The 125,401-nt window shown below is 41.0% G+C and overlaps 9 protein-coding genes across 10 annotated transcripts in view; 7 read left to right on the top strand and 2 right to left on the bottom strand.

Annotated features, from left to right (window-relative positions):
• Nucleotides 1–11,418, top strand: part of LOC310931939 (voltage-dependent L-type calcium channel subunit beta-3-like) — a gene marked incomplete at both ends in the record, with an annotated part of 23,884 nt that extends 12,466 nt beyond the window's left edge. The window contains 10 exons of the mRNA XM_083895185.1: nt 51–166; nt 260–333; nt 438–457; nt 1,262–1,339; nt 1,488–1,546; nt 1,640–1,740; nt 3,948–4,099; nt 4,190–4,285; nt 7,041–7,211; nt 10,987–11,418. Coding sequence (XP_083751311.1) covers nt 51–166; nt 260–333; nt 438–457; nt 1,262–1,339; nt 1,488–1,546; nt 1,640–1,740; nt 3,948–4,099; nt 4,190–4,285; nt 7,041–7,211; nt 10,987–11,418 — 1,299 coding nt within the window. The remainder of the gene's footprint in view (nt 1–50; nt 167–259; nt 334–437; nt 458–1,261; nt 1,340–1,487; nt 1,547–1,639; nt 1,741–3,947; nt 4,100–4,189; nt 4,286–7,040; nt 7,212–10,986) is intronic.
• A 4,742-nt stretch (nt 11,419–16,160) lies between these two features.
• On the bottom strand, nt 16,161–23,208 carry ddx23 (DEAD (Asp-Glu-Ala-Asp) box polypeptide 23). The gene is made up of 17 exons (XM_083895331.1): nt 23,136–23,208; nt 22,010–22,158; nt 21,786–21,905; nt 21,451–21,544; nt 21,306–21,371; nt 21,069–21,207; nt 20,843–20,976; nt 20,542–20,654; nt 20,315–20,458; nt 19,944–20,169; nt 19,686–19,831; nt 19,391–19,568; nt 18,823–19,065; nt 18,579–18,730; nt 18,378–18,486; nt 17,538–17,712; nt 16,161–16,796 (listed from the first exon to the last, which is right to left on the bottom strand). Exons 2-17 carry the CDS (start codon nt 22,156–22,158, stop codon nt 16,573–16,575), a joined length of 2,412 nt encoding a protein of 803 aa, XP_083751457.1. The 5' UTR covers nt 23,136–23,208; the 3' UTR covers nt 16,161–16,572.
• A 16,006-nt stretch (nt 23,209–39,214) lies between these two features.
• Nucleotides 39,215–47,678, bottom strand: LOC310932437 (rho-related GTP-binding protein Rho6-like; the record flags this gene model as incomplete). The annotated part of the gene is made up of 5 exons (XM_083895759.1): nt 39,215–39,460; nt 40,436–40,570; nt 41,043–41,152; nt 46,707–46,794; nt 47,559–47,678. The coding sequence occupies 5 exons, from the start codon at nt 47,676–47,678 to the stop codon at nt 39,215–39,217; spliced, it is 699 nt and encodes a 232-aa protein (XP_083751885.1).
• Nucleotides 47,679–60,259: 12,581 nt separating this feature from the next.
• Nucleotides 60,260–65,524, top strand: prim1 (DNA primase subunit 1). Its single transcript, XM_083894523.1, has 13 exons — nt 60,260–60,374; nt 61,332–61,489; nt 61,584–61,690; nt 61,782–61,855; nt 61,951–62,087; nt 62,366–62,424; nt 63,529–63,640; nt 63,730–63,819; nt 63,912–64,044; nt 64,128–64,197; nt 64,276–64,376; nt 65,238–65,336; nt 65,432–65,524. Exons 1-13 carry the CDS (start codon nt 60,266–60,268, stop codon nt 65,449–65,451), a joined length of 1,269 nt encoding a protein of 422 aa, XP_083750649.1. The 5' UTR covers nt 60,260–60,265; the 3' UTR covers nt 65,452–65,524.
• A 3,208-nt stretch (nt 65,525–68,732) lies between these two features.
• Nucleotides 68,733–77,016, top strand: naca (nascent polypeptide associated complex subunit alpha). 2 transcript variants are annotated; one of them, XM_083894845.1, is made up of 9 exons: nt 68,733–68,792; nt 69,636–69,710; nt 72,495–74,906; nt 75,387–75,472; nt 75,725–75,802; nt 75,914–76,060; nt 76,322–76,450; nt 76,538–76,660; nt 76,902–77,016. In XM_083894845.1, exons 2-9 carry the CDS (start codon nt 69,641–69,643, stop codon nt 76,914–76,916), a joined length of 3,060 nt encoding a protein of 1,019 aa, XP_083750971.1. In that variant the 5' UTR covers nt 68,733–68,792; nt 69,636–69,640; the 3' UTR covers nt 76,917–77,016. The 2 variants fall into 2 exon arrangements, with proteins under 2 accessions (XP_083750971.1, XP_083750972.1); XM_083894846.1 differs by lacking the exon at nt 72,495–74,906 and having other exon boundaries at nt 68,742–68,792.
• A 2,056-nt stretch (nt 77,017–79,072) lies between these two features.
• ptges3b (prostaglandin E synthase 3b (cytosolic)) lies at nt 79,073–83,972 on the top strand. Its single transcript, XM_083895240.1, has 8 exons — nt 79,073–79,203; nt 81,088–81,201; nt 81,676–81,739; nt 81,849–81,947; nt 82,078–82,167; nt 82,708–82,761; nt 82,885–82,912; nt 83,000–83,972. Coding segments are annotated over exons 1-8 (471 nt in total). The 5' UTR covers nt 79,073–79,201; the 3' UTR covers nt 83,020–83,972.
• A 3,025-nt stretch (nt 83,973–86,997) lies between these two features.
• baz2a (bromodomain adjacent to zinc finger domain, 2A) lies at nt 86,998–106,618 on the top strand. Its single transcript, XM_083895205.1, has 30 exons — nt 86,998–87,105; nt 88,336–88,459; nt 89,135–90,001; nt 91,365–93,344; nt 94,312–94,575; nt 94,674–95,051; nt 95,148–95,208; nt 95,863–95,971; nt 96,085–96,186; nt 96,486–96,714; nt 96,818–96,879; nt 97,208–97,273; nt 97,367–97,759; nt 97,853–98,107; nt 98,808–99,022; nt 99,115–99,189; nt 99,282–99,453; nt 99,544–99,606; nt 100,099–100,243; nt 100,335–100,951; nt 101,343–101,682; nt 101,797–101,952; nt 102,040–102,200; nt 102,318–102,383; nt 102,496–102,779; nt 102,854–102,989; nt 103,128–103,274; nt 104,747–104,979; nt 105,071–105,214; nt 105,719–106,618. The coding sequence occupies exons 2-30, from the start codon at nt 88,336–88,338 to the stop codon at nt 105,876–105,878; spliced, it is 8,004 nt and encodes a 2,667-aa protein (XP_083751331.1). The 5' UTR covers nt 86,998–87,105; the 3' UTR covers nt 105,879–106,618.
• Nucleotides 106,619–112,402: 5,784 nt separating this feature from the next.
• Nucleotides 112,403–116,777, top strand: LOC310932423 (aquaporin AQPAe.a; the record flags this gene model as incomplete). Its single annotated transcript, XM_083895741.1, has 6 exons — nt 112,403–112,417; nt 112,896–113,087; nt 114,751–114,912; nt 115,010–115,174; nt 116,331–116,411; nt 116,562–116,777. The coding sequence occupies 6 exons, from the start codon at nt 112,403–112,405 to the stop codon at nt 116,775–116,777; spliced, it is 831 nt and encodes a 276-aa protein (XP_083751867.1).
• Nucleotides 116,778–121,634: 4,857 nt separating this feature from the next.
• LOC310931866 (lens fiber major intrinsic protein-like) lies at nt 121,635–122,685 on the top strand (the record flags this gene model as incomplete). Its single annotated transcript, XM_083895104.1, has 4 exons — nt 121,635–121,994; nt 122,080–122,244; nt 122,329–122,409; nt 122,500–122,685. The coding sequence occupies 4 exons, from the start codon at nt 121,635–121,637 to the stop codon at nt 122,683–122,685; spliced, it is 792 nt and encodes a 263-aa protein (XP_083751230.1).
• Nucleotides 122,686–125,401: the final 2,716 nt, after the last annotated feature.

Below are 125,401 nucleotides of genomic sequence, written 5' to 3'. Positions count from 1 at the left end.
GATTTGTAAAAGAGGCTGAGCTGACGTTGCGCTGAACTTTGACCTCACAGAAGTACAACAATGACTGGTGGATCGGTCGGCTCGTCAAAGAGGGAGCAGACATCACGTTCATCCCCAGCCCTCTGCGACTGGAGGCCATGAGACTCAAACAGGAGCAGAAACAGAGGTCAGTTCACACGCAGTCACATGACTTCATCTCCACCACACACACACACACACACACACAGGTTTGACACATGTATGTGTTGTCCTGTTGCAGGAAAACAGGAGGCAACTCCTCCAGTTTAGGGGATATGGTGACTGGCAGCTGGAGGACCACACCGCCATCTGCAGGTGAATGTAAGTATTACAGATCTGCTGGAGCGCAAAGCAGCTGCTTCACTTCATCTTTAATCTTTTTCTCTATATTGATGGTTATTTTCTTGTTTTTTTTCAAGCCAAACAGAAGCAAAAACAGGTAAAAACGGCACTCTCTCTCGTAAAGTATAGATGTTGACTTTAAGGGTCGTTATCAACACTGATTCACGGGATAAAAACATACATTTGTTGAAAATCTAAAGTCTTTTTAGATATTATTATGTTTACTGTAGGTTGCCGGAGTAACTAGGAAGGGAACTCATTTATAATGTGCACACAAAAAAAGAAGAGAAAAAGTTAAATCAATTTGATAAAATAAAAAAAAGCTCAAGTTTCATTCAGTCATACAGAAAAATAAATTTTTATGACCTCGACATGTTTGGAGACTTCACTTCCTGTGGTCGTCCACAGAGGGGGTCATGTGACGTGTCTCGCTTCCTGTTTGATACAGGTTTGTCGGACAGCAGGGCAACGACTACGCCCCCTGCTGTCTGACGTCCTGTTGAGGACAGTGTCCCAGGTGTGCGATTGTGGGATGTGAGGTCTCATATCCGTGTCAATTGTGCCGTTTCCGGAGATCCGGGTTAGATCATGTGACCTTAGAATGTTATTTTTCTTTCTGACTGAAAGAAGCTCAAGTATATCATTATTAGAGTATGAACCTTTTTGGATTGTTTTGGATGTTACCTTAACTCTATTAACTTAATATTTGTGGACCTTTCTGCTGTTTTTTTGGAAATTATTACATTAAATGGTGATAAAATTCAGGTTATTTAAGTGTAATTGGTATAAAAAAAGATATCAAAGGTGCTTTTTGGTGAAGAGTTTCTCATCTTTTATTCTTTTAACCTCTGTTCTCTCCGTTCTTCGTCCCTCACCTGTTGTCCTCCCCTATTTCTGGCAGGAACATGTCCCTCCCTACGATGTGGTGCCCTCCATGAGGCCGGTGGTCCTCGTGGGACCATCGCTGAAGGGCTATGAGGTCAGTGCAGCGGACACGGAATGAATTGTTGAAATTGACCGCTGCATCATTTTAATGTTACTTCCAGCAAAGTTAAATGTTGTGTTTCCTCTAAATCTTTGCTCAAGGTTTTATCAATTTGTCCATTTTTCTTATCCTCCAAATCAAGGTGACAGACATGATGCAGAAAGCTCTCTTTGACTTCCTGAAACACAGATTTGAGGGAAGGTGAGTTGTGCAAATTCAGGTCGTTTAAAAATGTTCTCGTAAAAAGAATGTCTGGCCAAACATTTATCTCCGTGCCTTTTATGACTTTTGTAGAATCTCAATCACCCGTGTAACTGCCGACCTGTCATTAGCCAAGAGATCCGTCCTCAACAAAAGACCCATAATGGAGAGATCCAACACTCGCTCCAGCCTAGGTAATGCATCATTTCACCACACTGTACAGCTCCTGCTGGCTACACTCACATCTGGAATTTATTCTCATTTTAGTCTTTTTTACCTCCCCCCCCCCATCTTTACCATGAATACTGGAGTGTTTTTATATTTTCTCCAAACATTACAGACGTACAGTTGTTCAGTTAAAAGGTACTTGACTTAAATGATCTTTTTACTACATCAAATACAAATCATTGGATCGGATGTGAGATGGCAGCTGTTTTACACTGTAAATATGTTTGTTTTAGAGTTTGTGGAACTTGCAACATCTTTCTGTGAACATTTGTGTGACATTTGTTTTATGTCTGTGAATTTGAATTTCCACTTGACTTCAGTGACTCACTGAACATGATATAATGGCATTTTAAATGGTCTGTATTTATATATCACACTTTTTTTTTTTTCTCACAAAGCTTTTACACTGCAGTTTTGCCATTCACACTGTTGACTCAGGCCTACATATAGAAGGGATACGGGGACGCATCGACATGTAGTCTAACGCAGCCAAGGCTGAGACTCAATTCTCTATCTGTCTTTTAAAGGTAAAAAAATGGATTCTATTATGACATAAAATAATGGCTTTACTGATAACAATGATGCTGTCGGTGTACTCGCAAGAAAGCATTTCATTTGCAGGCTGCAAACCGTGTTTATGTTTTGGTATTCAGAACAGTACTCAACCGATAAATCCTCATCTTAATAGTCGGCATCGCCGTGAACAAGGATCCGTTAAAAATATTTGCAAACCTCTTAAGGAATAATTTTAATGAATTTTTGAAATTCAGGATATGATCCATTTGCCCTGATGCACTTTGACAGTGAGCGGACTTTAGTCTCAAAAACAAAAAGTATCTCGGAATGACTTGAAATTTACCATCATAATAGTCGGCATCACCCTGAACAAGGATCTGTTGAAAATATTTGCAAACCTCTTAAGGAATAATTTTAATGAATTTTTGAAATTCAAGAAATGATCCATTTGCTCTGATGCACTTTGACAGTGAACTGACTTTAATCTAAAAAACAAAAAGTATCTCGGAATGACTTGAAATTTACCATCATAATGGTCAGCATCACCCTGAGAAAGGATCCGTTGAAAATATTTGCAAACCTCTTAGGGAATAATTTTAATGACTTTTTGAAATTCCGGATATGATCCATTTGCCCTGATGCACTTTGACAGTGAGCTGACTTTAATCTCAAAAACAAAAGTATCTCGGAATGACTTGAAATTTACCATCATAATAGTTGGCATCGCCCTGAACAAGGATCTGTTGAAAATATTTGCAAACCTCTTAAGGAATAATTTTAATGAATTTTTGAATTCAAAAATAAAAAAAAAAGGAATAAAAATAGTAATAATTACAGTACGAGTATCACAGACTCTAGGCACTGGACAGGAAAGGTTAAAACAATTAAAACTTCCATTTATTTTTAATGTGAATATAACTTTAAACCAAACTTTATCTATAAAACTCATGACTTGCCGTTTGCTTTTAAGAATTGTTTAAACTTTTCCTCTGTCCTTCGTCACTCTTATCATTATTATATAATAATAATTATATTATTATAATCCACATCAACATGATCATTGGTTAAAAAACATCTGAAAAGATCACTAATTAGCAACGTTTTGTTGCACTTTCTTTGGATTTAAAATGTATTATTATTTTATTTTGACACAGTATAAGGCCTTTATCGTCTTCCAGCCTCTCCTGCACAATGCTAAGCCTTTTAATCCACTATTTCACTGCTTTTATACGTATACAATTATGCAAAAAAAAAAAAAAAACACGCTGCATTTGAAGCCACAGATGGAGACATATTCACACGCCACCCTGTCCATCAATCTGAATCATCATTTGAATCTGTTCCCCACTTTTTATGCAACTTTCTTGAAACAAGACAGTAAAAACATATACTTTTTCTTTTAATTGTTTTCTGTCAGAATTAGTGAGAAATACTGACATCTAGTGGTGAGACTGCAACAGACAGAGGACTCACTTACCCCTTTCTTTCCCAAAGTGGAAACACACTCACAACTCTCTCTCTCTGCTGATTCCTCCATCTTTTCCCTTGGTTTACGATTCATATTCTTGTGAGCAGAGACATTTTATACTGCTTATTATACACTTGTATGTATTGTCTCTAAATATCGTGGACTATCGTTAAATCCAAATGTGTGCAGCGGAGGTGCAGAGTGAGATAGAGAGGATATTTGAACTGGCCAAAACCCTGCAGCTGGTGGTCCTGGACGCCGACACCATCAACCATCCCGCTCAGCTCGCCAAAACCTCCCTCGCGCCCATCATCGTTTACGTTAAAGTTTCCTCACCAAAGGTACAGTAGGTGTATCGTCACTCACCGAGCCGCGCCTTGTCCTCCTCGATCTCCGACGTCATCTTTTCCTTGATCTTTTTCCTCTCTCAGGTGCTCCAGAGGCTCATAAAATCCAGGGGGAAGTCTCAGAGCAAACACCTGAACGTGCAGTTGATGGCTGCAGACAAACTCTCTCAGTGTCCCCCTGTGAGTGAGGGGAGTGGGTTAGATTTTTCTTCTTTTGAAGCATGCTCAAACCATATTCCCCCGTCACCAATCTGAATGCTTCATACGACTAAAACATGACATTTGTTTACACAGACATTTGTTTACTGGTCAAGTATCAAAGAAAATATTGTCATTTATGCTGTAAAAAGTCCAAAGTTTGGAATTTTCGGCACTCAAAACCTTGTTTTCTCATCTTGAAACTGATTTACACCAAACCGACACACACACACACACACACAGCTGTGATATACTAAATAGGCACTAACTCATGTCGAGCTGTAACCGCTGATAAATATTTACATAATCCAACCTCCGCGGTTTATTTTGAGAAAAGGAGAACGTCAACATCCTTAGTGTTGTGTTCAATGTGTCACGTTCAAAACAGAAACACTAGGTCACTTTCTACTTACTATCACTTACTTTCTTTTACTTGTTATACATTTATTTATTAAATGTGCACGCTGGATTTTCTATGAAGCAATTAAAGCTCCCATAGAGTGGTCCTGTTGCACATATATGTGAGTTATGGAGGTCTACTTACATACATTAACTTGTTTTCATGGTCAAAAACCTCCTAGTTGCTGGAAACGAGCCAATCGAAATCTCTCTTTTCTGAAGCTCTTGTCAGCTGCGATATTTCAGACATAAATCTCACCACCAGAAGACAGAGTGTGTTGTGATTGGCCAGCCAGCGTAAAGCCTTCCCAACTGTCTTGTGATTGGCCAATACCCGGAAGTGACATATTTAGCACACCAGCTCTCTGAAGCGCAGCTCCCCCCTCTGGAATGGTGGATGCACTGCTTCTCATTATCAAAACATTGTTTTAACAGTGTTTGAAAATAGCTTCGTCCACAACGGACATTATTCTTCTTCTTCTGCGGTTCAATGTACGCAACCGGATGTGCCCGGACTAGTGCCTGGAGCAGGAGGATCTGCTGTTCAGGAGTACCGCTGTTGACGTAACCAGACCGGGTTTTTTCAGAGATCTCGCTGAGCCCGAGATTACAATAAAACACAGCATTCTCAGCAATGGCTGAACTGTTTGTTTCGAACCTTCAGGGCTTCGTAAACAAGTTAATGATGCAGATACACACAAAAAAAACAGCGTTAAAGGTCCACTTTAAACTAACGTCACCAAAACAACTTTAAATTACCATGTCAGTCATCGTGAGCCAGATTCGGCTCAAGTCTGACTCTCCTTTTTTGATTGATTTGTGTCCATAGCTGGCCCGACCCGTCCCGTGTATCCATGCTCTAGTCCAGTTTTTCCTAATCCTGGTCCTCATGTTTTTGACGTTTCCTTGCTCTAACACACCTGATTCAAATGAACGGCTCGTTATCAGGCCTCTGCAGTTGCTCGTTGTGGAGCCGATCGTTTGAATGAGGTGTGTTGGAGGCAGGGAAACGTCAAAAACATGGCAGGGCAGGATTGAGAATCTCCCAATCCTGGTCCTCTGGGACCACCTGTCCTCCATGTTTTCCCTGCTCCAACACACCTGTTTCAAATGACTGAGTTGCTGTTGTCGCTGATGGCGAGCTGAATCAGGTGTGAAGATGCAGGGAAACAGCTAAAACGATGCAGGGCAGGATTGAGAATCGCTGATCTAGTCCACAGTGACTAAAGACATCATGGATCGTCCAACTCTAACCCTAGCCCTAACCCCACCCCAACCCTATTTTTTTTTTTAAAAGAACATTTTAATTCTAATGTACCTACAGCAGGGCTCTCAAACTCAAATGACCTGGGGCCAATGCGCATCTATTGTGGTCAAGAGGGGCTGGCCTAGAGAAGAAAAAACAACTGTTCACACTGATCACACATATACTTAATAATACTATTTATGATGCAAAATTAATGTATTAATATCAAAAACAGACATTTAATTTAAATTACATAAATAATAGTGTGAACAACTGTAATTAAAATTCATACCAGGGGCCACTGCCATTCAGCTCAAAGATGGTGAGGTCGTGGGCCATGTTTTCATGATAACATGATATTAATTGGGGGGGCCACATGTATTCGATTTGGGGGCCGCATGTGGCCCCCGGGCCGCCAGTTTGAGACCCCTGACCTACAGGTATATATAAAAGTTACAAAAAGGTCAAATAGATTAAATGAAAGGGTTAAACAAAACTTAAAATAAACTAGAACGTAGATCGACTTTTTGTTCGTTTTGGGCTATAACATCTTTCCACCAAGTTTTGGGCTCTGTTCTCAACTTAGGGGAGTGCTATAGAGCCCTTGAGCAACGCACAGGTCATAGCCCAATGCCAATATCGCATTTTCACCAGACCTGACCTCCGTGCAAAGTTTCAATAGTTTTTTATGCAAGTTAAACAAGTTAATGAATACAAACCCAAAGATGTAATAACAATAATATGAAGGATAACGACAGGTTCCTCGCACAAATTCATGCTAGGGGCCGTTTCAGCCTCAAGCATTTGTGGCACTATTTTTTTTTGGTTTTTTTTAAAGAAAGGGAAATACCAAATGTTAAAAATTAAGTTATTCCACTAAAAAAATATTGCTTATTGGTAATATCACACTGTCTAATCCCACTGCATAGTCTCAGGTTGATCTGCAGTTGATCATTTATTTGATGAATTGATAGATTGTTCCATCTCTTCAGCAGATCAGCTGCATGTTTGTGAGCATGGTCCAGTCCAGCCTCTGTCTCTCTCTCTCCCCCTACACGTGGCTTTATTTTGTGTCTCATTGTGCGCCTGCAGGATATGTTTGATGTCATTCTGGATGAGAACCAGCTGGAAGACGCCTGCGAGCACTTGGCCGAGTACCTGGAGATCTACTGGCGCGCCACTCACCTCCCTGGAAACACGCCCCTCAATCCCTTACTGGAGCAGAGTCTGATGACCCCGCCCTCTGCCATCTCTAGCTTACAGGTGAGTTTGGTCTATCGTGTGTTTTTTTTCAAAACGCAGTAGAGCAGGGGTGAGTCTGAATAGTCCATGTGATTATTGACGAAAATAAATGAGCGAGTGACAGAAATATGACGCCCTTCAAATTCTCTTCAAATTCTCTTCATTCCCTTTCCTGTTGTCTTCTTTATTACTTCCGAGTGAGTGAAGTATTGTTTTTAAGTGGCTCTGTCTGTTTGTGCTTTCACACTTGTACTTGCTTATATGACCAACAGAGGCCGCCAGAGGCTTTTTGCGTGAATGGGTTGAAGTCTGCCATCTCTGATTGCCTTGTTTTTGTTGCTTTATGCCCAGGGGCGCAGCTTGTGAACAAGCAAGGCAGGCAACTGTTTGGGCCCCGAGCTGATAGGGGGCCCCCGACACTCGGAGCCTGAGGGCTCTTTTTACTGAAATGTGCAGTGACCAGCCGCCTCCTCGTCCCCCTTAAAAAACAATTGGCGATTTGCAATGACACTGGTTCATCACACCATTATGTTATAAATAATCTGACACCAAGGAAAAATTTATGAGTTATAATTTTTTTTCAAAATGAATGAAATAACATGGAAAAACCTTGTAATTAAAAAGTATGTGAAACTATAAATGTAAAGAACAATAAAATACTGTAAATAGCTTTTAAAAAAAACTATAGAAACTTAGTAAAAAATACACAACACCCACATTATAAAACAATATAAATATATAGAACAATAAAATACTATAAATAACTGAAATAAAACCTAGAGTAAAAAAGATATGCATTACACTAAATAGGTGGGGCCCCATTAGGGAGGTTTCCTACTGAGATGTCATTGCAAATCGGCTTGTTTTTTAAGGGGGACGGGGAGGCGGCTGGTCACTGCACATTTCAGTAAAAACAGCCCTCAGGCTCCGAGTGTCGGGAGCCCCCTATCAGCTCGGGGCCCCAAGCAGTTGCCTGCCTTGCCTGTTCACAAGCTGCGCCCCTGACCTTGTGGTGTTTTCAATTGCTGTCAATAAAATGAAAAGTGTTTGGGAAAGAAGAAAGGACTATTCAGATTGACCTCAGGTTGTTACTGAACTGTGTTGATAACTCTTGTTGTGAACGTGCTCCACGTACTCGTGTCCTGAGCAGCTCTACCATCACAGATTTTTGTTATACTGACTGTCTCAGGTTGTCTTTGTTTGTCCTGTCACTCATCCGTGCTTGGCATTTTTGCAGTTTTCTGAAACACAGGAATTAATTGAATGACCGCTTACAAAACGGGGTGAGTAATCGGGTTTATTCACATTTGTACTCTCAACCCCTCGACTCTCTTACTTCACCTGAACACGACTAAAGCGGCTGAGACGGCGAATGAACCGCATTGTTTTTATTCATTCAGATCTCACCACAGGAAAAAAGACGTGTTTCTTTTTTTTTTTTTTTTTTCTTTTTTGCATCTTTCTTTTTGAGTTTGATGGTCTCAGGTGAACCTGAGCTGCTCCACACACACGCTTTCCTGGGAGAACGTTCACGACACATTTCAGCTCCGGCTTTAATTGATTTAACGGTGAACATCACGTTTTTGGGGAATCATGAAATGTTTCACCTCCGTTTTCCTTTCTATTTCCTTTTCCCAGCATGCTTTGTGAATGATGCTCACAGTGGCACATAATGCTACCCCCGAATGAGTTTTTAAAGACACATGATCGATGCTTATTAATATACCGAGTGGAAACAAATGCAAATAAACTGAAACCAAACCCCAGCCCTCCATTCAAATGTTTCACCTGCATTTCTTCTGTTCGGTGTCTGTACATATATATATTTACTGTATATATGCAGATAAACACTGTAAACACTTCACTGGAGGACTTTGAAGAGAAGCAAAACAGCGCCATCTATGGGGGCTGTCGTACACTTAGACCTGTGCATGTTGAGATACTGCATCTCACTCCTTATATGAGCTCAGATTTGTGAAAGCGTGCAAGAATTTGCTGTACGTAGTTTTGTGAGTGTGCATTATGGGAAAATGCAAATGTGCAGACACAGACACACACACACACATACTCTGATATATCAATAAAGATGAGATCTGTGGAATTATAAATGAAGTAAATCAAGATTACAAGATACTGAGCTTTAGGGCCACAAAAAAAAGAGTTAGAATGCTGACTTTTTCGATAATCTCTGTATTTTTTTTTACAAAAATACCCAATAAAGTAAATACTATTTACTAAAATTAAAAAAATGAGGTTTTTTTTGTTTTTTTTAAGAGCGGATTTGCAATTTTCTTATTAGTCTTTAATCGGTAACGCTTTCTTTTACAGTCCCCTAATTACCAGGTATTTACCTGGTAAATTCATGGTAACACCAAAGTGTTACTAGGTAATTACCAATGGTAATAAGAAAGTAAATACAGTGAAACTGTTGCCAAAATACTGGGCATTTACCTGGTAACTATATAGTTAATTATAGCGTGTTATTACTGCTGTTAATAAGAAGGTATGTACAGCTAAACTATGGCAAAACTATGGTAAATGTAAGTGTATTATTGGGTTATAAACTGGTAATAAGCAGGTACCTACAGTCCCCTAATTACTAGCTATTTACCCAAGGGGTAATCTAACAAACCTAACCCTAAAAATGTGTGTAATTACATGGAAACAAGCTTGGCTTTCTTTTACAGTACAGTTTTACTTTACTTACCGAGTACATTACCGTGCATTACCCAGTATTTTGGCAACGGTTTCACTGTATTTACTTATCTTATTACCCTTGGTAATTACCTAGCAACACTTTAGTGTTACCATGAATTTACCAGCTAAATACCAGGTAATTAGGGGACTGTAAAAGAAAGCGTTACCCTTTAATCTTTTGTAAATGCTTACTATTCGGTTTTATTCATTTTAGTGTATTTTTTTGTAATATGGAGTATTTGCCTGGTGCAAGATTCAAAAAGGTCATAATAGGATTAACTTGCATAGCCTTGTGGCCCACATTGTAAACAAAAACAAATGAAAAAACAAACAGCATTTTATTATAAATGAATGAATATAAATCCTTTCAAAATTGCCATCAGAGAAACAAAAAATTACACTTTATATGAATGAAATATATATACATATATATTTATTTATTTTAAACTCGTGTTTCAGTTAACAAAAATGTGTTTTTTTTCAATTTTAGTTCATTATTTTGTTAGTTTCTAGTTAAAGGTGCATTATGTAATAACTCTAAAGCAACTGGCCATAAAATCTTCCTAATATGTCACAGAGACTCAGGAATAATGTTCATATAACAAACTGAACTCACCAACAACAACAGTACAGAAAAAATATTTGCATTAAAAAATATATTTTTTGCAGACTGCAAATCATGTTTATGTTTTGAAATCATGTTTTGGCATGTGGCGCCACCTACCGCAACTGACTACCAATCATTGCAGTCAGTTGAGTCTCAGCTGCCGAGCAACCAAGGGTTGCCGGTTACGTCAGAAAACGAAACCTAAAAGACCTCGGTATTTTGAATTTTGAATGTAGTATTCATTCTTACATTTAACTATAATAACCCACTAAGTCCATTTGCCTACATTTTCACCCTGGAACCTGAATAACAGACTGATTGGCTTGAACCATCTCTTCAAAATCCTTCTTTAATGCAGTGTTAGCTTTGTTTTGTCCACCCTCTCTCTCTGTGTGTGTGTGGCAGAAACACTTACTGTGAGATGTGAGCTTCTTCCTCTTTTTCTGACTCTTGCCGTGTCTTGCGTTGTTTTTCCCGAACCAAATCCTCCAGAACAAGAACCAGCCCCAGCCTGGTGAGGCGGTGGGTTTGGAGGCTGACGAGGAGGAAGAGGTGGGCGAGGAGGCCCGCTCCCCGCTGGAGCAAGACAGTCTCATGCTGTCCGACGAGGCCAGTGATTCCCTGTCTCGTGGCTGCAGGGGGAGCCCACGCCACAGGGGGGTGGAGGAGAAGGAAGAGGAGGAGGAGGAAGAAGAGGAGGAGGAGGAGGAGGAGGAGGAGGAGGAGGAGAACGAGTATGCCTCTCCCTGCCATGCTCGCACGTACAGGGACATGTACCCGCCTCACCGTGGGCACACGGGGAGCGCTCACAGTGCCAACGGGCACGAGTCACAGGACAGGCTGCTCCAGCGTGACGCTCAGCAGGGCCACAACCAGAGGAACAACCGCCAGCGCAGCCGCCCGTGGCCCAGAGACACCTACTGAGGAACCAGGTGGAACCAGGTGGAACCCCCTCCCCCCCAGCCTCTCTCCTCAGCATCCACATCACCCACAGCCCGCCGCTGTTAGCCAAAAACAGCCCCCTAGAAAAATCAGACACAGTTTATGAAACAGTATTTACAATCTCATTCTTCCAGACTCCCACATTTAATTTCTCTCTCTCTCGACTTTGACCTCCTCGAGGTCAAGGTCATCCAGATTAAAGTCAAACAGGGCTACTCGACCTCTGCAGTGGACAGGTTTCAGGCTACCAGCTCTACGCAAACTCAAACTTTAGCTGCTTTGCGTAAAAAAAAAAGAAAGAAAAAAAAAGATTTCTCTCTAATGTACGATGTCTCATTTACTGGCCTTAAACTTCCTAAACTTTGAATTATCTTTACTATTGCATGAGTATAATTATTTTAAGACTATTTGCACATTAAGTCAGAACAGGATGAACGATCTGTACAGATTAACCCATGTAGGAATGTCTACCGTCGAAATCAGTTTATTGGGGAATATGCAGCGATGCATTTGATTTCAATGTATATACCGAATGGGCACCTGGTTTTGATCCATCACTACGTTACTTATCGATTGATTTGTTCGTTCATTCGTTTGTTTATTACGGACTTCTTTGGCGTTTCGGAAAGAAGAAGAAAAAAAATGCTGTCATCCATGTGTTGTCTTTTTTTTTTTTTTACTCTGAAGACGGCGAATGACATTTGGGAGACTTGCACACATACTGTAAAAAAGAAAAAGTTCAGAAAAGTTGCAAGGTGAAATTTTGAGTTTTCTATACTTATTATAAGTATAGTTTATATACTTATAATAAGTATATAAGTTTAGTTTATGTATGACTTACAAATTTTTACAGTGCACACACACTGTAAAAAAAAAAAAAGAAAACTCAAAATTTCAAGGCAACTTGCTGCAATCAATTTTTGATTTTACAGCCCAACAAAAGATTGCGAGTTTTTAAAAAAGTTCAATCAACTAATGTTATTTTGTTAGACAAACTTGTAAATTAGAGTTGTGCCAACTCAAAATGCAATTTTTAAATTATCTGAACAAACTGTTTAAAAACAGAATTTTGATTTGGCACAACTCTAACTTACAAGTTAGAAAATAATATTAGTTAATACAGAACTTTAAAAAAAAAAAAAAAAACTTGAGATCTTTTGTTGGGCTGTAATATACGGAAAGTTGCCTTGAAAATTTGAGTTTTCTCAACTTTTTTTACAGTGCATGCACACACACACACAGTAAAAAAGAAAAATGAAATTTTTTTTTAAAAGTTCAATCAACTAGTATTATTTTGTTAGACAAACTTTTAAGTTAATGTTGTGCCAACTCAAAATTCAAAATTTAATTTTTGAATACATTGTTTACATTATCTGAACAAGATTAGTTAGCCAAACTGTTTGAAAACAGAATTTTGAGTTGATACAACTCTAACTTACAAGTTTGTCTAACAAAATAATATTAGTTGATTAAACTTTAAAAAAAAAAAACTATTTTGAGGCTGTAAACTCAAAAATTGATTGCAGCAAGTTGACTTGAAATTTTGAGTTTTCTCAACTTTTTTTTTTTTTTACAGTGCACGCAGTTTGTCATTCTGTAGAGAAGACAGTGTGAAGCTGCAGTACATTCATGTGTCTTTGCTGTCGCACAATCACTCTGAAAATGTACACACACACACACAAACACAAAGAATGTTAACACAACTGAGAAAGGGAATGTTGTCTTTCAAACTGCTCGTTTACATCCACATCATTGATATTCTATTTCTATTTCAAGCACACGCAGCCGCGGCTGCTCGTCAGATCCAGGCTTCTGAGAATGTACTGTAAGCTCGCATGCCTTTGTTCGCACCACCCCGGTGTCTCTGACCCAACCGTAAATTGGATTGTAGCACGTTACTGATTGTAGCATCCACATTTCCTACCACCTAAACCCCCCCCCCCTCTTTTGTCTTTCATTTTGTGTACTGCAGTTATGTTTGTTTGTCTGTTTAAACTAAGGCAGATCCTCAGGTGTTGAGTCTCGCACACTTCATCTCTCGCTCAACCTCATGTGAAAAGAAGGTGTCATGCTCCTGGAAGACTCCTAGCACCGACCGTGGCACAACATCGTTCTGTTCCTGCGCCATTTTTAGCCCATGAGCCGATAACACACACACACACACATATATAAATATATCTATATAAACACTACTCACAAAATGTTAGGGATGAACTTAAGTTAACCTTCTCTAATCTTTTGAATGCACACGTCCAATTGTTCAATGTTTCAGTATTTATCGATAATAAAAAAAAAAAAGAAAAAAAAAAAAGTACTTATCGATGCTAACATGCTAACACGCTAACGAGGCAATTAACTGCAAAAATCACAACTGTCCGATGTAGTGGTTCAAATTGAAATGTTGACATCATGAAACCAAGACAACACTTTAAAACTGATCAAGTTATTGAGACATTGAGATGTTTTTGTTGTGGTACTGCCGTTTGAGATAAAGAAATGACCATTGCATCATTCTACTAAAACGCCCTGCAATCATGCTAGAATGTAGCATGTAACTTTTCATCAAGATAATCTGGTCAAATATCCCTAACTTTCGTGAGTAGTGTGTATATATATATATATATATATATATATATATATATATATATATATATATGTATATATATATATATATGTATATATATATATATATATATATATATATATATATACATATATGTATATATATGCATGTATATATATTTATATATATATATATATATATAGTTGGACGTTAAGTTCACACACACACAAACGCGCACACACACAGGGTCGCGGTCTGCTTTAGGGGTTTTACTGCTTCCACGTCTCACAGGTATTGCGATCTAGTGTTCTGTATATTTTTGAAGAGGAAAAATTCAGAAAAAAAAATAAAAAATCAGCATGATTTGAGAAAAAAAAAATGAAAAGAAAAAAAATCTATGCAAGTGTTGCATGAAATCTGATTGTTTCTTTTTACGGTTAAGTATTTTAGTAATGCATCGATTCTGATTCTCCTCGTCGTCTCGTGGTGATAGTCTTGTCTTCGGGGCTACTCACTCCTCACAACACCTAACACAGCACTGTTATTACTAAGAATCTGAACACACACGTTGATTTAGCCACAAGATATTGGAGAACATTTTTACGTGATATTTGGGTGGACATGCTTTTGGTGTAACTTAGATTTAGATATTTGGCCCAGATCAGGCCTATGATTTGTTTTTTTAATTTAAAAAGAAAAAGGGATGGAGTGAATTCTTAAAGCCCTGCATGTCTCACGTCACCACTTATTTCATTATATTTTGGCAGAGTTTTTTTCAAAGCGGACCAATTTAGCAACTGATGAAGCAGTTGGAAGTTTTTCAATTTATGAAGCACAATTTTTACAAAGGTTATCATTTAATTTCCTCTGTCTTATTCTGTATGCAATACTAAGCCGAAACATTGCGAAAAAAAAAAAAAAAACTTTGAACGCCTTAGACCATCTAGACTTCCTCTTTTATGTCAGAAGAAAAGAAAAAAAAAGGAAAAAAAATTTGCACTACTTTGTTTTAGGGATGGTTGCTTTGTAATGCAATAACTGCACTAAATATAAAGATGTATCCACCAGATGACCACAGCGTGCTAGCGTGACCCGACACGCCTCTTCCCTCCTATTTAAAACACAAGAGACAGCAAAATGTGTAAAAAGTACAACATTTCCTGCCTGATGCTGTATAGAATGCTTTCTATTTGAAAACAGATTTACAATGCTGAGGAAAAATATGACTTCCAAAGGAAAAAAAAAGAGGAAAAAATAAACATGACATTTTATGTACTTTTAACTGTTTGTGTCATTCTTGTGTTTCATTAACCATTCGTTCCCAGGAGATTAGGATTATATTTTCCCCAAATGTGTCCCTGTACCTGTAAAAAGATCTATAAACCACGCATTTTTAACCCACTTTTATGAACACGTTTTATCGGATCTGTTCTAGGGCTGAACAATTCATCAAAATTTTATCTAAACTGCAATACAATCACAACAAAATGTGTGTCAAAATATCATTTTAGGATGAATTATTGTTTCGATCTATACATGTCTTACTCTACAGACTGAAGAGAACCTCTTTGTCTCTCACAGATCTGCACAGATACCACACAGTAAGCGTTTTATACATGTTTTTGGAATGAAAATGGTGAATAATTGGTTTAATGGTGAATAAAATAAAAGTCCGTTTTCTTTCCGATTACGCGAATGGTATCGCAATTCCTGTCATAATAAACGGCAGTTACATATTTATTCAAAATCATTCAGCCCTAATCTGTGCTGTTCTGTTCTTACTTTTGCGTTTATCTGCTGGCGCGGGTCACTTTCGCTTGCACCGCATCCTGGAAAAAAAAAAAACACCAGAGAATGCCGAGAGAATCTTTCCAGGTGCTGAACAAACAGGTTAAAATTATCATTTAGTCCTGCAGTTATCAGCCTTCTTAATGGATTTTGATTCTATTGTTGTATATTTGTATTTGTTTCCTGTGATGTGGCACTAATAATATTTATATATCATATATTGAGGAAAATTCTTCAAATTTTAAAATTAGAAAAAAGCGGTTTGAATTTCAGGACATGCACAAAAAAAACTAATGTCACAGAAATGCGTTATATTCACTTCATACAAATGTATTTAAAACAACAAACTGCAATTAGTACATCTGAAGAATTTGAAGTAAAAGCACTGGCATTGGTCTCAAATGTTGTAATGGTTTCCAAAAAAAACCAAAACATGATCAAAACTTTAGCACTTACTACACGTGTCCAGCTGGTATTAATCACACATAACAGAGAGCAGCCATTTTACAGTGCAGACGGTCAATGTCCTGCTAAGTGATCCAAGTCTCGGAAATGAGTAAACATACTCACATTTACAGACAGGATGAAAACTGACCATGACGTATTTACTTACACCATTTATTTCACTCAATTCTGTGGCACCTGATGTGTTTGTTTCCGTCCGAATGGGAAATAAGGTGAGGAATAACTCCAGCACAAATCACTTCAAAATCTATGATGTAGAACAGAGAAAAGACAGATTGTGTGTGGATATGACAACGGGGAGGACAAAGAGAGTCTGAAAATCAGGCAAATATGGTCTCCTCGCGTCGCTTCTTGGTCAGGATGGTTCCAGGTTTGTGTTGAGCGTCCGGGTGGTTGGTCAGCTCCGGAGGGCAGGTGGAGACCGGGCTTTCCAGGATGGCCTGCTTCAGGTCGTAGAACACGGCCGAGTCCTCTTTGGTGAGGAACGTCATGGCCACACCGCTCTTACCCGCACGACCCGTACGACCGATACGATGGATGTAGTCTGGGAGACGAGGAGAGACAAGGGGAGCGCTCATTAAATAGTAGAGGTTTTGCATCTCTCCATTAGAGGACATTTTGATTTGTGTTTAGATACAATGACAGGTAATAGAGTTTTTATTCTGGGACAATTAAAGTTGATGAAATTCCATGGAAAACAATATTTTGATCAATGTAGACAGAAAGAAATGTAGAAATACTTCATAAAAGACTGGAGAATCCTGTGCTTTTTCTTTTTATGACAAAAATAAGGCAGTACCTATCTGTTAAAGTGTTTACTTTGGCACAGTAAGAGGAAAAAGAACAGTTTTTAATTGTCTAATATTAGTTTCGAGAAAGTTTCATGCTCGGTTTTCCCTCCACCGCTTAACGTGAACATTTTAGAGATCGTTACTATAAAGACACAATTGTGTCAATAATATTAAACTTAAACAACATTTCAGACACATCCATGTTGTCATTCCATGTTTTCAGTGTTTCAGCCAAATCGTTTTTAACTTGTATCCTAAACTAGTATCGCAAACATATCGAGTGTCGTGAGAGGCTTTTTCATCAGTTAGAAGCAACACAATTAAGATATTAGCAGCACTGCAGCTCTATTAAACAATGTCATAACATTAGAATAGGTCACTGATCAGTTCATACAGATGCACATTCATGTATTTGTAATTTGCTGCACTCACTGTATGTATTTTTTTTTTGTAGTTTCAAACCAAAAACAACAATGACAAACAACAACTCTTACCTTCAATGTTCTTAGCCATGTCATAGTTGAGGACCATGGAGACGTCCTGGATATCGATACCTCGACCAGCAACGTCTGTGGCCACCAGAATATCTTTGGATCCAGCCTTGAGATTGGAGAGAGCAAACTCTCTCTGCTCCTGGCCTTTGCCACCGTGCAGTGTGCAGGCATTGTACTGTGACAATGTGGAAGAGACAGTCCAGGTTAAAGCATCGGTTTAACACGTTTAATCCATTTTACTGAATGTGGAGGACAGTGTTTCCATGTCTGGATAAAAATTCAACACATTACACAGGAATAAGAGGAACACCAACATGTTGAGTTTAGCTTAGAGTGTAGATCAATCATAACTGAGGTTCACTACGTTTCAAAAGTTTGGGGTCTCTTTTTTTCAATGAATATAACATGAAATGAATCAGAAATACACTCTATACATTGTTAATGTGGTAAACGACTATTCTAACTGCAAACGTCTGGTTTTTAATGGAATATGCACATAGGTGTATAGAGGCCCATTTCCAGTGTTCTAATGGTACATTGTGTTTGCTAATCACGTTAGAAGGCTATTGGATGATTAGAAAACCCTTGTGCAATGATGTTAGCACAGCTGAAAACAGTTTTGCTGGTTCTTTGACAGAAGGGCAAAATGATTATTTTGAATAAAATCATTATTTCTAATCTTGTCAACGACTATATTTTCTATTCATTTTGTAACTCTTTTGATTAATAAAAGTGTCAGTTAATAGAAAACAAATTGTATAGGTGACCCCAAACTTTTGAACGGCAGTGTACATTTCACTAAAATCAGAAAAACCCTGTGGTCCAGGCCTTGTTACTTACCCCCATCTTCTCCAGAGACTTGGCCAGCACATCGCAACCCTTCTTCTGGTTGACAAAGATAATAATAGGAGGCTCGAAGCCATGGGACAACACTTCCAGGAGCTTCTTCCTGCATCACACAAAAAAAAGCCCAGAAACACTCAGTTTGTCGTTTTTATCAGATATAAATAGAGAGTAGTAAGAGTTTACAGTTTGCCTCACCTCTTCTCTCCCTCTGACATAAGCAGGACCTTCTGTTCGACTCTCTCGTGAGGTTTGCCAGCAGACCCGATGTACACCACCGCAGGACGTCTTAAGTAGCTCCTGGCCAGTCTCTCCACAGCTGGAGGCATCGTAGCTGTGAACATGACCGTCTGCAAGGTGAAAATGCACAGTTAAAAAAAAAACTAAAGTGGTAACAGAAGAATCAAGATCTTTGCAAAAAAACACAGACAGATAAACATACTTGTCTGTATTTATGTTTTCCTGATTCAAAGTTCATTGTCATCTTCTCAGGGTCCTCTGCTTCGTCTGTGTCGGGTTTCTGATTGGTCACCGGGATGTACTCGAGAATCTTTTGGACATCTGGCTCGAAGCCCATGTCAATCATACGATCGGCCTCATCAAGTACCACGTAGGTGCAGCGGCCCAGCACCAGATATCTGTTCTCCAGCACGTCTATCAAACGACCGGGGGTCGCGATGACAATCTGTCGGATGAGGAAAATGAGCAATGATATATTTTTTTTTTATTTCTCTTTGAGATTAGGTATACTTTGGAACTACAATTCCCATAATGCTAAGCATGAGTATGCAAGCAGAATAAATAATAGCCATAGGCTACATCTGAAACTGGTTTGCACATTTAAAAGTATGGAGAATATAGTACAATTAAGGTACTTCAAACTGAGACTTTTGTTTTACAGTTTTTCACAGCATTTTGTGGTCACTAGGCGCCAACTGTATTCCCGTGGTTAAATTAAGTAGTTACTGTTTTAGTGGCTTTTCTCAATTGTAATTGCTGAATTGTTTCACCTCGCATCCCATCCTGAGACGGAAGCCCTGGTCCTCTCTGGAGATTCCTCCAATCACAGCCACTGTACGGATGCCGAGAGGTTTACCAAACTTAAGAGTCTCCTCTTCAATCTGCTGCGCCAACTCACGAGTGGGAGCCAGGATCACAGCATAAGGACCCTGGTCCGAGTCTTCAATCCTGCAGCGACAGGGGAATAAAATAGGTTGTTACATCAGGAAGAAGACATAAAGAATTAATAAATAGAAGTGAAATTGGAGTGTAATAAAATTGGTAGTTAGTACGTCATGATTTTACCTGTCTATTTTTGGCAGAGTAGTAATCCAGACAAGCAGTGGAATGAGGAAAGCGGCAGTTTTACCACTGCCAGTCTCAGCCACACCGATGATGTCACGGTTCTGTAAGCCAATGGGAATGGCCTGCCTCTGAATAGGTGTTGGATCCTGGGTTTAGAGAGAAAATTAACTATTAGCAAATGATGTTACCTTGACCAAAGTCATTCGGAGTGTTTTTTTTGTAATACTAAAAAACACCATTGTGACTCTGTGATCTGACCTTGTAGCCACATTTGTCGATGACCTCCAGAATATGTTCGGGCAGTGCGTACTCCTTCCAGTTCCTGATGGGATTGGGGATTTTTCCTCCCTTCGTTGTGATGCTGTAGTCCTCTCTGAAGATTCGCCAGTCTCTGTCCGTCATCTCGTCCAGTTTCTTCTGGGACCAGTGTCTGTCGTCCCAACGCTGTTTGGCCTCCTTTTTACGCATCTTCTTCAGTCTCGTCCTGAGAGGAGTAGAAAGATTGGATAGTTTGGGGAGGTAGAGGTGAATCAGCGGGTGAAGTTGTTGAGTCAGATGACACATTTTACTACTGACATTTTATTAAATGCACACTTTCGGGCCCATAATCTCGCTGATGATTTACTCACTCTTCCTGCTCCTTCTCTTCCAGTGTGCGCCTTTTCTCCATCAGGTCTCCATAGAAACGCGACTGCTCTCTTTTCTGCTGCTTCAAGTCGATGCCAGCGATGAAGCCTCGCCCATACAGCTGCACGTGATGCTTTTCTTTGTAGCTAGGGGACATATCATATTGTTTGAGACTAGTGCACATCCTAGCAAACCAAAGCCTGCCACAATGGTGACTTTGCTGACTCACATTGGATTGTAGTCCACTGACGTGTCTTCAGAAGCATCCCACTCAAACACAAACTTTCTGTCATTCAGGTGACGAGTTCGCCGACGTTTCTTGAGCCCACCCAGGTAACGCTCCTATAAAGATTAGAAAATTCACGTAATACAAAGATCCAAAGGAAAGACAAATGCAGTTTTTGCTTCACATATTTTAACTATATATAATATATATAATTTAACTGTAGGGGTCAAATAAAAAGATTAACAGATCAGTTACACATTTCATTTTAAAGTGCCAAAAATAACTATTATCTTGGAGGACTGACCTTGATGGCCTGAAGCTCTTTGCCTTTGTCTTTCTCCTCTCTGAGCTTTAGCCTTCCTTCATCGTCTTCATTCCCATTGTTCTCTCGCTCCATTCGCTCTCTCCGCTCACGTCTCTCCCTTTCCTGTGGGTCCTCTGCAACAGACATGTTACAGTGGTATTTACTATTAACATGTCACTGTGTATAATAAACTGAAGAACAGAACAGAGTAGACGCTGATACACACCCAGCATTTTTCTCCCCATGTCCTGGAACATTCTTCTCTTTTTCCTTTCGTCTTCCAACAACCTCCTTCTCTCCTCTGTTTGTTGTGCCCTCCTTTTCAATGCCTCAGCTTCTCGCTCTTCTTTGGACAGAAACTTGGGCTGAAAAGAAGAAAAAAAAAAGTAAAAATGTAAGTGAGGAAAAACATAATCACAGATTTAAAATGAAAACAAAATGTTCTCCTCAGCGGACGTGTCACCTTTGCCTCAGCTTCCTCTTCAGCCTTTTTTTTGGCCAGAAGCTCCTCCAATGAGAGGGGCTGGGCCTAAACAGAAGCAACACAGTTTCAACAATCTCGGACCTGAAATGACACGGTGAAAGATTCAGTCAAAGCAAATTCAAACCTTGTCTTTCTTCTTCTTTTCATCTTCCTCCTCTTCTGTTTTTATATCCCTCTCTCTCTTTAGCTTTGCTTCCTTCGATTTAGGGGAAAGACTCCTTTAAAAGAGAAAGATGGAGAGTATGTTAAACATTTTCCCTGTTGTTATTATTACAACCAGGATGTTGATGTGAATGATATTTATAGATTGAGTCTCCAGTGGTCCGAGGGTAAAAACATCATTACCTAAAGCAGTTTGAAAATGACAGCAAAGAACTTCTTCATCGTTAAAATTCTGTTATTACATGTAGTCTGAATTCCACTTCCACTACAAACCTGTGCATCTAAACATTCACATACCTGGACCTCTTGCTACGATCCTTATCACGTCGATGAGCATCTCTGTCCTTACGGCCCCTCTCTCTGTCCTTATCTCGGTCTCGATCTTTGTCTCTCTCCTTGTCTTTCATGCGACGGTCTCTGTAATTATGAAACAAAGACCCAACAAACAGGAGACTTAGGACTATGAAATTTTAAATATAAAAAATGTGAAGTTTGTTAGAAGCGAAGTGTTTTTTAGTTACCGTTCTGGAGATTTGGAGCGATTCCTTTCGCGAGTCCTTTCGCGTTTTCGTAAAGGTGAGACTTTACGATCTCGTGAACGGCTGCGTCTCCGTTCTCTGTCTTTTGGCACCGAGGGTTCTGCATCCTTCTTTTCTGTGTCGGCAGCCATCTGCAAACACAAATGTTCCTCTTAACATCATTTACCAAAACACCACAGTTCTGCTGCTATGGCACAATTTAAAAGAGTTTTTCAAATTCAAATTAAAGTCTAATTAAATTAAGACTACAGATGAAAGTCACCACAATTTATGCATTAAGATACAATTAGGTGTGTGTGTTGAGGTGCACGTCTTATTACTAATTTAACAAATATTACGGTTGTGATTTCACAATTCATAAAAATAATAATTTTTTTGCACCTCAGTCATCACTTTCGCTTAGAAAAAGGCAAAATCATTATGAACTGACTTCTGCCTGTCAGCACATAAACGTTATTAGCTACATATTAATGGGCTGAAAATCGTTCTGGCCTGGTGAATTTATTCAGTACTGAAATAATTAATCGTTACGCATATATTTTTTAAATACTTGCAATGTCTTTCAATTTGAATATTGCACTTATACAATTCAGAGTTCATATTTGCAAGTGAATAATATGCAGCCCTGGTATACACCATGTTGTAAAAGCAAAATAGTTTTATACAACTTAAATATGTGCACGATAATAACTATTTTATGCAGTTTATAATCACTTACCTTCAGTTTCAAGCTGAATATTGTACTACGCAATTCTGACAACACATAATACCCTTACACTCCATGTCTGTTTTAGTCCTTACATTATTTATCCGCTTTTATGGCCCAATTTCACAAATAACCGATGTGGGGTTCGTGCTAGTCTTTCGGGAATACTTACAAATTCGCGCGCCATTATTGAAGTGACAAAATACATTAGCTGCAGAATGAAATCAGTGAACAGTGTGTGCAAGCTAGCTACTCACGTTAGCTAACAACTTACCAACAAAGGCTAATCATTTTCAAGAAACAGCTTAAAACCAACAACATTCAATCACTGTCTTGGATCAGATATACACACGTCATTAAAAAATAACGCGTTCAAACGTGGTTTGCAACAATCAAACTTACCGTTTGTCGAATTGTCAACAAACTCTCAACGATTCGGCTACGCTTCAACAAGACGCTGCAAATGCGCCGCAGACGACACGAGCTCAACCAACCAAGGCGCTGCCGGGATTGTAGTACTTAGAGTTGCAGTTAGTGTGGAAATGATCGGGAGGAAGTGGATTTCAAACTACATTTCCCTGCAATATGGCTGTTTGCTCTCAGGACCTCCGTTGTTTAGCACACGGACACCTAAATGCCCGACTAAGTTACTAGTACGAGTCTAACGTTGGGCACAGGGCACGAGTTAGAAGTTAAATGTTACTTTAAACACCCCTAACTTAAGTAAAAGACAAAAAACTCCATTCTTGAAAACACCAATATTCACCTTAGGTGAGTTAATCCTTTGCAGAATAAACACACAAATACAAATTTTACCGATTTATTTACAGTATTATATTATTGCAAAGTTGACGTGACATAAACATAAATTATACATTATTTCTATAATGACAAAACAGTTAAAGTATGTACAGCCTTCTCTGGTGATATCATATACCCTCATGTGGAGGATAAAGCTGTAGAAGATGAGTGAGAGTGTTTTTCATATTTTATATGCCCACCTCATAAGGAGTAATTCCTTATTGTGTCCTATAGAGGGCAGCAATACAACTCTCAGTGTACAGCCTCTCAGAATTTATATTAGTAGAAGGAGCTGAGGCCTGGAAGATTTAAGAAAAGATGAAAGGTGGAATAGGGGTTTTAATATTTATCACACAAAAAAGATAAGAACATGTATATAAAACAATGAATAAAAGTATCAAGTTGGTCAGACTAAGTCCATTTAGTGCGATCATTTCTACTGTCATGACTGAAAGACAAACCTTGACTCAATATCATCCAGTGTGTCTCTGTGTGTTAGTCTGATGATTACCTGATTAAAAGTTAATTATTGACCACACACTGTTTCACTGCCGCTTAAAAACATACAACCTTTGAAGCGTATTAACATTCAAGAAGTGCGGTCTGTGCAGACGCCAAACAATGTTTTCTTTGTAAAAATCCTCTGGTGTCTGCACGTATGCATGCTCCTGCAAAACAGATGAAAGGCGTTTGCAGTAGTCGAGCACGCTGCCATGCTTGACTACAGTCCAGGCTCTCGGGGATGCTCGTTCATATTCCGGAACTGCCTTTTTATCCATGAGAGATTTATGGAGGGCTTTTGAAGTTGAAGCAGTTTCAGGAGAAGCAGATCAAAGTTGATGGTATAAAAAATACATTCATAATATACGACGGTGGAAGAAAGTGGAGGGTGAAAGAAACAACAATAAGGAGCTGGAGAGATAAAAGTCAAAGATTGAATTACATGTACTGAACTGACCTGGACAAACTAATTATATATGTTACGTTTCCTTTCAAAAACACTAAATGGTAGGTGTATTACTCAAGGAAAGTGACAAAAAAAAGCCTTTGAAAACAGAAAAACAGCTCTAAAGGTCTATCAAAAGTGACAACTAACAACCCTCAGAGATAGTTTCTCTTTGGCAACAACAGAGCCAAAGTGAAGAAGGAATCAGGGACCTCTTACTGTACGTCAGGCAGGTTAATCGGCCTCAGCTGGGTTTCTCTCACTGGTTAACTCAGCTAATTATCCCCAGCTGTGGTCAACTAATCACAGTCACACAACATATAATGAACCAAACAAAGGAAAAGGCCTTTGAATGTTTTTCATTTCTAAACCCATAACACATATGATATCATATGTGTTTAATTGGTTGAATGGAGAATTTTCTATTTTCTGCCTCATCCATGTTGCTATCTATGTACGACAATTAGAGCTGCAACTAACGATTATTTTCGCAATCGATTAATCTGTCTATTATTTTCTCGATTAACCGCTTGGTCCATAAAATGTTCAAAAACTTTGATCAGTGTTTGTCAAACCTGGAAATGATGTTCTCGAACGTCTTGTTTTGTCCGCAAACCAAAATGATTCAGTTTTTTAATGATTTCTTTGTTATGTGGAGCAAAGAAACAAAGAAAATATTCACATTTAAGCAGCTGAAACGATCAGAAATCTTGTTTTATTCATCCTCAAAAGGATTAATCGATGATCAAAATAGTTGACGATTAATTTAATCGATTAATCATCAGTTAATTGTTTCAGCAACGACAATTACAATAAATAATCTTGAATTTTAATAATAATAAGTGCAACACATCTTTTCAGAAACCGTGTTTTACATTATGCATCACGTTTTGTAGTGTCTAATGTCTCACATTTTGCAAAATCACACTGTTTTTTTCCAATTTTTGTCATTGTCATCATTGTCATTTGTCATCATTTCTTGTCATTAGGAGACAGTCGTCTGTCAACAGCTGACTCCGGTGAGTGATTTAGTCATTTAATAAAATAAGAATCTTAAAAACAAACTTATCATGATATGATTTTCATGTTGGTGTTCTTACAGAGATGATGCAGTAGGCTGACAGTGACAAGAAACTATAAGAGATAAAACACACAGTTGATTATTCTGCTCAGAGGTTATTTGTCTGCTATTCAACTATTTTGTCGTTTGTTTTTAGGTGAGGTTCGTGTACAAAAAAGTATTAAAGTGGACCTAGACTGGAAGTTCCAACTAAAGTCTTTTGACTCTGGGTCAAAGTCATAAAAGGGACTGCGGCGGGGAGTCGTGAAGAAGCTATTTTTAAACATTGTTAAAACAATCTTTTGATAATGAGTAGCAGTGCATCCACCGTTCCAGAGGGGGGAGCTGTGCTTCTGAGAGCTGGTGTGCTGATTATGTCACTTCCGGGTATTGGCCAATCACAATTTCAGTCTGAAACCCCCGCGGCTGAGGACAGCGTCAGTAAGGAGAGATTTCCATCGGCTCATTTACAGCAACTAGGAGGTTTTTGACCATAAAAACAAGTTAATGTATGTAAGTAGACCTCCATAACTAACATATATGTGCAACAGGACCACTCTATGTGAGCTTAAAAGACAGAAGAAACATGTTTTCTGTTTGATTTAAAGTCTTTAAGTCTTTAATCTCACTTAAAATCCTGATTCAAATGCGTTAGTTCTGCATTGTCCTGTTTTCTTGTCTTGTTTTGTTTTGATCAACTGTTGTTGTTTCAATGCGCAGTATAGCTTCACTTGATTTGTCTTTGAGGACAGAAACAACTAAGAGAGGGAATTAAAGTTTGCTACAATTCAGCTGTTTTTTTTCAAACCACCAAAAACTGCCTTTCTACAGGATTTCTGTTCAGGTCAGCTGAACTGCTTCCTGCCAACGCTGTGTAATGTCAGCTATTACCTAATTCACATCGATAACAACTGACTATTGATTACAGTGGGGCTTTGTGCAAGAACAAGGATCCATTTTAGAAGGTTGACAAATAAAGTGTTTTAGGTTCAATTCTTACAGCCGAGACACTTTTGAGTTTAAGATATAACTTTGGTTAGAGAGTCTGCATTGGATGGCACAGCTATGACTGTTGCTAATAATGATAATATTATCTTTATTTACATAGCACTTTTCAAAGGCAAGTTGTAGCACAAAAGCACAAACACTGAAAAGAAACAATAAAATCAATCAAGGCAAGTTTTAAAAAAAGTGAGTTTTTAAAGGTGACTCATGACCAAACGTAGAAGGCTCTATTACCTTGAATCTTTACGACGAGTCATGTGTAGCTGAACTCATTTGACACTGCGTTTACATGCATGTTAAAAGTCAGATTTTTGTCCAACTAACCAGTCTTAATTGGACTAACGCACCTGGATAATACGATTCATAGTCTGATTACTCCTGAATGTATACGATTAGTCAAACTTGGCGCTCTGCACAATCTCCTCCCACGTCTCCCACTCCCTCCTCCATCTAATTTGTATCACGATTAATTTGTACAGCAGGTACGGAACAGATACAGAACCACAGCTCAGTCCATCTCGCCGCTCACTGTTTGTTTTTCCTGTGACGTTCTGATTAAATATGCACTAGCTTACAGAGAGATACGGCGCCACCTACGGAGGCGGAGTCAGACGTACAAGGCTAATAAATACATTTTCTCTCCTATAATCACTCGGTAAGTTGTCCGATTGCTTGTCTTAGTCCGACTATGGCCTTAGCTTGATTAAACTGTGCATGTAAACATACTTTACTATATAAAGGACATTTTTTATATATATATATATATATATGTACTGTATTAGTGCTGGGCATCATCGTTAACGCATGACATGTTTCCATGACGACTGACCGGAAAAAGACGCGCATGACGTCATGTTTACGTGACTCCCGATTGTTAAAAAGAGTCTCAAAAGTAACGCTAAACTTTAAAAACAGAGGCACACATACGCAGTACACAGGTACGCTGGTTATTTGTAGCGTTGCTGTTTTCGTTTAATAAACAGACTCCAGCTCCAGTTTCACTGTAGGCACGCTAACAGCGCTAGGGCAGCTAATGGAGCTAACTGGTAAACGGTGCCTGGACTCCGGTGCCGCGGCACGTAAACATGACGTCACGCTCGTCTTTTTCCGGTCAGTCGTCATGGAAACGTGTTATGCGTTAACGTTGATGCTGTTAACAATATATATATATATATTTAAACTTTTTAAATACAGTTTTGAAAATAATCATTCAAGTTTTAAAATTTATTCTAAAATGGTCTGTGAGCAAGTGAAGTTGCCCCCCCCCCCCCCCCCCCCCCCCATCCCTCTGTGCAGCTCCCCTCCCTCCATATTTCCACATGTCAGGCAGACTTGTCTAATTAAACCGCTGGAAGAGCCCTCGCTCTTGACATTCCCTCAGGGTGTGCCGACATGGGCCAACGTGGGCATGAAGTGGATGTAGATGGTGGTGCAGGTGATCATGGTGCACAGACAATTGAAAGATCCTTGACCTCTGGCAGGGGGAACATACAGTCGGAGTCTTATCTTCCAGCAGACATGAGCTGAGCACCAGCGGTGTGTGAACCTGGCTCACCTCACTGCAATATGAAGAGCAGAGTCTGCTTAGTATACACAGCACACACTGACACACATTCATACAACACTTCACACATCATTACACATCACTGCAAATACAGTGTTTAAAAAGAGACTCGAAAAGAGGCAATGGGATTGTAGTGGCACAGCAGCACGATAGTTAAATACCAGATTTGCATCTGTAAATGTGATTTGAATAACGCCTCACTGTCTATTTATTGACTATTACACTTTATTCTCATCATATTATGCACAATATGCTAATACAGCTTAACATTAATATTAATGCGAGTCAGTCCTCAGTCCTTTCTATAGCTCACGGCTATAGAAAGGCTGTGGTTTGCTGTCTGGTGATGATTGTGTGCCTGACTGAGTCGTAGCTCAAAGCGCACACAGGCTGAGAGTTTCCAGCCTGTCACATCACACACTGACGGACTGAAAGAAACAAACGTCACTGCTGATAACTCTGCTGCAGGCAGAGAAATTTGGCTTCTATTCTTCTCGTGTGCCAGTGGCTGCTGTTGGTCTGGTCCTTTACTCAGAGGAGGAATGACAGATAAATGGAGCATGCACTAAAAGTTTATATGTAGAATTATGAACAGGCTGTTTAAAGTATGGAAGAGGGTTAGTCTCATATACATTTTTCAAGGGGAAAAAATCTGAATTCTGGCTTTAATCTCAGAATTATGGAGAAAAAAAGTCAGAATTCTGACTATAATTTCAGAATTTTGGGAGGGAAAAGTCAGAATTCTGTCTTAAATCTTGTAATTCTGCAGAAAAAAAAGTTATGGCTTTAATCTCAGAATTCTGGAGAAAAAAAGTCAGAATTCTGACTTTAATCTCAGAATTCTGGTGGAAAAAGTTAAAATTCTGACATCTGGTCGTTGAGCAGTGTGATTGGATAAATGCTTCTACCACCTGCCCCTTCGATGCTGCTGTATACTAACAAACACTCCCTCAGGGCCCTAACACATGACAACATGTTGAGAGGAATCAGCCAAAGTGTGTATTGTTTCTGTATTTGATCCATTTTCATCCATATTCGGGAGCCCTAAAACGTGTGTCTTGTGTTTGGGGTCCGTTTGGTCTATTTTCTTTATGTAATTAATGTTTTTTTATTATTATTATTTACTTTATTTTCCCCCCTCGGCTCAGTTCATGTGTCCATGTCCAGAGCAGTATAGTGACTGACATGGCACTGCTCCTCTGGAGTGAACCTCACAGAGACACAGACGACCATATGACATTCTTTCCTCGACTCATCACCCAGCTGAGCCGCTGACATACAACCCCATTTTCTATCCAGAGACAGGAGTTATGACGCTGTCACAGCAGCTGAGGCAGAGCTCAGTGTGTGTGTGTGTGCTTGTTTTTCTTCCCTCTATAGGACCTTCCTTTTTTTTTTACAAACCTGGGTCGTTTTGACCTTGAATGTTAAAGGGCTTTTTCAGGGTTAAGACCTCGTGTTAGGGTTAGACTCATGTTTAAGTTTAAGGTAAGGGTTAGGATTAGGCATTTAGTTGTGAGGTTAAGGTTAGGATAAGGGGCTATGGAATGCATTATGTCTATTAGGTTTCCTCATGGAGATAGAAAAACAAGTTTGTGTGTGTATACGTGTTTTTTCTATCCTTGTGGGGATCAGGAAAAAGTACTAACTTCTTGGGACATCTAGGCATCTAGTTGCGACGATTAAGGGTAAGGGGTTAGGGAATGTAAAAAAGCTTTCCTCACCGAGATAGAAAAACAAGTTTGTGTGTGTGGGAATGTAACCTACAGTACGTCAGTCTAGCTCATCAGTAACCAGGCAGCATACAGCAGCTTTGCGGAGCCTAATGTCTGCTGCCACTGCTGCTGCTGCTGCTGCCACGATGGTTGAGAGTTGTGATGGCTTGGTCGTATGAATATGTAGACGCTGCATCACATACATGTTTTTACGTGTGTCTGGACTGGACTGAAGTGTCTGGCAGACGACATGTGCTTGTGGTAATGAGCCCCGCCGCACTGTGACCACTTCTCTCCAGTGGCCACCCAACTACCTACCCTTCTTTCTTGCTACCTACCTACCTACCTTTCTTTCTTTCTTGCTACCTACCTTTCTTTCTTGCTACCTACCTATCTATCTTTCTTTATTTCTTGCTACATACCTATCTATCTTTCTTTATTTCTTGCTACCTACCTACCTACCTACCTACCTACCTACCTACCTACCTACCTACCTACCTACCTACCTACCTACCTACCTACCTACCTACCTACCTACCTACCTACCTACCTACCTACCTTTCTTTCTTTCTTGCTACCTACCTACCTACCCTTCGTTCTTTCTTTCTTGCTACCCTACTACCTGCCTACCTCTCTTTCTTTCTTGCTACCTACCTATCTACCTTTCTTTCTTGCTACCTACCTTCCTTTCTTTCTTCTTACCTACTTACCTATCTACCTTTCTTTATTTCTTGCTACCTACCTACCTTTCTTGCGACCTACCTTTCTTTCTTCTTACCTACCTACCCACCTACCGTTCTTTATTTCTTGCTACCTACCTACCTACCTATCTACCTTTCTTTCTTGCTACCTAACTACCTACCTTTCTTTCTTTCTTGCTACCTACCTACCTTTCTTGCGACCTACCTTTCTTTCTTCTTACCTACCTACCCATCTACCGTTCTTTATTTCTTGCTACCTACCTACCTATCTACCTTTCTTTCTTGCTACCTAACTACCTACCTTTCTTTCTACCTACCTACCTACCTACCTACCTACCTACCTACCTACCTACCTACCTACCTACCTACCTACCTACCTACCTACCTACCTACCTACCGACCTACCTACCGACCTACCTATCTACCTTTTTTTCTTTCTTGCTACCTACCTACCTACCTTTCTTTCTTGCTACCTACCTTTCTTTCTTTCTTTCTTGCTACCTACCTACCTACCTACCTATCTATCTACCTTTCTTTATTTCTTGCTACCTATCTACCTTTCTTTCTTTCTTTCTTGCTACCTACCTACCTATCTACCTTTCTTTCTTTCTTTCTTGCCACCCAACTACCTACCCTTCTTTCTTGCTACCTACCTACCTACCTTTCTTTCTTTCTTGCTACCTACCTTTCTTTCTTGCTACCTACCTATCTATCTTTCTTTATTTCTTGCTACATACCTATCTATCTTTCTTTATTTCTTGCTACCTACCTACCTACCTACCTACCTACCTACCTACCTACCTACCTACCTACCTACCTACCTACCTACCTACCTACCTACCTACCTACCTACCTTTCTTTCTTTCTTGCTACCTAACTACCTACCGTTCTTTCTTGCTACCTACCTATCTACGTTTCTTTATTTCTTGCTACCCACCTACTTATCTACCTTTCTTTTTACATACCTATCTATCGTTCTTTATTTCTTGCTACCTACCTACCTACCTACCTTTCTTTCTTTCTTTCTTGCTACCTACCTACCTTTCTTGCGACCTACCTTTCTTTCTTCTTACCTACCTACCCATCTACCGTTCTTTATTTCTTGCTACCTACCTACCTATCTACCTTTCTTTCTGGCTACCTAACTACCTACCTTTCTTTCTTTCAACCTACCTACCTACCTACCTACCTACCTACCGACCTACCTACCGACCTACCTATCTACCTTTTTTTCTTTCTTGCTACCTACCTACCTACCTTTCTTTCTTGCTACCTACCTTTCTTTCTTTCTTTCTTTCTTTCTTTCTTTCTTTCTTTCTTTCTTTCTTTCTTTCTTTCTTTCTTTCTTGTTACCTACCTACCTACCTACCTACCTACCTACCTACCTACCTACCTACCTACCTACCTACCTACCTACCTACCTACCTACCTACCTACCTACCTACCTACCTATCTATCTACCTTTCTTTATTTCTTGCTACCTATCTACCTACCCTTCTTTCTTGCTACCTACCTACCTACCTTTCTTTCTTTCTTGCTACCTACCTTTCTTTCTTGCTACCTACCTATCTATCTTTCTTTATTTCTTGCTACATACCTATCTATCTTTCTTTATTTCTTGCTACCTACCTACCTTTCTTTCTTTCTTGCTACCTAACTACCTACCGTTCTTTCTTGCTACCTACCCATCTACCTTTCTTTATTTCTTGCTACCCACCTACTTATCTACCTTTCTTGCTACATACCTATCTATCTTTCTTTATTTCTTGCTACCTACCTACCTACCTTTCTTTCTATCTATCTATCTATCTATCTATCTATCTATCTATCTATCTATCTATCTATCTATCTATCTATCTATCTATCTATCTATCTATCTATCTATCTATCTATCTATCTATCTATCTATCTATCTATCTATCTATCTATCTATCTATCTACCTACCTATCTTTCTTTCTTGCTATCTACCTACCTCACAATAATCATGTGATGCCATGCAGGAGGCCTGATAAATGTGGGTCTCAGTGTGTCCCATATATCCCACCCCCTCCCTTCTGTTTGCCCACTCATCAAATCTACCCTCACCAGATCACCTGTCTGTGCTGGAACCAGGAATTTCTGCTGCGCTTTCTCCACCATGTTTTCAGTGTCTCACACCTCTCTGCATTTGCTTTTTTGTGATAGCAAATTTATGGACGGAAAGAGGCCTTGAAGGATGTTCTGTAGCACAGGGAGATAAGACAGAGGAGCCTCGGAGACACACAGGCTGGCTGCTGTTTATCCACAGGACGATCAAACCGCTTTTACATTTCTTGCCGTGGAAAATGAATGCTGGAGTCGACAGGAGACTGAATTTATCCGAGTGAGCCCGGGCGAGGCAGGGTCTACAGTCACAATTTCCTCTCCTGCTGTTGTACAAGGGTCAGGGATAAAGGAGTCACGAGTCTCGCTTCTGTATCCTGTGTGTGATAGTTCAGGAATGACAAACATTTAAGCCACTTTATCCACCTCATAACATCAGTGGGCAGAGTGTGACAGCAGGACGTAGCCAGGGAGTTCCAGATAAGCGTTGCTATCATCGAGTGAAAGACGAAGCAAATATAATACTGGAGGTCAGGAGGGGGGAAAACAGCAGTAGCAGCAGAATCAAAGCTTTAATATTTTTGTTATAGCTTTATGGCCTTAACCACATGTGAGCTCTGGCTTATTGGCAGGAAGATTGACCCCCAAAACATCAATATTGTTAATATCAGGTCTTGTTTTGTGTATTAATGGGACTGATATGAACAAATATGGATCCTTCATATAGATCCTATTCTGAGTGCTAACAGCAGACTCACACACACACACACACACACACACACACACACACACACACACACACACACACACACACACACACACACACGTGGTGGCTGCCTCAACGAAAATGTTCAAACTCAAGGCCCGGGGGCCAGATGTGGCCCGCCACGTCATTTTATGTGGCCCTCGAGTTATTAATTGGTCTTAAAAATCTGTGTTAAAGTAGGTCTATGCTGCTTTAAGGCATGCGTTGACCATAAACTACATTTCCCACAATGCATGGTGATTGCGTTATCCACAAAGTGACACCACTAGATCGCAGTGTAAGAAACACCATCGCGGACCAGGTTACATTTATAATGCATCATATTTGTAACTTGAATAAGTAATAAATACAGAAAGTTATTATAGCATATGTTACGGAGTAGTTACCTTTAGTTTACATTACAGGTTAGGTTACATTTATTCTGTATGACAGCTACATCTGGCCCTTTGAGGGTAACCATTATGCTGATGTGGCCCTCAGAGAAAATGAGTTCGACACCCATGTTATAAACTATTAAAAAACGTTTTAATGTAATATTAACTGACGTGTTTCAGCCTCAACCCTGTATAACATTGACCGTGCCACTACATCGACAACATTTGAATAGTTTAAAAGAGAGTTTTTCTTCAAAGGCAACATCAAGATAGTTGCAACCAGAGTTGTGGACATAAAAAAGAGACTTTTCTAGTTACATTCTCGCTGAATCCCCATCGACTCATAAACCAAAATACACTAAAAACCTAGTGTTTGACCTTTGCATGTGATATAGAAATTAACAGAGAGGAGTAGAAAGTTCATTATTATATTATTATTTAAATATACTGTATTCAGAAGTTTTCTCTTCAGCGAGTGAGAACATCAAAAGTTTGGGGTCACTTAGAAATGTCCTTATTTTTGAACGAAAAGTACTTTTATTCAATGAATATAACACTAAATGAATCAGAAATGCACTCTATACATTGTTAATGTGGTTAACGACTATTCTAGCTGCAAATGTGCGGTTTTTAATGGAATATGTACATAGGTGTATAGAGGCCCATTTCCACTGTTCATTGTGTTTGCTAATGGCGTTAGAAGGCTATTGGATGATTAGAAAAACCTTGAAAACCCATGTGCAATGCTTTTAATGTTATATTTGTTTTGACTGTGAAGCTGTCATAATTATATAATTAGAGGCCACACAGTCTTGAGGGACTGAAAAAAGTTCAGTCAAAAATTGGAACAAATTTGAAATGATTTGGCCTCAGTGATAGCATCCAGACACAAATGCTATCCATGGCCTGGGAACAAGTATATATTATCATTCTTTATGAAGACATAATAGACACTGTGCTGCTAAGATATCTGTCTTTCTTTTTTTTAACACAGAGAGCCTTGAATTTGATTTAATTACCTAAATAATCATTTGGCCTACTTTGATAAAAGCTCCCGAATCTAAGAAACACAATCTGGTGTCGTTTGACGTGAGTGAAAAGATACAGAATTAAAACTAAAATGAACTCGAAGGATAAAAAAGACAAGCGTATCTGTCCAAATGTTTGACGCACAGTAATACCATCGTAAACCACACTGTGAAAAATGAACTTCAGACATGTTTATTTAAATAAAGACTCAGAGATGAAAATAGCGTATAACACAATAACAATTACAGAATTCAGTCAATATTTTAAGCCGGGGACCATTCCTTAGAAACTGTTTTTAACAGGAAGGATATGTACAACAAAATGCCAGCATGAGAGGAACAGTAAAACAGCGTATGTGCAGGTGTAGCAAAGTATTTATCTATTTTTTTTTTTTTTTTTTTTAAAGGCATCAAATTAAATATCTCTAAATAGTCTTTGGAAGACATATATAAGAATTAAATATTAAGTCATAAATCCCATCTTGTGGATGCTTTTAGCAACAGTTTTTGTTATTTCCGTTTTGTGTCTTAATGGAAGATGTAAACTACTGAGACACGTCATGGTTATGATCGTGGATAACTGTGCCCACAATTGAAGCAAAAACTGGTAACACTAGGGCACATATGTCAAACTCAAGGCTCATTTTATGTGGCCCGCGAGTGATCAATTGGTCTTAAAAATGTTAAAATAGGTCTATGCTGCTTTAAGGCGTGCGTTGACCATACATATTTCCCACAATGCATGGCGATTGCGTTACCCACAAAGTGACGGCATCACCATCGCGGACCGGGTTACATCTATAATGCATCATATTTGTTACTTGTAAAAGTAATAAATACAGAAATATTTTGGCAATATGTTACGGAGTAGTTACCTTTATTTTATTTTATTATATTTGGTTACATTTAGCCCATCTGGCCCTTTGAGGGTAACCATTATGCTGATGTGGCACCCCTACACTAGGGACTTAGTCACCATTAACTAGGTGCTTACTAGCATGCATGCTAGTAGCATACTAGCCCTTTATTAGTAAATATTAAGCGCATATTAACACCTTATGTAGGTAAAATCTTAATTCATGTCATAATAGAGGTAGAATAAGGTTATGTAGAATAAGGTGTGAATACGTCCTTAATGATTACAAATAAAGAGCTAGTATGCAACTTATATATGTTAGTAAGCACCTAGTTAATGGTGAATATGTCTTCCCTAATCTAACGTGTTACCCAAATACTTTTACAGAGTGGCAATCGGTGTGTGAACGTGAATTTGAAGCCTCCAGATTCACGTTCACCGTGTTCACATTGCATAAACGAAAGCTCACAGATGTCACCTGCAACCATAGGGACTCTTGGAAGTGTCCACAGTCACATGTGCTGCGCTTTATTGTGTATTTTCCTTCAAATGCGAGCACAATTTACAAATCTGACACCACGTTCTATTGGTTCTATTGAAGAAGACCTGAAACTAGACCATAAACTCCTCCGAAATAAGTTTACTGATGTCAAAAGTAGGCTAATTATTTTCCTCAGGCTACGATTCAAATGCAGTTCCTTTTTTTTTTGCAAACTATACCATCTGTGGACTTCAATATGACCCTATCCATCAATCATTCTGTTGCTGACCAGATCCCATTAGCGAATTTTCAGGATATATACACCTCACATTGTATGTATATCTGGTAATAAATAAAATATGTCATCTAATTAAACAGCTTCAGACTTTTATAGATATGAACCCGCTATTAAAAGTGAGTGAAAAGCCTTGACATTCATCTGCAGACGCCCTAAGATAATAAATGTCAAAACTGAGAGTGTTTATGATTCCGGACAAAATGGAATGAGAACTGCAGAGACACAAGTTAAGACGGAGTGCTACTGCTTCCAACAACCAATATTTCTTTAAAAAACCAGTGTCGAGTTATCCCTGAAATGTCCAGCCGTCACCTTCGCTGTGGCTTCTGTCCGATTGCTACAAATAAAAGGTGAGGCGCCCTCTCGGAGAGGCCATCCCTCCCTTTTTTTCTTCCGGGAGACAGGAGTCCGTGCTCGCACTGTTGCTAGGCAACGCATTAATTCCAGTGCGCTGTACATCCAGAGAAGTCCGTGGTGCTTCTCGGTGCAGACCTACAAATCACCGACTCCTCCATTAACTGAGCTGTCAACAGCTGCTAATGCCTGAAGACTGGAGTGAATAGAAAGAACAACATCAACAGCTACTGAACCAAGCGGAGAAACATCCAAGACAGAAAAAATGTCAAGGGTAGTTTGCAGTGGAATGTAGAAAATTATGTATTATTAAAACCTCAAAGGAAAAGAAAAAGAATGAATCCCTCCACCTGGAGGAGCTGATTCGATTCAAAACCTCATGCCACCATCTCAGGAGACATTTAGTGTTGATGCAACAGAATTCAATTTAAAGCGCACTTAGTTTAATGACACTTTCCACACTGCACCTTCAAATCAGTCTTGACCCCTGTTTTAAAGGTGTTTCCTGGTTATAGTTAGGGTTCGCAATGAGGGCGTGGCTAAAATATCTCATTACCATTTTTCTGACATACCGGTAAATTGTAACAGTTTATGATTCCGTATGTGACGTAGGTTAATCTTCATAAAGGATATTTACTGTGTTTAAAGGTGCATTATGTAATAAATCTAAATATCCTCCTAATATGTCACAGAGACTCAGGAATAATGTTCATATAACAAACTGAACTCACCAACAACAACAGTACAGCCAAAATATTCGCATTAAAAAAAATATTTTACAGACTACAAATCATGTTTATGATTCGAAATCATGCTTTTGGCATGTGGCGCCACCTACCGCCGTCTACCAATCATTGCAGTCAGTAGAGTCTCAGCTGCCGTGCAAACCACGGGTTGCCAGTTAGGTCAGAAAACGAAACCCAAAAGGTATTTTGAATTTGAATGTAGTAACCGTTTTTGGCCACATTCTTACATATGGCACCTTTAAGATTTCAGACAAAATTAAAATACCATCAAAAATATGAACTGCTATATTTTATCGCAAGGATAAGAACTGTAAAATATGAAGCATTTCTAATATCTACGCTCTTACCTTTTTTTAAACTGGCATGAAATATAGGACATTTTAATTGCAGTGCTTTCTGATTTGCTAATGGCATTGTTTCAAATTGCCATTTCAATTAGACAATGATTGATTTTCTAAGCCTTGGTTGAGGTTAGAGGGAAGAAAAAGGGAAAATGTGGGAAGCTACTGGTTGTAAATAAGTGTCAGTTGTGCACAAATGAATGGTATAGAAAAAATTGGAGAAGAATATCACAATTTCTGTAGTCCAAAGATGATCAGGTTCAAATGTGAATGTCTCTTTGTCAGCTTTTATCACATGATTGCTTCAGTCTGCATTGTTGGCTACAACAACCTTCTCCAGAAAATTGAGAAACCAATGCAGATACTACAGTATTAATGGAAGCACGGGTGTTAAATAATGAAGATCAGTGGTAAAAGTTGTACTGTTTACCATAGATATAGTCAACTAGAATAAAAAAAAAGTCCTCAATAAATATCCACGAAGCAATAAATAAATCCATCTTGTTTGGCTCACATTCAAAGAAAAAGAAAGAATATTGTTTTTGTTTTTTTGTTGGAACTCCACTAAAATCAAGCCATATTGAGACATAAAGACTGCTGTGGTTTAGGAGAATGAACGGTCTAATCTGTTCCAACATGTCTCCGGTTTTGTTTGTTTTCCTCCGCGATGCGCCGTTTTTCGTGGCTCATGCGAGCGCTGAGTCACAGCAGCGCTCTCGCCCCTTCCTTCGGCAGCTCGTCCTCCCACCACCTTTCTACGACTCTCGCTCGCCAAATCCCTCCCTCCTTTCTCCTCGTTCCTCCGCCGTCAGCTTTAATTCCAGAACAAAACACCGCGAGGGGGGTCAAGTGGGGGGGAATCGTTCCCCTGAGGGGAACAAAGTGTTAAAATGGGTACATACGGACTTTACATTTCGCTTCGTCACTCACACAAACCCCCGTTTTGTGACCTTAAGGAGACATTTAAAATCAGAAGATGGATGGGGAGGGAAGGGGGCGCCACTATCAAGATTATCAAGTGGGTTCTCATCAGGGTAATGCAGTGTTTACAACCCCTTGGAAATGGCGAGGAGGCGCTCTGGCCTTGTTTAAGCTGACCGATCACATCGGCCTCTGAGGGGAGAAAACAGGACTGCACCTTTAAGTGCCTGTCACACAATTCTTAAACTTCTCAGAACAACAACAAAAATGTGACGACTGCTGGTGACGAGTCACGGTCCAAAAAGTTTAGTTTCAGAGCAGAACGTGCAAAGAGAGTGTGGCTGCAAAGGAGAGAGAGAGAGAAGAATTCACATAATTGCTCTCTCTCCTTTGCACACTCAGCTCCAACAGCACCGTCTGCTCGTCCTCCACCGACAGTGTTCACATGACGGAGCAGCTCTTGGACTTGTCCTTGCTGAAGGTGGACGAGAGCAGCTCCGTCCTGCTGGGCAGGTGCAGGAGTCTCTTGGAGAGGCGGCGGACGGGGCTGAGTTTGCTGGCAGGCTGCAGCTTGTTCATGCAGGCCAGCGCCGCCGTACGGAACACGCTGTGGACGCTCTTCTCCGACGTGAACGCCGAGCACTCCAGGTACGCCTCGGCCCCGAGCTGTTTGGCCATGGACAGACCCTGAGAGGGTAGAAAAACAGACGTAGGTAAAAGTGAATAACGAGTTGCAGTGCAGTGATGACGGTGCAGTGTGCAACGTTTTGGAGGGTTGACCGGAACTGACCGGAAAAAGACACCCGTGACGTCATGTTTACGTGACTCCCGACTGTTAAAATGAGTCTCTAAAGTAACGCTAAACTTATACAAAAAAAACTGAGGCAAACAGAGATTTTAGGCACGCTAACGGTGGTGAAGGAGCTAACGCAGCTAACAGAGCTAACTGGTAAACGGTGCCTGGACTCCGGTGCCGTGTCATGTAAACATGACGTCACGCGCGCTGTTTTCCGTTCAGTCGTCATGGAAACGCGTTAATGTGTGCGCTCATGTTGAGGCCGTTAATCGTCGTTAAATCGTTAACATGCCCAGCACTACAAAAAATGATGAAAAGCTGAAAAGCTATAAGAGGCAGAAAAGGCTCTGCTCTCGTGTACGTTTCTGCAACGCTGTCAATCAAAAACTGGCTCTGCCTTTCTGTCTTTCCTCCAATCATCATGCAGAAGCCCAGCGCCCGCTTCCTGCCCATTGACTCCCAGAGAAGTTCAGCTTCCGTGGAAGTGCCGTTTTTAACCATATTTGTCCAATCACCGTCGAGCTCACCCTATTCTGTGCCTGATAAACAGCTGATTCTGAACAAACCAGGGACACATACCAAAGAGTATGTTTGCATAAGTAAATATTTGATCTGAAATATGTCGTTTAGGCAAAGGCCTCTGATTAACAGAGGTTAATAAACCTGCGCTATCATGTTTTGAGGGTGACTCTTACTTCACAGATGAAAACTAAATAGCATCCTTTCTGCTATGCAAAAAGCCCACATGGTTTCCTGACAAGAAGGGAGAGTATTGAGGAGTTTTCCATTCAAAAAGAGTCACCATTAGGTGTCACTAATTCTTAAACACTGCCATTCAGGAGCAAGAATGTAGTAGTAAAACAAACCTGTTCGTGGGAGACAGGACTCTGTTTCTGATTTGACAGCTCCATGCGCGTGCATACGTCCGTGCGCAGGTCCATCTTACAGCCTATGAGCAGGATCCGTGTGCTGGGGCAGAAGTCCTGGATCTCTGCTTTCCACTTTACCCCAAAATCAAATAAAGACAAGTGTCAATAGACCGTCAAAGGAATATGTAAACTGCAGAGTCAAGATGAGGGAGCATAAATGAAAATGACCATTCCAACTTTACCATCTAAAGAGTAAGTGTATATTTCATTTAATACACTTTTTATGAATAATAAACGGATCCAAATGGAGCCATTCCAACATAAACTGGCAAAGAGTCAAAGAAAGACGACAACCGTTAGTCAGCACTGCCTTCTTATTTTTGACTGATTCTAAGAGTTTCTGTCATTGACCTGGATTTGTATCGATACTGTCGGGAAGCGTCCCTATAACAGTTAAAACTAAGAACTGATTTACTGCAGCTTTATAGGAAACTGAGAAGACATCCTCATAATAAAAAACCCATAACCCATATTTACCATGCGAAAGTGGCCCTGAAACACAAACATGGACACTTCACATCTTCAAATAAAATCACCCTTGTACCTTCTTCAGCGCAACGTCAACAGTGTCGGGTCGGCTGATGTCGAAGCACAAGAGCACTGCGTCTGAGTCGCTGTAACAGAGGGGCCTCACGTTGTTGTAGTATGGAGACCCTGACGGGAGAGAAAATTTAAGGTGTCAGTCATTTAAGGTGCCATATGTAATAATGTGGCCAAAAACGGTTACTACATTCAAATTCAAAATACCGAGGTCTTTTAGGTTTCGTTTTCTGACGTAACTGGCAACCCGTGGTTGCTCAGCAGCTGAGACTCTACTGACTGCAATGATTGGTAGACGGCGGTAGGTGGCGCCACATGCCAAATCATGATTTCAAGACATAAACATGATTTGCAGTCTGCAAAATATTTTATTTAATTCAAATATTTTGGCTGTACTGTTGTTGTTGGTGAGTTCAGTTTGTTATATGAACATTATTCCTGAGTCTCTGTGACATATTAGGAGGATTTTATGGCCAGTTGCATTACATAATGCACCTTTAAGATTAATTTTTGTCTTTAAGACCAATGTTTAGGAACAGTTTTGATTACTTCACAATCATTCTCTCTGCTGTCTCCCTTTACCATTGAGAAAAAATAGCAATTTTACATCACAGTACACAGGAGTTGTTAATCCACTGTTGCCTCCGTCGGTAAAATCAAATGTGTTATGTTGTGACTAAATGACTCAAAAGCTAAAAACACACTTTCTTACTGTTGTCTTTGGTGCAGGAGAGTGAGCTCTTTACAAACGACAGTTTCTAGCCATCGAAAAGCAAGATAAACTGTAGACTTAAGTGGTCAAAATCTGTTTTTCCTCCTGTCCCTGGTGAGTGTACACTCTTAGAAATAAGGGTTCCAAAAGGTTCCATCTACAAGGGCTGAGGTTCTACCTGGAACCATTTTGCTTCTGAAAAAACCCTTTCCTGAAGAAGGTTTTTAAAAGGGTTCTTGGTGGAACCATCCACAAGGGTTCCAGGTAGAACCTTCTCCTATGAGGACAAGCCGAAGCACCTTATATGGTTCTACTTAGCACTTTTATTTCTCAGAGTGTATGGGTCGCTGCCTGGTGGCCTCTCAATGTTGTAAACCCCCACTTAAAAAAAAAAAAAAAATACATATACATATATATATATATATATATATATACCTTTCATATCACAAGTCTGATTATTGATCGATTAATCCTGGAAGAATATGATGTAGCACTGTTCTCCCCAATGAATGTAAGAATCCAGACGGCATGGAAGGATATATTGTGTAAATGTGAACTAAAATGCAGCCTCGTAACGATGAAAACCACACGTTTCTTCTAAGACGGCGGACGACGTGTTTACGAACCAGTGGTAACTATTAATCTCGTCCTCTATCGACGACCTCAATCACAGTCTACTTTCGCTGTTGTCACATTAATGTGACACCTCGGGAATGAGAATGCGAGTAAAAGAGTGCGAAGGAAGTTTCCCAAAAAAAACAGTAAATTTATCCAGAGTGGCTCTCTCCGGAAGCTTCCTGTGCTATAAACAGACAGTGGAGGATGTCCGCTTCTCTATTGTCTTCACTCTGCCACATTATCACTCCTCATACAACGACGCCAACAATTCATTTCCTACGCTGTGTTCCAGCGGGCCAAATACAGACCAAATACAGACCAGAACCACTGTAAGACAATATAATGATACCAAGAATAGATACTTTGAATATGTTTCAACAGGAATTACATCCAGATTACATTTGAATCTTAGATTTAACTCTGTGAAGTAGAACAATGTCCATCCATCCATTCATCCATTATCTCCTTTATCCTCCACCGGGGGCGCTGTGCCTATCTCAGCTGACATAGGGCGATTGGCGGGGTACACCCTTGACAGTTCGCCAGTCCATCGCAGGGCCACATATAGAGACAAGAGGACACATCTGTTACACACCTATGTTTCCAAATCCTTATGTTCCGAAAGCCCGACAGAATACAGAATGCTAACCCTTACCCTAATCCTAACCCTAACCCTAACAGACATCTACTGATTCCGGGACCGTCTGGAACATTAACGGTGGGGATAAATCCACGCTTCCCCCAACGCGTATGGCGCGTTCTGCCCTGCGAAACACTTACTTAGGTTTCAGGAACATTTCCTTTGCTAAATGTTGGAGATTAACACACGTTTTAAGGATTGTTTTAAGTCGTTTTAACTGATCTACAGTTCCCCGTTGTTCGGTTTGATTCTTGTGTCGGAGACGTCTTGCTCATGATTCTTCCCGTGACGGCACTCTGATGAAGTCACGTATAGTATCGGCTCAGCTAGCTTGGCATCGTGCCTGAGCAGGTACTAAAAAGTACTTGATGCTATCGCTAATGGAAAAGCAAAATAACCGTGCCAAGGCGAGGTGAGGCGAGTCGTGCCAGGGACCGTGCAGTGGTAAATCGGCGATAATAACATCAGCGAATGCATTTTCATCATAAACTTCGCCGTTTTAACCGCTTTTATGGAAATGTTTCACTCAAATCTGTTCTAAATTTCTTTTTCTTTTTGCTGGCACAATTTCTTTTTAGCAAAAAAATAAAAATAAAATAACTTGCAGGGTGTCGTGAAAGTGTGCAAGAGAATCACTAGAATAGCACTGGATGTCCTCCAAGAAACTAAATCAGGTCAGGTGCTGGTCGACCTGAATCATCCTCATGTCAGTGCTGAACAAACGGGTTTAAATCTGCAGTAATCAGCCGTCTTCATGGATCGGAAATGTTTATTCTACTGTTGTATTTAACATTTGTTTCCTGTGATGTGGTACTAATAATGTTGAAGAAAGGACAGTTTAAAAAAGAATCATGAGTGTGTCCATGACCTGCATACATGCTTACGTGTGTGTGTGTGTGTGTGTGTGTGTGTGTGTGTGTGTGTGTGTGTGTGTGTGTGTGTGTGTGTGTGTGTGTGTGTGTGTGTGTGTGTGTGTGTGTGTGTGTGTGTGTGTTGCAAATGTAAATAGGCCTTATGTAATGTTTCCTCAGAAAGGAGGGACCGTCCAGAAAGTTTGAACTCTGTGGGAGATAAACACACAAACCTACATTTGTACAGTAACATAATACGTTTTTTAGTTTTTTTGTGTTTCTTTAAAAGGCAGCAAACACCATAAGGCAGAAAGAAGGTTGTGTAGATGTTTTCATACGCCGCCCTCACTTGTGCCTTCAACTGTACAACACACACACACACACACACACACACTCTTTACAGACTTCCACCCCCTGCATGGACGAGGCTTTCCCCTCTCTCTTCAGCCCCTCTGGAGGCCAACTGGCACGGCTCCACTTCCTCTGAGCACAATGCCTCGACCAGAGCTGTTATGAAAGAACTCTATACTGCAGTGCACAGCTTCTCCTCTTTCTCCTATTTTACACGACGTCTACATCAGGTTATTATCATCAGAGATATAGGGTGAATTCCAATTCCTTGCTTAACCCTCAATCTTAACCCTCAATCTCTAAAATGCGCGCTCCCTCTAGTGCAAGTGCTGTCCCGATTCTCAGAAAAATTAAGTTGAGGGTCAAGTTTAAGGGCTGTAACGCACTCAATATTGAGATTTTCCGAGACCACCCTTGGGAGCAAGGGCTACCCAGAATGCATTGCGTGTTTTCACATAAAAAGATGGCGTCGAAAGCAGCGAAACGAGTACGCTACAAATTAAGTTTTTTCTTTGTTAATAGATATATAAAAATTATAAAACCATTGTATCATCTTAGTTTAGGCCCATATTATGGATTACTTACGTCATTGTTGCGTAACATTTATTTAAATTTTTACGATCTTTTGTCAATAGTCGGCCGGTGCGGACAAGCGATCGTTTGCTATGGTTTACTTTTCAATAAGCCGTGTTGTGCGGTAACTGTCAGCTGAATATGTCCGTGGTTGTGATATTTGTATGAGTATCATCTTATAACTAACTGACAACCTAATAACTTGACTGACGGATCGTAATAAATAATGCTGACGTAAATGTGTTCTTCTTCTTCTTTTTTGGAGTTGACAGACTGGACGCAGCTTTAGCGTTATTCTGCCCCCCACAGTCTGAAGACGTATCTGCATTTAAGGGGTGTCCCATTTCTAAGTGACAAAATAACCCTCAACACTTGCTTTTGAGGGTCAGTTAAGATTAAGGGTTAAGATTAATGGTTAAGATTGAGGGTTAAGATAGGAATTGGAATTGGACCAAACTCTTGATTATTTTTGCCAGTTACATGTTTGAGAAATTGTACGTCAAGGTGACTCACAATCGAAAACAAGTTCACATTTTTAAACCATGAATAGTTTCTGCTCTTGGAAGTGTGTTTATGATGATGCTGCTGAGTTTGGGAAAGGTGTCTGGTTTGGAAAGTCCAAAATTATTCAGTGGGTTTTCTTTTTTAAACATTTGCTTTAAAAGTGAAAGTGAGAGTGGATTCATGTGAGTTTATAGGAATGAATGAAGGACTTGGAGGAAACTATAATGAGACCAATGTCAGTGTCCAAACCCTGTCAAGCCTCTTTCTAACACTAACACTTGCAGGTATACCTGGGACTTTTAAACCTGGGTGAAGCTGCGGTGAATACCATTCCCACAGCCAGGGGTTTTCTGCTCTGTGGTGTTTTTGTTTTTTCAAAGTCAAGAACAAGACGTCTTTCACTTCAGTCTCTCTTGTTTAGAACAATTTAGAACAGTTGTTCTCAAACATTTAATACACTCTTAGAAATTAAAGTGTAGAACCATATAAGGTTCTTCGGCTTGTCCTCATAGGAGAACCCTTTTTGGCTCCAGGTAGAACCAACCGTTTTGGAGGGTTCCACCAAAAACCCTGTTAAAACCCTTTATTCAGGAAAGGGGTTTAAAAGGGTTCTCTGGTAAGGTTTTTTTTGTTTTGTTTTAGATTACGGATACAGAGCTGAACAAAAATGTATTTCAGTCACAGCTGCCCTCAAATAACAGCATTGTAAATGATCAAAATAAGTTTTCATCTTTCTCTAATGGTTAATAAACCAGTATGGAGAAGCTCTTTAACCAAAATGATAATTTTGAAGCTAAAATACAATTATTATTGTTATCCAGTTATTTTTTTACATGAAAAACAGTAAAAAAAAATAAAAATAATAAAGCACATTATTATTTCTTGATTAAGATGCCGAATTATAGTTATTCACTTGAATTCCTGAACAGAAAAATGACTCAATTTAATGTATTTGATTAATTTGAATTCAGTTTTTTTTGCCAAATGGAAGAACATTGGTAGTTTTAAACACATGATTCACACTGTGTGTTTTTTTTCTGTCATTATCCCCCGGCAGGGTCTCTCTGCAGATTTCACACCAGTTAAAAAGCTGCTTTAAATGCACCAAAACAGGACTGACAGATAGCGACGTCTGTGTAAACAGTGACACTGCCGCTAAAACAATGGTGGCTTGGGGGAGGCTTGGTGGGTGACTGTGCTGTTGGGAGGGTAAACAAGTTCTCCACAAATTAACCTTTGAATGCAGCACTGAAACCGACTCCTTCAATCTCTGCTCAAACACAAACACCCTGATCGTGGCAGATAGGGAGGCTTGTGAGGTAAACACTAATTTTTATTCAAGTGCGAGTGAGTAAAAAAAACAAGAAGAAGAAGAAGAAGAAGATGAAGAAGAAGAAGAAGAAGAGCACAAAGCCTGACCTGATGTGTCCCACAGGCTGAGCTCCACTCGCTGCTCCTCCAGCTCCAGACAGGCTGTGTAGTTCTCAAACACAGTGGGGACGTACGTCTAAACGTGAGGGACAGAGATAGAAGGAGCACATTCAGCTTGTTTTTTTTTCTATTTAACGTGTATTTACTGAATCTGACCAACAGCAAGAGTGACATATAATGAAAATCTACACGTTTTCTTCCTGGGAGCTTCTTAAAGAGACTCAACAATGAGCAAAACCAATCAAATCACAAGCTCAAACATGTAGAAACATCCTCTAAAATATCACTCCTATATATTCCATTAATCTGTCGATTGTATTCTTGATTATTATTTAGTACTTGTTTGGTCCATAAAACGCCAGAAAACCTTGAAACATGTGGATCGGTGCTCACCAAACCTGGAAATGATGATGTTTTCATGATTTTTATTTTGTTATATGGAGCAAAGAAATCAGAAAATATTCACAAGCTGAGCATGTTTTCAGTATTAAAAAAAACACCTCAAACTGATTAATCAATAATCGAAATAGTGGACGATTAATTTAGTAGTTGATTAATAATCGAATAATCATTGCAGCCCTGCTATATTATATCTTATTTTATATTTATTTTACAGTATTTATAATGCAGTGAGAGTTAATATATATAAAATAATATGTAAAATCAATAGGAGCTTGAAACTTGAAATAAAATCATATGTGATTTTGAGAATTTAAAAAGTCCTTGTGTTGTTTCAGGCATATTCTGAATAAATGAAGTGATGCTACAGTGATAATTGCAGACAGTAAATTAATGAATGAATGAATGAATGAATGAATGAGTAGATGAATCCTCTCATACCTCAGGGTAGCAGTCCTTGGCCAGCACTTGTAACATGGCAGTTTTCCCGCATTGGACATCACCGACCAGCACCAGTTTACACCTCGCTACAAAAGGCTGGGGGAGTCTTCTTTCTTTCATGCTGCAGAGGAACGTGGAAAACCAACAGTGGTGGAAGTGATGGAGAGTGAAGTCCTGTGTTCTCTGCTGGTGTTTCCTCCTCGACTGATCGGTCAGTCAGTGAGTCTGAGAGCTACAGAGAGAGCGAGAGGGAGGAGTGGAGAGCAGAGGGGAGGAGAGCCTCAGCTGAACTTTATATTATCACAGCAACCAATGAGTGAGGAGGAGGAGGAGGAGGAGGAGGAGGGCAAAACTGCAGGGCTGGAGCCAGGTTTTCACTGACACCAATGCACCACCTAAACTAACCGAACACCTCCACACGGAAGAGGATTAGGGACACATGGGAATTTTTGGGGATTTTTTTTTTTTTAATTAGGAAAGCCAGAATTGTGAGAGAAAAAAAAATCAGAATTATGTATTTGACCTCAGGATTGAGAAAAAAATGTCAGAATTATGAGGGTAGAAAAGGAAAATCTGAATTTTAAAATTCAGTATTCTCACTTTAGCTAAAAAATTTGAAAAGAAAAAAAATCTAACTTTTTCTTTTTTAAGTCAGAATTATGAAAAAAGGTAAAAGCAAAAATTTAAAAAATTGGAATTGAGAAAAAAACCTTAACTCACTTTAATCTCCAAATTAAAAAAAAATTTAAATAAAGGATTCTAACAATTTTTTTTCCAGAATTAAGAAATAAGGTAAAAATTAAAAAGAAATTGGAATTGTCAATTCTGAGGTGGGGAAATGTCAGAATTATGTCTTTGATCTCAGAATTATCAGGGGAAAAAACTGAATTGTGAGGAAACGGCGAATGTATTATTATTTTTAAATTGGAATTGCGAAAACTGACTTTTTCCAATTCTGACTTCATGTCATGAAATCTACAATATCTCAAAAATCTCCCACTTTTTCCCACTTTTTTCTGAAAATTAAGTTTGTGTTGCTTTGTAAAGAGCTCATTCCACGCACCAAATTCAACTATTTCACAGCACAGAGGGATAGTTCAATGTTTTAATTCAGTTATTGAAAATCCTTCATAAGGATTTGCCTAAGATACAGAAATTTACCACTTCGAGCTAAAAGCAATGATTTTCTTTATGGATTTTGGCGTGGGAGAACGTTAACAAAAATGTGTCTATAAATGTCAAACATATTCTTAAAAATTCTTCGGTGAGTTTTGTTTTGTTTTGTCAGACCTGTTATCAGTGAGAGGGAGTGCCCGTGTCTCATGCTGTTTACTTAGTGAAGTCACTGTTGACTCTGTGTCAAACTGAACTATAACTTTAAAAGACTCTTAATAAACACAAGAACGTGGTCTGGACTTTTCAGGGATTTTCTTGTACTGTCACATGGAGGAATCATCACATCATGGGAAAATATGATGTGTCTTTGACTGCGGGCTGAATTATAATCGTGTTTACACATGATACAGGAACAAGAACCTCAAAGCCTTAAAAAAAATCACTCCAAATGTTATACTCTTGTAGATAGATAGATAGATAGATAGATAGATAGATAGATAGATAGATAGATAGATAGATAGATAGATAGATAGATAGATAGATAGATAGATAGATAGATAGATAGATAGATAGATAGATAGATAGATAGATAGATAGATAGATAGATAGATAGATAGATAGCACGCTAACTCGCAAGATAGATAGATAGATAGATAGATAGATAGATAGATAGATAGATAGATAGATAGATAGATAGATAGATAGATAGATAGATAGATAGATAGATAGATAGATAGATAGATAGATAGATAGATAGATAGATAGATAGATAGATAGATAGATAGATAGATAGATAGATAGATAGATAGATAGATAGACATCTAAAATGTGCATTTTATTATGTTTATTCTTCCAAACAACCGTGGAATACAGCCATGGGTGCAATGTGTGCAATTACAGGGTTTTTTTTGCACATGCAACCCATGAGTGAGCTAACATATGCTCATACAAGTGTAGCAGGCCCTGCCAGCCCCACAAACACATGACAGATGGCTTCATCAATCAGAGGTACAACAGAATTCATGAGTGTCAGCCTTTCGAGGAGTAAGCGGAGCGTGGCGTGTTGTGCTGAACATAAATGGGAAACAACTGCTCGTCTGTCACAGAGGGCTCTTTGATGGCATAAATGTAAAGTGTAGAAAATCTGTAAGGGGGGGATATGATTTGCACCTGCTGCCTTGTGCAGAGACGTAAAACGACTCCGTCCGCCTCGTAGTCGTCCTGCTTCATTGGAATTCCTGACGTGTTCCCTCCACACACGATATACAAACACTCACCTAGTACTACCACTTAACGCTTCACACTCTCATGCTCCATTTCTCCCTCTGATTTTGGGAGACACTGAGCTACAGACGGTTAAAGACTCAGTGTGTCATGATTAATCCCTCACCTACGCCTCAACTGTGAAGAAATCCTAGTCTTTCTATTTGGTTTCTTTGACGAGACAGATCATGATGGGAAAATCCCTGATTTAAACTAGGGATGGGAATCGGTATCGGTCAAAAATCACATCAATTCAATATGCGAAGACTGTAAAAATAATTTAAGCCGAGTCATGTTTGGCCTTTTGGTTTGAACAGGTAGATGTTGTCACCTGCTGGCTCTAGGCCTGCCGCACCTCCACCGGTGCCCATTATGCTAGCTGCGGGGTCATCAGCCAGGGACCGCCATTCATCTCCTGGTGGCGGGGCAGTGAACAGGGACGTCTCCCAGTCACCCCCCGCAGCTAGCCTTTCTCAGGAGTTGCTCACTCCCCACGCCTTGTCCCGCCTCCTTAGCCAAAGCCAGAAACTTGCCTTCTCTGCCTCCTCAGCCAGCTCCTTGGTGGCTTTGTGTAGCTCCTTGCCTCTCAGCCCTAGCTCTTTAAGTAGGCGAGTTGTTGAGCTTCCCAAAAATCCCCTGGTGCCCACTTCCACTGGGAAGAGTCATGTGGTCCAACCATTCTCCCTGCATTCTGCTACTAGGTCGGTATACTTCGCCCTCTTCCTCTCATGGGCTCCCTCCATCCCCTCCTCCCATGGCACGGTCAGCTCTACCAGTAGCGCAGACCTCTCCGCCTTGGTCCACAGCACCATATCGGGCCTTAGTGTGGTGCTGCAGATCTCTCCTGGGAAGTGGAGCTGCCTGCCCAAGTCCACCTCTATTTTCCAAACCATGCCTGGCAACAGGAGGATGGATGCTGGTCTCCTACTTGCAATTTCCCCCACTTCCCCTTCCCTAAGAAACTGGGTCCACTGTTGTATGCCCGGCTGGCTCCCATTGCTTGCCTCTTGCCTTTTCCTCTCTACCACCTCTGCCACTTTCCTCAACACCTGATCGTGCCACCATCTGTATCTGCCCTGAGAGAGCGCGGTCTTGCATCCTGAAAGGGTGTGTTGTAGGGAAGCACTGAAGGTCCCACAGAGGTCGCAGGCCTGCTCTGTGCCCAGCCACTGCTGGAGGAATCGGGGGAGGGCAGAGTATCATAGGTTGCCCTGAGGAGGAAACTGAGACGGGCCTGTTGCAGTTTCCAAAAGTCTGCCCAGCTCACCTCCCGACCCACCACCCCCTCCCACGTTGTCCAGCGTCCCTGCTGCCCCTGCGCCACTGCCTTAACCTTGTACTCCTCAGCCATCTTCGTCACCTCAGAGATCACAAGGTCCTTCCTCTGCTTCCTACTAGCCCTGGACCACATCACAGGCTGGTCTCCCCATCCAAGGCCAGCACGCCCCGTCTGGACTCTGCCCACCACCTCTTGGTGCTGCAGCCTGCCCACCGCCTTCTGTACCTCCACTTCGGCCCTCCATTTCCTTCCGGTCACCACTCGGGCTTCCATGTCCCTCACCGTCTCATCTGCAGAGTCCCTCAGCTCCATTACCAGCCTCGCCTTCTCCTGTCTGTACCCTGTGGTGATCGACTTCAAGGGAAGCTGGAGTGTGTTGTTCCCATACAGGCTGGCCGATGAGTGGCACCTTGGGAGCCCTAGCCACTTGCGGATGAATGAGTTGGCCTTTGCTTCCAGCTTGCTCACAGCCGATGAAGTCACTTCGGACAGCTTCAGCGGCCACATTACCCTTGGATACAGTGTGAAGTTGAAACACCAGACCTTGTACTTTTCGGGTAACTGGCTTGAATCAATTTTAGCCAGGCCTGCTGAAAGCTGCTGCAGTATGGTCTTTCCCATGTCCTTGTCTGAAAGGCTGGATGTATATTGCCTCCCCAGACTCCGAATGGGCTGATCTGCGATGAGTGGAATGTTTTCCCCGCCATCGGTATCGGTCAAAAATCACATCAATTCAATATGCGAAGACTGTAAAAATAATTTAAGCCGAGTCATGTTTGGCCTTTAAGAAGAAGAACAAGATTTGTTACACTTTCAATGACTCAGCACAAATGGTTCTTCACAGCTTCACAGTTCATAAATGGTCTAAATTGACTGTATTAGACTCTATTATTGGTATGGACAGATACTCGTGTTTGTGATTTAAAAATTGGAATCATCCCATCCTGATGAGTCCCATTTATCTTCCTAATCAGGGATCAGGGTTTCATCCTGGTTTTCCTGTCATATTTCTATATTTATAACTTAAATAAACTGAACAGGGCCACCATCGATGTGATCAGTGCTGTGTTTTTCCTGCTAAAACAAAGTAGCTGCTATGGTTTGTCACTTTCACATTTATTCAGTTGTTTCCAGTTCCTGTAGAGTTAAGATCAAGTCAAAAGGAATGCTCTGTGTTTTGTTAAAAACAAATAAAATATATCCATGAACAACTCAAGACTGTATATTTACAATTCTGTAAATAATGTAACTTGTTACTACGTCCTCACTTTTGCTTAGTAAGCACAACTAAGTCCACTGCTTGAGAGAATTCTGTATAATGTATTCATATTACACTTTTAATTGCAATTAAATAAATGTAAACCCCCTCAACTTCTCAGTGACTTTTTTTGAAAATATGTTGTGAAGACATGTTGTATGTGTCGGATTCTCCAGGATATGACTGTAAGTCAGTGTAATTTCCTCTGAAGTCATGGAAACGGATGCAAATGGATGTGGAAGAATGCTTTCACGTCTACTGGAAATACCAAGTACAAGAGTACTGCTTTACATCATGTGCATTCATATGAACTAAAATGATTAACATCCAAAGGGACTGATGGTTGAGGGAGTGAGAGACACATTAATCCCAAGTCCAATTCTAATCATTTCTGAGAAAGGACCCCCACCTCACCACAAAAAAAGAAAAAGAAAATAAAAACCCATCACAAAGCCCTATGCCTTGAAGCAAGGTAATTTACATAATTCAAGTATGATGTGGTTGAAAGCTCTTGCATTATGTAGATCAGGGTGTGAATCAAGAGTATTCTCATAAACACTGTCACAGTTCACTGAAGCTGCAAAATAAAGAAAGAAACTATAGTTCATTAACATTCATTTAGTGCACAGGTGTTTGATATATACATATATACACATATATATATATACATATACACCTACATACATATATATATACAAATACACACACATATACATATATTCACACATATATATACACACATACATATATTCACATATATATATATATACACACACACACACATACACATATATAAACACACACATATATATACACACACACATATATACACACACACACACACATACACACACATATATATATACATACATATATATACACATACACACACACATATACATATACACATACAACACACACACATATACACATACACACACACATATACATTTATATACACATACACACATATATATACACACACATACATACATACATATATACACACATATGTACACATACACATATATATATATATACCTACATATATACATATACATATATATGCACACACACACATATATACATATATATACACATACACACACACACACACATATATACACACAGAGACATATATATATATACACACATCAGGAGGACTCTATATATCAGGAGTGACGAGGGCTCTTAACACTGCACAGCTCTCAGCCTTCAGTCTGAGCAGCGCCACTTCTGTGAGAATGAGTTTTAGAGAGGCTGAAAATACAGTAAAGCAAATATACCGTCCCTACACATTTCACGTAGCTCTCAGACACTCTCATACCCCAAAAATAAACAAAAGAAGGCACTTGTGCTGCCATGTGTGGCTCTTCTCTGCTTGTGTAATGTTGATCTCTGCATTTCACCGTGGATCTGAATGTTTCTTGGTCTTACAACAGCCTGGAGAGAAGAGACATGAGCAAGTGTCTACTTCCACTTATCTACAATTCCTAGATATGGCACTCAATGATGATGACACTGCCTGTCAGTGTGCTGCCCTCTGTTGGTGTAACAAAGAATTACAGAAAGAGCCTTGTAATCAGCATGGAGATTCAAATAACGATTTTGTTGGTGGAATAAATTCACCTCTCCTTTTGCAAGAATGTTGCCAGTTCTTGCCAGATAAAATACGTCAATGTGTTTACCCAACATAAAATGTACTTAGTGTATTTTATTGTTGTAGCTATTTGTGAAGCCATAACAATCCGTGTAGCATTTGTTTTTCAAAATAAAACCAGAAATAAAAAAACGAAACAACCGACTTGTTTTCTCAATATTCGTTTACAAAATCAAAATGAAAAAAACGGAAAACGACTTGTTTTCCCCATTTCGATTTCCGCGTTTCCAGTTTCATCCAATTTTGATAGATGCAAGTTGCGTCACCCGGAAGTGACCTGTACTAGAACTCTCTAGGGACTGCAAAACAAACCAAAGAAGAAGAAGTATGGCTGGACTGGAGGATAATCCTGGAATAATTTGGCATCTTTTTTACGACGGCTAAGTGTTGTAAGAGTAACGTGGCTCCGTATTTTGTCGTTTTTTCGAAAACCTGATGGGAAAACTCCCACAAATTCAAAGTTTGTGGTTTAAAAAAAAAAAAGAAATATTTTGCAGACTGCAAATCATGTTTATGTTTTGAAATCAAGTTTTGGCATGTGGCGCTTGTTATGTCCACAAATATACGGACACTGTTGTGTGCTCACGGTACTTTATTTCAACATGCACTCGTAGCATAACAAACCGTGCGTCTCAGAGTAATGACGTCATGGCTTCGCGACTCACGACATTACAGCTGTAGACTGTATGGTACATTTACTCCCCCCTTCATAAGAACACACTTAACCTTACATTGGCCTGAACATGGCCAACCTGACTGGATAACCCGGGTAGACTGCCGGATTACCCACATAGCCCTGTGGATTATTCTGCCACATAACAGGCTATGCACTAGCTAAGTAGTCAATTCACAACATAGTCATTGAGGTAGAGAGGCTGTCTGCGGACCCGAAATGGGCGGAGCTCGGGCTGCAGAGGTTCAGCCGGCACGCCTGCTTCGGGCGGTTGCCCAGATGGGATTCTCCGTTGTGCCTGAGGGAAGTCCCAATCCAGAACTGTGCAGCGTTCATTGGTTGCAGCTGCCTGGTCAGAGGCAGACGGTGGTTTCACCCGTCTAAGACGGCTGGCGTGCCAGCGTGAATTGTCAGCCAGGCGAAAGGTTGCTGGTCCCAGCTGTGCGGTGATTTGCTGTGGTTCAGACCAGAATGAAACCAGCTTGTGGGACCGACTGGGTCGACGGACCCGGACCCAGTCTAACACTGCAAGTGAAGGGCCCTTCACCCGATGCTTCCTGTCAAAACGCTGCTTCATGGTAAGTTGCCGCTGCTGCACAGCGACGGCGCCACTGCTGGAGCGTCACCCATCTGAGGGCGCAGGCGATCCAAAGGAAGCTGCATTTCACGTCCCAGCATCAGGAGGGCTGGAGAACTGCCTGTTGTGGCATGGGACGTGGCCCTGTAATGGAGAAGGGTGCTCTGCAGTGCTGATAAGAATGGGAGGCCGCCGGCTAGGTGTGCTCTGAGCCCATTCTTGAGGGTTTGGTTGAACCTCTCCACACCACCATTGGCCTGGGGGTGGTAAAAGTCCGTTTTAATATGTTTGATTCCCCTCCCCAGCAGGAAGGAGGAGAAATCGGCAGAGATGAACTGGGGTCCATTGTCAGTCGTGACGGTATTGGGCACACCCCAGCGGGCGAACAGAGACGACAGGAAGTCGACGACCACCATGGTAGTGACAGAACTGGTGGGCAGCACCTCAGGCCACTTAGAGTGAAGGTCGTAGGCCACTAGGAGGAAGCGTTGGTGCTGAGGGACGCCACGAAGTTCACCGCAGATGTCCACCTGGATGTGGGTCCACGGTGCTGACGGCCACGGCAGGGGCTGCAGAGGCGGAGGTGGGGGCAGGCCTGTCTTACCACTGCTGAGGCAAGCTGTACAGTCCTTCACCATTGTCTCCACGTCCCTGTCGATGCCCGGCCACCAGACCAAGCCCCTGCAGCGTTGTTTGACTTTCACAACGCCCAGGTGACCTTCATGCATCATGGCCAAGCAAACGGCGTTCGTCCCCTTGCTGGAGTTGAGACAGAACAGCGCCAACTGCGGTGTTAGAGGCATCACAGGTCACAAACGTAGGGCTCTGCAGGTCGAAGTGGGCAAGCACAGGCGGGGAAGTGAGCTGTGATTTGAGCCTAGAGACTGCGGCAGAGCAGGCAGGGGTCCAAGACCAGGCTGCATCCTGCTTGAGGAGGGCACGCAGCGGTGCAGTGGTTTCAGAGTAGCGGGGAAGGAAGCGCAGATAAAAGGCAGTCATTCCCAGGAACGACGATAGTTGTGCAGGACAGGAGGGCTCAGGCAGGCGCAGGATGGCATCGACGTTTGAGTGAAGTGGGCTGAGGCCAGAGGCAGATAGACGGAACCCCACAAACTCGATGACAGGAACTGCAAAGATGCACTTCTCCCCGTTCACTGTGAGGTTGTGGCGAGAAAGCACATTAAGCACTCTGGAAAGGCGGTCATCGTGGGACACAGCCGTTAGCCGTGCACCACAATGTCATCCAGGTATACGACCACACCCGGAATGCCAGCGAAGATGGTGGCCATGATCTTCTGAAAACAGCTGGGAGCCGAGCTGAGGCCGAAGGGCATGCGGGTGTAGCGGAAGACTCCCATGTGTGACACAAAAGCAGTGAGGTTACGGCTGTCTGGATGTAGAGGAACCTGCAGGTAGCCCTGGCGAAGGTCGAGCTTGGAGAAGACCGTGGATCCATGGAACTGAGCAGACAGCTCCTCCATTGTAGGCAGTGGATATTTATCGGGGATCACAGTTCTGTTCACCTGTCTGAGGTCGACACAGGGGCGCAGGCCGCCCGGCTTCTTCCTTGCCACCACCAGGTTGGAGATCCAGGGTGAAGCGTCGATCCGCTCGACAATGCCAGCGTCCAACAGCTTCTGCAGCTCAGCCGTGACATCGTCACGTAGGGCGAGGGGTAGCCGACGTAGAGGCTGGATAACAGGGGACACTGCTGGGTTAATGAGTGGCTGATGATTGAAGGCTGTAAGGCAGCCCAGGCCAGCGAAAAGCGATGGCCAGCGTTGTTGCCAGGGTGTGGTCACCGTCAGTATGGTGGCACCTGTGTTGTCTGTGATGGAGAAACCTAAGGCGCAGAACAGATCAAACCCAAGGTTGGCACCATGATGGGACACCTGGAACGTGAATGCGGGTAGGGACCTCGAGCCATACCGCACAGAGAAGGTAACAGTGCCCACCATGCCGATCTTAGTGTGTCCATAACCATACAACTCCTCTGCGCCCGTCCTGATAGTCTGTTGAGGGAAGAGTTGCCTGACCGTGGATTCGCTGAGCAGAGACCTGGAGGCCGCAGTGTCCAACAACAGTGCACCACTTTAAAGCCTTGATGCTGGAACCAACAGAGTGGATGGTGGATGGGCTTGATGGGTGAGGTCGGGAGTTTGTGGAGGTGGGCGCAGAGCGACATACTCTTGAGAAGTGGTTCAGTCTACCACAGCGTTGGCATCTCTGTCCTGTGGCTGGACAGACTGGGGCACGTGTGGGGTGAGAGGAAGAACCACAGTTACCACAGAGCCGACGTGCTGTGGCGCCCTGTCGTCCAGCGACATTCACCTCCAGGTTATCATCTGCAGAAGTGGGGCTCGAGAGCTGTGTTGCTGGCCCCACAGCCTGTGCCAGCGGAGCAGAGTGCTAGGGGGCGGGGTCGGAGGCTGCCAGATGTGAAACCAACAGAGCGGCAGACTCTAGCTGGAAGGCGAATTCCACCGCCTTTGACAGCGGCAGGTCATCTGGGGACATGAGCAGCCTCTCCCGCAACTTGGGATCAGTTGTGTGCTCTGCTAGCTGGTCCCGAATCATCTCATCCTCTAAATATGCAAATTTGCAGAGGCTAGCCAAACAGCGGAGATCGGCGATGTAATGCTGGACAGACTCACCCGGCTGTTGGCGGCGCCGTCGGAAAATAATCCGCCGGACGATGACACTCTGTGGAGCAGCGAAATGTCCGGTGAGTAAGGTGACACAGTCCGCATATGTCTGCGCAGGTCCGAGAGTACGGAAGATCCGTTGTCCTTCGCTCCCCAGGCTGTGGATCAGTATGGCTCGGCGCCTAGCGTCACTAGCATCGGTTAGCCCGGCAGCCGTAATAAACGTCTCGAACGAGTCGTGCCAGCGGGACCACGGGATCGGCGGCTCCCCAGGCAGAGCGAGGAACGAGGGCAACGGTGAAAAAGGAAGCTCCATCCTTGTCGCCAATGTTATGTCCACAAATATACGGACACTGTTGTGTGCTCACGGTACTTTATTTCAACATGCACTCGTAGCATAACAAACCGTGCGTCTCAGAGTAATGTCGTCATGCCTTCGCGACTCACGACATTACAGCTGTAGACCGTATGGTACAGCGCCACCTACCACAGTCTACCAATCATTGCAGTCAATAGAGTCTCAGCTGCGGAGCAACCACGGGTTGCCAGTTACGTCAGAAAACGAAACCTAAAAGACCTCGGTATTTTGAATTTGAATGTAGTAATCATTTTTGGCCACATTCTTACATATGGCAACTTTAAATATGTGTGATGGTTGCAGTTTCCTATTGGCATTAAATACTATTTTTAACAGAGTGAAGGTATTGTGATTTGAGACGCGGAGGCTCAGCTGTGCACTGTTAAAATGGGTGGAGACTTAAACAGGAAAGGGACAGGGACATCAGAATCAGAATCAGAATCAGAATCAGAATACTTTATTAATCCCCGTGGGGAAATTGTTTTTGTTCCAGATGCTCTGTGCAAAGTAAGAAGAAGAAATACAGCATGCGGAAACAAGAGCTAGATATACAGATGTAAATAAAATAAATAAAATATGTAAATAAAATAAAATAAAATAAAATAAAATAAGATAAAATAAGACAGTGAAAATAGACAGTAAGCTAAATGAAATAAAATCATCACTACAGATAACTTTTTTTTTTTACTTCACTAGAGTTTGCAAAAACATTACAAGGCAAGAAAACAAGCCTGGTGCGTAAAGACGTAAATGACGCTGTTAACCACACAGGTCAACGTATTCTCATGAAGTGGGTACTTTTCGTGGCTGATAAGTGACAACGCATGCAGAACAGTGACTTTGATGCAAATATTTTCGCTTAGCTATGGCCCGCCCCCAAAAATGCTTGTGCCGTACATAACGTAGCCTACGTCGATGTAGCCGTTCAACAGTTGTGGACATTTTTGAAAGTGCTGGATCGCCGGCTATTAATATTCAATAAAACCATTAAAATTTTGGACGACAGACTATACTATGACTTTTTTGACTTTAGTGTGGTCAGTTTGTGTCACTGAGGTTAATCAAAATGAAGGATTTTTAAAGCCCAAGTCACAACTATACACATTTGAACTCACGGATGGAGGCAGCAGTGGATCAACAACTCCTGTGTCTCACCCTAACCCCTGTGATGTAAAATCACTGGTTTTCTCTATGGGGTTTGGTGCAAGTCCAATAATATGGGTTTTCTATTGTAAAGGCTTTTTTGAAATTGAATAATCAGGAATCAGATTCCGTGTCTGCGCTGCAATATAATTTTAGATTTTAAATAAAAATATAAGCATAAAAACATTGTGACGCAACATTTTGAGTGGAATTTTTAATTTTTAATTTTATGAATTTGAATTTTATCAAATGTCTTCTACCACAAGTGTGTTTTCATAGTTTTTTAATTATGTATTTCAGTAATTGGCTGATTAACCTTGCAACAGAGTCAAACGACTACATGTCCCGTGATGCTTTGCTCCCTCGGCGACGCCTCCACCGTTGAAGAACAATATCGCAAGGTTGAGTTGCGACGCCTCGAGTAAAGACAAAACCGTTTCTCTAATATCACTTGTCGTCACTCCCGGTGTGTATGTGTCCTTAAAAGCTAGGCTAGTTGTTTTGGTATTACTTTAAGGCCGAGATAAGTAAAATATCAATTTAAGAAAACTACACAGGGAAGTCGCTTGTTCCGGTGACGTCATTGGCCGAACCTTGACTCATTGAGTGCGTCCGCTCCTTACGAGTTTTTCCCGCGCGCTGTACAACAACACTCAGAACCTGAAGCAGTGCTAGCAAACACACAGTAAAACCACGTTTATCCCGGTACCGGATACGTTACTGCGCGGTGAGGTTATGCCGTCCTCAGATTATGACTCGGCGTGTCTGCCGGATTTACTGCCGCTCTACTACCGGCGGTTGTTTCCCTTTTCTCAGTATCACCGCTGGTTGAACTACGGAGGAGGTGAGTGTCACTCACTACACAGGACAGTGAACAAAAATAAAACGTGCTAGCTAAAGTTCGAAATACGTAGATTTTTAGTTAAAATCTGTTATACAACTGCGGTTGTTCTGTTCACCTGTTGACAACCATTCGCCGGTTTATTAGGTACACCTAGCTAAAATGTATGCCTTCTTCAATAGTCTTCAGTAGATTAAGTGAGATTAACAGTGTTTATGCGTACGGTAAGAAAACCTGTTTCTCTGTGCAATGAAATAATTTCTTTGCTGTCTTCACGAATCTTCCAGCTAACAAAAGTCAAAAGAAATAGATAAATATTAAGAATAATAATTACAGAATATCACACATTAAGGACAGTTGACAGCATGTAAAAACAATACAATAACATCTGATATTTACAATGTAATAGAAATATAACACTGAAATGTACTGTGCAGATGAAAACAGTTTCATGAGGTAGTCCATGATTATGACTAGTTGAAAATAGAGCTGATTATTATTATTAATCGATTAATCGATTATTGTCATAATCGATTAATCTGTCGATTATTTTCTAGATGAATCGATTGGTCCATAAAATGTCAAAAAATTTTAAAAAACGTTGACCAGTGGTTGTTAAAGCTGGAAATTATGATGTTCTTGTTTTGTTCACAAACCAAATTGATTCAGTTTGAATGATTTCTTTATGTGGAGCAAAGAAACCAAGAAAATATTCACATTCAAGAAGCTAAAACAATCAGAAATCTAGTTTTAATCATGAAAAAAGCTTCGAACCGATTATCAAAATAGTTGACGATTCATTTAGTAATCGATTTAATAATCGGTTCATCGATTAATCGTTTCAGCTCTAGTTGAAAATAGTTTCAGCAATACTTTTGACATTATAACCTCCATCAGGGGAGGATTTCTCGCAGATAATGTCGACTCATATGTACTTGTTTTGTTTTTCCATATTCACAGTGCAGAAGAACTACTTTCAGAATCGGGAGTTCTCCTTCACGCTCAAAGATGACATCTACGTGCGCTATCAGTCGTTCAGCACGCAGAGTGAACTGGAGAAGGAAATGCAGAAGATGAACCCGTACAAGATTGATATTGGAGCAGTATACACTCACAGGGTAAGAGTCCACGTTCCTGTAGTTAACACTCCTGCAGTACATTAATCTGTGTCACTAACACGGAGATGTTTCTCAACTGTCTGACGCACCACAGCCGAGTCAACACAACACGGTGAAGTCGGGAAGCTTCCAGGCACTGGAGAAGGAGCTGGTGTTTGATATTGATATGACAGATTATGATGATGTCAGAAGCTGTTGCAGGTAACTTGATCATATGGATTATTTCTGCTGGCTGTTGAATGAGTGACTATATTCATTCAACATATTAACAAGGTACGAATTCTACTTTTAGTGCTGCAGACATTTGCTCCAAGTGCTGGCCCCTGATGACCATTGCTGTTCGTGTCTTGGATCGAGCTCTTCGAGGTTCGTTTGTCACCGACTTTGTGTCAACTGTCTATTTGTTTTTTGGCAAAATTAGCATCAAGCTTTTTCTTTCTTTTTCTTATGTGATGTTCCAGAGGACTTTGGGTTCCAGCACCTGCTGTGGGTTTATTCGGGCAGAAGAGGAGTGCATTGCTGGGTGTGTGATGAAGCTGCCAGGAAGCTCTCTGTTGCTGCACGCTCTGCCGTCGCAGAATACCTGAGCCTGGTGAAGGTAACATTATTTTTATTAGCTAATATTACATCGTTAGGGCAGTTTGGTTTAGAAGCAACTGGGTCTCTGTCTTTATCATTCATCACTGTGTTGGTTTGTGTCTCTGGGGTAAGTCAGGCTACAGCTTGACCAATTAATCATGTGTGATTTATGTCAAAATATTCCAAATAAAAGCACCAGCTTAACTAATTTAATAGAAGAATAGGTTTCTTTTTTTGTAAAGTATTATACCTGCACAGCTCCAGATTACTTTTAATTAAGGCATTGCTGATTTTCAGGGTGGGGATGAGACGGTGAAGAAAGTTGTGCTGACAGATCCTCTACATCCTTTTATCACGTAAGAGTCTGGTAATTTTCTGTGTGAACCGTTTGTTTGTGGTTTGTTTTTTATGTTTATAGTGTTTAATTAATATTCAACCTGAAGTTCAGGACTGAATGTACCCCATGCTCAGACTGGGGTCTTAGAAACAAATACAAAAACCACATTTGTAGGTGGTTTGGGTGAAGAACATGGTCACATTGTTTTGCATGTGTGAATGCACCAAGCTCCCATGATGCATCCTCAGCTGATGTCCTTTAACAGCAACTTTACACTTCTCAGCACACATACATTGATTTATTTGTAGTGTCTGCCTATATATGAACACTGATCACCACATAATTTCTGTATTCCTTATGGTTAAAATCTTATTTCATGTTGCAGCAGCATGAATAGTGCTTGGATACACTCAGGTCCTACTTAGAGCTGAAACAATGAAACGATTATTAATCGAATAATAATTAATCGTCAACTATTTTGATAATCGATTAATCGGTTTGAAGCTTTTTTCATTACTAAAATAAGATTTCCGTTTGTTTTAGCTTCTTAAAGGTGCATTATTTAATAAATCTAAAGCAACTGGCCATAAAATCCTCCTAATATGTCACAGAGACTCAGGAATAATGTTCATATAACAAACTGAACTCACCAACAACAACAGTACAGCAAAATATTGCATTAAAAAAAATTGCAGACTGCAAATTATGTTTATGTTTTGAAATCATGTTTTGGCATGTGGCGCCACTTACCACCGTCTACCACTCATTGCAGTCAGTAGAGTCTCAGCTGCCGAGCAACCACGGGTTAGCAGTTATGTCAAAAAACGAAACCTAAAAGACCTCGATATTTGGAATTTCAATGTAGTAACCGTTTTTGGCCACATTCTTACATATGGCACCTTTAAATGTGAATATTTTCTTTGTTTCTTTGCCCCACATAACAAAGAAATCATTGAAACTTAATCATTTTGGTTTGTGGACAAAGTAAAACATTCGAGAACATCGTTTCCAGGTTATTTTTTACCGCGGTACACGATTTAATTCCGGGTGTAAACAGGTGAACTTAGTGGTGTGAGATTGGATCCTGCATGACAGATGTTAATGCTCTGTACCATGTCGACAGGGAGTCTCTGAAAGAGGTGGAGAAATACTTTCCACAGTATGCACTTCAGGATCAGGAGATACTGACCCGCAAAGAATCCATCAACAAAGTTCTGGCGCTCGTGCCTGAAGATATCCTTTTTTTTTGCCAGTTTCATAATTCAGTCACATTCAGGAGAAAATGCTGTTTTGGTACAATGCTACCTTGACTCAGGTCTTACATGTTAGAAATGAGTTACTGCGGGACTTCCAAAATGAGAGGAATCCAGAGAATCGTTGGGAACTGGTTACTGATCAAGCCAGCAAGAAACAGGTTAGTAATGACGGGTGTTTTTCACAATAGTGTTGTTTGTTTTTTTTGCACATTACAAAAAAAACTCAGTGATACCATCCCTCTCCCTCCAGTCCACTGCCAAGAAAGGACACTACTTTGAGAAAGAAATCATGCTTCAGTATTGCTACCCAAGGCTCGACGTAAACGTCAGTAAAGGTGTGAACCATTTGCTGAAGAGCCCGTTCAGTGTCCACCCCAAAACAGGTGAGTACAGGTGTGAATAGATTCATGGAATCTGTCCCTGAACTGAGTCTCAAGGTGACTTTTCAAATGTCAACTCTGTCCAGGACGGATCTCTGTTCCCATGGACATCAAAGAGTTGGATACGTTTGATCCTTTTGCTGTGCCCACAATCAGGTAAGTGATCATTTATCTCCGAGTGCTCAGTTGGGTGATGTGTTTATAAATTGATGCTGTAATTTTTTTTTTTTGTAGCCTTATCTGTGAGGAGCTGGATCGGCCCAGAGCAGGAGAGGAGGAGCTGGAGGACGTGAAGGAGAACGACAAGGATGCGACAGAGAGACGAAAGATCAGAGGTGAAATTCTCATATCTGGTTTTAGTCTTGTATCACAGACAGCTTAACATGTGTTATTTACACACACAGCACTTAAATATTTAGTATGAAACCTACTTGGTTTGGAGTATAAGAGTATCCTTTAGGAGTAGTTCTCAGGGAATCGGGTGATTAATCACATGATCAGGAACAGGAAGAAAACTTGGTCCATTTCCTTAATTCATTACAACAATATTTCCAGTATAAATGTACACTATAATTTATTTGATTAGTAAATTGATCTTCAACTATTTCGGTAAAATATTAAACTACTACTAAACTATAGGAGAGCTTCAACTAACGATTATTTTCATTATCAATTAATCTGGCAACTATTTTCCTTGATTAATCAAATAAACAAGAACATTTTAATTATATATATTTATATAGATTAATTGATAATGAAAATAATTGTTAGTTGAAGCTCTCCTATAATTTAGTAGTAGTTTGATATTTTATATGAAATTGGAAACAAAAAGCCGATTGAAAAGAGATAAAATATAGCATGAAGAATTTAGACAAAACCTAATAATAAAGATGCAAAGTAATGGTAATATTCCTTGAGATATGATATTGGTAAAACAAAATCAGTGTCCGCTTTATTCTTGTTGTTGGAGAATGTTAAATACAAAAAGAGGATTAAAGATATATGTACTTTATACAGAAAATAGTGGACAAAAAGGAATAAAATTACACGTTTTGAGTTGCTGTACATTAGGCATTCATTTTACTTATACTAGGCCTCAGACCCAAACAAACCAAGTTATGGGTTATTACTTAAGTATATTTTAACTTTAAAATGTCACTTTCAGTTGTGAATATTTCAGCTTTACTTTTTTACAGATTACAAAAGAACCAGCCTGGCAAAGTACGTGAAAGTGTTTGATCGGTTTGTGGATGGACTTGCTTCTTCATGGAAAGGAGAACTTCTCCGAAAGAGTGGTGAGTTTTCAAATTAAATCAAAGACTTACTCTTTTTAGAATGTTGTGCTTTATTGTTTCATCAACTATCTTTTCTCTCTTTTTTTGTCTTTTAGATCTGGAGAAAGAATTCTGAACTTGGTCCACATCCAGGAAGTGAAGTACTTCTGTGGTGGGATTGTTAGTAGTTCTCTGCTGTTCACTGTCCTACGTTGTGTTATTTCCATTTTTCTGTGGAATTTCCACTTCAACTCAGCTCTTAATGTGGACTGTTTGTAATTAAAAAAATTCTATTTTCTGTCTCCATTTTGCTGTTGTAGTTATTTCTGAAAATAAATTTGATGTTCCTGATCTTTGTATTCAGTTAATGTTGATGCAGATTTATTTTATCCAAGATAATCTTAATAAAGCCTCCTCATACCTACTGTATAATGTATTTGCTCTGGACTGATTCATTTGAGTTGTAAATGTGGGGCTTTTTTACTTGGAAAAATCCAAGTCAATCACCACCAGAGACTTCACACCACTTAATGGTCAGCTCTCTGAGACGACTCCAAGAACGTAAATGCAGAAAGACATTACTGTATTCTAACCTGTCTAAATATGACCAAAGACCAAATAAATCATCAAATCAAACTCACTTTACCAGAATTAATGACTTGACAGAATATAATACTAAAAGTATTGCAAGCAATATTTTTCTAATAATAGTAATAATAAGACATTAGATTCTTATTACCAAATGAGGATTGGTTGGTGTGCTATTATAGTTGTCCACGTTATTTACTAATTTTCGAATTATTTGTCTGCTTTTGATATGTATATAGACTTATTCTGCATCTTTTGTGAAATATAAGATAAGATAAGATAAGAAGTCCTTTATTCGTCCCGCAGTGGGGAAATTTCCAGTGTTACAGCAGCAAGACGATAAGGATAATAAATAATAAACATGCATTACCAAAAAGAAATAGAATCTATAAAGTACAATATATAAAGATATTAACACTGACTATAAAAATAGGTTTAAAAATAGAATGTAGAATGTACATTACAACCGGTCTGCAGAATATACACAGTATGCACATGGTATTTATAGTGTAAGGAAACAAGGCTGAGCTATTAAATAAGGATATTAAATAAGGATATTGCACTGATGAGAAAACTACAGTATAAAAAATTTGACAGTATGAAAAATGACAATATATTGCACTTAAAAAATTTACATTATGAAAAAATATATACAGTATATTACACCAATGAAAATTAACAGTATATTGCACATGGAGAGTGGAGTGTGTGTGTGTGTGTGTGTGTGTGTGTGTGTGTGTGTGTGTGTGTGTGTGTGTGTGTGTGTGTGTGTGTGTGTGTGTGTGTGTGTGGGGTCTACTTAGAGCAGTACTTGTTGTACAGTCTAACAGCTGCAGGGAGGAACGACCTGCGATAACGCTCCTTCAGACATTTTGGATGTTTTAGTCTGTGACTGAAGGAGCTGCCCAGTGCTGCGATGGTGTTCTGCAGGGGGTGGGAGAGATTGTCCATCAGAGATGATAGCTTGGTAGCCATTCTCCTCTCTCCCACCACCTCCACTGGTTCCAGGGGACATCCAAGGACAGAGCTGGCTTTCTTAATCAGCCTGTCCAGCCTCTTCCTGTCTGCGGCTGTGATGCCACTGCCCCAGCAGACCACTGCGTAAAAAATGGCTGATGCCACTACTGAGTCGTAGAAGGTCTTCAGGAGTTCTCCCTGAACTCCAAAAGACCTTAGTTTCCTCAACAGGTAGAGTCTGCTCTGACCCTTCCTGTAGAGCGCAGCAGCATGATCAGACCAGTCCATTTTATTGTTAAGGTGAACACCCAGGTATTTGTAAGATGTCACCATCTCTATGTCCTTTTCCTGGATGCACACCGGCGATGGAGGAGAGTGTCGTCTTCTGCGGAAATCCACCACCAGCTCCTTAGTTTTCCCCGTGTTGAGCTGGAGGTGGTTCCGCAGGGACCAGTCCACAAAATCCTGAACAAGTTCTCTGTACTCTCTGTCGTCATCGTCTGTGATGAGGCCGACAATGGCAGAGTCGTCAGAGAACTTCTGCAGGTGACAAACCTTTCTTAATATGACATACTAAATAAATCATCAAATCAAATTCTGACTTAACCAGAATTAAAGTGCAGTGACTTTGTACACATACCAGTTACAGGTATGGGTCTTTTTCACAGTACGTATGTGCAGCGTGAATAAAACATGTATGTACATGTGTGTAACTGTGTCTGTGTCCTTTTAATATTTTTACATTTGGTTATAGTGGAACTGCTACAGCTGACTGATGGGCTAGCCTGTCAATCATTCCACTGGTGCCAGCTGCAACTTATCAGTTGGTGTAGTCATCTACAAACCTGTCACCTGATCAAACCTATTGAAGAATAAGTTCAAGTCGTTAGCCCACCTCTGGTCCCCTACAGTCTGGGAGTCCAGCTTCTTGTGGCCGGAGATGGTTTTCAGGCCTCTCCAGACTCCGCTGACATCTCTCTGCTGCAGCTGCTCCTCCATCTTCTACCTGTTAAATCACTACCTGTTATTCCAGGTAATTGCCCCCTGCTCATTTGAGTTTGACACCCCTGTGTTATTGTATTAAACTTTTAAAGGTGCATTATGTAATAAATCTAAAGCAACTGGCCATAAAATTCTCCTAATATGTCACAGAGACTCAGGAATAATGTTCATATAACAAACTGAACTCACCAATAACAACAGTACAGCCAAAATATTTGCATTAAAAAAAATATTTTGCAGACTGCAAATCATGTTTACGTTTTGAAATCATGTTTTGTCATGTGGCGCCACCTACCGCCATCTACCAATCATTGCAGTCAGTAGAGTCTCAGCTGCCGAGCAACCACGGGTTGACAGCAGTTACGTCAGAAAACAAAACCTGAAAGACCTCGGTATTTTGAATTTGAATGTAGTTACCTTTTTTCCACATTCTTACATATGGCACCAGGTTTGCCTTTAACTGTTGGTGTTATGGACCTGTATTTGTATCTGTAAATATAGACGTTAAATAGATGTTATATCACTCCAGATGTGAAAGAAAGGCAGAATGTATTTTTTTTCATTTGTTCATGCCTTTGTGGCTTGAATTTGGTTACATTGCTATTTAAACAAGATAATTGTAAAAAAAAAAAAGAACAGTGCATTTGTACGTAACGTTTACTGTTAAAAACGTCTAAATGGAGCACACAGTTTGTAAACCCTTGTTCTACATAAATAAAAAAAACAAAACTATTAATGTTAAGGTCAACAAAGTAATTCTGGATGATTTATAGAATTCATAGTCAAAGAAAACCACATATTTGTGGCCAAAATAAACGCGAGTCCAAAATAACCCGGAAGAAGAACGTGCCGCTGTAAACCGGATATTACCGTGAAACCGGGGTTAGGAATTCTCTCTCACAGCCATCTTGGATATAACGTCCTGAGTCGGTGAGTGTGTCTGCTGATAATCCAACATCATCCAGCCGTTTTTATCTCATCTTTGTGCGTGACAGAGGTTTCATTGAGTCCATGAAAGTCCTGTTAACAGACTGGTTCACTAATTTTTGTTTTATCGTCTCCTTGCTCGCTGATTTATGCGCCATTGTTTCATCGATTCCCAGCTCAAAATGGGCGAACATGGTGACTAACAGTTAACACCAGCGGGCCGTCAGGGCCGGGTAAAAACGTGACGTTTGTCGGCGTGACAGCGAGCTGGTCGTTTAAAGCGGTTCAGATTATGTGAAGAAATTGTGACGGGGTTTATTATTGTGCTTAGCTCCGTCTCTGTGGCGGCTAACACTGGCAGTTAGCTTAGCATCTGCAGTATCATCGTACGGCGCTCGTAAGCTAAAGCATGGTTATGACAAGTGCAGCTCATTCACGGTCTGAACTCGTTTCAACATTTTACTAATAAGTTATAATACATCGTTGGCGGAGCTAAACTCGAATACGCAGGTTTCACCTGACTGAATTTGTTTCACCGTGTTATTATAAGGCAGCCACTGTTACCCTCGTGAACATGCTAATTTTGATCAAAAAACTAATGTACAGTAAATCATAAACCCAGCTATTGTTCATATTTGGGAAGTTTGAATATGTTTTTGTTCTCTCATAAGCCTCATTCAGTCATCTTCGTCTATAAAAATGTTTGTTTCCTATTGTAAGTAGTTGAATAACAATGACATTTGGTGAGAATCAGTTGAGAGGCAACACCTACATCAATATGTAACATCATATATAATTGATCAACATGTTTGTACTCACACTCTTTTCATCGATTGTTCTCACTAGCAACCATGCCCGGTGAAGCCACAGAAACGGTCCCAGTCACCGAGCAGGAGATGCAGCAGCCTCAAGTGGAGACTGGTATGTATATTTTAGCTTTACTTGCTTGCAGTACTGTAATCAAAGGGGTCCTTGAGCTCTAAATGTGTGTGATATTGGTCTACAAATATGCCCGTGGAAGGTAAAGATCAAATTTCGATGCCTGGATCATTATTTGGTGCAAGGCTTTGACCCAGCTGGTTGGACGTTGAGCTGACCGAACAGGTGATGGGTTGTTTTTTTTGCCTGTCACCGGCCATGTGTTGTAACATAGGGTTTTTCACCAAGGAATTTCCTGTGGCAATGTTGCTTAGCACGCTTAAAAAGAGTTTTCCAGGACCCCTTTTTTTATTTTTGGAACTCACAATGGAGTGTCGTGTCTTACACTGACAACTGGATTTAGCACACAATGCATGGTGTTCAGCGTGGTGTTCTGTGCACAATAAATGACTTGAAAACCCTGTGTTTTGCAGATTGCAAATATCATTGTATGTTAAAGTGCTGATTTTCCTACTTAGCATTTATTGATTTTTAATCTGATTTTAAAAACTTGTTTTTATAACCACGTGTTGAGGGTAATACTTACTTTAGCAAATGGTTTATTAGTTTGTAGTGCTGCTCACTTAATGTAAAGTAGGATCTATGGTATTTTTACACAGTGAATTTTTCTTTTACACATTTTGGTTAGAGACACTTTTCTGGATTTGATAAGTTTGTCAGACAAGGTGTTGGAAGTATAACATTTGCATTAATAACATTAAATCACTAAAGTTCACAATCATGCATGTGCTTGAAATGTGTGAGTTGCATATTTACAGGGTTTTCTTGTAGAACTGGTCTGTAAATGGGTGGAGGAGGTCTTGCTCGGGGGGAGGGGGTGGGGGTAGATGACTATACCAACTGATAAGTTGCAGCTGGCACCAGTGGAATGATTGACAGGCTAGCCCATCAGTCAGCTGTAGCAGTTCCACTATAACCAAATGTAAAAATATTAAAAGGACACAGACACAGTTACACACATGTACATACATGTTTTATTCACGCTGCACATACGTACTGTGAAAAAGACCCATACCTGTAACTGGTATGTGTACAAAGTCACTGCACTTTAATTCTGGTTAAGTCAGAATTTGATTTGATGATTTATTTAGTATGTCATATTAAGAAAGGTTTGGATACAGCAATATTTTTTCTTGGAGTCATCTCCCACATCTGACCATTAAGTAGCTTACAGTTTCATGTGTTTACTAGTTGTGGGGTTTTGATTAACTTGGATTTTTCTACGAGAAACTGGATCATGAAAAATTTACAGTACAAATTAATCGAAGGCCTTAATGAAGATTGTCCTGGACTGTAAATTGATGGTGTGTGGTTCTAATCTCACGTTTGGACACTGCATGGATGGACACTTTCTCTGTACCTGAACCCACCTTTCTTTTTTCCACTGGTAAAGTCAAAAGCCACTTTACCCACAAACTCATTTTGTTTTGGGTGTGAAGCACTTTTCTTTTTTTAAACTCACTTTGTTGTGATGAGCTTTAAGCATTTATGAACTTTGAACTCCCCAAACAACTTCTGCAATTTCCCTTTCCTGTTAATCCAGTTGTACCTCCATCAGCTACAGAAGTGTTGGCTACTGCTCCTCAGAAAGATGTTCCTATTGTGAACAAAGAAATCTTATTGGAGAATCCTTCAGAAACTCCTGTTTCTGCTCCAGAAATAAGTTCCCCACAAGAAACAAGCATTGATCAAGCAAATGGTGTAGCTGCAACTCAAGAAATTGCGAAGCAAACAGTAGAGCATGTCTTGGAAGACATGGCTGTTTCACAGCCAGGGACAGCTGCTGATGTAGCAGGGGGTTCGGGTGGACTGCAAGATACTGAAGAGACCGTGCCTCCAGTCGAGGCTCCAGACAAAGAGATTGAAAGCCAGGAGTCGGTGGCTGCTGCAGAGGTATTGTCTGGCGAAGATGTTAAGCTGAGTTCTGCTGAAGCAAAGCTCTCTAAAGAGGAATCAGGAACAGTGGCAGAAAAAAATCTTGATGATCCCAGACCATCCGTTTCTGATGTCTGTGCAAATGGTGAAGATGGAAAGATTGCAGAAGAGGGGCCAATTAACCTTTGCTTGAAAGTGGCTCAAGATGAAGAACAGTCTGGTGATGCGAGCATCGGTGTGGCAACCCAAGAAGAAAATCTTGACAAGAAAGAGCCTGTTATACTTCTTTCCAAGGCCATTCAGTCTAAGGGGACCTCCAAGGGTCAAGGCCCACCTATTTCCACTCACCATCTGTCAGGTTGGTTTCAGCAGCGGATCGTTATTTCCCCAGCGCTTTATATTGTATCTGAATGCCCCACTGTTATCATGTTTTGCAAGTGGTGACGTTTTTTTGGAGTCTTTTGGTCAGGACATTTCCGATGTCTTGACATTGTCTGCTTAAAGTCCTGTAATCTTATCTAACAGGGACATTAATTTTCATGAAGCTGTTTCATCACCACCAACTATTATTGGATAACATAACTAAAAGGTTCATCATAAAAGCTTAGATGTGCCCAAGTATCATATTGCGTTACTGATCCTGTATTCATAGCATTTTGTTCTATGGTGTTATACGTTTCATTGTAAGTGCATCCAGAGTAGATGTGGAATGTTTTTTGTGTGGAAATATGCAGTATGTACTGTGTATTTTGAGTGACAATTTGCATCAAATGGGAAGGTCCTTTTTCTAACACTAAGATAGATTTCTGCATCTTGGGTTGTGATAATTTAACCCGCATGAGTAAGACTTACCTTAAAGAAGTTTTAAAGAATCTATCCATTTCTATTCAGCTACACCTCCCCAGGCAGCTTCTGGCCCTGCTAAGCCGAAAGGCAAAGATGCCAAGAGTGTGCAGGGTTCCTCTGCCCCAAAGGCTGTCCCTGGCAGAAGAAAACGCTCTTCTTTGTCTGCCTCTTCTGCCTCTCCCACCTCACCAAAATGTACTCCCTCTACCCCCATCTCCCCTGTGACCTCTCCTCTAGCTTCCTCACCTGCTAGTTCTGCTAACCGCTCTGCCCCAAAAGTTGTAAAGGTGGGCAAACAAGGAAAAGTTAAGAAAGCAGAGGCATTTGTGCCTGCCACTGAAGAAGGCAAGGCCACAGCACCAAATATAGCTGAGACTAAGAAACCCTTACCAGCTGCAGCAAAGGTTGAAGCAGCACCAGCTGCTTTTAAAGTTACCTCAAAGCCTGCTGTAGCAGCACCACTTTCATTTTCAGATACTGTTGCTGTTAGTCCTCCTAAACCATTTGAATTTAAAGCAGCTTCATTAAAAATTGTTGACGATGACCTCCCCCCACTTATCCCACCCGAGAAGCCTCTTAAAATGTCCTCTGAGGCTGATAAACCAGCTCCTACTGAAGCTGCTAAATCAGCTGCAGTTCAGATGGCACCCCCAAGCAAACCTGCTTCAGTTGAGGCTAAACCAGCTGCTAAGGACAAACCAACTCCTGCCAAAGCTCCTAAACCTGTTGCTGAGGCCAAACCTGCTCCTGTCCAAGCTGCCAAGCCCATGCCAGAGGCCAAACCTGCTCCTGTTCAGGCTGCCAAGCCGACAGAAGAGGCCAAACCTGCGCCTGTTCAGGCTGCCAAGCCTGCCGTGGAGGCTAAAGCTGCGCATGTTAAATCTGCTAAGCCTGCCGCAGAGGTTAAAGCTGCTCCCGCTAAGCCTGCAGCAGAGGTCAAAGCTGCTCCCGCTAAGCCTGCAGCAGAGGTCAAAGCTGCTCCCGTTCAGGCCGCTAAGCCTGCAGCAGAGGTTAAAGCTGCTCCCGTTCAGGCCGCTAAGCCTGCCGTAGAGGTTAAAGCTGCTCCCGTACAGGCCGCTAAGCCTGCCGCAGAGGTTAAAGCTGCTCCCGTTGAGGCCGCTAAGCCTGCCGCAGAGGTCAAAGCTGCTCCCGTTCAGGCCGCTAAGCCTGCAGCAGAGGTTAAAGCTGCTCCCGTTCAGGCCGCTAAGCCTGCCGCAGAGGTAAAAGCTGCTCCCGTTCAGGCCGCTAAGCCTGCCGCAGAGGTAAAAACTGCTCACGTTCAGGCCGCTAAGCCTGCCGCAGAGGTAAAAGCTGCTCCCGTTCAGGCCGCTAAGCCTGCCGCAGAGGTAATAGCTGCTCCCGTTCAGGCTGCTAAGCCTGCAGCAGAGGTTAAAGCTGCTCCCGTTCAGGCCGCTAAGCCTGCTGCAGAGGTAAAAGCTGCTCCCGTTCAGGCCGCTAAGCCTGCTGCAGAGGTAAAAGCTGCTCCCGTTCAGGCCGCCAAGCCTGCTGCAGAGGTAAAAGCTGCTCCCGTTAAGGCCGTTAAGCCTGCAGCAGAGGTTAAAGCTGCTCCCGTTCAGGCCGCTAAGCCTGCTGCAGAGGTCAAAGCTGCTCCTGTACAGGCCGCTAAGCCTGCAGCAGAGGTTAAAGCTGCTCCCGTTCAGGCCGCTAAGCCTGCTGCAGTGGTCAAAGCTGCTCCCGTTCAGGCAGCTAAGCCTGCCGCAGAAGTTAAAGCTGCTCCCGTTCAGGCCGATAAGCCTGCCGCAGAGGCTAAAGCTGTGCCCGTTAAAGCCGCCAAGCCCACCGCAGAGGCTGAAGCTGCTCCCGTTCAGGCTGCTAAGGCCACCGTAGAAGCTAAAGCTGCTCCCATTCAGGCCACTAAGCCCACCGTAGAGGCCAAACATGCCCCTGTTCACGCCGCCAAACCCGCTGCAGAGGCTAAAGTTGCCCCTGGTAAAGCAGCTAAGCCCCCCACAGAGGCTAAAGCTGCCCCCGTTAAAGCCACAGAGACTGAAGCTACCCCTGTTAAAGCCCCCAAGCCGACTGCAGAGGCTAAAACTGCTCCAGTTCAGGCTGGTAAGCCCACTAAATCTAAGGAGGTTCCAAAACAAGTTAAGGAAAAAGCTGCTGTCCAGCCTGCTGCAGAAACTGAACCAGCTGTTACTGAGGTTTCCAAGTCTGCCCCTGTGAAGGGTGAAAAGTCAGCACCTGAGGCCAAATTGCCCGAGGTCAAGGCTGCACCTGCAGAGGTTGCTGTGCCGGCCAAACCAGCAACTGAACCTGCTCAGGTTCAGCCTACTGTCCCTGCCCCAGCTCCCCGTAAACTGACATTTGCAGAGGCTGTTGCAAAACCTGCTCCCATTAGAACTGAGGTGATCAATCCAACTCTTTCTGAGCCCATTTCATCACCCAAACCTGCACCCATACCAGCAAAAGTGGAACCTGTGATCAACAATGAGGGTATTTTCTTCTTTCTCTCTTTCTGTGCAATCTATTTTTTTTCCAACTGTCACTGCAACCTGGGAACTGCTGAGATTATAAAATGGACTCTGTATTTGACTGAGATTCTACTTGGTTGATTACACGAAGGCTTGATTTGGAAACACCAGTTCTGTATTTGCATACTGCCATAGTCTTGTGTACATTAAGAAATAATGTGACATGTCTGCAACTTTTTAATTTGTGAAAATGTTTTGTTGCACTGGTAAATATGGTTTAAGTTTGGAGGGGAAATCACATCGGAAGTACACCTTATGTTGGAGTTTGTGGTTAAAAAGCTCTAATCTTCAGGACTCTTAAGATTAGAGATGAAGAAGATGCAGATACTCTTTCTTTTTATTCCCTGTGAATGATGCAGCTTACTTGCAGTACAACATTAAGGTCTACATCTCTGTAAATGCCTTGAAACTAAATTTGGTCTCCTTTTGGTGGTTTCTGTAGGATCTGGCACTGAGTCGGACAGCGATGACTCGGTCCCTGACCTGGAGGAACAGGACTCTGCACAGACCCAGACACAGCAAGCTCAGGTGAGTGTTCTGTTTGGTTTTTAATATTTTGCTTGCTTGTGCCTAAATGTGCATAAAGCATCTACTGGTTATGATTTGGAGCAGCTGCTGTAGGTCTGTGACTCTTCTATGATTATTTACAGTGACTTTCGTTCTTCTGAGTATACTGAAGCCAACCTTTCTGTCCTGAGAAGAGAAAATGTTCAAACCATTGATGAGCAGATATTTTTAGGTCCACATTTAATCATGGAATTTAATGTTGCTCTCCCACAGCTTGCAGCAGCTGCTGAGCTCGACGAGGAACCTGTCAGCAAAGCCAAACAGAGCCGCAGTGAAAAGAAAGCACGAAAGGTAACATCCTGATTCAATTACTTTTAAGTTACAACTGTATTTTTATGGTTTCATTGTAATCGCTAAAATAACAATTTGACACTTTTTAAAGATGCACTCTTTTTCTCACAGGCAATGTCAAAGCTTGGTCTCAGGCAGGTAACGGGAGTCACCAGGGTCACAATCCGCAAATCAAAGAACATCTTATTTGTCATTACTAAACCAGACGTCTACAAGAGCCCTGCATCAGACACATACATCGTCTTTGGTGAAGCTAAGGTATGCTACATGTGACGTTGCAATCTACTTCTGTGCTTTCTTTTTCGATTTCTACTTGATGGCAGGTTACAAAGGATACAATTTGTTGTTTCATTCATCCTGCCATATTCATACATTTCTAACAAAAATATAAATTTTAACTGTGAAGTATATGTAATGTGTCCCTCCTTAATGAAAGATACTTGAATCTGAATGTGTGAAATTGTCCTCAGTAAAAATGTTTTTTTTGTAATGAATTTTGCTCTCCGTCTTGCACTCCAGATTGAAGATCTTTCCCAGCAAGCCCAGCTGGCCGCCGCAGAAAAATTCAAGGTACAGGGAGAAGCTGTATCAAACATCCAGGAAAACACACAGACGCCAACAGTACAGGAGGAAAGCGAAGAAGAGGAGGTTAGAGATGGTTTTGTTCGAATTTGGTTAAACACTTATGGGTTTTTATGATATTACGCGCTTACAAGTCGTTTTTTAAATTCATAGGTTGACGAGACCGGCGTTGAGGTCAAGGACATTGAACTTGTCATGTCGCAAGCCAATGTGTCGCGGGCGAAGGCTGTACGCGCCCTGAAGAACAACAATAACGACATTGTCAATGCTATTATGGTAAGACTACCATGAGGTTTTTTTAATGGTTTTGAATTCTTTTGTATAAACAAATGGTTTTCGGTGGTTTTGTCATATGGAGGACTCTTCAGTGATGATTGATAACAGTGACTTTCGTTCTTCTGAGTTTACTGAAGCCAACATTTCTGTCCTGAGAAGAGAAACTCTTTATTAGAAATGACTTAAAAACAAGTAAACAAATACCAAACACTAACAAGCTTTTTCCTTGATCCATTTGCAGGAGTTGACGATGTAATGTGGGACCCTGTCAACACAGAAAGGTTGCTGATTTAATCTAAGCTTGTTTATACAATTTATACCCAAGATGGAAATAAAGTTGTGGCTTGATAAAATGACATTTTTGTGTTTGCCGTGTATTTGTAAATGGAAGTGCTTTTTGTTGTCGAATGACGATAGAAATGACCACATCTTTTCTGATGTATCCTTTGATTTGACTGCACCCATTTTACCAGTGAGCCATCACATGGAGATTGTACCTGTTGAAGAAGACACCAGCATTCAGAACCCCATCAATATTGATATTTATGCACAAGATATTATTGCTTTACTAGGAATAACCAGTTTGAGCTGAACTTTCATTCATGGGTTAATTGTTTGGCAGGAAAATAAAGGTGTCTTAATCCAGTCTTTGTAGCATCATTTGACCTGTGCGGTCCCTTTACAATATTCTGACATTTTATAGTCTTAATCTATAGTAATATTGTCAGACTTTCACTTAAGGTTTTACAGAGGCTTAGTCTGTAATAGCTGTTCAGCAATATCTGATTTTGTTGGGTTTGTCTTTATGACATGTCCGCCTTAAATTGTTGTCCACTTGTGTGCGAGCTCGAGTCATTTCCACCGACTCCTAACATGACTACACCCATTTTAACTCTGCAGTGAGTCATACAGCTCCATCTGCAACAGGGTGGTGATATAAAGCCAGACTCAAGATGGATGCCAACAGGGCTGTAGGATAAATAAATAACTTAAAGTTGAATGAATTAGTTCAAGTGAAATATGTAAACTGGGTATATTTATGATAGTGATACAGTTGAAGCAGTAACATGGTAGGAATAAGCATTTTATTTAGCATCGATGTGATCATGGTGATTTTTCAGAAACATTCACCTGTGGTTAAGACGGTATAAAGCATGTACTGATGAACAGGATATGACATCAAATTTAATTATGATTCATGAAAATGAAATATGGTTTATAATTGTGTGGAAACATGAAGCCTCTAGTACTGTAAATGGAATGTGACTTGAAGATTCAGACGCATGTTTCAGGCTAATATGTGATGTGTTCAGGAGGAAACATTCAATCTAACGGCGGATGGATGTCATGTTCAAAGTCAGTAAATCAGATCTTTTAATAAAATAAAGCTCAAAATAATAGTTTAATAAGTCCTGGTTGGCACGAGGTCCTTCCTGTATATTTACTATGAATTTATAATGAAAACCGTAGTTAACATTTTCATAATAACACTAATACCATAGTATATAATATGTTGTAATTATTGCATTATTAAATGCAACGTTAGATTATATTTAAGCTTGTCCAATGTTTTAACTACTATTGTCTTCATGTTATTGATTTACTATTTTGATTGTACTCTATATTTGTCTGTTTTTGTTATTTACAGATTTGATTGGCATCATCATAATTTACCTTTTGTGTGAGTGTGTGTGTGTATATATATATATATATATATATATATTTATATATATATACTTTTAATACTTTGAGCAAAACATTTTAACATTTAAAATATACATACAATAATAATATGATAAGACTATACTTTATAACTTAACCGTGAAGGTCCTGTCAAGATATCAGGGGTGTATAAAGTAGCCAGAGGGGCATAATAGCCAGTGTTATTTGGCTTCAGGGCTGCATTGAAATATCAAAATGAATTTTTTAAAAAGTAGCAAATATATAAATAAACAAACAAAACAAATTATGTAAATAGTGTTTGTCAAGCTTTTTTATGAAGGGAAAGGAATTAAGGAGTCAAATAAAAAGTCTGGAAAGTTAGTTGTCTTATATACCAGAGGCAACAAGTGTTGTTAGTGTACACACACATCAGCACATGTTCGAGTGTGACTGGTCTTCCGCGCAGTTCCGTTAAAAGGACACATTATTATTATTATTATTATTATTATTATTATTATTATTATTAATAATAATAATATTGTTATTAATACAACACATACTGGTTTATTTGAGGTGACGGTACCGGCTGGTTACTGACTGAGGAGACGTTTAACCTCCTTCACGTCACTCGCAGCTGTGGCTGAGAAGCTCTAGAAACGTCTAGTACGTCGTAGCTGCGCCAGCGCTGCCATTCTCCTACCGACATACGCAAAAAGTTCCGCATTGTTTGAGTCCACTGGGTCGAGGCGTTCGTTTGCGTCGCCTGTGTGTGTATGTGGTGTGTGTGTGAGTGTAGCCTTCCCTGTGTTTGTAGGCATTGTCGTTTCCTCTCACGGGACTATCTCATCTTCGAAAAGACGCTCACTTTCAGGACCAGACATGTAAGTTATGGAAGGAAGTTAACGTAAGGACACGACGGAAATAGAAATAGCGATTGCAAGAGAACAACATGGTTTGCTAGCTGACGTTAGCTGTGTGTGCACATGCTTTCGTTAAGGCGGGAGGTTGGCCTGTCCTTAGTTCACTGTGAGCTAACGGTAACTCTCTTCTTGGGGAAAACGGGTCAAATAATGTAAATTAGCGCCGCATTAACGAAGACCAGCCCGTTTACCGAACACTGACGGGCCACTTTAGCCGGTGGTTTGTGTCAGGTGCACCGCATGGCTCAAGTAACGTAGCGGCTAAAGTCAGCGGTGTTAGCTTAATCAGCAGAGTGTTCATTGATCTTTGGACGAGCACCGGCTCCGTGTCAGATGTCACGATATCGCCGTTTAAAAAGGATAACGTGAATGTTAATAAAGGTAAAACCAGTTAAAAATGGTTTATTCTCTCAGGTTGTGGAGGCTATGAGCAACGTGTAGGGCTACATTTGATTAACGCTAGCCTTAAACGGGCTCGTAAGAGGATTTAGTTAACGAGGCCATAATAACACCAGTGCAATGAGAACGGTATCGAGAAACTTTTAAATATATGAAAAACCACTGAATACATTAACAGATGGCCAATTCTACTGAGAGCTACTCCGCAGTAATGTACTATTTATTTAGTTAGAGAGACATAACGTATATAAAATAACTTGGTACCTTTCTAATGAGGTTATACAAATGGTCTCCACGTGTTGTAGCCAGCCACTCCTGTAAAGTTACATTTGGGCGATGTCATTCAATGGCTTCATCTAATGTGCTTGGTTGTAACTGGCCCAAAAGCTAGAACTATATCTGGCTTTATAACTAGCTGCAACTCGCCATTATTTATTTTCATAATCTCGATTAATCCAGTGCTTATTTGGTCAGAAAATTTTATTTAAAAAAGAAAAGAAAATGATTAGCAAATAAATAATTGAAAGTAGAACGTATTCACATCTAAAAAGTTGAAAGATCAGAGAACTTGTTTTCATTATTGGAAGAAAACACAAATCGATTATCAAAATAGTTGGTTTTAGAAATCCATTGATAATTGAATAATCCTCTACATTGAAACAATGCCACTCAAGAAGGCCACAGTGGATGCTGACAACAGTCCTGTGTCTCTGAAATAAAGGTTTTATTTTCTGTCGTCTCGTGGCTTTGAAAAAAAAATACAGATTAAATCACCTCCTCACGTGTAGCGTATAATAAACCACAGTTCATCAGGATCATCAACACATTCAAAAACTCGCTCATTTCACTCCTCAATCAACAACAAAATGTGTTTATCAGCCCCTGAGCGCTAACGCTGCATAATTTGAAAGCACATCCTTTCATCCTAAAAAATGTGTTCTAACGGCACAAAATATTCACAAGTTGTTTTTTTTAATTCTCACGTATTGTCATGTAGAGTCTGCAATTAACCTAATCCCAATCTCCATGTCTTTGGACTGTGGGTGGCAGCCATCATCGGTCAAACTGTGTTTCGAAACCAGTCTCATTCTTTCTGTGAGGCCAACAATATTAACCAGCGCTGACTTTACATGAATATTGAAAAACCTGAGACGAACCCATCTTAACCATGTTGTTAATGTGACTTACTGTAACCGGATGCCTTGTGGCAACTCGATACTGATGGAAGGCTATTGTGTTTGAAGACTTGCACACCTGTTGTGTGTTTTCTTGTCCATTAGGATTAAAACGGTTTAAGTCATGATGGGCCTGCTTGAAAAGGCCCATCATGACTTAAACCGTACATTTAAATTAGTGATACAGTCCACTTGGGTTGTCTTGGGTAAAAAAACACTTGTACTTAACTTGTGCAACATACTGTACCTTAACAGTCTTCTGTCTTCACAGGCATCCAGCAACCGTCTACTGGTACGACAGGAGGGACTCTGTGTTTATTGAGTTCTGTGTAGCGGACAGCAAAGATGTAGAAGTCACTTTTGAAAAATCAAAGTGTGTTTTCAGGTATGTTTGCCTCACTCTGTACGTATTTAAGTAAATTGTTGTTTGTTCCACTCAGTTAAGTTTGGGCTTTCAGAAACTTCTGAAACAAAAATCATGTCGGGTCCTCTAATGTCTTCTGTAAGCTGTTCTTCACTATAATGTCTAACTGTTGTACACACTGTGACGGTGTACTTGAAGACGAGAGCAGCCTCGAGTTCCAGCCAGTGAAACAGGAAATTAGATGCCGAAGGAGAAGGAGGCAGATCGTGGACGAAGAGAACAGCCCACATCCATTCATTTTATCAATTCACTAAGATTTATGTACAAGACCGGCATAGTAAGACTCGCAAAAATGTAATTAAACTGCAGAGCAGCTGTAGTTTTATTTCTTTTTCCTTTTGAGTTGTGAATTTCTGGAGTAATTTTGCGCTTTTACAGTCACTAAGTCTTAAATCTGTGTTTGGTTTCAAAAATATTTTTTTTTTAACTCCATAGTTGTCTTGGAGCTGGCGTCAAATACGAGAATGAAATAGACCTTTTTGACGCCATCGTGGAAAATGTAAGTTCCTATCCATGTCATTGCTTTGTACAGATTTCTACAGTATGTATATGGAATTGTGCAGCATTTTGATCACATACTTCTGTGTTTCTCTTTTTCTTCAATCCAGGAATGCAACCACAAGCGGACAGGTCGATCAGTGTTGTGCATATTACAAAAGGCGCAGCCAGGGAAGCCTTGGCTGAGGCTAACGAAAGACAAGACTAAGGTGTGTAAGCCATACGTGGGAAAACACAATGACATGGACTGTGTGACGAGAAGGATAATAATTAAAATTGGAAAAGAGATTGCTTCAAATCCCTTTTTTAAGAGACGATGATTTTTTTTTCCTTTCGCAGCTGAGTTGGCTTCGCGTCGACTTCAACAACTGGAAAGACTGGGAGGACGACTCGGACGAGGAGATGGGAAACTCCAGTAATTTCTCAGATGTAAGCATCTGTCAATTCAATTATACCTAATGACTTAAATAGGTGTGCTTTAAACATTTTATCACTGCTCTTTAATTTTTTAGAATAGTTTAAAGCAGCATTTTTTTAAGTTTCCATTTCTTTTATGTACATTTTAACTAAAATACTGGACTATTGCTCTGTATATTAGTAAGATACAGATTCTGTTTGCAGGGGTACATTGATGTCATAGGGGATTGCAAGACCTAATGTGTGTTTTCACCCACTCAGAACCTCTTTCCTTTCTCACCTTATTTACTTTTTCAAACACTATAAAATATATATATTTTTAGGTAAAGTAAATACTAGTGCCTGGAATTTAATTGATGCGTGTTGTCATATTTGTTTTGTGAAGTAAGATTTGTGTGTCCTTTCACTCTTTATGTTAGGAGATTTTAGAAATCTAAGATATGCACAGAGTAAAATTTGTTTCCATGGGCATCCCTGAGCAAGTGTTCCTCACTTATGAACCCTGTAATGGTTTTATGATGTCATATCGACACTAATCATATCATATTACAGCTGATGAACAACATGGGAGGTGATGAAGACCTAGATCTAGAGGGTCCAGATGACGTAAGAAACCTTTAATAATAACATTAATAAGCATTTAAGTTGTATTTGAAGATGAATTCACCGGCTGTAGTTTCTAGATGATTTGTAACATTTTTCCCTCCCTGTGTCTTTTGTCTTTTTTAGGACGAGTCTGCAGATAGTGATGATGAAAGTAAGTTACATCTGTGTATACATATATGAAAATAATGGTTAGTGCTGGAGTGAATAGGAAACTCATTGTTATTTCTTTTGCTTTCAGAGATGCCTGATTTGGAATAGAAGACTCTGGAAATAAAATGGAAGAACATGAGAACGAGGAATCTTAAGCAAATGTATATCTTAAAATTGAAGGCAGTGACAAACAACTGTACATATGAGTCGGTACTAGTCATATTTAAATCCATATTCTTGGCTCCAAACTCGTGACCAATCAGTCCACTGAAGGTTGATATGCATGGTATTGTACAGAGCAGCTATCTCCACTTCCATTTTGCTGTACTGCACCTTTATTTGGGGTCTTTTCTCGGTTTACTGTTCAATATTACAACGAAGCACATTATTTGTTGGAAAAGCTGTATAGTTGTCCTCCACTGAGCAATATGCTTTACATGAATTGTAATTTGTTTAGGCCCATGTTTTTTCCTGATGTGGTTGACCAGTGACGGTTCTATTTTTGTTTTTTTTCTTGTGAATTATGAAAACACTATAGATGTGTACATCAAATGAATTGGTTGCATTTACTGATTGGGTTCCTCTAAAGCCTTCCATGTGCTGTGAATTTTCCAGGACGCCAGTCTCTCTGTTTCTGTAGCTTAACCTTCCAGCTTTACATGTTTCCCTTTACTTCTTGTTTCATGTTGGCAACAAAACCTCGCATCTTCCCAGTGATCATCCCTACGTTGGTAATCTGAAGGAACGCCACATGTGTATCTTAACAGTTTTTCCTCTATATACCATCCTAACATGCACACACACTCGTGTTAGACTGCAGAAGCAAGGTGTGATGTTTTCCAGCTGAGGATGGTGAGGCTCGACGTTTGTTTGGGCCTCGGTCTCAGCTGTGGTGTGTTGCTGTTCTCCAGGTTCTTTCCGTGTGTTCACCTAGAGTAGACCCTCGCTCGTCGGTGAGGAAGTGTTAGAACGACGCGGCGATGTGTAATGACCAAATCCTATTTGCTCTGTTAATAAAACTGTAACGGGAGACAATGACGGCGGAGATTCTTTTTTTTATTGTCTACATCTTTCTAATAAACTGTTCAAGAATCGTTTTAAATGTCTCTTTTTTTGTGTGAATTATAGTTTCCAGAGAGAGAGAGCGATGATCATGATTTGTTGTGGTCTGTATTTATATAATTAATTTGTGCACATGTGCAGTGTACATATCTATACATATGTATGTGTACTATTAATGTATGTGTACAATATATTCACAATATATGTATCTACAGTATATTCACAATATATGCATGTGTATGTACGGTGTATGTACAATATATGCATGTGTATGTACGGTGTATGTACAATATATGCATGTACGGTGTATGTACAATATATGCATGTGCATGTACGGTGTATGTACAATATGTGCATTTACGTACAGTATATGTACAATATATCCATGCATGTACGTACAGTGTATGTACAATATATGCATGTATATAAGTACAGTATATGTACAATATATGTATATAAGTACAGTATATGTACAATATATGTATATAAGTACAGTATATGTACAATATATGTATATTTACAGTATATTTACACTTTATGTATATGTACAGTATATGTACACAAGATGTATATGTACAGTATATATACAATATATGTGATTTTTTTTTTTATCCCACATTTGGAGATCATAAGAAACTCCCAAAAACACTCATGCCATGGATGGACTGATTGTTTTCTATGAGGCGACTTAGGGGGCTTTTATTGTGACCATGCCAACTTTAATTCATGAAATAATAATTGATTTAGCCATAAAATTGTTTCAGAAAGGCTGTTTTAATGTAAAATGTGCATTAACATTTGCATATGCTGGCTACCTGTCCAGGGCGTCAGCTAGGAATGTGACCCTCAAGTGAAGGATAAAGGGATAGAAGATAGATGTATTTCTAACGGTCTTACAGTGAAAATCAGCAGAAAGAAACAGAAATGTCTCTTTTGTCCTCTGCTACATTTCAGTGCAAGTGTGGGCCTTTCGTCAGGGGAACACAATCCTTTCTGATACTGATCTGCTTCTCTTTTAATGATATTTTGTTTTTGTACAGGGCCTCTTCCTTTTCATGGGGTGACATTATATATATGAAAAAATAACATTACAATCTTAAAGTTTCTCTATATTTAATCAGGTTTTGCCGGTGCACCTTTTGCTGTACCGGTGCTGAACTGTGCCCCCTCTTGAATAAAAATAACAGGCAAAAAAAATAAAAGGCAAAAACTAAAGCACCTATTCGCAGACATCACAGTTAGATGAAAATAAGCCCATAATAAAACAATAAAGGAACAAAGTCAAGAACAAATGTTTCAAATGTCAAATTTAGATGTTGAGACCTGAAAAAGCCTCAGACCTCAGAAGAAATGTGAGTATGACAAACAGGAATATCACCAGGTAAAAACAGGACATATGATTTTTTTTTTTATTATAGTGAGGTGTCTCTATTATATTACATATCAGCTTTTAAATAACGGGTAACTCAGCTTTAACAGAGCCTAAAGTACATTAGTATTTAATAGTTGTTAAATACATAATCCCTTACAGTACCTTAATATTTAAACTAATCGTACTAGTGCAGTATTTCTACCTGAATACTTTTTTTGTGGCAATGTAACGTGTAGCATCTATATGGCGGCGTTAGGACCCAGCAGCGTGCAGACTCCCCGGCCCTGAATATTAGCATACTTCCTTTTTTGAGGCCTGATTTCCTCGCTGACATTTTTTTTTTTTTTAAATAATGTGACGATAATAAGCAACACCGGTTTCCTGTTGTCACCGCGAAGCACAGCAAAATAAAAGCTTATAATTGAATTGTGTAATTAAAACCTGCTTTATTTTTTTATTTGTTTTTAATAAGTGTTTAACAGAAAGTGGAATATTTTTCTTTTCAGTTTCCAGGAAAAGTGGTACTATCACAATTATATTTATTGATGCATTAAGAAACATTAAGCACCAAATTGGGTTTATGTACACACACATATATATAACATTTATTTTGTGAAATACATTATTTGTGGAATAATCCCATGTAAAGTGACTTGAGTACTCAGTTTCTTTCCACCCCTGCTTGTTATCACAAAAGTAAAGGTTACATTTTGAGGTATTTCTGACAGCTTGGGCATTTTTTATTTATATTGCTAGTATTGTAAGATAAGATAAGATAACGTAAGATAGTCCTGTATTAGTCCCGCAGTGGGAAAATTGACATTGTCACGGCAGCAAAGATAGTAAAGATAAACATAATAAATATGCATTTCCACATTATGTGTAAGTACATAACATAGAAAGATATTAACAATACGACCATATTATAGACAGTTACCGGAATATAGTATGGGTTTGATATTTACAGTGTAAACAAGGGTTGAACATGATATATCATAAATGTGTGTTGCACAGTTTATTGCATGTGGGATGAGTATTGTTAGCCTTTTAAATAAAATTGAATTGAATTGAATTGAATGACTTTATTCCTCCCCCAGGGCGGGAAAACACACATTTACAACAGCTCAGTTAAGGTGACAAGATGTGCAGAAATGTGCAAGGGCATAATAAGTAAAAAGAAATAAAACGTAAAAATAGGATTAAATAAAATACAATATAGTAAAAAAAAAATATTACGCTCTAATGTAGAGTAAGTAATAAAGTAAAGATAAGAATAAAAATAAGATAAGAATGCACAATATCCAAAAATGTACCCACAGTGTAGAAAAGGACTAAACCGAGATGTGCACTCAATACAGAAGAGAAATCCTGAATACAGAAACTGACATGTATACTATGAGCAGAGGTAAGCAGGTAAGTGACTGGACATTTAAAAATAAAAAAATAATTCTGAGTTAAAGTTAATAAAGTATTCTGAGTTGTTGTTGTTGTTGTTGTTGTTGTTGTTTTGCTGTGAAGTGTGACGAAGAAAGGTGACCGGATGTGTGCGCGGTTATTGTCGGGACCTTTACACACCGCTCGCGCTGCTCTGTGATCATGGCTGCACCGGACCACACCAGCCATGTTTGCTAATTTAAAACCCAACGGTTGGGGTAATAGTTGTTTATTATTTATCGCTGTCGCGTCTTTACCCGCACATCTGTTCAAGGCGAAGAGTTTAGAAACATCTGCGCCGTCCAAACCCCCCCATGGACTGAAAGGTTGGCCAGCTTTAATGTGAAATAGCAGGGGAAACTTTTGATGGTGGTTGGTAGCGACAGTGTGGGAGGATGATGTTCTGCAAAAAAAAAATTGTCTGCGCGTGCAGCGTAAACAATGTAACTTCATCTGGCTGCTAGCTTACGTTAGCCCGTGAACAAAAGAGGGAGCACGCCTCCATCTGTTAAAAACGGACTTATAGTTAGTCACCCCATCTGAACCGGTTCTTATTTGTTTTCACTTGGGGCGATCCTCGTTGCCGATGGAGACACCATGGATCTAAACCAGCGTGGTTGCGGTACCTGCTGCCCGGCTATGAGCTAACATCGCAGCGTAAGCAGCCGTACTCGCTCCGGTAAACATTAAGGATGCTATCAGTTAGCCACCTGGCTAGCGTGCGTTGGTTAGCTTCTATTGTGATGCTTTAGCTAAATAACCTTGGAAGTGAGGCTGGTTTTATATTTATTTAGTGTGTTGTGTTGGAGTAAGCCACTTGTCAAACCTGTTATCGGGTGAGTTTTAATGTAAGCTGCTAGCACATTGGAGCAGCAGCGCTTTAAAGTCAAATGTATTTAGAGCGCAGCTAGCGTGGCTTTGCTAACGCTGTGCCCGTTTTTGAGTCGGCCTTCCTGGTTGAATTAGGAACTCGCGTATCCATTGATATAGCTACTTTATTTTGGGTTGATAATGAAGTGATGTGGTAATAGCTCCTCGGGCCTCGGAGTGACTGTGAAATATTCTCGCTAATCCCTCCATTGTTAGGCCGCCGGCTCATGGGCACGGACGCATCTGTCCGGTCATACCATTTTAATGTCAGAGTGAGGAGGCTGAGCCCATGTTAGCAGCGCCTCATCAGCGCTAATGATGAGCGACTATCGTAATATTCCGCTTGTCCATTACGGCTCGCTCGGGCCTGGCGTCTGCTGCTGCTGCTGCTGCTGCTGGCTGCGACATTTTGACGGTTGGTGTTGGAACGAAATGGTGCCGTCTGTTACAACAAGCTGCGGTTGGCAAAAATTATTTATGATTGGCATTTCATTGAGGACATCGTACGTATTACGTAACGTCGACTATTTTCCCAAAACTGGAAGGAAAAAAAGAGAAAATAATTAAATAACAGACGTATGACCCATATGGTGGTGACACAGTGTACAAGCACCTGAATTAACAGCATTGAGTATTAGACGAGTTCATGTTATATGTTTATTTCTACTCCTTTCCTTTTTTTTTAGATGGAGTCAAATAATCATTTCAACTATGGCACCCACTCTTCACCAAACTCAGGACTAAAACTCTCCTCAGGGGATTCTCTCTATACTAACGGGTCCTCCATGAGTTTTCCTCAGCAGGGAAAGAGTAAGTATTTTCATTCTTTTGCACAGCATCTGCATGTGGATTTAATGAGTTTTACTTAATCTGTTCTATGGTAAATGGCCTGTATTTACATACTCGTTCTCTAGTCTTCACTACAGCTTTGCCATTCACACCCATCCATACAGTGCAGCTCTCATACCCATTCACATGCTGCCGGCACAGCTGCCAAGAACAACATGAGGTTAAGTGTCTTGCCCAAGGACACATTGGCACGTAGACTGACGGAGCCGGGATTCTAAAGCCACAATGAGCTCTGCCAATGAGCCACCATCAAGGATTTTACAGCCATATCAGACATAATCAGTGATCACACATGCACACCTGAAAACATATCCTGTATCACATGGTCATTGGTGTGTGGTTAAGTTAAGTTGTGGCCCATAGGAACCAGTCAGGGAGTAAATATAGCAGTGTTTTCAAACATATTTGTTTTTCAGACTTATCCTGAGTGGAAATAATGTGTGTTATTTTTTTTAAATGTATACATGGAGTGCTGTGGATGTATTCATCTTTAAGTCCATGGACCCCCACTGACTTCCTCTCACCTTGTGGCATCTATTGATGTGACTTTCCATCTATCCCACAACCATTGTCAACAAACCCATTGCTTTGTCATTGTAACATTTCTAACAAAATGTATGTTCTTGTGTTTTATAGATATGAATGGCGAGATTAATGTGAATGGCACCACTACTGTACTCGGGTCTGGTGTGCCTAGTTCCCACCCACCAACAGCTCCTTACCCCCACATGAGCAACCACCACCAGAGTAGCATTGGCTATGATTACCTGTGGGGAGGGCACCCACAGTATGGTCCAGCCATGGGCACATCTCCAGGTCATGGAATGCATCAGAAGCAACCCACTCCTGGGATGGCACAGCCTCAGTCACAGCACCACTTCCAGGGTCCTGGACAGTACCAGCTTAATGGGGGTATTGAAAGCTCTCATCAGCCTCCTGTGGCAGGTCCACCGAACATGCCTCTTACTGGGAGTCAGTACTGGAACAGGAGTAACCCAGGCCAACAGCAGATGGGTTATAATTCCCACAGTATATATGGGACCTATGGGGGTTCAGCACACCCTGGTATTACATCGTCACCACATCACCAGCAGCAGCAGTCCTTGCAGCCCACACCCCATCAACCATCACAGCAACACCTCCAGTCACACCGCAGCCCGCACCAACACCACCAGCAACCACAGCATTATGGCATGATGCCTAATGGGATGCCCTTCTACCAGCATCAGCCCCAGCACCCTGCCATGTCGTCTCCTCCTCAGCAGCAACAGCAACCACAACAGTCGCAGCCTCAAGGCCAAACTCACTTGAAGCCCCCAGCAGGCCAGAGTTTTACCCCTCCACGTGGCAGCCCTCAGCACCCCAGTTTAGGCAGAGCAGGCACTGGCAGCCCTCTACCTGTGGGGATGTCCTCTGCAACAGCGATATCACCATCAGAGGGGCAGGATAGTGGGTCACCCAAGAGCCACAACAGAGACGGCAAAACCTCTTCTGTCATTCAAGGTGACTAGTTTACACGTTGTTTTTGGCAAGATTACATTTTGATATTGCAGCATTTGTTTCTTCATGAATCTGGATACTTTGGCTTTTCTTCTTCCTCTTTGGCTTAACTTGACACACCACTCTTCCTGGTTGCATTATAGTTTCACGTGGCGTCTGTGCACAGTTGTTGAAATTACACTTTGTTATTCAGCTTAAAAGCAGCTAGGTGCTTACAGCCTTGCTGGGAGTATTTTGGCGCTGCTGTCTATGCTCATCACTTAAATCAAAGTCGAATGATTGACAAGCAATTTGTTGACATTTATTTAATGATTGCTGTCAGTTTTGAAGCTTTCCTGCTAAACATTTCCTGGTTCTAAACTGTTAAATGAAGAGACGTGGTGCCGTTTCGTGTAATGAGAACATAATGGAGTTATCATAATGGGCACATAACTCCCCATCACAATCTAATCACATTTTACATACTTAATATTATGGAAAACAAGGTTGTATTACTGAACAAATTAAATTACTAGTTGATGCCAATGAATGAATGACTGGTGCTGAGTCCATCTACCTGTTAGTGCCTAATGGAGATGTTGTACCATTGTTAGACCAGCTGATGTCAGTGTGTGACTATTTGTCATAATGTGTGCAAGGGCGAGAAATCAATTGTCACTGAGGGAGTTTGCTAGGGATAGCCAATGCTGACTGAACATTTTTAATCTTTAAAAGATAACATTTCTATATCAAAAGTAATTATGAATGTACTGTTTTTATTAGGGTAGTTTAGGGTGCAGTACCTCAGCCCTTTTTGGAGTTTGAGCTGTGAGTTCATTCATTACATAAAATTAAAACGGAGAGTACTAGCTTTGTTTTAGTGTTGCAGTAAGGATTGTTATTGTTTTTGTTTCTTGCTTAAAGTGTAAGTTTGAGTCTGTTTGTGTTTCATTTGCCCACTTTAACCCGAAGAGTTTCTGAAGCTGGCATATCTTTTGATTGAGAGAAAAGTCTCTTGATGTTTATGACTAGAAAACTACATCTGTTATAGATGGTGACCTTGAATAGACAGATGTGTGTAAAATGTCAAGACAAAGCTGATTATGAGGGAGAAATCTTAGTGATTGACTCTCAACAATAACTCAGTTGGCTGACTCGTGGCCTTTGGGACAGAACAACTCCTACAGATTTTCACATAAATAAACCTATTGGTAAGCAGACAGACGCTGCTGTCCTAATCCCCTTTAAATCTTGTTTTATTAGTTTTGTCTTGTATTGCGCACAATGGGTTTTTCTTTAAATTATGTTTGCCTTTCCGCTTTAAATGTCTGGGTCTATTGTGAATAACAAGAATCTGTGTTGACTGTTCTGTTGATTTGTCTTTCAGGGCACACAAAGGAAGCTGTCAAAGAGGTCGACGCAAGCTTTAATGGCAGCGAGAGGGCACCTGTTGCCCAAAAGTTACCCAAAATTGACAGTTACTCATCCAAAACAGCTGCGGCTCATGTGGGACAGAAGTCTGACCAGACAGGAGCTCAGTGTCCAGAGCTGGCTTCTCCTGTCAAAGATGCAGAAGTTTATCCATCTCCACGGTGCCCGTCATCTCAGCTCTCCATGTCTTCATCCCCTGCAGTTTTGTCGAAATCATTAACCAAGGCCTCTGCAGCTCCACCTGTCTCTGGATCTCCCACATCTGCACCTGGACCCCTGACTGTTTCATCCCAGAGTGAGGAATCTTCTCAGTCACAAATCTCAGCATCTCCCGGTGCGTCCTCTGTTTCGCCTCCTCCTGTAATTGTGCAAGGCCTTAAAACTCTCCCTTCTGTTGATACCGAAGTAGTGTCTGCTGGAACCAAAAATCTGTCAGCAAGGTCCTCTTCATTTCCGCTTCAAGGGTCGCTTCAAAAATTGTCTACACCTCTAGCGCTGAGTAATAGTGAGTCTAGTCCTGCCACACTCTCCTCTGTACCTTTGGTCTCTTCTCCTTCGGAGTCAATGACCCATCTTTTAGCATTGCCTCCTGTAGCTTCTGGACCGAGTACAGTGATCTCAACTTCTGCTCCCATCTCGTCTCTTCAGCAGATGGTTCAAGGGTCTTACATGTCTTGCTTTCCCAAAACGTCTGGAGCTCGGCATGACAAGCCCGGTCCTCCTAAATTGATATCTACCATCACATCAGTGCGGGCAAATTATTCATCAGCTGGTCTGGGTCCATCGCCATCCCCGTCTGCATCTTCCATGTCTGTGTCTGTCGCACCTTCAGTTATAAGTAAACCATGTGCACCTGTGCCCACATACCGTCGCCAGGCACACACTCCTCCAGCTGTTGACACTGATATTCCCACTGCCTCTGCAGTAGCCCATGAAAGCTCTACAGTCCAACCTCTGCCTACCCTACCTCTTCTAACCACTCAAGCCTCCAGGACTGCACTTGTGCCCGCCCCTCCTGCCTTTGTTTCTTTGCCTCCTACAATGGGTACGTCCTCTAGAATGGTCCAAGTTTCTGACCCTGAGCAGCATCCACCTAATACCACTCCTTGTGTACAGTTGTCTCCCAAGTCAGAGCACCATGGTCATCATGAGAAAAATAAAGTGCTGAGTAGTAAGAGAAATGAAAAAGCAGAAGAATACCTCCCTAGGCTTGATTCAAACTCCAAGACACCACAGAAGGTGGAAACGGCTGAGACTCCTAAATCTGATGTCTTCTGTCATAAATCCTTCTCCGATCTTTCTGGAAAGTATTTTCAGGCCACAGTTGCTTCTGATCAAACTGCCAAGAGTAAATCGAAGGATGTTGAAAAGCATCAAATGCAAAGTATGCTTATTGATATCTCTGAAACAGAGGACTCCATGTTGGAGCAAACTCCATCCAGAAAGTCCCCACAGCTTCACAGCACGAGGGTAGAAGATTCGACTGAAAGTAGTTTTGATCACTCCCAACATGCTGCTTCTCAATCTGATGGCAATTTATCATGCGACACCCCATCTAAGCTTGAAGTCAGCTCTGTTTTTGAAAAAACGTCTCTTTTAGAAGGCGACAGCTCCTGCATAGATGACTCGACTCAATTTGACAACAGCTTTCACCTGAGAAATGAGACTTCTCAGTTTGACAGCACTTCATATGCTGAGGAAGAGCCATCTACTGCGTTTGACACCACTAGAGACAGCATCTTCTCTCTGGGAGGCACCAGAGATGACACGTTGGATTCCACCAGAGGAGAGGAAACATCTGAGGCAGAAGAGACCAGGAACATTCGCCGCGTTATGGGGGAATCCATGCTGGAATCTTCTCTGAACAGCATTGCTCAGATGGAAGAGCCGTCTGTCGATGCAAGTGATGGGTCCAGATCTCATAGTGGCCATCAAGGTAGAGATTAAAGTTTTTGATCATGCAAATACTATGTAGTGATTTGACAAGCTGAAAATGGGAACTAAGATTAGGGCTGTATTTTCAAATTCAGTATAGAATTACACATAACCATTATGCTGTTGCAATCTCGGTGCATCTCTCACTCCCTCTCCTTCCCATGTTGCTAACAACAATGTTTTGAAGCATGAAGAAGAGGATGAGAGAGCACCTGCGCTCTCACAACCCGTAGTGGTAATGGCAACCTTGGACGCGCTATTTTTAGTACTGCGCGCGTTAATGTGCGTTTTTACGGCATCAACGTTTATGTATTTCCATGACGACTGACCGGAAAAAGATGCGAGTGACGTCATGTTTACGTGACTCCCGATTGTTAAAATGAGTCTCTAAAGTAACGCTAAACTTTAAAAACAGAGGCACACATACGCAGTACACATGTAAGCTGGTTATTTGTAGCGCTGCTTTTTTCGTTTAATAAACAGACTGCTCCAGTTCGACTGTAGGTGCGCTAAAAGGTGCTAATGCAGCTAACGGAGCTAACTGTACCTGGACTCCGGTTTCGCGGCACGTAAACATGACGTCACGCATGTCTTTTTCCGGTCAGTCCTCAATGAAGCATATCATGTGTTAAGGTGCTCTAACCTAGTGCCCAGCACTAGTTATTTTTACACGAAACGGCACCCAATCTTGAATTTATTTGTTGCCACAGTCACAAATGACATAGTGATTTATTCTTCTAATGCTTAGCAGTTTGTTTCATGCTAAAGCAGTGTGAGTAATAGAGCATTGATTTGTGATTTTCCTCCATATCCCCCAGCCCTTACTCGGATAAATGTTTGAAGAATCATGTATATTTTATTTATTCTGAGTTATCTTGGTGTTCCCATCTTTAAAAAAAATAAATTTTACCAATAAAGTGTAATATGCTGACACAATCTAATCAATCCATTGTTTCATCTTAAATTAGTACCTGAAGCAGAGTGGGAGACCAGAGGACACGATACCTCAGACTTGGCTGGACGGATAAAAATTAAAACCACTGTCGATGAGTCCATGACTCTGCCAAGTTTCAACATGAGAGAAGAGAACTTCATCGCTTTCAGTACCCCAGTAGAGAGCCCTGCTGTACACCCACTCCAACCCGTAACGGATCAGATTGTCTCGGCTGAAAGAATGCCAGGAAAACCACGCAAACCTCGAACTCCAAAGACAATATGGATTAAAACCCCAGGTATTTGACATTAAGGTTTCAACAAACGTTTGATTAGAAATGTTTAATTTTGCGTAAGTTAATTGTTTTTCCCTCCCCCCTCTCCTTCTTTTTTCAAGTTCCAGAGGAGACCCAGCGAAAACCTCGGACTCGAACCCCTAAAGTGGAGAAAATCAAGCTTGAACGTGGAGGCGTTAAAGAGCAAAGGTCAACTGGCAGAAAGAGGAAGAAGACCCTTGAAGTGGATGCAAAAGAAACATCAGAAGTATCTGGAGACGCTGGGTCTCGGACAGAAGAGGTGGATTCAATCACTGCCGCGATCGATGCCGTTCTGGCCAGCGTTGCCGCTGTTAGCACAGCAGGGGAGAAACCGAAGAAGGCGAAAAGAGCCAAGAAACAAGTGCAAGATGGAGGTGTGGCTAAAACAACTAAACAAGATGCTGAAACAACAACAGCCGATGACGCAGAGGAAAATGACGACGACAGCTCCACTGCAGGTAATAAAGACTGTTAGGAAGTGCACGTCATCTGATAGTGTTTTGTTTGATAGAGCAATGATGCCAAACAAAGTCTGGTTGTGTACGTTTGTTCAGGTGAATCTAACAGACGACGGGTGGCGACAGAAGATCAGGTCCAGTTCCCATTGTTGCACGGGTAATTATACTTCCACTTATACTCAAACTGCAACAAGATAGAATTCAATAAGGGATCCAGTCTTTTTGTCATAGCACAGATTAATTATGGAGATAATATGAATTAGAGCTGAAACAATTTATCCGTTCCTAAATTATTCGGCAACTATTTTGATAATCGATTAATCGGTTTGAAGCTTTTTTTCATTATTAAAAGAAGATTTCTGATTGTTTTAGCTTCTTAAATGTGAATATTTTCTTTGTTTCTTTGATCCACGTAACAAAGAAATCATTAAATCTGAATCATTTTGGTTTGTGGACAAAACAAGACATTTGAGAGCATCGCCATTTCCAGGTTTGACAAACACTGATCAACTTTTTTTAGCGTTATCTGATTTTTACGGACCAAACGATTAATCGAGAAAATGATCGACAGATGAATCGTTAGTTGCACCCTAATATGAAACATATTTTGCATAAAATTTTCCTCCTATAGGATCTAATGAGAGGTCGGGTCCTTTTCAGATTTTGTCCGAGGTCCCAAAAATTATTTTTTTTAATTAAAGTTTGCAAATGTGTGCAATGTCTATTCTAGCTCTTGGTTCTTGACCATACTTTTGTGTCCAAAAAAAATCTACTATGACAGGAATGTAATGATAAACACTCTAATCCGTAGATGGAAGAGGGAGATTCGAGTGAAGAAAACTGAAAATCGCATGAAGGGTGAAACCTGGTATTACACACCCTGCGGAAGAAGGATGAAGCAGTTCCCCGAAATAGCGAAGGTAAATTTAGCACCTCTACAAAAAAAAAAACATAATCATAATGGACTGAAATTTGTGACAAGACTGTAACTGATTTTTGTGAATCTCTGTCATCTCCTCATTGCTTTGTTCAGTACTTGAAGAGACACACGGACAGCGTGGTGAGCAGAGAACATTTCAGCTTTAGCCCACGCATGCCTGTAGGGGACTTCTATGAAGAGAGAGAAACTCCTGAGGTCTGTGTTTCTTTTGCTCATTATTAAATTAGCCACAATCTGTTCAACTGAATCATACAATTACTTTTTTTTTTTTTTGACAATGCCCGTCTGATCCACACTACATACACAAACCAAGAGGATCACTGACTGCCAGATGGCTGTGAATGATCTTATTGTCACTATCAAAGAGCCTGATTCATTGATGATTGGTGGATTATTTTTCACTAACCACCACTAAAGAGAACAACTGTGTAGTTAAACCAATTAAAAAAATATGATTATAGTACTAAAAAAGTTTGTTCTCCACTGTGTCACAGGGTATGAAGTGGATCCTCTTGGCTAATGAGGAGGTTCCCTCCATGATCATGGCCATCACAGGCCGGCGAGGTCGACCGCCAAACCCAGATAAAGAGAAACCCCGCAGAGTTCGCGGCGTGAGGGGAGGAGGAGGAGAGCCCCGTCGCCCTGGTAGACCTCCAAAAACCAAGATGATCGACCTCCTCAGCAAAGTTGACGCCAAGCTGATGAACCGACTTGAGGCTAAGGGTGAGCGTGTGCTGAGTAATGGAGCAATGCCATGTATCGGGATGTGTTATGCAACCTGAAGCGCTTTGTAATGTAGCTAACTCTTTTCCATTTCTTTCAACAGAGGCTCTAACAGAAGAGGAAAAGGAGAAACTTGTTAAAATCAAAAAGAAAATGAAGAGAAAGGTATGCGGTCCAGACTGTGTGTGTGTACTGTATATGATCTGTTATGGCAGGGGTCCCAAACTTTTTGACACCAAGGACAGGTCTGCATTTGTTATATTCCTGACTGATTGGTCAGGGACCCCCTGTCCCTGACCAATCAGTCAGGAATATAACAACTAGCTACAGAGCTGATAGTAAACTACTTCTAATGTCATGTTAAGATATACTGAATAAACCATAGTAAGAGTTTTTTTTGCGTCCAGCCCAAATCATGGTATCAGACCCTGGCCGGGGGGGTTAGGAAACTGTTATTATATGATAATACTGATGTTATTGCTTTTTATTTCAGGCAAGAATAAAGAGAAGAGAGGACGCCAAGATTAAAAAAATGAAAGAGGAAAAAAAGAGAGCCAAGGTAAAGACAAAAATACGATGATTTATCCGCAGTGTCCTTAGAACCACCTCGCCCTAACCACTTTCTTCTTCTTTCGCTGCATTTTGTCCTCAGCTCGAGCAATCAGCGAAGAGCCTACAGGCAAAGGCTGAACCGACTGACCCGGCGGCTCCGCAGGTCACGCAGCCGACATCGGCGCCTGCCTCTGAGCCGAAGAAGCCAGGCCGCCGAAGGTCAGTCAAGGTTGAGGTTCCTCCCCCAGTACAGCAGACAGACGAGGAGAGGATAGCCCAGGGGAAGAGGGTGCTGGGTGCTCGGAGCAAAGCGAAGGCTGTGGCTAAAGCTCAGGCTGAGGCAGAGGCAGCAGCTCGGGCCGCTCTGTCAGCGAAAAGAGCCGCAGAGAGGAGAGCTCAGGCCCAGAGACGTCTGGAGGAACGGAAGAGGCAACAGTTGATTGCAGAAGAGCTAAAGAAGCCCACAGAGGACATGTGTCTCACTGACCACAAAGTAAGCCAGATTTAACCCAATCTGTTGATATGTTGTCAGACTGCACAGGTTTTCTCAGCTCGATCATAACCTCTAAGCATTGTCTCCACCTAGCTATTACCGGAGCTGTCCCGTATTCCTGGTGTGGTTCTTTCCGGTACTGCCTTTGCACACTGCCTGACTGTGGTCGAGTTCCTTCATGGCTATGGAAAGGTGATCGGTCTCAACATACCCAAGGACATCCCCAGCCTTGCTACCTTACAGGAAGGCCTCCTCGGCCTGGGCGACAGTCAAGGAGAAGTCCAAGATCTTCTGATAAAGCTTGTGGAGGCTGCGCTCCATGACCCAGGCCTTCCAACGTATTATCAGGTGTGAGATTGGAGCTGAAACAAAAGAAGTCTAATTTGATTTTATGATTTGATTTGATGATAACGACCTCTCATTTTTCCTCTTAAGATCTGACATGGTCATTTTGACCCCTTTTTAAAATACAAACACCAGTGGATTTTGACCCCTTGATTCCGGCTTGATACCAAAACCCTTTTTTATGTAGTGCTGGGCACGTTAATAGCGTCGACGTTAATGCACATTAACGCATGACTCGCGTGACGGCATGTTTATGTGCCACAGCACCAGAGTCCCAAAAAGATCAGCGCTACAAATAACCAGCGTACCTGTGTACTGCGTATGTGTGCCTCTGTTTTTAAAGTTTAGCTTTACTTTAGAGACTTATTTTAACAATCGGGAGTCACGTAAACATGACATCACGCGCGTCTTTTCCTGGTCAGTTGTCATGGATCAGCACCGTTAACGTTGACACCGTTAGTGCCCAGCACAATTTTTTTGTAATTTAAAACAGTTAACATGACCATGCAGTCATATTAGAGGGATTTAAACACTTTTAAACAGTGCCTCGGATTCATCTTTGGCATTATTCGTCCACTGATCCTCATCCATAGAGCACCTGTCTCCAGCTTAATGCAAATCCAGGAAGTGCTCCATGCCCAAAGAGTTTTCAAAGAATGACGTAGCCTTTTGCCTGTTTTCTTCTTTCTTTTCCAACCTTCAGTCAGTAAAGATCCTGGGGGAGAAGCTGGCTGATTTAGAGCTGACCCGCAGCACAGTTTCAGAAGCACTCCGCATCTTTTTGGAGTCCAACGGCTATGAGACGGAGGTGTGCAACACACTGAGGACCAAAACCTTTCATGCTCTGCCGCCTGACACCAAGGCGGCCATCCTGGGTTTCCTGGTGGACGAGCTTAACGGCAGCAACATTGTGACGAGGTTAGGCTCTAAATACTAAAAAAAAACTATTTATTACAATACAATACTTTCACATTGTGGTGCTATATCAATGTATGTATTTTTTATTTCAGTGACATTGATAACACATTGGAAAACATGGCAACCTATAGGAAGAATAAGTGGATCATTGAGGGGAAGTTGCGAAAGTAAGATAAATAAAAAGAATACATCACTTACAATTTTTCAACCCTGGAAACACTGGCCATTTTGCTTATTGTGAATGTTTCCTGCCCGCCAGGCTGAAGGCGGCATTGGCGCGTCGTACTGGACGCTCAGAGGAAGAGCTGTGTTTCGAGGAGAGGCGCCGCAGTGCCAGAGTGGCCGAGGAAGAGACAAGTTTGGAGGAGGGCAGTGTGGTCATGGAGAGAGGCAACCGCCGTGGACGTAAAGAGGAGCCAAAACCCACTGATGTAATTATCTGGTCTAGTGTTTTTTTTTTGTTTTGTTTTTTAATAATGATAACTCAATAAGACTATGGATTAAATTCTTTCCTGCTACAGAGTGAGAGTCCGACCAATGCCAGCATTCCAGATCTTGAAAGGCAGATAGATAAGCTAACCAAGGTGAGACTGATCCTATGCTGACATATTTGCTTTTTATACTTCCACTACCGTTCAAAAGTTTGGGGTCAATGATACAATTTTTTTGTGTTTTCCATTAAAAGTCATACTTTTACTCATCAAAAGAGTTGCAAAATAAATAGAAAATATAGTCAAGACAATGACTATAAGACAATGATTTTTATTCAAAATAATGATTTTGTCCTTTCTTTAAAGAACGAGCAAAACTGTTTTCAGCTGTGCTAACATCATTGCACAAGGGTTTTCAAGGGTTTTCTAATCATCCAATAGCCTTCTTACGTTTGCAGCTAGAATAGTTGTTTTCCACATTAACAATGTAAAGAGTGTATTTCTGATTAATTTAATGTTATATTCATTAAAAAAATGCTTTTCCTTAAAATACAAGGACATTTTTAAGTGACCCCAAACCTTTGAACGGAAGTGTATGTTGCCTTTTATATTAACACATTCTTTCTCTTCTTTGCATCTCCATAGCGACAAGTATTTTTCCGTAAAAAGCTGCTACAGTCGTCTCATTCCATGCGGACTATATTGCTGGGCCAGGACCGTTACCAACGCAGATACTTGGCTTTCCCTCATCTCGGAGGAGTTCTCGTTGAAGGGCCAGAGGAGCTTTTGAGTGAGTTTAAATTTAAATAGTCTTTTAAACTGAATAAAAATCAATTGCATTTCCTTCTTAATTGACCTTTGCTTCACATTTCATTTTGTAGCTTCTGGAGATGTCCTGATCGCTGAGGTGCCCGTCACCTTTCTCAAAAAGGAGCCCAAAGTAGAAGAGGCTCCTGTGCCTACCAATCCTCCCCCTACTCTGCCTTCCTTGCCTTCCTCTCCTTCCTCTCCTTCCTCTGCTGCCCCTGCACAGAACCAGACCCTGTCTCCAGAGGAGGACCCACTCCCTGGCACTGCTTCCCTCATGAGCAGGCCAAGAGGACGAGGGCGCCCGCGAAAAATCAAACCAGAAGTGGAGCTCCACCTCCGCACGGCGAAGATCCGTCGACGGCGTCGAAGTAGCGTCAGGTCTGGCGGCGAAGACGGGCCGGGATCACCTACGCTCTGCACACAAGACCTCACGCAGTCTGCTTTCCTGAACTGGCTCAGTCAGTCACAGGAAACACTGGCCAATGGCACCTGTTCTGCAGCAGGGGAAGCCCCTGAGGGGAATCAACCAGATGAGAGCGTGAAGGAGAAGGCAGAGAAACAGGGACAGTGGTTCAACCTGCTTCCCAAACAACCGTGTGACGATAACTCCATCTCTGAGCCCCAGATGCCCACCTCACCCAGATCACCCCCTAAACTCCTCCCTGCACTTGCTGATCTGCCCATACAGGTTTGCCCACCATATTAAACACATACACTACTGTTCAAAAGTTTGGGGTCACTTAGAAATGTACTTATTTTTGAAGGAAAATCACTTTTTTTTTCAAATGAATATAACATTTAATGAATCAGAAATACACTCTATACATTGTTAATGTGGTAAACGACTATTCTAGCTGCAAACGTCTGGTTTTTAATGGAATATGTACATAGGTGTATAGAGGCCCATTACCAGTGTTCTAATAGTACATTGTGTTTGCTAATCCTCTTAGAAGGCTATTTGGATGATTTGAAAACCCTTGTGCAATTATGTTAACCTTTGAACGGTAGTGTACTTCTATTGAATAACACCCTGTTCCTTGTTCCTTTTACCTCAGTAATGAATTTATCTTATCCTTCAGCCGGATCCCCTCTTGCCTGGCGCTGCTCCTGCTGAGCCTGTGGTACCAGCAACACTGCAGGATGTTCCCCTTACAACCCCCGCACCTGAAGTTCCTGACAGTGATGTTCCACCTCCACTCTCTCAGCCTGATCCAGCTCCAGTTCCCCCTGCTGCGGTCGCTCCCACCACCCCTGCCAGGCCAGTTCGCAGGCGGAGGAGAGGCAGCAGAGGTAGCAGTCCTGCGCGCAGGGGACCGCGAGGAGCTGCAGCTAAACGCCGTGGCCGCCCCCCTAACTCTGTGTTCCAGGAGCTTGAGCAGCAGTTTTTCACTCAGCTTGTGGTCAAGCCCATTCCAGCATGTGAGTCGTGGCTATGAGTTAACGATTAGACTGTTTAGAGCTTGTTCCGGAGCTTATGAAATCAACTCTGGTGTCATTTTGTCATGGTGTTTAAGTCATAATTTTCTTTTCCAGCAATGGTGCGTGGTTGGTGGTGGATCAAGGATCCTGAAGAACTTTACAGCACCTTACAGGCCCTCCATCCAAGAGGCATCAGAGAGAGGGTGCTCCATAAGCATTTAGCAAAGCATATGGAGAGTTTAGCTGAGATGTGCACCAAATCTATTGACGGTGAGTGTTGTTTTTCACATCGGAGATCTTCATCTCCACGTGACCTGTATTTGTCCTCACATCCATTTCTGTCTTGTATGTGGTTAGACCCAATATTTGAGTTGAAGGTAGAGGACAAAGAAGTTCTAATGGAGGCTCTGCAGCAGCCGTGGCAAGTGCAAGAGAAGGCCATGGAGACTGACATCAGCGCCCTGCAGTGGGTTGAGGACCTGGAGCAGCGAGTCATCGCAGCTGACCTCCATCTGAAGGTGAGAAATCACAGCTTTTCTGCATCATCTTAATCACAAGAAAATAACATCACATGTTTTTGGTAAAAGTCAGATCTTATTTTTGCTCATGTACATCCATGCTTGTGTTTTCTGAAGGCACCTCCTCAGAATGTGGTCACTGATGCTGACTCTAACACTGAGACACCAATGGCAGAATTTCAGGTAACTATTAATAAAAAAAAAAAAAAAGGAAAACTTGAAAATAAATGAATGAAATATATTTGCTTTTAGAGATTTCTAACCTCACCCTGACTTTCCTCCGCTCCCTTTTAAGCCATACACGATCCCAGATCCGGACTCCACTCGGGACGATCTCCAGTACTACGAACACGACGCCGACCCGCGCGATGACTGGATCGTGCGAACCAAGAAGGAGTGGTCCGGCCTGCCTCGTATCGCCACGCACCCGCTGGACCTGGCCATGCTGCGGCTGGCTAACCTGGAGCGAAACATCGAGCGGCGCTACCTGAAGGAGCCGCTGTGGAACCCAGCTGAGGTGATGCGCCTCGCTCCTCTCACCCCTACGCCAGGAGAAGAGCATCCAATGGATGTCATTAGGTGGGTAGAAAAGTCATAGTCTGTCATTAGTTGTTTTTAGATTACAATTTTTAACTATTTTTACTTGTTTCCAGTCTGGAAAGTGAAATCACCTCCCGACTAAGGACTTGGCGGCAGGCTCTGGATCGCTGTCGTAGCGGTCCACAGCTCTGTTTGTGTTTGCTTCAGCTGGAGAAAGCCATCGCCTGGGAGAGATCAGTCACTAAAGTGGTGAGTAATGATTGTAGCTCGACTCCAACATTAATTTCATTTTGTTTACATGCGTTTTATCTACTGTAATATGTCAGAGACCTAATTCACTGCATAATCAAACAACAATAAGGATGTCTTTACTCTTTCTTTTATTAGACGTGCCAGGTTTGCAGGAAAGGAGACAACGACGACTGCCTGTTGCTGTGTGATGGCTGTGATCGTGGCTGCCACATGTACTGCCTGAGGCCCAAACTCACTCAGGTGCCAGAGGGAGACTGGTTTTGTCCAACATGCGTTGCCAGGGTAAGATCCGCTCCTGTGAGTTCAGTTAAGCTCCAGTTAAGACGCAACTTCAAAATCAAACAAAACTTAGTGATGTAATGGATCCAAGAGCTTGATTCCTTACAATTCCACTACCGCTCAAAAGTTTGGGGTCACCTGTACAATTTTTTAGTGTTTTCCATTAAAAGTCACACATTTACTCATCAAAAGAGTTGCAAAATGAATAGAAAATATAGTGAAGACATTGAGAAGATTAGAAATAAAGGTTTTTATTCCAAATAGTAATTTTGCCCTTTCGTGAAAGAACCAGCAAAACTGTTTTCAGCTGTGCTAACATCATTGCACTAACATCATTGCACAAGGGTTTTCTAATAGCCTTCTAATGCGATTAGCAAACACAATGTACCATTAGAACACTGGTAATGGGCCTCTATACACCTATGTACAGTTGAGGCCAAAATTATTAGCCCCCCAGGAATAATGGAACATTTTCCTAAAATTCTTCCCAGTGTTTGCTGCATTGATAAAACTTGATACAATTAAACATTCACCAGTGCTATTTAGTAGCTTTTGGTACATTTTGGATATAAAATACATTTTTAGGCTTGGTTTATATCAAATAAAGTGAAAAATGGGGTGGTCAAAAATATTAGCCCCCATGTGTATTTTTGTTTTCAAAATACGCCTAATTAAACAATCAGGTTTCAAACCACACCTATGCATTCAATCAGCATAAAAGGACTCCAAGGAACAGGGGACCTGTGCACATTGAGAGGGATTACTTTTACTCATCATGCCAAAGACAAAGGAAATCAGTCTTGAGCTCAGAAAGAAGATTGTGGAGGCTCATGAGAAGGGGGAAGGTCATACTGCCATTTCAAGTGTTTCACGGTGTCTTGAACCGCTGCACGTTGCATCATTGCCAAGTACCAGGAGACAAATTCAGGAAAACACAAACCTGGGCGTGGTCGTGAGCGCAAGATTTCAAGAACTCTGGATAGGAAAATCGACAGAGATGTCGGCAAGAACCCCCGGACATCTGCCAATATGATTGTTGCTGACCTGGCCTCTTCTGGAGTTGATGTTTCAGCTTCACGGCCATCGTCCGAGAAGAACCCCTTTACTCAAAGAGCGGCACATCACAGCAAGACTGAAGTTTGCTCAAGGTGAATGATGAGGCTTGGAAACCACGCACTTTGGACCAGCTGGAATGGAAGAATGGGCCAAAATCCCTCAGGAGACCTGTGCCAACCTAGTAAAGAACTAAACTAAGAGGTTGTTGTCAGTTGTGGCTCAGAAAGGGTTCACTATTGCCTATTAATGGACAGGGGGCTAATAGAGTTTATTTATGATTCATTTAATGTTATATTCATTTGAAGAAAAAAGTGATTTTCCTTCAGAAATAAAGACATTTCTATGTGACCCCAAACTCTTCAACAATAGTGTAATTGTTTGTCTCTTTATATGTTCATCTGTATATCTGTCTCATTCAGGAGGAAGGTGAGTTGCAGCGGTTGTCGAAAACGAGGACCAGGGTGAAGAAGAGACGATACGAAGACGAGAGCTCTGAAGATGATACGGCAGCGCGGCGCACGTCTGGCATGGCGACGCGGAACAAGGAGACCGCCTCACCCTCGTCCTCTCGCTTCTCCGGAGAAGTAGGCGGCACCAACGCGAAACGCCGCCGCATGATGACACGCAACCAGCCGGACCTCACGTTCTGCGAGTGAGTTTTCCCCCCTCTGTCACAACAGAAGGATTGTATTATTTTTTCAAATGTATTCATGCATTAATCTTGCATGTTTATTGCCTTCTAGGATCATTCTAATGGAGATGGAAGCTCACGCAGACGCCTGGCCGTTCCTTGAACCTGTGAACCCACGACTGGTGCCAGGCTACCGCCGCATCATCAAGAACCCAATGGACTTCCTCACAATGAGAGAGAGACTGCTACAGGGAGGGTAAGAGGAGATTGTTATACACGTTTAATTAGACCCTCAAATCTGTGTCATTTATTTAAAGGTGCATTATGTAAATAAATCTAAAGAAACTGGCCATAAAATCCTCCCAATATGTCACAGAGACTCAGAAATAATGTTCATATAACAAACTGAACACACCAACAACAACAGGTCAGCCAAAATATTTGCATTACAAAAAATATTTTGCAGACTGCAAATCATGTTCATGTTTTGGCATGTGGCGCCACCTACTGTCGTCTACCAATCATTGCAGTCAGTAGAGTCTCAGCTGCCAAACAACCATGGGTTGCCAGTTACGTCAGAAAACGAAACCTCGTTTTGAAACCTCGGTATTTTGAATTTGAATGTAGTAACCGTTTTTAGCCACATTCTTACATATGGCACCTTAATCTTTATAGGAAATATATTAACTAGCATGCTAACATCTGTGCTGCTTTTAATACCGGCCGCCTGCCACTCTCTCTCTCTATTTCCTGTCCTCAGGTACTCCAGCTGCGAGGAGTTTGCTGCCGACGCTCAGCTGGTCTTCAACAACTGTGAGCTCTTCAACGAGGATACGTCGGAGGTGGGCACGGCCGGACACGCCATGAGACGTTTCTTTGAGAGCCGCTGGGCGGAGTTCTACTCGAATAAAGACAAATAGGTGCCTGCGGCATTCTCCTCGGTGGCGTGGCTGTAGGTTGTTGGTGCTTTTGCAGTCCCAGTCACTCTCGCTCTCTCTGTTACTGCTAAGACTGTCGGGAGGTTCTTCCAGTCCATGTGTATTCTCTCATGTATAGGTATTTATGTATAGATTTTTGGCTATTTGTCTGTTATTGTTGCCTCCACTGGCTGAATCTTTTTCCGAGCCCACAGCTGAACCTGGCTTGAACTAGTACCATTGCCTCCACTGGCTGAATCTTTTTCCGAGCCCACACCTGAACCTGGCTTGAACTAGTACCATTCCCTGTCACAGAGAGGGTGAGAACATCTGTGTCCTCATCCTCACCTCAGCACCCTCATCCCCCGGGTCATTCGGGTTCTTCTCGTCACATCGTGTCACAAACCTCTTGTCGTTGCAAAGCCTTTGGTCAAGCCCTGCTGCGGGTAACGTCGCGGTCTCAGGCCCCCGGGTATTTTTGGCTCTCAGACTCGTACCGAAGGTAAGGGACTGACCGATCTCACACCATTGTAGCGTAACTGCTGCGTTCTGGACCTGCTTAGCATTGCTCAAATTGACAAATTGGATCAAAACTCCTCACAGAGCTTTTGCCATTTCTTACCTGTTCAATGGAAATGTAATGTAACGTGGTCTTATGCCTAGAAGTAATTTTTTGCTCAATATATTTTTATTATATATTCTATATATAAATATAAAGATTACAATAGCTGGGATTATTTAATAGCAATAGCTTGTATGGAATGTGTACAGATTATCTAATAGAGATGTCTCGTCATTTTATGAAAAGGCCAGTTAAACTAAAAGGAATCGTGTTTTTTGGACTGTCAGGAGAAGACATAACCTCCACCTAAAGTCTTGCACGAACACGTACACACTTTTCACAGACACACACACACACACACACCCACCTTCTGCTGCTGTGTGAAAGACACTGGTTTCTGAAACTGGAGGATTTTTAACGTTGGTCCATCAGTTTTTGGGGGGGAGGAGGGTTCGACATTTCACTGTCCCTCCTGTTTTGAGAGTAAATCGGCTTGTTTGACCAGATCTGTGTCACGACAGACAACTATTGAGAGGACACAGCTCGCACTGAGAATTTGCTCTTTTATAAAACATTTAAATTGCCTCAAATCAAGATGGTGTTTGCGGTTTTAAAACTACAAGCGGGCGACTGATCCATATTTGTCTGTAGCTCGTCAGAACGGGTTAAACCATCTACGGGTGGTTATATGCAAGGCTAAAATCCTCTCATTTTAAAGATTTTCAACTGAGGTCTGATTTTGAAGCGCTGGGCAGTGGGCACATCCCTGCCCAGTTTTTCTGACTGGCATTACTTTTGTTTGTTTTTTTCTTTTGTTGCTGTTTTAAGGGCCAATGTACAATGTTGCGCAGCATGGTTGGTGTTCGATGAAGGCGTTGGGACGACTCCATAGTCCAGGTTTTTATTTAAAGTTGTTTCTTACACTGAACTCAAATCTGTCGACAGGAAACAAAACCGTTTGACGTTCCTTATTACACTTAAAGGGACGAGACGTTTTTTTCAACAACAAAAAAGAAAAAAAAAAAAGACATGACGACCAAATGTGGTGTTAAGTGAATTTTTAATAATGTACAGTTTTTGGTGACTTTAAATTTGTTCCTTTATATTTTTAGGACCAATTCATCATTTTTAAGAGCAGGTATTACAAGACTCTGTTGTACTAAGGTGATGTAACATGTGTGCATCTGTAGAATGTACTGTGAGTTGAATAAAAACCACACCTAGTAGAGAGGATTTGCTCCCATCTTTGCTTCTTCTCTGTAATTCCCTCTCGTTCATGTTTGAACAAGCGCTAGGTGACGTCTATTTGTTCTGTTATTGTGAACTCAGCCTCAACAAAAAAAAAATCAATACATTAACATTTCAGGATATAAATGTTACATCGACCTGAAATAAAAACGGTGACATCTTCTAGTTCCTTGTAGATATCTGTAAAAGAAAGCTTACCGCTCTCCTGTGAACGCTGAGAATATTTATTTTTCTGCACAGCGCTGACACAAAGGGAACATGGAAGCAGGCCAATAATCACTTTATAAATAACAAAAAAAAACACACACCCACAGGTGGCCAGAGGAGGTCGTCGTACCCTACACCAGAACTGTCAGTGACGGCGAAGCGTAGCTTCTTTCAAAAAAAATACAAAGCCAGTTGTGTGAGAGTCAGTGAGCCATCGCTTCAAATACTCCGATTATTTATAGGATCTTAAAAGTTAGGAACAAAATCAAGCATGCGTTCACTTTTGTTCATCATCTGACTGAATTAGCAGATTATTACAAATGGAGGACGACTCCTCTCATCCGGGGACTACGGTGGCCTTCACGTACTTCACTTCCACTTCAAAATGCAAAATGCATGCTCTGGCTACAGGTTGCCGTAGAAACGAAGCAATGCAAGATGTTACCTCAACAAAGCAATGTGGTTGTTGTTTGTTTGCCTTAGTTACAAAGGTTTATTTTAAGGCTACATTAACTAAATATGTTTTATAGTGATTATACACTTATATAAATATACTTATGGTTAGTATATTCAAGTTCTGAATCAACCTGTAATTGCAGTGAGTATAGAAATGAAATGTTTGTGTATATATATATGTATACATTTGCCACACACGTTAAATTGTCGCCTCTGCTTTACCTGTTGTGTTTATGGTGCTGCAGTTGTGTCACGTTTAAAGGGAGACCAGGCAGATCTGGTGAAGTGTGTTTGGGAAAGGGCCTCTGCGGCTCCCTGGAGAGTCCTGTCTGTGGCACATGCTGCTGGATGCTGCTGCCATCACTCCCAGCTGCTCCACAGTGGGACGTCAAAGAAGTCAAGTATGCAACACACACACACATGCACACTCTCCATGTACACACACGTCAAAAGAAAAACAACAGCAATGTAAATATGTGCTCAAAATGATGTTTTTTAAAAAGTGTGTCCTGTGTCTCCTGATGCTCGTCTCCCTTTGCCCTTTATGTCACGCTCGAAGCCCTTAGCTGGCACTTTGTGTGAGTGAGTGTGTGTGTGTGTGTGTGAAATAGTGTCAGTGTCAGCACTCTGAATGGAGGGGGCTGAAAACTCCTCACACCAGCGGGTTCCAGTTCAAACCCACACACCCCGCCTCCTCTGCCAGTCCCGGTCCACACAGTTGTGGCTTAGCCCTACAAAAGGAGGGATAACAGTTGCCACAGTTGCCGTGCAGAAGAGGAGGGGGTGGCGTAATCCACGGTATAATGGGGTACCCGCCGTCCCGACCGACCGGTTCATTCTGGACCTGCTCTGAGCAGCGTCAGGGCCCCGTAGATCCAGTCTGAACTCACAAACATCGCTTTAAAAAGAAAAGAGCTGTCAAAGCTCGGCATATTGAGTTAACTATAAAAACCAGAATAGCAGAATAGAAACTCATCCTCTCAGTTTTACCTGTCCCCGGCACCAAGGTCTGTGCTTTGATATCACACAGTGAAAATGGGGACGCGTGCACAGATGCAGCATCACAATAGGCTCTATGGCAACAGCATCATGAAAGAGTTTGTACCCATGGCGACGAGAGCGAGCGGTACCTCACAAGTAGTTTTTTTTTTTGCGGAGGCTGGGACGACGACGACGCATCGTGTGACAAAGTGCTTTGGGCAGAGTGTTATGAAAACACAGCAGGCAGAGTTCTGCTGTCGTCTTCACCCCCTCTGATATTTATCTTCTTTATACTTGACCTGATGTGTGTTCATCACAAAGACAAGAAAAGTCACGTTTAAACGTAGCGTTCAAGGACAGAATTTCATATTTCGTTGATGCGTCATCTCAAAGCTATGTGGTCTGTTCTTGTTGCCCTGGTCTCTTAAAGGTGCATTTTGTAATAAATGTAAAGCAACTGGCCATAAAATCCTCCTAATATGTCACAGAGACTCAGGAATAATGTTCATATAACAAACTGAACTCACCAACAACAACATTACAGACAAAATATTTACATAAAAAAAAAAATATTTTACAGACTGCAAATCATGTTTATGTTTTGAAATCATGTTTTGGCATGTGGCGCCACCTACCGCCGTCTACCAATCATTGCAGTCAGTAGAGTCTCACGGGTTCCCAGTTACGTCAGAAAACGAAACCTAAAAGACCTTGGTATTTTGAATTTGAATGTAGTAACCGTTTTTGGCCACATTCTTACATATGGCACTTTTAAATATGATGAGTCATGGGTGACAACAGTACACTTTCATTTTGACTTTATTTAACCAGGAACTCCCTTGAGTTTGAAATTCACCATAACAAATGATTATACAACAGAACAAACCAAAAGACCGCCCTTAGCCTAGCTTATAAATAGCAGTTGCACTATTCAGTCAAGGTTATTCCATGACCAGGGAGAAGCACATAGGAGAAGGCCGCTCTACCAAGTTCAGAGAAAATATTAAAGGAATACTCCACTAATTTGGATTTAGCTTTGTATTACTAGAATAGGGCTAGCATCTTTGAAAATTAGTGCTTCCCAACCTCAGTTTCCCCTGAGTTATGAGAAATATCTTCATTCTTCTTTTTTTTTTTACTACGTGGCCCTGTTAAGCCTAACTGTTAGCAAAGATGGTGGTTAGCAAAGGCAATGTTTACATTCTAGGAATGAGGACCCGTCCCCCTACGGGTGGCTCTAAAAAGTGTGGGATTAACATTGCAGTGGGAACATAACAAAAAAAATGAGGATGTTTCTCGACCTAGGGGAAACTGAGGTTGGGAAACATAGTTTTTCAAAAATGTGAGCCCTATTCTTTTTTGTTATTTAACTTGTTTTTTAAAAATTGACTCTTCAATAAACATGGCAATGCACAACCAGTGTGCGAATACAAACACGGCAATGAATAAGTCAACATTTTATGCTAGCCCTATTCTAGTAATACAACGCTAAATGCAAATTGGTGAAGTATTCGTTAACGAACCCATGAAAAGCAGCCAGACACAGGTATGTCCAATCGCTCTCTGAACTTGTCCCTGATTGGTCAAAGTCTCCTGTGACTCTCTCTAATGTCCTGTGGTCTCATTGGTCAAATCTTCCCGTCATGCTACAGGTGCAGTTGTGAGGATTTATAAACAGAGGTGAAGTATTAACGCGCTTCCATTATGTCAGCTATCTAACTAGCCAGCTATCGAGCTGTCTATCTAGCTAGATAGAGAGATAGAGAGATAGATAGAGAGGTAGAATCTAGCTTGCTAGATAGATAGATGGATAGATAGATAGTTGGATACTTTATTGATTTACTTTTATTAGACTACTATAGACTCTATTTAAAGTATAGTTGAGATGAAATTATTTTTCATTGGCGGAAATTGAAAGTAAAATGAACATGGACCACCATGTTTTTACAATAGCCCACAATGGACAAACTACACTAGCACACGATTTAAAAACAGAGGTGAAGTCTTAACACGATTCAGTGAAGGTGAACCGATGTCTTGGTAAACTTTGGTTTGATTTCTCCGTTTATCGTTTATCTCTGCTTCAAAGTGGATAAATGCAAAGTATTTGTATTTGTATTTGTGAACATGCTTAGTATAGCGGAGTAAAAAACAAAAAAGCATGCAATCTCCCGCTAATTAGCCACTCCCTCTCAACCATCACCACAACCATAACTAACAATCAATGGCCTAATAATCAGGATTAATGATCAGAACGGCTCCTAAGTCCTGCGTACTCTATCTTTAATTACTTGATAATAGAAGGGAAAAAAAGATAAAGAATATCACAAACCATTGTTTACACACACACAAAAATCTGTCCTTTGTCGACCTCTGTTTCTTGATCTGTGACACGCTGATTGTTGTTTGTGTGTTTGTAATCGGCCTGAGCTGCAAATCAATGACCTTCCTGGCATTAATGAAGTCGTGTGAGTGTTTTACACAGATTTTTACACGTAGACAGGTTGTGTGTTAGATGTCTGAGCTCACAGATCCACTATGTCGGCGTACAAATGCCAGAAAATGACATTTAACTTTAACACCGTACAGTAAATGACCTTGTGCTTTTCACTGTGATCGACTGATTTCAGTCATTCTCCCTGAAGTGATTTTTTAAGCCAGCTTTGTATTGGAGCTCCCTTAAGTGGCCACAATCACTTCAGTCTGACGATAAGTGAGAGAGGCTGCTTTTTTTTTTTTTTTTTGGCCCGAGGATGGATTCAAATTGCTCAAGGTCGGCAGAAAACTGTTCGGAGGACAATTTGGAGCGAGGGTGGAGTAGTGCACACAATGCTGGAAGAAGTATTCTTTCAAGAGAGTGGAAGAGGCTAAAGTTTTTGTGCAGGGAAGACTTGAGAGGAGGAGGAGGAGGAGGAGGAGGCTGCTCCTCTCATCAAAGGACCTCTCAGTCTCTACAAGTTAATGAGGGATGTAGCAGAGACCCTGAAGCCCTCAGACCCCGACAGCTGCACACAGGACGACGACGGAGATACAGACAGAAAAACCTGACACCTGAGGACAAGGTTTATACGAGATGACGTGGCGTGAGGTAAGAAACTTACTTAATTCTCAGTATTTCTATACGTGTGACCTGAGTGTGAAAATCAAATTTTAAATCATTTATATGATAATTTCTCTAAAATTTTATCACCATTTGTTTTTGCCAGGAAGCCTTTGAGAAATAAGAACTTTATTAGTATTATTTACTAGGTTTGATGGTTACGGCGTGTTCTCGCCTGTTGATGATATAATAATTTGTGATGTGTTGAAATACATAGAATTTATCTATTTTTTATAGCACTTTTATTGCATCTTACATCAATAAACACATAATATAACATATATAATAATATATATGGTGACTGTTATATAATTTAAAAATCACAGTGATATAGCGTATTCATAGGTTTAATGATTTGACACACACACACGCACACGCACACGCACACGCACACGCACACGCACACAGTTCTCGGGACTAAATATAGGCTAATTTGTTTGTGTCCCTTTTTTTTTTCCCTGACAAGTTACGGAGTCGGCAGTTCTGGCGAGCCGTGCTGGCAGAGCTGCTTGGCACCCTGGTGTTAGTGAGTACCGTGCTGGGCTCCTCCATGCCGGGCCCTGGAGAGGCCCCCGTGGGAACCCTGTACCCAGCTGTGGCCGTGGGGGTGGTGATTGTTGCACTGGGACACTGTTTTGGAGAAATAAGTGGAGCACAGGTGAAGGAGCACACTGAACTTGATAGTTCAGGTTTAGTCAGTGTGGTTTTTGTAAAGTACTGACACACAAGCCTCTTTCACAGTAAAATTAAACACGGCTGGGATTTTTAAGTACAACACCACCATGGCCCTTAGTGATAAAGTTACAGTTGTTACTAGATAGTAGATATATATGTATATATACTGTAGATATTGATGCTAATGTAGGTCCAGTTCTAATATTAGTAACACTCGTACGACTGAGCACAATATGCTTTTTAAAAGAACGCTATAAAATTTTTATGTATTACATTATATATTCTACAAATACTAATTCATTTTTAAAGCTGTCTATCTAGCTAGCCAGCTATCTAGCGATAGATAGATAGATAGATAGATAGATAGATAGATAGATAGATAGATAGATAGATAGATAGATAGATAGATAGATAGATAGATAGATAGATAGATAGATAGAATCTAGCTCTGTAGCTCGCAAGCTAGCTAGCTAGATAGATATAGATATATACTTTATTGGTATACTTGTACTATTAGACTACTATACTATAGACTCTTTTTAACGTACAGTTACGATTAAATTATTTTGGCGGAAATTGAAATTAAAATGAACATGGACCATCATGTTTTTACAGTAGCCCACAATGGACAAACTACACTAATCTTTTGAGTGAGGTGAGGTATATTTAGGTGCAACTCCTTCATTTTTTTCTGTCAAAAACAGAGCAGAAGACAAAAAAAATTACAGTGTCTTATATCCAGTGATGCTGATGAGAGCAGAAGCTGAGAAATATTGCATGTTTTTGTTATTTGAGGGGTGAATGCTGTCTGGTGAAAAACAATTTTAAACACAGGATTAAAGTTTGGTTTTTTTTGACCAGAGGGAATGTGGTAATAATAGTAAATGCTGACTTTGACACGCACGCCCACAGTGTGGCGTCATCACGGAGAACCAGCGTAAGACGTGGACGTTCATCCTCATTGAAAATATCTCTGTTACCAAGGACACAAAAAGCTGATTTTAGCCACACAACAAAAAAGTTCACCAGATAAAATCTACATCTGCTTAAATCCAGTAAATATTTTATGATACTGTATGTTCACTGCTTTATTTCACTGTTACCACAGCTTCTTCCACTTCATTTAATCCAATCACTAAAGTCATATACAGTTAAGCAGATTAACTGTATATATTAGATTAGTATTTGTTGGGGGTTAAAATTTTTCCTTCAGTTTTCCATTTGTCCTCCTTCTGGAAACAATGTTTGTGTTTTTCTGCTGATGTGGAAAAGTCAACATTTATTACATGCCAGTACCTAATAAACCCAGACTTCAACACATGGACTATCCCTTATCCAAGTAACAATACCACAAAGTAAAATAAGGATTGTAAGTTTTAAAGGTGCCATATGTATGAATGTGGCCAAAAACTGTTACTACATTCAAATTCAAAATACAGAGGTCTTTTAGGTTTCGTTTTTCGAAAAACTCATTTTTGACCTCACCCTAATTGTCTGTTTTTTTCTTTACTATAATACAACTCTGATATCAGACACATGAGATAAGAAATCAGTATGCGCTGATGTTTTGGATCAAGGATCTCATAATGTTCAAATCCTAATAAACGTGATTAGTAATTGAATCTGTGTTTGTGCTCTGTGGTCAGGTGAACCCCACGGTGACTCTGTCTCTGTTGGCCACTCGGAAGGTGGATCTCCTCAAGGCCCTTTTTTACGTGGCCGTGCAGTGTTTAGGTTCCTCTTTAGCAGCCGGCGCTCTGTACCTGGCCCTGCCACTGAAAACCACTGCAGACCACTTCGTCAACAGGGTCAGTTCTCATCATGTTGTTATGTTATGTTTTTGTGATAAACCTGACTTTCCCTCCTCATCCTCATCCTCATCCTCATCCTCTTTTTCATCACCAGGTGCCTATGGAGTCGAATGCAGCCCAGGCTCTGGGCATCGAGGTTCTGTGCGCTTTCCAGATGGTGTTCACCATCTTCTCAGTGGAAGACCAACGACGAAGGGAGTGCACGGAGCCAGGGAACTTAGCCATCGGATTAGCTCACACTGCTTCAGTGTTGTTAGGGGTAAGATGAGCTTTAGGTAGTAGAAGGTTGTGGGGTTGTGTTGCTGAACCATCTGTTCATCCATCATTATTTATTCATTCATTTATTCATTTTGAACATGCAATGCATACAAAAGACAAAAGTAGTCCATATTTCATGTTCATGACACTCGAAAGGGATTAGGCAGAAGTAAGAATACATATAATATATAATTAATCTTACCTGTTGATTTTTGGAATGATATATTTTCTCTCTTTTGGACCCCTATCTATATTATATTATATTGTGTTATATTATACTGTGGGCCCACAGTTGGTGTAGTGGTTAGCACTCTTCGGACAACTTCGGAACAAGGGGTTCTGCAAGGAGTTTGCATGTTCTCCCCGCGTGTGCGTGGGTTTTCTCCGGGTTCTCCGGCTTCCTCCCACAGTCCAAAAACATGCGATATGGGGATTCGGTGAATTGGTCACTCTAAATTAACCATAGGTGTGAGTGAATGGTTGTTTGTCTCTATGTGGCCCTGTGATGGACTGGCGAACTGTCCAGGGTGTACCCCGCCTATCGCCCAATGTCTGCTGAGATAGGCACAGCACCCCCCGTGACCCTCTGGTGGAGGAAAAAGCGGTAGATAATGGAAGGATATTATACTGTATTATGTTATGATATTATATTATATAAAAATCAGAAGTGTAGAAGGATATTCACAGCTGCTATATTAATAAATTGTTGTCTATATTATATTATTAACATTTTACAAATGTAGAGGACCAGTCGCAGTTCAATAGCAACTGCCTAAGTTTTCATATACAGTTTATTTTTCACCTATACATATTCTTGTACCTTTTAAAAAGGACCTTCTTATATTTCCTTGTACAAACTGGATTACGTTTGGTTTATTCCCACATTTCGCTTGCTCAATAATTTAACGCCACAGACTGAAATACAAAAGCTCTTTCTTTCATTCTGTGCATATTCTGTAAATCTTTAAATGGAATTGTCCCCTTTAGATTGTAGCCCTCCTCTATTTCTATATATAATAATTGAATAAGTGTGTTCGTATAAACGGACATGATGGATGATTCTGATGGGATGTATTTAGGATCCAATATTCAAGTTAATCCCCCTTGGGCTGAATCTACATGATTATGACTGTGTATGTGCTGTTTTGTTGTATCAGGGCCGGTTCTCTGGTGCGTGTATGAATCCTGCACGTGCTCTGGGTCCTGCCATCATCACTGGATTTTGGGAAAACCACTGGGTGAGAGAAAAGTCTCTGTTCAGTGCTGTTGTTTTAGTAATAATATCACCAAATATGAACTAACCAAATATAAACGTTCACATAAAAACAGGTCTTTATCTACACATATTTCATATATTATGACATTCTAATCTTGTTTTTCACTTGCAGGTGTTTTGGCTCGGACCCGTGCTCGGCGGCGTCCTGGCCGGAGTGTCCCACGAGTTCTTCTTCGCGCGCAGCGCTTCCCGCCAGAAGCTGGTGGCGTGTCTGACCTGCAAGGACATCGAGATCGTGGAGACGGCCAGCATGACGGGCTCGTCGCTGTCCACGGTCACGCAGAACGCCATGAGAGCCAAACAGGCCAACAAACAAGACAACAACTGAGGACACACAAAACACATAGGATCACACACCCTCTCTGCAACGAGTCTGGTTAGGGAACAGTTAAAGGTGCATTATGTAATAAATCTAAAGCAACTGGCCATAAAATCCTCCAAATTTGTCACAGAGACTCAGGAATAATGTTCATATAATAAACTGAACTCACCAACAACAAAAGTACAGCCAAAATATTTGCATTAAAAAAAAATATTTTGCAGACTGCAAATCATATTTATGTTTTGAAATCATGGTGGCGTTTTTACCCCAAAAATAGTGCGTTGGGGCTCGGAAAACGCTGGTTCTGTGTGGATAAAAAAAAGCAGATATGATAGCTGTTAGAAAATAGAGCTATTTATAACATTCTATGTCACCAGACAGCAGCTTTGGGGTTACAGTTTTCTTAAAGGGACAGTTTTGCTTTTTTGTTTAAAGGTGAGTTAATCATGCAAGATCAGTGCGTTACATACAGTAGACAGTATTTTATTTGTAATTTGTCATTTATTTTAATTTGTAAAGGTTTGCCAATTCATTTAATAAAGAAAGAAGCCCAGCCTTGTTAAAAAAAAAGTAACTTTTACTCTTACTTTTTTACTTTAACGAGTACATGTTTATGTTTAATTTAGTAGAATATTTCAGTACTCTTTCCACCTGTGACAATATGCCGTATACACCCAACTTCTATATATAATACACCCCTTCAAAAAATACATGGATCATTCTGTAAAATCTATTTATATTCAATAACAAATCATTCTTATGTTTCAGGCTGATGCATCATTTTCTTAATGTAAGTACAGGCAACAATAATCAATGAAAAGGAAGGACTATCAAGTGACAGTACATGATTAGAATGTGAAATATGTCCCATATAGTGAATTAGCAGCTGCCCTCGTTCATTAGATCACTGCTAATTTTCAGTCCATTGAAACTCGAGCAAAAACATCCTTAAGATGAATAATTTTTTCAGTGCGGAGGCTGCATTTTGAGTTGGCTGAATGAGACCTTTGAGGTCTCAACGGTCTTTCATTAGGGAGCAGCCAATATTGTTGAGACTTCGCATTGTTACTTTAATATTTGCACGTCATTAGAATATATTACGGAGGCTCCTTTAAAATCCCGCTAGAAAAAAAAAAAACACCCTCGTGTTCCTGATTTTCTGCCTGTGAATGCTTTGAAATGCTAAACAGGTTCTCACTCTGCACTCCAGTCTTTCAATGATGTCCTCAATCAGTCCAACGTCTCTCTCATCATGTTAGTGTCCGTCTCTTCTGTGAGAGCTTCTGTTCTCTAACAATGGAGCTTCATACCTCTGTAATGGCTCTACAGCCTTATTTGGAATGAGCTTTGTGATTTAAAATGGACTGTATGAGTGTGTGTGTGTGTGTGTCACAGACAATACTTGTTTTCATGAAACCTTTATGTGTGCGTCCTTTTGAAAATGTGTTTTTTAAAGGCTGAGTTCACTCACTCGCTAAAAACAAACCACGCATTAATGTCTTGTGCGATGTTGTTAGAGAAATGTTATTATTCTGTCGCTGTCAGTGCATCAACACTACGAGGTGTAGTTTGTGAAGTGACTCAAGCTGAAAGTAACGTCGGCATTTTGCCACATTTAGACCAATTTTTGTTCATTTATACAAATATATGTATGTATTTAGATTTAATTATTTAATATTATTAAATAGTTAAATCTAAAAATTAAATGTTACACCTTAATGTTAAATATTAAATCTAAATATTACATTTAAATCTAAATATATAATTTGAATCTAAATATTAACTTCAAATCTAAATGTGAAATATAAATCTACATTTTAAATCTAAATTTAAATAAACATATTAACAATACATATAAATATAAAATGTAACTCTAAATATTAAAATCTAAATGTTAAATCAAAATTTAAATTTAAATATTAACAATAAATATAAATATAAAATTTAATCGAAATCGAAATGTGAAATATAAATCCATATTTGAAATCTAAATTTAAATATAAATATAACATTTAAATCTAAATATTAAATTCAAATCTAAATGTGAAATATAAATATAAATTTTAAATCAAAATTTGAATATAAATTTTAACCTAAATATAAATGTTGAATGTTAAATCTATATATACATGTTAAATATAAATGCTAAATTGAAATCTAAATGTTAAATATACATTTTGAATGTAAACCTAAATGTTAAACATAAATACTAAATTTAAATATAAATGTTAAATATAAATGTTTGAGGTGAAACTAAATATTTAGCTAATATGCAAATTCACACGCCAGGTAACCTGACATATCAAAATAAAAGCCTGAGATGGTCAGACTGTGTTTATAGACAATATAGACGATAATATAATATAATATGTAATATTTAGATTTAAGTATTTAATATATTTATAAATTGACAAATATTGGTCACACTTTTTTAAACATAATTTGGCAAAATGTTGACGTTATTTTCATCTTGAGCCACTTTACAACCAACACCTCATAGACTCAGCACACAGTTCTAATAGAGTCTGAAATGTATTGTGTTTTCTTTTCGCTCTCTTTGATTTTGTGAATTCATTTGGATTTACTGACCTTTTACAATAAACATTTCAAGGGATAGTTCAGTTTTCTTTTTAAATGTGGTTGTATGATGTACTGTGTGAACAACTATTGAGTTCATCCTCACTGAAAACAGACGAAACTGACTTGAGCCGCTGAACAAAAGAAATCTGTACATTATTAGAGAATCTTTTGAGAATGTTCATTTTCCCTATGAGATTTTGTGCAGGAGGAGTGAGCGGTGACAAAAACGCCACAAACTTCAGTTTCCTCCTGATAAAAGGCCATCTGATGGTGAGATAAAGCAACACACACACACAGTGCAGTCAGCATGTGTCAGCCACACTTGAAAAATCCTGAACTACAACTTTAACAGAATAAACACACTGTAAATGTTGTGTATTGAAGGTGAAACAATAAAACTGTGCTAGAACTCACTATCTCTGATGTCAGTGTAATTTGAATACGACACACACACACACACACACACACACACACACACACACACACACACACACACACACACACACACACACACACACACACACACACACACACACACACACACACACACACACACACACACACACACACACACACACACACACACACACACAGTACTCTGTCACTGCACCAGTGTTGCCAGCATTTTGCATTGTGTGTGTTCTTTCTAACATGTATAAAAGGGAGTTAAAACGCCGAGCTCAGCATTTCGCTTTCATCATCACCCCCACCTCGCTCTGCAGCGAAGCCTCTCGACTGGTCATTGTGTCGCATCCCTGTCGCTGCCACTACTGCACTACTCTCCCTCTAACACACACACACACACACACACACACACAGACACACCCACACACGTTTGTGCAGCAGTTGTAGTGAGGACACCATAAGCCTCTTAACCTCACCTTAACCATCACAACTAAGTGCCTAACCCTAACTTAAACCCAATTCTAACCCTATAACAACCAGGTATTAAGCCTGAAAAAAGCGCTGACAGAATGTTCTTTTTACATTGTTCATTTTTGTGTCTCCACCACATGGCGCTGGACGCTCAGCTGTGAGGCAACATCAAATTCAGGGTTTCCTGCCATCACAGGCCTCGCTGACCCCTGACCCCTGGCTTTTTTTTTTTACCCTTTCTCCCCTTAAACACAACAGCACTTCATAGCTTTAGCATTTAGCGTTGCAGTTTAGCGCGTTGTAGCCTCTGGTGCTTCAGTGTCATTTCTCTCTCTCGTCTTCATACGTTCATGCGTCGCGCGCATGCACATGTTTGGCTGCAGACAAAGGTTTCACAGGGTCAGGCCTTTCAGTGTATGGGTCAGTTCAGGAGCTGTTAGCTTTGGCCACTTCCGTCCGGGGCCCCCAACTGCATGTGTGTGTGTGTGTGTGTGTGTGTGTGTGTGTGTGTGTGTGTGTGTGTGTGTGTGTGTGTGTGTGTGTGTGTGTGTACTTGTATTTGTTAGCTCTTTAGGACCATGGGTCCTCATGGAGACCAAAACCTGGTCCTAATGAGAGAGAACTGGTTAAGTTTACACATTAACTGGTTATGGTTAAGGTTAGGGATCGTGGTGGACGTCTGTTTGTCTGTCCGTGTCCCCTGAATGTGACAGTTATGATACGTCAAGAGATGATATTATTAGCCCCAAAGGCGACTTTGTCCTCTCGGCTGCAGCTGCTCTTCGCTGTGGCTGTTCCTCCTGATTTCTCCCCTCCCACTGATTATGCTGCACAAAGCTACCTGTTGCTTCTTATTTCTTGTTTTTCCCACTCTCTCTCGTTCCTTCTTTATACGTTCGTCCACTCAGATGCTCTAGCTGTTGGCTGATGACAGAGGGTTGAGTTCAGTTTGTTTAATTTAGTTTAGACGTCCACCACTGCTGTCCCCCCCCCCCCCTCTACCCTTGGCCTGACAGGGGGGGATTATGATGTCACGCTGGGCCCCTGGGGGCTATTATAAAGCCTGAGTCTGGCCCTCTCCCCTCCGTCAGAGAGGCTTAAACGTTCACCGGACACTCTATCAAACCCCTCCGTTTCTTTTTTTTCTGTTAGAAAAATAACCCTGCAGCATTGATGACCGCCTCCTCTTGACAAACCTGAGGTTTCCATCCACGCTCCACGTTCTCTTACCTATGTCTTTGGGACAGGTGGACAGAGGTGGCAGTTTTTCTTGGTAAAGACCTGTTCGCTGGATTCTGAAATCCTGTTTTTCTAAAAGGGGCGAAGAGGTTTAGATTTAGCATTTCCAGACTCTATTGATTTATTTTTTTTATAACTTTGGTGGAGAGCCTCAAGTAAACAGTCAACATGTGGGAATTCCGCTCTATGAATTTTTGGCGGGCGGTCTTCGCCGAATTCTTTGGGACCATGTTCTTTGTATTCTTTGGCATGGGCGCCGCCCTACGCTGGACCACGGGTCCTCATCATGTCCTCCATGTGGCCCTTTGCTTCGGGTTAGCAGCCGCCACCCTCATCCAGTCCATTGGCCACATCAGCGGCGGCCACATCAACCCTGCCGTGACCTTCGCCTACCTGATCGGCTCGCAGATGTCTCTTTTCCGCGCCATTTTCTACATTGCCGCCCAGTGCTTGGGCGCCTTAGCCGGGGCTGCTGTGCTGTATGGGGTCACGCCCTCCAACATGAGGGGCAACATGTCCATGAACATGGTAAGGATGTGTGTCGAATTAAGTTTGGCCAAAGTGATTCGTCGGGTAAACCAAAGTAAAACATGTATCTTCATTCCACCTCCAGCTGCAGCCTGGCATCAGCCTGGGAATGGCCACCACAGTGGAGGTTTTCCTCACCATGCAGCTGGTGGTGTGCGTCTTTGCCGTGACTGACGAGAGAAGAAACGGACGCCTGGGATCTGCTGCCCTCTCCATCGGCTTTGCCGTCACCGTTGGACATCTCATGGGGGTGAATATTATGTAGAAAACCAGTCATAAAATCCACAGTTTGTTTTCACTGATGCACCAAACTGACGAGTGCTTCATGTTTCAGATGTACTACACCGGCGCTGGAATGAACCCCGCTCGCTCCTTCGCTCCTGCTATGCTCTTCAGGAACTTCGTCAACCACTGGGTAAGACCTGACGCCAATTCAGCTTTCACTGATCCCTCTCTGAGAGAATTATTACTTGTGACTCATGAGTGTCTGTTGTTTTGTCGGCAGGTGTACTGGGTCGGGCCTATGATAGGCGGCGCCATGGGCGCCCTCCTGTACGATTTCATGCTGTTCCCACGCATGAGGGGTTTGTCCGAGCGCCTGGCAATGCTGAAGGGCAACCGAACCCCCGAGAGCGAGACCCAGCAGGACACCCGCGGCGAGCCCATCGAGCTCAAGACGCAATCCCTATGAACCTGCCCCTGTCCTCTGCTCCAACTGATGCTGATGCTGCGGAACAAGGGACAAGGCCCTGAGCAACCACCTCAACCCACCCACACTCCATCACACAAAGACTAACCCAAAAAAATACTAACACGATTCTCCCAGTGACACACACACATGTTCATAACCTTCAACCCCAACACACAGCGAGACCCTCTGTATTCTCAACTGGACATTTTCAATAAGAACCTGAAGCTTCTTTGGTTTAATCTCCTCCACCAACACCACCACCCACCTGCTTTCTCCATCCATCCAGGCCTTCGTTGATTGAGGAAACCCTGAAAACCAGCACGGGGGGAGACCAGGTGCAAGATGAGGGTAAGAGGGCATAGGTGGAGTAGAAGGGTGGAGATTGGGGTCAACACTCATGGGCTTTGTGGTCGTTTCAGGTTGGTTAGACCAGTGAAGATGGACATGCTTTTCATTACACATCTGAATTTATCTCCATTTTAGTTTATTTTCTTTTACTTTAGGCTCATTTTGTTTTCTGCACTTCAGACAAAAGACGTGGGAGTATGATGCCATTAGATTTGAGCAGGGTTTCACTTTTTTTTTTTTTTTTTTTTTTTCAATAACTACCTTTTATCTGTGGGTTTGTGAGTGTGTGTGTGAAAGAGAGAGAGAGTGTGTGTGAGAGTGAGTGAGTGAATGTGGCCTGTATGTGCGAGTGTTTTTGCAAGTGTGTGTGTGTGTGATCAATTGCAGATACAGAACTTTTTATTTTGTTTTCATTACCGCTCTCCTGTTTCGCTCCAGTCACCGTGTTCATCTTGTCACCCGTTTTTAAAGAAAAACACACAATCATCGCTCCTTCCCTCACCGTGGTTTTCGCTATGATATCCATTTTTACACAAACCATCTGCTTCTTCTTTTTTTTCCGTTTTGAGCAAACGTTGTACCCCAGGCTTTGATAATAGTGGGTTCTGTTGAACGGAGATCAGCTGTGCAAGCGTTTTTATTGAGTCTCCTTTCACAATTTGATCCTCACCTGGAGCACAAGGCGTTTCAATAAAATTTAAAAACAAGCTTTTGGGCTCAGTTTCTCTCTGTGTTTGTGTGGAGAAAAAATCGTGAGCCGCAATGAGCGAGTTTGGCCAGAAGATGGCGAAAAAAGCACACGGCACTCACACACAGAAACCTCAGGGAATTGTGGGTAAAAATGAGAATAGTGTTGTAATTATATGACATTAGCCTCAAGAATTTAGGAAGATGTAGTTGAGGGAGTGCCACAGAGTCCCACACCCGCACCCAAGACTATTGCTCATGTCTGATAAGACGCATGGTTTTAAAACTGACATGCACTTTTATCTCCTGCCTGCGTCTGTTTGCATGACACCACCTTCAGAGCAGTGACATAACAATGGCGATAATAAACATTTCATACATTCGTATATTATAAACAAATCCCTTTAAAGGGTCACAAGCAAATGAGGGAAACCTTCGTTTTCCATGAAGCCACATCCAGCTTTGCATTTGTCTAACTAACAAATACAACAGCATTTGGACGACTGCTGAGTTGAAACGCATTGACTTTTGAATTATTTTTCTTTTTTCTAAGATCACATGGACAGTCATTCATGTGAATTTTGAATTATAACTTCAGTGTCCTCTTCTTTTTGGACATGTTTTCCTATTGCAAAGAGTTATGTCTTCAGTAGGAATGAATTAGCTTCAAGGCTGACAGAGGGCGAGGTTGGATTTGGTCTCAATAACAAAAACAGTATAACAATTAACATTTTTTCTCCAATTCTATATCTACAACTGTTACATATATTTATTTTAAAAAATGTCTGGGAGAGATCAGAGTTTGATGAAAATGTTTAAAACACACCGTAAATATGAAGCTACAGCCAGCAGCGGTTAGCTAACTGGGTTAGCTAACATGTCATGGGACCGTATCTATGTTCCCCGGGTCCTATGTTCCCCGGGTCCTATGTTCCCCGGGTCCTATGTTCCCCGGGTCCTATGTTCCCCGGGTCCTATGTTCCCCGCTATGTACCCTAATCCTAACCCTACCCTTTTTCAAAAAAAGGGTCCTATGTTCCCCTGTCACATACAAAGTGGACCTTTTTTGGGAAAAACGGGGAACATAGGACCCGGGGAACATGTGTATGTCTCTTACTTAAGCTTACAAACAAAAGACTCACTGCTGCTGGTTGTAGCTTAATTTTTAATAGTATTTCCCAAAATGCTGACAAATTCCCCAAAGTCCATCAGTGTAATGTATATTTTAGTGAGATAAGTAAAGGGCTTTGACTTCAGTGACTCTCCAGTCTGCCATTTAACAACACTCAGAAAGAAATACACATTTTTATTTTTATTTTGCATAGTTTTGATGTATGGCTTATTTCTTTCTTTCTTTCTTTCTTTCTTTCTTTCTTTCTTTCTTTCTTTCTTTCTTTCTTTCTTTCTTTCTTTCTTTCTTTCTTTCTTTTTTTTTTTTTGAATGTCTGACTTCTACGATGGTGCCACAGCACCGAGAGACTCCGGTATTATCACTAAAACATTTGTCTTTATTCTGCAACATGGGAAACAAAAAACAAAGGACAAAGCAGAGACTCAGGCCAGTACAATGGGCTGGAAAAAAGAAGTGTGTGTGTGTACTCTGTCACAACTGACTCAGACACTCGCACTCGTTCAGACACAACGACATCTAGACAAAATTGACTTGATATGTAACGGACAG

This window comes from Microchirus variegatus, assembly GCF_963457635.1.
Source record: "Microchirus variegatus genome assembly, chromosome: 9".
Lineage (NCBI taxonomy): Eukaryota > Metazoa > Chordata > Actinopteri > Pleuronectiformes > Soleidae > Microchirus > Microchirus variegatus.
The sequence above is the reverse complement of the archived record's forward strand: the minus strand, read 5'-3'. Positions and strand labels throughout refer to the sequence as shown.

What these genes read in the sequence shown, in the direction of transcription:
- baz2a (XM_083895205.1), top strand. Translation starts at nt 88,336, where the DNA reads ATGGAGTCAAATAATCATTTCAACTATGGCACCCACTCTTCACCAAAC. An exon ending in AGTTCCCCGAAATAGCGAAG is followed by an intron (nt 95,972 to 96,084) that starts GTAAATTTAGCA and finishes TGCTTTGTTCAG; the next exon opens with TACTTGAAGAGACACACGGA. An exon ending in CCGGACCTCACGTTCTGCGA is followed by an intron (nt 104,980 to 105,070) that starts GTGAGTTTTCCC and finishes ATTGCCTTCTAG; the next exon opens with GATCATTCTAATGGAGATGG.
- ddx23 (XM_083895331.1), bottom strand. Translation starts at nt 22,158, where the DNA reads ATGGCTGCCGACACAGAAAAGAAGGATGCAGAACCCTCGGTGCCAAAA. An exon ending in ACTCTGCCAAAAATAGACAG is followed by an intron (nt 19,569 to 19,685) that starts GTAAAATCATGA and finishes CTGTCGCTGCAG; the next exon opens with GATTGAAGACTCGGACCAGG. An exon ending in GAAAACATAAATACAGACAA is followed by an intron (nt 18,731 to 18,822) that starts GTATGTTTATCT and finishes TTCACCTTGCAG; the next exon opens with ACGGTCATGTTCACAGCTAC.
- ptges3b (XM_083895240.1), top strand. An exon ending in AAATCAAAGTGTGTTTTCAG is followed by an intron (nt 81,202 to 81,675) that starts GTATGTTTGCCT and finishes TTAACTCCATAG; the next exon opens with TTGTCTTGGAGCTGGCGTCA. An exon ending in ATCTAGAGGGTCCAGATGAC is followed by an intron (nt 82,762 to 82,884) that starts GTAAGAAACCTT and finishes TGTCTTTTTTAG; the next exon opens with GACGAGTCTGCAGATAGTGA.
- naca (XM_083894845.1), top strand. Translation starts at nt 69,641, where the DNA reads ATGCCCGGTGAAGCCACAGAAACGGTCCCAGTCACCGAGCAGGAGATG. An exon ending in GCAGCCTCAAGTGGAGACTG is followed by an intron (nt 69,711 to 72,494) that starts GTATGTATATTT and finishes ATTTCTATTCAG; the next exon opens with CTACACCTCCCCAGGCAGCT. An exon ending in AGGAAAGCGAAGAAGAGGAG is followed by an intron (nt 76,451 to 76,537) that starts GTTAGAGATGGT and finishes TTAAATTCATAG; the next exon opens with GTTGACGAGACCGGCGTTGA.
- prim1 (XM_083894523.1), top strand. Translation starts at nt 60,266, where the DNA reads ATGCCGTCCTCAGATTATGACTCGGCGTGTCTGCCGGATTTACTGCCG. An exon ending in GAGCAGTATACACTCACAGG is followed by an intron (nt 61,490 to 61,583) that starts GTAAGAGTCCAC and finishes GACGCACCACAG; the next exon opens with CCGAGTCAACACAACACGGT. An exon ending in CCTCTACATCCTTTTATCAC is followed by an intron (nt 62,425 to 63,528) that starts GTAAGAGTCTGG and finishes CCATGTCGACAG; the next exon opens with GGAGTCTCTGAAAGAGGTGG.